We start from the raw sequence: 103,294 nt of genomic DNA on the forward strand, positions 1-103,294 counted from the left end.
TTTTCAAATGAAGAATAGTTGTCAACAGAGGAGGGCATGGCCTTCCTCATGAGCCATAGTGATCTTCACGGTGATTTCTTATTGGGGCTTTGCCAGAGGTTTCATACTACTTCTCTGCCTGCCACAGACATATTTTGAATACCATTGGATCTGTTGGGTCCTAAGACCCAAGTGGCAGATCAGCTTTCATTGCAACCAGCACCTGTTGCAAAGTCATTACTTTCTCTGAGATTCACTCAAGAAAGTGGAGCCTTGCAGGTTCCTGATAAATGAGTCAGAGGGGCATAATCAAATATGGTAAATGTTACCTTCAAAATCCAAAGAGGCTCACCAGACTTTGTGCCTCTGTATTCATGGTAAATAGTACAAGTGCAGGAGCTTATATCCTATTTTATAAGGAATATTCAGAAATTCCCCATACCACTGGACCCTTAGAAACTTTGCCAATGTGGCACGCCCTTGAACTTCTCCAAGGTTCATCCCCTATACTCTAGCATACATATGTCTTGCTAAGGTATTTATTTATTTGCTATTTCCTATTCACTGTGTTTGCTTAGCATAATATCATCAATATAATGGACCACTGTTATGTTCTCTGGGATATCAAGATGATCAAGCATCCTCTGGTCTATGACAGTGAGCAGAAGAGTTGACATAGCCCTGGGGCAATAGTAAAGGTATACAGCTAATCTATTGTCCTTGCCCTGTAAATGTAATCTGTTTCTGATTTTGCTTGTTGACTGAAATGAAAAAGTATACATTTTCCAGGTCAATAACTGCATACCAGTAGAGATGGCTCATATGGAACCTCAGCTGCAATTGGTATCACTTGATTAAATTTGTGATAATTTACTCTAATTTTCCACAAATCATCTGACTTACAGTAGCCACGCAGGTAAGTCAAATGGGAATTTGTTAGAAAGTGCCTTTATAGCATCTCTCAATTTTTGATATAGGTTATCTCTGCAGTTCCCCCAGGGAAACGATATTCCTTTAGGTTTAACTATCATGGTAGGGGTAAGAGTTGTTCCAGGGGCTTCCACTTGGATTTTCCTCCCATAATAGTTCTCACTCCATAGGTCAGAGGATCAATTTGGGAATTCTGTCAGTTAATATCTATTCTCATTATATATTCTGAGTCTTGGGAAATAACCATAGGATGCGTCCTTAGTCCCAATGTAAGACATGTTCAAGCCAAGACTCCATCTATCACCTAAACTCCATAGGTTCCCTATTATCAGAGGATGATAGTGGTTATTCCAGTTGTTTAGGGATCAGCATACCTTTGGAGCCAGTATCTAATAATCCCCAGAAGGTCTGAGTATTTCCTTTCCCTGAGTGCAGTTACCCTAATAAATTGCCACAAAACCTTTGGGGGAAGATTCATGATACATATCTGTGGCTGCATTGCAGGATCCCTCCTCCGTCAGGGGGCTCTGTGCCTGTGAACTGGCTTACGACTGGAAACTGGGTAAGATGCCATGAATTTTCTTTATGATGACCAAAGGAAGTTAGGTTTCTGCCCAGAAGACCTATAATTTTTCCTCCTATGTATGTAAAGCATCACTTTAGTAGGCTAACCATATATTTCATTTTCAGGGACTCTATGAAAAATTAGCCATTGCCACAGATCTCTGTGGGTCAAAACATGGGTCAAAACACTGAGATTACCATTCTGTCCTTGTGTGTTATTGTGGTAAATGTTCTTATTTTGTGGTTAGGCTGCCACCTGACCTTCATCACTTTGGGATCCCATTAGGTCCCATCTGAGATCAGGGAACCCAATTCCATCGTGGAATCTCCCATCATCGTCGTGGGCCTTTGGAGTATGGCCATTACTTAGCTTGTTAAGGATGCAGGTGCTCCCCTTACCCAATGCATATTTTTATAAATTTTTGGGGAGACAATCACAGGTGTACAGAAAATGTAAAGAAAAGTGGCAAATACAAGTAACTTTTCCTGGAACCTTTAGCGAGTTAGTTGGCAAATGATTGCCCTTCCACCTCAAAATACTAAAGTACAAATTTCTCCAGATACTTAAGTGTGTATTTCTGATAAACAAGGATGTTCTCCTATATAACCACACAACAAACATCAGTATCAGGAGATTAACACTGATACATTATTACCATCTAATCCTCAGACCCCATTCAAGTTGTGCCAATTGTCCTTCAGTGCCAAGGGATTCAGGAATTGTTCATTGCATTAAATTGTAATGTACCTTTAGTTTCCTTTAGTCTGAAATGATTCTTCAGTCTTTCCTTAACTTTTATGATCTTGAAACTTTTGAAGATTACAGTTATTTTGTAGACTGTCCCTCAATTTGGATTATTCTGACATTTCCTCATAACTAGGTTCATGTTATGTATCTCTTGTGGCTTTATAATGTGTCAACTGGTTAGGGTGAGCTGCATTTTCCAGAACCCCTTTTCTGTATGTTTCTTGCTGAGGTGCACCACGAAAGACATTCTCATGGGAAATTTGGAGGGTGGAAGTGAAACAATAGCCATTTTGTAGTTTACACACATTATTGCTTATCTGTTGGCTTAGCGTGTTGGTGTGGGGCACCAGCTGGGCCCGCAACTGCCCCACCTTCCCCTAGATCTCCCTTCAGCTTCTTTGGGTCAGGGGTAGGTTTAGCTTCACAATGAAGGGCCCAGCTTCTGTGGGATACACATACCACTAAAGGCAGAGACAACAAGAACTGCCAGCTAATGCTTGTGGGTTCTAACTTGCCTTTGCTTTCCCCATGCCTTCCATCTATCTTACCTTTCCAACTTCCTGACCTGTGGATTGCAAGCTCCAGCATTAGACACAAAGACAATAGCCTTGCATACACTTCTTAACTAGGTCCCACAATTGCATAAGGTCAAATTTCTGTGACAGATTCCTTGTGGTTCTGTTTCTCTCATTGAACCCTGACTGATAGAACATCTTTAGTAGGAATATCACAGAAGTGATGCTTCATTCTTCTTATCATGTCCTACTGGGTGGTGAATAATTTCTGTTTGTCCCATTACTAATGATGTTCATTTTGATCACTTGATTAAGGTGGTATCTTCCAGGCTTCTCAATTGTAAAGTTACTCTTTTTGTCTTTTGTAACTGGTAAGTATTTTGTGAGGAGGTACTTAGAAACTACATAAATAACCCATTCTTCAAGCACTTCCTTCCTTCCTTAGTTTCTGGCACAAAAAGGGGTTCCAGGCTCATCTTATCATTTCCTGGTCTAGCCCTTGTAGTAAGCTAATTCTCCAAGGAGCTCTGATTTCTTTTAGCAGAAAATGGTATTTAGAAAACAAGATCTGGGGCTTTCCTGGTGGCACAGTGGTTAAGAATCCGCCTGCCAATGCAGGGGACACAGGTTCGAGCCCTGGTCTGGGAAAATCCCACATGTCGCGGAGCAACTAAGCCTGTGAGCCACAACTACTGAGCCTGCACTCTAGAGCCCACGAGCCACAACTACTGAGCCCGTGTGCCACAACTACTGAAGCCCACGTGCCTAGAGCCTGTGCTTCGCAACAAGAGAAGCCACCACAATAAGAAGCCCGCACACCGCAATGAAGAGTAGACCCTGCTCGCTGCAACTAGAGAAAGCCCGCACGCAGCAACGAAGACCCAATGCAGCCAAAAATTAATGCATACAAAATAAATAAATTTTTTAAAAATAGAAAACAAGATCTGGAGTACAGGTCTTTTGCCTCCTTAGGTAGGTTTAATCCTAGGTATTTTATTCTTTTTGATGTGGTTGTAAATGGGATTGTTACTTTTTTTTTCAAAAAGAATTTTTTAATTTGAAAAATTATTTGCTATACAAACTAGATAGTGGATCAATAGCTCTAAAATAGAGAGCACTTATAAATTCATAAGAAAACAATATCTAAGTAGAATATCAGCAATTTATAAATGTAGAAATACAAATAGTCAAGATGCAAATGAAAGTACTTTTGAAAACAAAAACTATTATTCCTTGCCTGTACATTGGTAAAGAAAGGAAGATTAATAATTCCCAATATTAGTGAAGGCTTAGAGAAAGCAGCACTGCAGGGGAGTGGAAAGCAGTTTGATGGGATATATTTTTTTAATTTTAATTTTATTGGAGTATAGTTGATTTACAATGTTTTGTTAGTTTCAGATGTACAGCAAAGTGATTCAGTAATAATATACATATATTCATTCTTTTTTAGACTCTTTTCTCATATAGGTTATCACAGAATATTGAGTAGAGTTCCCTGTGCTATCCAGTACGTCCTTGTTGGTTATCTATCTTATATATAGTAGTGTGTGTATGTTCATCCCTGTTTCTTTAATTTCTCTTTCTGATCTTTCGTTGCTAGTGTATAGAAATGCAACAGATTTCTGTTATTTGTTTTGTATCCTGAAACGTTACTGAATTCATTGATGAGCTCTAGTAGTTTTCTGGTAGCATGTTTAGGATTTTCTATGTGTAGTATGTCATCTGAAAACAGTGACAGTTTTACTTCTTCTTTTCCAATTTGGATTCCTTTTGTTTCTTTTTCTTCTCTGATTGCTGTGGCTAAGACTTCCAAAACTATGTTGAATAAAAGTGGAGAGAGTTGGCATCCTTGTCTTGTTCCTGATCTTAGAGGAAGGGCTTTCAGCTTTTCACAGTTGAGTATGATGTTAGCTGTAGGTTTGTCATATATGATCTTTGTTATGTTGAGGTATGTTCCCTATATGCCCACTTCCTGGAGAGTTTTGATCATAAATGGGCATTGACTTTTGTCAAAAGATTTTTCTGTGTCTATTGAGATGATCATATGCTTTTTATTCTTTAATATGTTGATGTGGTATATCACACTGTTTGATTTGTGGATATTGAAAAATCCTTGCATCGCTGGGATAAATCCCACTTGATCATGGTGTATGATCCTTTTAATTGTTGGATTTGGTTTGCTAAAACTATAAGACACTGATGAAAGAAATCGAAGATGACACAAACAGATGGAAAGAAATACCAGGTTCTTGGACTGAAAGAATCAGTATTGTCAAAATAACTGTACTGCCCAAGGCAACCTACAGACTCAATGCAACCCCTATCAAATTACCAATGGCATTTTTCACAGAACTAGAACAAAAACCTTAAAATTTGTATGGAGACACAAAAGGCTTCAAATAGCCAAAGCAACCGTGAGAAAGAAAAATGGAGCTGGAGGAATCAGGCTCTCTGACTTCAGACTATACTACAAAGCTACAGTCATTAAAACAGTATGGTACTGGCACAAAAACAGAAATGTAGATCAATGGAACAGGATAGAAAGCCCAGAAATAAATCCACACACCTATGGTCAATTAATCTATGACAAAGGAGGCAAGACTATACAATGGAGGAAAGACAGTCTCTCCAATAAATGGTGCTGGGTAAACTGGATAGCTACATATAAAAAATGAAATTAGGACATTCTTTAACACCGTACACAAAAATAAACTCAAAATAGATTAAAGACCTAAATGTAAGACTGGATACTATAAAACTCTTAGAGGAAAACATAGGCAGAACACTCTTTGACATAAATCGCAGCAATAGCTTTTTCAATCTGTCTGCTAGAATAATGGAAATAAAAACTAAACAAATGGGACATAATTAAGCTCAAAAGCTTTTGCACAGCAAAGAAAACCATAAACAAAACAAAAAAGGCAACCCACAGAATGGGAGAAAATATTTGTAAACAACGCAACTGACAAGTATTTAATCTCCAAAATTTACAAACAGCTCATGTGCCTCAATATCAAAGAAACAAACAACCCAATCGAAAATTGGGTGGAAGACCTAAATAGACATTTCTCTAAAGAAGACATACAGATGGCCAAGAGGCACATGAAAAGATGCTCAACATCGCTAATCATTAGAGAAATGCAGATCGAAACTACAATGAGATATCACCTCACACCAGTCAGAATGGTCCTCATCAAAAAGTCTACAAACAATAAATGCTGGAGAGGATGTGGAGAAACGGGAACCCTCCTACACTGTTGGTGGGAATGTAAATTGGTAGAGCCACTATGGAGAACAGTATGGAGGTACCTTAAGAATCTAAAAATAGAACTACCATATGACCCAGCAATCCCACTCCTAGTCATATATCTGGAGAAAAACATGGTTTGAAAGAGTACATGCACCCCCATGTTCATTGCTGCACTATTTACCATAGCCAAGGCATGAAAGCAACCTAAATGTCCATTGACAGGTATATGATAAAGAAGATGTGGCTCATATTAACAATGGAATATTGCTCAGCCACTAAAAAGAATGAAATAATGCCATTTGCAGCAACATGGATGGACTTGGAGATTATCATACTAAGTGAAAAAAGTCAGACAGAGAAAGACAAATATCATATGATATTGCTTATATGCAGAATCTAAACAAAATTGATACAAATGAACTTATTTTTTTATGTTGGGGGTAGGAGTTTATTAATTAATTTATTATTTATTTTTGCTGTGTTGGGTCTTCGTTTCTGTGTGAGGGCTTTCTCTAAGTGTGGCAAGTGGGGGACACTCTTCATTGCGGTGCACGGGCCTCTCACTATCGTGGCCTCTCTTGTTGCGGAGCACAGGCTCCAGATGCGCAGGCTCAGTAGTTGTGGCTCATGGGCCCAGTTGCTCCGTGGCATGTGGGATCCTCTCAGACCAGGGCTCGAACCCGTGTCCCCTGCATTAGCAGGCAGATTCTCAACCACTGCGCCACCAGGGAAGCCCATGAACTTATTTTAAAAACAGAAACAGACTCACAGACTTAGAGAACGAACTTATGGTTACCGGGGAAAAGGATCAGGGGAGGGATACACTGGGAATTTGGGATTGACATGTACACACTGCTATATTTATAATAGATAACCAAGAAGAACCTACTGTGTAGCACAGGGAACTCTGCTCAATACTCTGTAGTAACCTAAATGGGAAAAGAATTGGAAAAGAATAGATACGTGTATATGTATAACTGAGTCACTTTGCTATACACCTGAAACTAACCCAACATTGTTAATCAACTATAATATAAAATAAAAATTTTAAAAATAGCCAAAAAAGAATAGAAAACAAGATCTGGGTACTACGTATGATCATTGCTACTGATGTGTCATTGCTCCTAGGTCCTCTCAGCAGACAGAGTTAGGAAATATATGTAGAAGTGCACGTATGTGTATGCATGTGTATATTTATCTCTCTGTCTATCTAAATGTGTATAAATACACTTACACACATTTACATCCATATTTATTTTGTATTGAAAACCGTGACTTCTCATTGATACCTCCAATTCCAGTCCAATACCACAAGGTTCATTATAGTTTTTTTTTTCCCTTACCAAATTGGTAACTCTCTTCTCTGACAGTGCAAAAACCTGGCTTCAGTTATCCATAATAATTTGATTAGGCCCCTTGTATGTAATTAATCTGCATTTCCTCCACTACCACTTATCCTTTGGAGATGCCTTCCTAATCCCACTTTGGCTTCAACACCTGATATCAGGCCATCCCTCTGCATGGGTGCTCTCCTCATCCTTCTTGGCTGCTGACACCCCATACCAGGCTATCTTTTTGTGGGGATACCCATTCCATCCCATTAAGTCTCTGATGTTGCACACTGCCCATCCCACTCCTATTCCACTGTGTGGATGTTCTGTTAACTCCACATGGGTTTTAACATTCCATGCAAGGCCATTCCTCTGCAGGGATGCCTTCATCACCCTGCCTTGCTCAGGCTCTGACCATTCAGTGCCAGGCTGCCCCTCTTCCCACATGGATGCTTTTTTTACACTGCTTGGGTTCTGACAGCCCACATCAGGCAGCCTCTTTCTGGAGACATCATCTTCACTCTGTTTGGGCTCAAACACCCCTCTCTAGGCTGCTTCCTCACCTGTATGGAAACCATCCTCCTCCAATGTGGACTCTTACATCCTGCAGCAGGAAGTCTCTTCCCTTCATGGACATGCTTTTCACTCTTCTTGGATCTGACACCCCATGCCAGGCCTTACCCCTGCATGTATGCCTTCCTCGTCCTGCTCAGGCTCTGACACCTTGCTTTAGCCTGCCACTTTACTTTATGGATGCACTCTTCCCCTTGCTCAGGATCTGACGTCCTGTATGGGGCTCCCTGCCATTATGAACACCTTTCTTACTCCACTTGGGTTCTGATATTGCATGCCAAATTACATCTCTGTGTGAATGCCTTCCTCACTGCTCAGCTCTGACTTTACATGCTGACTTGTGCTCCAGTGTGGACACCCCCCTCAGCCCACTTAGGCTGGGACATCCCATGCCAGGCCACTTCTCCCCACTGATGCCTTTCTCATTCCACTTGGGCCCTGACACCCAGTCATCAGGTCACCTCCTCTGCAAGGGGCTGATTCCCCATGCCACGCAGCTCTCCTCACTCTGTGTGCATGCTTTCCTCACTGTCCTTGGACTCTGATAGTCCATGCCAGAACACCTCTCCTTGGGGATGCTCTTCTCACCCTGCCCTAGCTGTAACTCCCTATGTTGGGCTGCCCTCTAGAATGAACAGTCTCCTAACCCTATTTGGGTACCAGAACCCCATGCCAGGCCACCCCTCTGCATGAACTCCCTCCTTTCTTCAATTCGGCTTTGACATTCCATGCCAGACTGCCTCCACGTGTGATGCCCTCCATACCAGCATAAGTGCCCTCCACACCCTGCCTGGGCTTCATAACCCTATGCCATGCCTTCTGTCGACTGAAAAAATGCACAACCTAAAAGTTGAGAATTATGTTTTATTTGGCGGACTTTCTGAGGACTCAAGCCTGGGACGAAGAAGTTAGGGAGGAGGCAGGATACATAGGAGTTTTGCAACAAAGACCAGGTAGTCAGAACATCAAAAGGTTACTGTTAATTAAAGAAAACCAGACATCTCAAGTTAATGAATTTAGTGCTTTTTTGTGTATAGGAAAATGCAAGAGTCTGGGCTCAGTGAAATCATTCCTTTGATATGTACCTCAGCAATCTGGGGCCAGAATCCTCTTCTTTCCCATCCTCACTCCCCTCAGGGTGCACCATTGAGGGTGGCTCCAGTGGCTGAGGGCTTAATGGCCACAGCATCCTTTGTTTGCTGATATGGCAGGCAAGATTTTTTATTCACATTTCTTTACCCCACTCAGGGTCTAATGCCTTGCCCTCTAGGTGCCTGCTTTTCTCCGCCCCCACCTAATGGCTTTTAGACTGATACTCAGGAATGGGAGGGAAGAGAAAGGGCATCAATACATGTTTTAATGCCTTGGTGAAGGGCGTGTCCTCTGTGTCCTTGAGGAGGTGTGGTTAGGGGTAGCTAAGTAGTTTGCAAGTAAATATATTCTGTTATATCCATTACCCAGAACCTCTGGACTCCTTCTTCTATAGGATGTCAGAGACGTTCAGGCATTTTGATTTCAATGACTGCAGGCTGTCACTGAGTCCAGGCTTTGATTGCCAATTTAATAGACCATTACAACACACCTCAATGCTTCAGCCAACACTTTAAATTTTCAATTCTGGGTGAGTACATCAGTGAATTCGACCCTATCACATCTTACACTTCTTCCCCCTTGGTCAACACCCTTAGAACTCACTTCCATACATGCTTCCTATGCTCCTGCTGAGGTCTTATGAGTCTCAGGGAATAGGCTCTCTCTCTTGGATCAAGCCTTGTACTGAGGCAGGAGATAGATGGGCCCCTGGGCTGGACAGCTGGTGTTTGTCAAGTGGACTAAAACTGAAGCTTTGTTTCCCCCAAGACACTCCAAGGACAAAGCTAGTGGCAGGAGCTGAGCTCTGCTGAAGAGATAAGGTAACCACTCCTGAGGTCAAGGAAAACTTCCCTGTCTGCACATATGCAGGAAGACTCCTTGGGGGTCAAAAAGAGAGGGAGTGCCACCCCATAATAAGTGTGGACATGCACCCACAGGCCTCTGGGGTGGGATCCATCTTAGCAAAAATTGAGCACTCATGTTGGGGAGGGTCCTGGGACCAGTCAGGTGTGAAAAAAGAAACAAGATAATTGGCCAGATGTAAACAAAGACCCGGAAGGACTGTCCTAGATAAGTGATTTAAACCACCTCTTCACTGCACGCCTCCTCATTAGGGGGGATACCCACACCCTTTCTTTCTGGGTGTGTATTTCTGCCTTGTTTCTGTCTTAAGTAAACAAACTGCTTCTCTGTGAGCTCTCCCATATGTTGTGCTGCATCTCTAATAATAAACTTTGTACCTGTTTTTACAGTTTTTGCCTACTTGAAACAGTCCTGCTTTTCAAACAGGGGAAAGAGCCAGGGCCACTTTGCTTCTAGCCTCTAGCCCCTGGTGGTCTAGTGGCTGGGATTCCTGGTTTTTATCCAGGCTGCCCAGGTTCAATTCCTGTGCAGGAAACTAAGATCTCTCTTCAGAACCGCTCACTGCTGTCTCTCTGAGATCAGTACTGCTCCAATTTGTGCTGTGTTGGCAATCTAACGCCTTATGGACTTGGAGCTGGTGAGAATGTGGATCCAGAGGAGGTCAAGCACTAGCTTGTCAGGCAACTTCCCCAAGGGCATTTGTTGAAAGGACTGTATGCAGAGGAGGCCTTGTTCCCTGGGGGGAGGGGGTGTTGGGGGGGGAATGAGGGAGTGTTGGCTTAGTTTCTCAGCAAGTGGGGACTCTAAGAACTATACATATTTTATGTTAATCAATTATCTTTTTCTCACTTCCCTTTCCTTGCTTCCTCGATGAAGGGTACGGGTGGTGACAACTCTTATAATTTAGGTTCCAGATAAGAATATAACTGACTCAATACCACCTCATGATGATATGGTGACTTATAGATTTTGTGTCTCCTCTGTGTTGGAAATGATAGTTCTTCTTCTGCATAAAGGACAGGAGTGGCTTCTGAGTGACAAAAGGGGTAGGCCATGCTGATTATCCTTTGCCCCCTACCCCCACCCAATTTCTATTCTTCATAGTCCTGCTCTGTTTTCTAGGTTTACCCCTGCATACTGTATATTCTTGGCTCCCTTGCCTGCTGGCTTGTAGTTGGGTTTGGTAGAGGGGTAGAAATGGTAAGAGATCAGTTAGTGGGAAGAAAGGGAGGTCAGAGTATTTCTCCCCAACTCCCTCCCTGTGCTGACCCTGCACTTCTGGCAGTAGCTGCATCCCTGCACAGCTGGAGTACCTACTGAGCTCCTCCTCCTCCTCCATGGGTCCAGCACTCACTGGGCTCTGGCAACGCTATTACTTCCTTTGACCCTCCCACTCATACTTCACTCTTCCTTGTTTCTTCCTGTAACCCTGACCACTCACTGTAAACAGTCTTTTCACAGTCTATTCATCTGAACCATCTGGAGTGAATTATTTTCCTTCCAAGGCCCTGCTAATAGTCTGTTCATATATTCATCCTTTGCCCTATCTCCATGATTTTAAAGAATAATAATGCTGGTAGTGGAAAACTCCCCACTTGGGTGTTTTTCTGTACACTTTCTGGGCTGTTCTCCAGTGCTTGGAGATAGAGCACCAGGGAAATAAAAATGTATCATCTAGGGAGGTTACCTTTTTAAACAAGACATTTAAAAACATCTATGCAAGTAATACATGGTCATGATGGAAAATTTAGGAAACCACAAAGAGAAAAGAAACATCTCCAGTAATCCCACTCCAGAGAAATCACCACTATTAACATTTTGATGAATAGCCTTTTAAACTAAATCGTACACTTGTTTAAAAAAAATCCACAATTCCTAAAGCAGTGCCAGCTTGAAATTTTGGGCTTTCGGAATTTTCACAACTGCCCCATCTGTAGTAGGGTGTATAAAGCAGGAGCAATTGAAGAAAAGAGAAGCACGGTGGAGGAGGAAGCAGACCTGGGGTGGTTTCATAGTTCAACCCCTTTCTGGACTGTCATATTTGATGCACAGGATGAACCCCACCCACACTAAGTCCTGCTGTGCTGGGATGGGCTTGTGTGCTCTCTGGGAGGGGCTGCCTTCTCCAGTCTCACATTTAGAGGAATCTAAGCCAGAAGCATGGGTAAATAAGCCACAGTTGCCCAGCTGGCTGCTCTGCACAAAGCTCCTTTGCCATACATGGAACCCTTTAGAGCCTAAGGCAGCCCGGAGAGAGAAGTTAAGAACCAATTAATTCTCCAGCGGCCCTGAAAAGGTTAATCCCAAATTGACTGCAGAACACAAATGTGTTCCCACAGGGCAGAATCTAATCTTATTGTGGGTAATAACTTCAATCTTCGGAACTGGAGCTTATTTTCTAGATGCCAAGGTCATTTTGTTTTCCCTCAGAATCCAAAGAGCCAAAAATTCTTGCCATTTGATTCCTATGTCTCCTCAAAAGAAATGACACTATTATGTATGTATGGAACATCTTGTTCTCATCCCCTGTATTTACTTTTCTACTGCCCAGTGTTATGCTGACCCCAAATAATCAACCCCTTTGTCATCAAGTTTATAAATTAGGCTGCTAAAGTAGACCCCAGAGTGGTGGAATCTGCCCAGGCAGAGATATATACAGAGTTGAGGCTACTCTGAGCTAGCTGATTGGTGCCGATGCACAGTTTTTTTTTTAAGTTTCCCCTGGGTATGTCCCATTTGATTATTTGTCTCACTGCTTCAGAGCAACAGAAGCATCAACTTTCTACCAGTTTCCTCCTCTGACAGCAGTAGCAATGGAAGGATGGAATTTTGACAGCATCCTTGCTTGTTATTTCTTTCCTGTTCTATTCTTCAAGGCCCAAGTTTCACTCTAAAAAGCTCCTGCTGTGATTTTTGGGGGACCTGAAGAAAGAGATACCATGCAAAAAATTTGACACAGGCCGATCATAGGACTTAGAGCACAGAGGGAACCAGTCTTCTTATTTAAAAAAGACCGCTTTTCACTTTAACTCGCTAGTCATGTATCTTTCTTTTGGAAATCTTGTTGCAACTTTTCAGTTCATGTGGAGGTGAGATGTAAGTTTACTAAACTTCAAATAGAACGGTATCTGGGAGGGGTGGACTCTCAGAAAACTTGTTTGTTTACTCAAAATGGGTGCCAGGACTCAACAAATTTGCTGAAGCTTCCTAGTTACTGCCTGCACATGTAATTGCAGTTTATTTTCATCAGGTTTCATTCTCACATATCTTTGGCTACACATCGAAAACAGCCCCAAGATTATCAAGCAGGAGTGTAAGAAGAATCACAAAGAGAATTTTAAGAGAAAGAAGCAGGGATTAAACCCAGGTGAAGAGATGTGCAGTCCTTCCTTGTAAGTATGAAGAGAGAAATTTTGAATTGCACTATCAGAAAGGAATGGCAGCAGCCAGGTAAGCGGAGACGTGACCTCCAAATCTTTGAAGATGAAGCTTGTGATACTAGAGTAGGTATAAGCAGAGTGGGGGAGAGGCTAGTAATGCAGGTTGTGGTGTGAAATGGTTAGACTATATGCTACCACATCACCAAAAGCTGTCCTTTGCACTGAGGCATGTTCATGCTTGAGTAACTGAGGCATTATAAGGCAGGCGCAGTCTTATTACAATGACCACCATTGCTATGAAGCATTATATATGATGCTAGAACAGTCTTCAATGGTGTTGTTATCAACAACAGAAAAATTGTCCGATCCATGCTTTCCTCTGATTCTTGCTCATGCAATAGTCACTTCCTTTGGAAGGATTAGTTTCATGATGATATAACAGATTACATAAAAAGAACTCCTGTGATCGTCGTCTAGTGTATTGAGATTGTTTCCCCACTCTACAGAATGGTGGAGGGGGAATACTGATGAGAACCCCAAAGGGATAGAAAGGGCAGCAGTAGTTTTGCAAAGAGGGAAAAGCAGACTGAATCCGAGGGAATTGGGGCTAGGGAGTGGGTCTGGGCCTGAGAAGGGACCCTAAAGTTGCATATTAGAAAAGCCTGTATGTGGGATATATCACATTTATCATATCCTATTGTTATCATAATCAAACTTTATCATTTTGCAGGTGAGAAATCAAGGAATAGTGAGGTAAAATGCCAGTCAATTTTTTTGAGTACACGTGATTAATTGAATGGGTTTATATCTTTTGATTCACAGCCTAGGCCTGATCCTATTGGACTACAGTGCCCCTAATGGAAATGTACCAAAGGAAGATGGGTCCTACTCAGGTGTGAAGAATCAAACAAAGGGTTAACTGGACTTAGAGTGGATGCCAAACAACTTTTTCTTTTTTAAGTTTGACAGAAGCAAACCAAACGTTGAGAGAGTTAGAAGATATCTTCTGCCTTGAGAACTTGATTTATATGTGCCTTTAGTACTGAATCATTCTAGCATGGTGTATAGAAAGGCATTGGATGTAAGTGCTTATTTCTTCATTTATCATTAATGTGTTACTTAGCTTCTCTGAGCCACAGTTTCCTCACCTGTAAAGTGGAGATAGTAACAGTGCCTAATTTATAGTGCTATTGTGAAGATTTTAAAAGCGATAATGTATTTAAGGTACTTTACCTAGTGTTTGGCATATAGAAATAGCTCAGTACTTTACATAGTGTTTGGCATGTGGAAATAGCTCAACAAATGTTCATTACTCTTTCCTTTTCCACTTGTACAGGAGCTTGTCTAGTGCACTTAGCTTAAGTAAAAAATAGTAGCTCTAAAGAGCTCTCTGAATATAGTTAAAGCCCTTTGGGCCATTTGTAGAATGGCTCATCTCTCTGTAAGTATTTTCCCAAATATGGGTTTTAGCATGCATTCAAATATGGTTTTGCTCATCCAGGAAAACCCCAGACCGCAAGAACTTTATCTTTATGACTTGTTTTTCCTCCTCATTATTATCTTAGACCTCAGAAGACAGGACTGGATTTCACAGGCAGCTAATTCAGCACAAGAGAAACAAGGCTGGAAAAGTCCACCAGAGCTGCGAGGCTTTGCTTGCCCTAGGCGTGGGGGTCGGGGTGGGGGTTTCTTAGCCTCCATACTATTGATGTTTTCGTCTGGATACTTCTTTGTTGGAGGGGCGCGCTGTACTGTGTACTACAGATTGTTTAGAAGCATCCCTGGCCTCTACCCACTAGATGCCAGTAGCACACTATCCCTTCTCCGAGTTGTGCCAACCACAAGTATCCCCAGACATTGCCAAATGTCCCCTGGGGAGGGGGACAACTTTGTTCCCAGTTGAGAAACAGCCCTAGGAGGAACAATCTGCTAGCTATGTAGCACACAAACATCCAGTAGGATAAGCTAATGAATTCTTAAGGAATGATTAGAAATTTAAAGGGCAAGGATGAGTAAGGAGGAGTTCAGGCAGAGGAACAGTCTGGATTTTGAAAGAGAACCTGTGTTATATGTCAGGTCTTATTGATACAAAGATTAATAAGACATAGATCCTGCTCTTGAGGAGCTCACATTTTAATGGGAAGGGCCACCACTTGAACAGTGAGAATACCATGGAGTGACTGCTATGTCAGAAATATATAGAAGGTGCTATGGGACAGGGGGAACACAGAGCATGGGTACCCATCTTAGTGGGGTGCAGGAAAGACTTTCCAGAAGACATCACATGTGAGCTGAAGAATGAGTAAGGATTAGCATGGCAAAGATAAATGAGGATGGAAGAGACATAAGAGAATTTGGGGTTTCGAGGGAAGTGCAAATCATTTAGGTTGGCTGGGAGAGGAGCGCTCAAAAACAAGGAGTGGTGGAAGAGATAGCTTGTAAGACAGATAGGAAGCATATCATAAAAGTCCCTATAAGCCACATGAAAGACTCAACTCTGAGAACTATCCAGAGGTATTGAGTTTCTCTATTATCCTGTTTGGATTTAGGGAAGATTACTTTAGCTGCAGTGTGGAAGATAGATTGGAAGTAGGGTGACCAGTCAGGAGGCTATTATTATTATTATTATTTTAATTTATTTATTTTTGCTGTATTGGGTCTTGGTTTCTGTGTAAGGGCTTTTTCTAGTTGCGGCGAGCGGGGGCCACTCTTCATTGTGGTGCACAGGCCTCTCACTATTGCGGCCTCTCTTATTGTGGAGCACAGACTCCAGATGCGCAGGCTCAGTAGTTGTGGCTCACGGGCCTAGTTGCTCCGCGGCATGTGGGATCCTCCCAGACCAGGGCTCGAACCCGTGTCCCCTGCATTAGCAGTCAGATTCTCAACCACTGCGCCACCAGGGAAGCCCCCCAGGAGGCTATTATTGTAGTCCAGGTGAGAGATGATTATGACTTGAGTTAGGGTAGTGGAAGTGGGAGGGAATTCAAGATCTGTTTATGTGATGAGAACAATAGGATCTGGGACTGGTTAGATATGGGTACAGTTTCTGGCTTCTACTACTTGTGCTATTCACTAGGATGGAAAACACTGGGGACAGAAGAGGTTTGGAAGGAATGTGAAGTTTAAGTTTGGAGAAGTTGAATTTGAAGTAGTTGTGATCATTGAGGTATGGATATCTGGTAGACATTAAATATATGAGTCTGAAGATCAGGAGAAAATATAGGGTAGAGATACAAGATTGAGAGTCATCAGGGGAATTTAAGCCATGGGAGTGGATGAGATAGCCCAAGGAGAATGTGTATACTGAAAAGGGCTAAGGGCTAAGGATATTCCTATGGCCTGGTTCTTCACTTCATTTGTATCACATCTTCTGAGAAGCTTTCCTTGACTAACATATGTAAAATATCACCCCATCATTCTCTCTTCATTTACCCTGCTTTTATTTGGTAAAACATTACTATCCCATACTATGATAGGTATATAACCCACTGGCTTTTTGGCTACTCTCAGATATTTACAATAGTTTAATCAACAGGCATTAAAAAGTTCAACCATTCAAAATTAAAAATTCTATCTCACATTGAATTTAAAGCTTCTCTTTCAGCCTTCAACCTCCAGTGCAGCTTGAATAGACATCCCACAGATCTCCAATGAAAAAAACTGACTTGGTCTGTTCTTTCACTCTCCTGGCTCTACTTCCTCCCCCACTTGCTCTGCAGCTTCTGGCTCCTCCAGTGTTGAGGTAGGTAGGAAGAGAGAGTGTTAAAGGGACAGTGAGGCTTAACTGACTGGGGCTGGTATAATCTGGCTATCAATGCCCTTTGTAATGCCCAAATACTGCCTTTTCTTTTTTTTTAACATCTTTATTGGAGTGTAATTGCTTTACAATGGTGTGTTAGTTTCTGCTTTATAACAAAGTGAGTCAGTTATACATATACACATGTTCCCATATCTCTTCCCTCCTGCGTCTCCCTCCCTTCCACCCTTCCTATCCCACCCCTCTACTCTAGGCGGTCACAAACCACCTAGCAGATATCCCTGTGCTACGAAGCTGCTTCCCACTAGCTATCCACTTTACGCTTGGTAGTGTATATATGTCCAGGCCACTCTCTCACCTCGTCACAGCCTACCCCTCCCTGTCCCCATATCCTCAAGTCCATGCTCTGGTAAGTCTGTGTCTTTATTCCCGTCTTACCCCTAGGTTCTTCATGACCTTCTTTTTCCTTTTCTTAGATTCCATATATACGTGTTAGCATACGGTATTTGTTTTTCTCTTTCTGACTTACTTCGCTCTGTATGACAGACTCTAGGTCCATCCACCTCTCCACAAATAACTCAATTTCGTTTCTTTATATGGCTGAGTAATATTCCATTGTATATATGTGCCACGTCTTCTTTGTCCATTCATCTGTTGATGGATACTTAGGTTGCTTCCATGTCCTGAATATTGTACATAGAGCTGCAATGAACATTTTGGTACATGACTCTTTTTGAATTATGGTTTTCTCAAGGTATATGCCCAGTAGTGGGATTGCTGGGTCGTATGGTAGTTCTATTTGCAGATTTTTAAGGAACCTCCATACTGTTCTCCATAGTGGCTGTATCAATTCACATTCCCACCAGAAGTGCAAGAGTGTTCCCTGTTCTCCACACCCTCTCCAGCATTTATTGTTTCTAGATTTTTTGATGATGGCCATTCTGACCGGTGTGAGATGATATCTCATTGTAGTTTTGATTTGCAATTATCTAATGATTAGTGATGTTGAACTTTCTTTCATGTGTTTGTTGGCAATCTGTATATCTTCTTTGGAGAAATGTCTATTTAGGTCTTCTGCCCATTTTTGGATTGGGTTGTTTGTTTTTTTGATATTGAGCTGCATGAGCTGCTCGTAAATTTTGGAGATTAATCCTTTGTCAGTGCTTCATTTGCAAATATTTTCTCCCATTCTGAGGGTTGTCTTTCATCTTGTTTGTGGTTTCCTTCGCTGTGCAAAAGCTTTTAAGTTTCATTAGGTCTCATTTGTTTATTTTTGTTTTTATTTCCATTTCTTTAGGAGGTGGGTCCAAAAGGATCTTGCTGTGATTTATGTCATAGAGTGTTCTGCCTATGTCTTCTTCTAAGAGTTTGATAGTGTCTGGCCTTACATTTAGGTCTTTAAACCATGTTGAGTTTATTTGTGTGTATGGTGCTAGGGAGTGTTCTAATTTCATACTTTTACATGTACCTGTCCAGTTTTCCCAGCACCACTTATTGAAGAGGCTGTCTTTTCTCCACTGTATATTCTTGCCTCCTTTATCAAAGATAAGGTGACCATATGTGCGTGGGTTTATCTCTGGGCTTTCTATCCTGTTCCATTGATCCATATTTCTGTTTTTGTGCCAGTACCATACTGTCTTGATTACTGTAGCTTTGTAGTATATTCTGAAGTCAGGGAGCCTGATTTCTCGAGCTCCATTTTTTGTTCTCAAGATGGCTTTGGCTATTCGGGGTCTTTTGTGTTTCCATACACATTGTGAAATTTTTTGTTCTAGTTCTGTGAAAAATGCCAGTGGTAGTTTGATAGGGATTGCATTGAATCTATAGATTGCTTTGGGTAGTAGAGTCATTTTCACAATGTTGATTCTTCCAATCCAAGAACATGGTATATCTCTCCATCTATTTGTATCATCTTTAATTTATTTCATCAGTGTCTGATAACTTTCTGCATACAGGTCTTTTGTCTCCTTAGGAGGGTTTATTCCTAAATATTTTATTCTTTTTGTTGCAGTGGTAAATGGGAGTGTTTTCTTCATTTCACTTTCAGATTTTTCATCGTTAGTTTATAAGAATACCAGAGATTCCTGTGCATTAATTCTGTATCCTGCTACTTTACCAAATTCATTGATTAGCTCTAGTAGTTTTCTGGTAGCATCTTTAGGATTCTCTGTGTATAGTATCATGTCATCTGCAAACAGTGACAGCTTTACTTCTTCTTTTCTGATTTGGATTCCTTTTATTTCTTTTTCTTCTCTGATTGCTGTGGCTAGAACTTCCAAAACTATGGTGAATAAGAGTGGTGAGAGTGGGCAACCTTGTCTTGTTCCTGATCTTAGTGGAAATGTTTTCAGTTTTTCACCATTGAGGGTGATGTTAGCTGTGGGTTTGTCATGTATGGCCTTTATTATGGTGAGGAAACTTCCCTCTACGCCTACTTTCTGCAGGGTTTTTATCATAAATGGGTGTTGAATTTTGTTGAAATCTTTCTCTACATCTACTGAGATGATCATATGGTTTTTCTCCTTCAATGTGTTAATATGGTATATCACGTTGACTGATTTGCATATATTGAAGAATCCCTGCATTCCTGGAGTAAACCCCACTGGATCATGGTGTATGATCCTTTTCATGTGCAGTTGGATTCTGTTGACTAGTATTTTGTTGAGGATTTTTGCATCTATGTTCATCAGTGATATTGGCCTGTAATTTTCTTTCTTTGTGATATCCTTGTCTGGTTTGGGTATCAAGGTGATGGTGGCCTCATAGAATGAGTTTGGGAGTGTTCCTCCCTCTGCTATATTTTGGAAGAGTTTGAGAAGGATAGGTGTTAATTTTTCGCTAAATGTTTGATAGAATTCGCCTCTGAAGCCATCTGGTCCTGGGCTTTTGTTTGTTGGAAGATTTTTAATCACAGTTTCAATTTCACTGCTTGTGATTGGTCTGTTCATATTTTCTATTTCTTCCTGGTTCAGTCTCGGCAGGTTGTGCATTTCTAAGAATTTGTCCATTTCTTCCAGGTTGTCCATTTTATTGGCATAGAGTTGCTTGTAGGAATCTCTCATGATCTTTTGTATTTCTGCAGTGTCAGTTGTTACTTCTCCTTTTTCATTTCTAATTCTATTGATTTGAGTCTTCTCCCTTTTTTTCTTGATGACTCTGGCTAATGGTTTATCAATTTTGTTTATCTTCTCAAAGAAGCAGCTTTTAGTTTTATTGATATTTGCTATCGCTTCCTTCATTTCTTTTTCATTTATTTGCGATCTGATTTTTATGATTTCTTTCCTTCTGCTAACTTTGGGGTGTTTTTGTTCTTCTTTCTCTAATTGCTTTAGGTGCAAGGTTAGATTGTTTATTTGAGATGTTTCCTGTTTCTTAAGGTAGGATTGTATTGCTATAAACTTCCCTCTTAGAACTGCTTTTCCTGCATCCCATAGGTTTTGGGTCGTCGTGTATCCATTGTCATTTGTTTCTAGGTGTTTTCTGATTTCCTCTTTGATTTCTTCAGTGATCACTTCATTATTAAGTAGTGTATTGTTTCGCCTCCATGTGTTTGTATTTTTTACAGATCTTTTCCTGTAATTGATAACTAGTCTCGTAGCGTTGTGGTCGGAAAAGATACTTGATACGATTTAAATTTTCTTAAATTTACCAAGGCTTGTTTTGTGACCCAAGATATGATCTATCCTGGAGAATGTTCCATGAGCACTTGAGAGTAAAGTGTATTCTGTTGTTTTTGGATGGAATGTCCTATAAATATCAATTAAGTCCATCTTGTTTAATGTATCATTTAAAGCTTGTGTTTCCTGGGCCTCCCTGGTGGCGCAGTGGTTGAGAGTCCGCCTGCCGATGCAGGGGATACGGGTTCGTGCCCCGGTCTGGGAGGATCCCACATGCCGCGGAGCTGCTGGGCCCGTGAGCCGTGGCCGCTGGGCCTGCGCGTCCGGAGCCTGTGCTCTGCAGCGGGGGAGGCCACAGCAGTGAGAGGCCCGCGTACCGCAAAAAAAAAAAAAAAAAAAAAAAAAAAAAAAAAGCTTGTGTTTCCTTATTTATTTTCATTTTGGTTGATCAGTCCACTGGTGGAAGTGGGGTGTTAAAGTCCCCTACTATGATTGTGTTACTGTCGATTTCCCCTTTTATGGCTGTTAGTATTTGCCTTATGTATTGAGGTGCTCCTATGTTGGGTGCATAAATATTTACAATTGTTATATCTTCTTCTTGGATCGATCCCTGGATCATTATGTAGTGTCCTTCTTTGTCTCTTCTAATAGTATTTATTTTAAAGTCTATTTTGTCTGATATGAGAATTGCTACTCCAGCTTTCCTCTGATTTCCATTTGCATGGAATATCTTTTTCCGTCCCCTCACTTTCAGTCTGTATGTGTCTCTAGAACTGAAGTGGACCTCTTGTAGACAGCATATATATGGGTCTTATTTTTGTATTCATTCAGCCAGTCTGTGTCTTTTGGTGGGAGCATTTAATCCATTTACATTTAAGGTAACTATCGATATGTATGTTCCTATTCCCATTTCCTTAATTGTTTTGGGTTTGTTATTGTAGGTCTTTTCCTTCTGTTGTGTTTCTTGCCTAGAGAAGTTCCTTTAGCATTTGTTGTAAAGCTGGTTTGGTGGTGCTGAACTCTCAGCTTTTGCTTGTCTGTAAAGCTTTTAATTTCTCCATCGAATCTGAATGAGATCCTTGCTGGGTAGAGTAATCTTGGTTGTAGGTTTTTCTCCTTCATCACTTTAAATATGTCCTGCCAGTCCCTTCTGGCTTGCAGAGTTTCTGCTGAAAATTCAGCTGTTAACCTTATGGGGATTCCCTTGTGTGTTATTTGTTGTTCTTCCCTTGCCGCTTTTAATATGTTTTCTTTGTATTTAATTTTTGATAGTTTGATTAATATGTGTCTTGGCGTGTTTCTCTTTGGATTTATCCTGTGTGGGTCTCTCTGTGCTACCTGGACTACATTTACTATTTCCTTTCTCATATTAGGGAAGTTTTCAACTATAATCTCTTCAAATATTTTCTCAGTCCCTTTCTTTTTCTCTTCTTCTGGAACCCCTATAATTCGAATGTTAGTGCGTTTAATGTTGTCCCAGAGGTCTCTGTGACTGTCCTCAGTTCTTTTCATTCTTTTTTCTTTCTTCTGCTTTGCAGTAGTTATTTCCACTATTTTATATTAGAAGTCACTTATCCATTCTTCTGCCTCAGTTATTCTGCTATTGATCCCATCTAGAGTATTTTTCATTTCATTTATTGTGTTTCTAATCATTGCTTCATTCGTCTTTAGTTCTTCTAGGTCCTTGTTATCTCTTTCTTGCATTTTGTCTATTCTATTTCCAAGATTTTGGATCATCTTTACTATCATTATTCTGAATTCTTTTTCAGGTAGACTGCCTATTTTCTCTTCATTTGTTAGGTCTGGTGGGTTTTTATCTTGCTCCTTCTCCTTCTGTGTGTTTTTCTGTCTTCTCATTTTGCTTATTTTACTGTGTTTTTGGTCTCCTTTTTGCAGGCTGCATGTTCGTACTTTCCGTTGTTTTTGGTGTCTGTCCCCAGTGGCTAATGTTGGTTCAGTGGGTTGTGTAGGTTTCCTGGTGGAGGGGGCTAGTGCCTGTGTTCTGGTGGGTGAGGCTGGATCTTGTCTTTCTGGTGGACAGGTCCACGTCTTGTGGTGTGTTTTGGGGTGTCTGTGGCCTCATTATGTTTTTAGGCAGCCTCTCTGCTAATGGGTGGGGTTGTGTTCCTGTCTTGCTAGTTGTCTGGCATAGGGTGTGCAGCACTCTAGCTTGCTGATCGTTGAGTGAAGCTGGGTCTTGGTGTTGAGATGGGGATCTCTGGGAGATTTTCGCCGTTTGATATTATGTGGAGGTGGGAGGTGTCTTGTGGACCAGTGTTCTGAAGTTGGCTTTCCCACCTCAGAGGCACAGCCCTGATGTCTGGCTGGAGCACCAAGAGCCTTTTGGGAGATCCCAGGTCTTTTGCCAACGATCAGTCTGTGTTCTATAGGAGCAGTTCCATGTGTAGATGTACTCTGATGTATCTGTGGGGAGGAAGGTGATCTCCACCTCTTACTCTTCTGCCATCTTCTCCCTCCCCCTCTGCCTTTTCTTGTAATGTGCTTTTGTGGTTTCTTCAGAGACTCCTTCACTTCCCATTCCGCCAGTGGTCCTCCTCCCTGCACCGGTCCTGATGGGAACAATGTACACTCTGACTGTCTTCCCCCCGTGGTTCTTGCCCGTACAACTTTATTCTCATAGGATCCTCATTCTTCTTCTGGAGTTGCCAGATACACTCTGAGGAAACTACCTGGCCCATAGATAACACGGTCCCTAGGAAGTCTAGACCTTTGTCTTTGTCCTGCTGCTGTGAACAACTTTAATCAGCCTTCTGCCTTCAGATTTCTTCAGGTAAAAGTCAACGACAAGTTTCTATCTTATTCAGACACCACAGGACACATGTGATGTTCTCCCATGAACTCTTCCTGCTTCATTGTCTACACAGGCAGGCCTAAAAATTTCTGTAGTGCAGCAAGCCTTCAGACTGGGATTAAGATACCAGTCTCCCCTCTTGAAAGGTTTAACTGAGACCTTTTTGCTTGGCTTGAGCAGGGGAACGATAGTGCCTTCTACTCTCATGAATTCTCTGCAAAAATTCTCTTTCTCTTCCTGCAATTAACTTCTAGAATTCTCCTGTATGGAATGGAGTTGAATGGTGAGTAATGATAATTAAAATACCAGTTTAGCTACCTCTTAGTAAGTCTTATTTGATGTGTTTATTTATTACTGAGAAGCAATATAAAGTACTAGTTAAGAACATGGACGCTGGAGCCATACCGTCTGGCTTCAGATCCCGACTTAACCATTTGACCTCTCTGTGCCTTGGTTTCTTTATTTGTAAAATTGGAGTAGTAATGATATCTACATCATAGGATTTTTGTGAGGACTAAATCTGTGTGTATGTGTCTTAGATTAATATATTAGAACAGTAATTAGAATAATAGTAAGTGCTATGTGTGTTTGCTACTGTGCTACTGTTTATTTTTCTTTGACTTAGAATGTAAGCTCCATGTGTGCAAGATCTTTTTTGTTTGTTTGTTTAGCACTGCATTTCCATCTCCTAAAAACAGTACATTTAACAGGCACTAGTAAATGTTAGTGCCCTCAGACTTCTCCTGAATAAATTAATGTGATGGTTAAGTCTTAAATGTTAAGGTGTAGGCAGAGAAAGTGGGGTCTGAGAAGAGTAAGAAAGACAGTGAGAGATAGGAGAACCAGGAGGCTATGATATTCCAGAAACCATAGGAGACTTTAATAAGGAAGGAGCGAGCAATAGCATCAAACATTGCTAGAGTGGCAAAGGAAAATAGAACACATATGGTCATTACATTTTGTAACAAGGCGCCCCTATCTTTTGCTTTCATATCCTCTAAGTAATGGTTTTCCTTCCTTCAGAGATGCTTTTATTAGAATGAATGACCACTGAGAATAAATCTCTGAACAGGTCTTAAAAGTTATCAACCTCCAAAGAACAAACCAGTTCTGCACTTATTTATTTTGGCCATGACCACAAACGTCCCATCCTCAATACAATTCAGTATATTTTCCCCTGACCTGGACTCTCCTCTTGAATCAAACAGCAAAACCAGCTGTTAACTTCTGCATACAACTCCATGCCACTTCTTCTAACAATGTGCTTCTCCCTTCTCCGTTCCCCCAACCCGTTCTCTCTTTTCAAGAGTATTAAGTAGTGAATATAAAGAACACTTACAATTCAATAATAAAAGACAACCCAATGTAGAAATGGACAAAGGGTTTGAACAGGCATTTCTTCAAAGAAGATACACTAATGGCTAGTAAGTACATGAAAAGGTGGTCAACATCATTAGTTATTAGGGAAATGCAAATCAAAACTACAGTGAGATATCACTTTGCACCCACTGGGACATCTAATCAAAAAACCAATAATAATCACTGTTACCAAGGATGTGGATAAATTGGAACCCTCATACATTGCTGGTGGGGATGTAAAATGGTACAGCCACTTTGAAAAGAAATCTGGCTATTCCTTGAAAGGTTAAATATAGTTACTATGACCCAGTAACTCCACGCCTAGGTATGTACACAAGAGGTTTAAAAACATATGTTCAAAAAAACCTCATACATGAATGTTTATATCAGCATTATTCATAATAGCCAAAATGTTGAAATAACCCAAATATCCATCAACTGATGAATGGATAAGCAAAACCTGGCTTATCCATACAGTGGAATATTATTCAGCCATAAAAAGAATGAAAAATAATTTGAGTGATGTCACCAAAAATGATAGAGAACTCCGGGGCTCCTTGAATGGCCATAATCAGCTACTGAATAAAGTCCAAATTCCTTAACATGACTTACAAGGCCTCTGAAGTTCTAATCCCTACCCATCTGTTATGGGTTGAATTGTATCCCTCCCAACATTCATATGTTGAAGTCCTAAGCTCCAGTACCTTAGAATGTGTTCTAATTTAGAAACTGGGTCATTGCAGATGTAATTAGTTAAGATGAGGTCATTAGGGTAGGCCCTAATGCAATATGACTACTGTCTTTATGAAAAGGGAAATTTTGGACACAGGGACACATAAACCAAGAGAATGCCATGTGAAGGTGAAGGCAGGGATCAGGGTGATGCTTCTATAAGCCAAGAAACGCTTAAGATTGCCAACAGACCACCAGAAGCTGGGAAAGTGGAACTGCTTTTTTTTTTTCCTCACAGTTCTCAGAAAGAACTAATCCTGCAGACACCTGATGTCAGATTTCTAGCCTCTAGAACTGAGGCAATAAGTTTCTGTTGTTTAAGCCACTCATTTTGTGGTACTTTGTTACAGCAGCCCTAGAAAACTAATACACCATCTTTCTAGCCTCATCTATGATCACTTTTCCCTTACATTTTCTGCTCCAGCCAACACCAATTTTCCTGTACTTCCTTTGCATAGACCTAGTGTTTCTCGCATTTTTGTTTTTGCCTATGCTATTCTTTTGCCTGAAACTCCCTTTTTGGTCTACCCAATTCCTACTCATTTTTTTAAGTTTCAGAGAAGGTATTACTTTTTGCAGGGACCCTTCACTGACCACTCCCTACCAGTCTGGTCTAAGTGGCCTTCCTAGGTGCTCCCACATATCCTGTGCATCTCCCCAGCTTTGCCCTTTCCACATTGTATTATAATTTTATGTTTATGGTTTGTTTGCTTCCCTTCACCCTATGCAATAAACTGTGAACTCCTTGAGGAAAGGGTCACCAAAATCTCCATGCCTAGCACAGTATACTTTCCATGTAGTAGATGCTCAATATGTATCTTTGAATAAAGGGACTTTTTCTCAATGTTTATTCATCTTTCTTTCCATAGCACCTGCTAATGTGCTTCTCATGTAATGGGTACTCAGTACATCTTGACCTGTGGTCCTCAACTGAGGACATTTTGCAATATCTGGAGACGTTTTTGGTTATCACTACTGGCATCTAGTGGGTAGAGGCCAGAGATGCTACTAAACATCCTACAATGCACAGGACACCTCCCAGCAACAAAGCATTAGCTGGTCCAAAGCTCGATAGTGTGGAGGTGGAGAAACCCTGATCTTGCCTGAATAAGAGACTGAGTCTACTTTTTACAACCTATACTCACTAGTGCACTAAATTTGCTTTGTCAGGAAGCCTGCTTTTTCTTTGTTGTTGTTGTTTTTTACAAAAGTAAATTATTATCCAACCAGAAATAGAGGGAGTGTCCTAGAATCCTAAGAATTAAGACTTTGGCAATTTGAAAGTACCTGATCAATAGGAGAACACATGTATAAGATAGAATACTTTTATGCCTGGAATGCTCTCTAGCAGTGAAAATGAATGAATTAAAGCTACAGGGGTAAATCTCCTAAGCATACTGTTGAGTGAGGACAGCAAATTGCAGAAGGTACATACAGAGTGATACTACTTATGTATAGTACTACATATTGTTTAGGGATAGACAAATATGCAAAAAATGTATAAAGATATACATGGAAACGATCAAGATGAAATCTGGGACAGTGAAAAGCTTGGGATCGAGCTGCATACAGAGGACTTTTGTTGTATTGATAATGCCTTATTTCTTAAGCAGGGTAGTTGGCATATGCTTATTATATTATTTTTATACATTGAAATATTTAATACATTTTTTGGATATAAATTTTTTTAGTCATCCATTCATTTCTTTATTATAATTAAAATAAATTATAATTACATAAAATAAAATTAACCTTTTTTTGGTATACAGTTCTATGAGATTTAGACATGGATACATTCTGATAATCACAACCAAAGACAGAATATAGAAAATCCCGATGTCACCCAAAATTTCTTCATGCTGCCCTTTGTTTAATTTGCATTTCCCTAGTTACTAATGGCGTTGAGCTTCTTTTCCTGTCCTCATTTGCCATCATATATCTTTTTTGGTTAGGAGTCTATTCAAATATTATATCTATTTTTTTAAAAAATTGATTGTTTCATTATTGTTGCTTTTAATTTTTAAAAATTTTCAAGGTATGCGTTCTCTAATTTGTGGATGGAAGATATGCTCTCTCAGTCTGTGACTTGTCTGTTACAGAGCAAAAGTTTTTAACGAAATGCAATTTATCAATCTTTTCACTTATAGATTGTGTTTGGTATACCATACCTAAGAACACTTTGTCTGACTCAAGGTCATAAACATTTTCTGCCATGGCTTTCTTCTCTAAAAAAATTATGCATTTACATTTTACATTTATAATTTACATTTACATTATGATTAATTTTGAGTTTAAGTTCTGTATACAGTGTGAGGTATAAGTACAGATTCATTTTTTTCATATGGAAAAAAAATGTTTTCTTGTTCCAGCATCATTTTTTTTTTTTTTTTTTTTTTTTGCTGTACGCGGGCCTCTCACTGCTGTGGCCTCTCCCGTTGCGGAGCACAGGCTCCGGACACACAGGCTCCGCGGCCATGGCTCGCGGGCCCAGCCGCTCCACGGCATGTGGGATCTTCCGGGATAGGGGCACGAACCCGTGTCCCCTGCATCGGCAGGCGGACTCTCAACCACTGCGCCACCAGGGAAGCCCTCCAGCATCATTTTTAAAAGACTTTCTCCATTGAATTGTCTTTACAGTCTGATAGAATGTCTTCCCTTATCCTTTATTCATAAAAATGTATCGTCTATTCTTTACTGTTAATTATTCCAAATGTTATTTGGAATTACTCAGTTCTCATCTTAGTCCTAGAAAATTTAGAGTTGTGACTGGAATTACATAAAAGTACATAGATTAACTGAGATAATTTATATTCTTACGATAGAAAATTTTATTTATTTATTTATTTTTTAATTAATTTTTTTTTTTTTTTTTTTTGCGGTATGCGGGCCTCTCACTGTTGTGGCCTCTCCCGTTGCGGAGCACAGGCTCCGGACGCGCAGGCTCAGCGGCCACGGCTCACGGGCCCAGCCGCTCCGCGGCATATGGGATCCTCCCAGACCAGGGCACGAACCCGTATCCCCTGCATCGGCAGGCGGACTCTCAACCACTGCGCCACCAGGGAGGCCCTAATTAAATTTTTTAAAAATTAATTTATTTTTTTGGCCGCACTGCAAGGCATGCAGGATCTTAGTACCCAGACCAGGGATTGAACCTGTGCCCCCTGCAGTGGACACTCAGAGTCCTAACCACTGGACTGCCAGGGATATCCCTTCCTGTGATAGAAATTTTTATATAGGTTAGTCTTACATCACTCAAAATGTGATAGTTGAAATATTTAATACTTTTAAAAGAGAGTAATTGCTCAATACAGAGGCATCCTGTTACCCAAGGCTGAGGAAAATCTCCATCTTATTAGTTAGCACCAGCCAGAACTTCCTCAACATGGTAAAATGAAACAACTCATTGAATCCGTCATTCACTATGGGACAGGAGCTTACATACTCTACACAGGATAATCATAAGTCCCTGTTGACATTGTTGCAGTGGGTTAGTGTCTGAGTTTGCTTGCATTGGACCCCTCACAATATTTGGCATAAGAATTAGAGCACAGTATCCTCGTGGCAAATAAGGAGGATCAAACAGAAATTGACAGCAGTTTGCAAAGCACAGAATCTGTATAAACAGGCCACTGACTAACTTTGTTTTTGGTTCATCGTTTATGTTTGTCTCTGTATTTGTAGCTGGTTCAGTGAGACTGTCTTACAGTAAAGGAGTCAGATCCTCACATTCTCCTTAACGAGGTAGACCTTGGAGAGTCAGAAACTGCACATGTAGAAAGAAGTAAAAACATAAAATAATATCTGGAAGTTTTGCTGAGGAATAAGGGGATTGGACTAAATATTTTCTTAAGTCCCTTCTGGCTGAGGGTGTTTCCAGCTCCACCAAGGACAACCTGCAAAGAAGGAGCAGAAAAGTGCTTGGTCTGAGTTCCCACAGGCCTGGTTAAGGAGGTGAACACATTCAAAGCCCAGAGCTAAGCAGAGGGGCCCTGAGGGCTGAGCTGGCAAAGCTAGACAGAACAAAAGGATTTCCTTTTTGAAGTGGCTTCTTCACACTTCAGGCTGTGGGTGGGGTACTGAAGGGCTAAAGTATGGAAGAAAACTGTGGGGAGAGCTGGGAGGCTGAATTTTACTGTTTTATCTGTTAGAATTAATTTTTTTTTTCTTTCCCCTTTAAGATTTTCCAAAAAATCTATATTATCAAAGCCATACTTGCTTATTATAAGAAAGTTGAAAAATACAAAAAAGTAGGAGGAAAACAAAAACTTCATTTAGTTTCACCACCTAGAGATAGCCACTGTTAATATTTTCCATATTTCTTTTTAGCCTTTTTTCCACGCATATCCATTCATATCCACTAATTGTTGTGATCATATTTTATATTAATGTATCTTACTTTCAATTAATACTGAAGCATAAGCATTTTCCTGTCATTATGAACTATGTGTAAATATCATTTTATTGTCTAGATAATATTCTATTATGACTGTACTATAATTTATTTAACCATTGAACCATTAGAGTTTTTTTTCCTAGTATTTTATTATTCTAAGTAATACTGTGATTAACATCATTGTACAAAAAGTTTGTGTATATTTCTGTTTCCTTAGGAAACATTCATTCGTTCACTATACAAATATTAGTGAGGACTTACTATATGCCAGGCAGTATGCTAGGTGCAAAATTTTTGCCTTGGGTGGCATGTTGTCACCTACTGAGATAAGAAAGACTGGAGGAGGAGCAAATTTAAGAGAAAAATATTTGACTGGATGTGTTGAGTTTGAGACGTCCAAGTGGAGTTGCCAAGAAAGCAGAGCTCAGTGAAGAGGTCTGGATAGAACTATAAAATTACAGTTGTGGCCATATAGATGGTGTAATTCATGCCAAGTGAGTGAAAGATCATTTAAGGAAACAGTATATGTAGCATAGTCCTAAGAATGTCTGGCTTTCAGAGGTTAGATAGCAGAAGTGGAATATACAAAGGAGACTGAGGAGAGGGCAAAGGGATAGGAGGAAAAGCAAAAGAGTATGGCATCATAGATGCCACAGGAAGACTTTCAAGGAGGAGGAAATGGTTTACAGCGTTAAATGTAGGGGAGAAGTCAAGGAAGATAAAAAGGGAAAATGCCCTATTTATTTATTTAATATAGCTTTTTTGACACGGAGGTCATTGGTTGGGTATATTGTTGAGCACAGTTTCAGTGGAGTGTTGGGGGAAGGAAGCCAAATCGCTGAGTAAGAAGTAAGGGAATAGAAATTGCCCATAAAGAGGAGCTGGAGAGGTACCTAGTGTGTAGGTAGGATTTTTTTTTTAAGATGGCAGAGACTTGAGCATGTTTAATTGCTTATGACAGATGAGAGGGACTTGAGCGTGGTTAATGGCTGATGAGAAGAATGGAGAGAGAGAGAGAGAGAGAGGGAGGGAGAGGGGGGAGAGGAATCTGTAATTACTGGGTAAATATAAACATTTTAAAGTCTATTGATATATATTGCTCACATGCTTTCTAAAAGGGTTTTAAACCAACATACACTCCTACTAGCAATTATGAAAGAGCTTGTTTGAACACTTTGTCTTCATTAAGTGTTATAAAAACAAACAAACAAAACCTTTGCCAAAGAGTTGCATTATGGTTCTAATTTGCTCTTCTTTGATTACCAGTGAGTTTAACCAGTTGTGTCCATGTGTGAATTTAGTCTATGTCCTTTCCCCAAAACGTTTCTATTTTAGACAGACAGTTTTATTTGCTATAAAAAGCTGAAAGTCAAAGGATCAGAATAGTATCATTATCTCCCCAAATTATACCGTCTAGAGCCTTCATCTTCTTAGAAGTACACAACAATTTGACAACTTTTGGCTCAGGCTGAGCGGAAGAGAAAGATGATGTATCGTCTGAGAGAGTGACCACCAATGGAACCCAGGTCTAGTCTTAGACTGCTATCGACAGTCTTCAAGCACCCTTTGCTAACCGGGGCCGGCATCCCTCCAGTGCCTTAAGGCTTTGGCTCTCAGAGCTCCCCTTCGGTAGGCGCAGCCCCCTACCAAGGAGCCCGGAGCGCTGTGCGGCCCCTTTAAGAGTCCAGCTCCTCCCCCGCTCCAGGGAAAGTTGCAGCTTTTTCCGCCTCCCGGGAGGGTAAGAAGGGCCAGCCGCCAGAGTGGGGTTGCAGTCTTCCCGGACTCGGAGACCCTCCCCTGAATCCGGTACTGGGACGTCTCGCCTTCTCGCGGCACCTGTTGCAGGTGACAGGTAGGTCCGTGGCCCGCGACCGCCCCTCCGCCCTCGGTCCGGGACGCCTCCTGGGCCCCCAGCACCTTTTCGCTGCCTAAGCGCCCCCACCCCCATCTCGGGGACCTGCGCGCTTCCCTACCCCCTTTCGCTCTCCCAGTCTCTCCTTGTCCCTAGCTGACCCCCTGTTCCCTCTCTCCGTCCGCCTGTGCGGACCGCACCCCCCACGCTTTGACTCCAGTCTGTTGGGGCGGTCCCTCCCCACCACTCTTTCTCCCTGCCGCCCCTGGCCATTTCCCCGGCCCATCCGTCGCCGCCACGGGCTGTGCCCCTCGGGGCTCTGCTTCCTCCAGAGTGGCCGACTTTTCCCGCCCTCCGGAGCCCGGGGCCCCTCCCGGGAGCTGGCCCTGGGGGCGGGGGTGGGGCCGAGCTCCTAGCGGGAACGGCGCCCTTCGGGGCGTCGAGTCATCTTTTCGGGGGTGTCTCTAGCAGCGCCCGGCGGTCGCGCGGGGTCTGGGCCCCGCACTCTTTCCGGACCTCTGACCTCGTGGCGTCCGCTTCCCTGGATCCGCTGCAGGTTAAAAGGCTGGACGAGCCCTGCCTCGGTGGGCACCCTCTGCGCTTGGGCTGGGGACCCAGCTGTGTGCTCTGGAGCTGAGCCGCTTTATCTTGCCATCCTTCTTCCAGCAGGCAGCGGGGGTACCCTTCTGGAGGAGGGTCCCACAGCCCTCAGAAGGGACACAGAACGCTTCCATCTTCGGTGATGGTTTGTAAAGGGGCAGAAAAGATGTCCCTCCAGCCCTTAATGTTGAATAAAATGGTTGGGTTTTTTGGTGGTGAAATCATTTGGTGAGAATTTTGGTGACTCGAACGGGTGATGTTTCTCATCAACCAAAGTTTTCTTCCCCCAGTAGCCTGCCAGCTTCTTCAGGACCAGAGGACCTAGCATTCCAGAATACTGCTTTAGGCAGGGTTGATCCTAGGCCTTGTACATTTGTGCCAGAAATTAGTTTTCAGTACATCTTGTACCTTCTATTTTTAACTGGCTTCTTTTCTGCTTTCAGCTCCCCATCCCCACCCCTCATAAATCCATTAATATTAAGGTGTTAATGACCTTATGTGTTTGCCCGCTGGTCTGTGGAGAGAACAATGTTTAATGCAAAGAGTTGAGGCCCTAGTGAAGTTCTCTGCTGTAGTTGTAGCTGTTGGTGTTTTTGTTTTTTTTTAAAGCACCTGCTGGAAATCCTACTAGAAAAAGACCACCAACTTGGCTTGTGAGACTTTTCCTAGCAGGGGATGAACATTTCTGGTAGCACAATTTCAGGTGCCTCTCGCTAGGCTAGAGCAGTGAAATGAAGTTTGGAGGCCTGTTCAGGGATAATTGGTCTGTGAGTGTATGTGGCATTCTGATTTTTAAAAAAAAAACATTGTTTATTATTATTTTTAATTAATTTTTATTGGAGTATAGTTGCTTTACAATGTTGTGTTAGCTTCTACTGCACAGCAACATGAATCAGCCGTACATATCCATATATCCCCTCCCTTTTGGATTTCCCTCCCATTTAGGACCCCACAGTGCATTAAATAGAGTTCCCTGTGCTATACAGTAGGTTCCCATCAGTTGCCTATTTTATACATGGTATCAATAGTGTATATATGTCAATCCCGATGTCCCAATTCCTCCCTGTGGCATTCTGGTTGATACTCTCTGAGCTTTTCCCCTTAAAGGCTGCTACTAATCATGGTTGTTAGAATTCATTGAGCCAGGGACTGTGATAAATTCTTTACATAATTATCTCACATAATCCTAATGATAAGTGTATGTGCTAGGCACTACAATTATAAGCATGCTATGATGAAAGGGAGACTCTGAGAGTTTAAGTGCTTTGTCTCAAATCACCCAACTAATGAGAGGCAGAGTTGGGTCATCTGACTGCCAAACTGTGTTCTTATCCCCTATCACACCACCTCTGCTGTCTTGGATGTTAGGAACACTAAATAGCTCACAGGTGAGGACTAAGTGATTAAAAATTTCCCTTCCAAGCTGAAGCCTAAGTTTTGGTCCTTGACTCCACCTCAGAGGCACTGCAGAGACTTTGGACCACTTACCTCACTGATGTCTTACCCACTTCACTTCCAACGTGAGGCTGGTTGCCACGTTGCCACTATAAGTACACACCCCTGGGTGTACCTAATTGAATGAAACCTTCGGGGATCTCAACTCAGAAGGAATTGTCTTGAAGTTAGAGAGGGACCCTGGATTCTAGGGATGTGTGCCTGACTCAACTTTTTCCTTTCCTGCTGGCTAGGGGAGAAATGAGGGTGTGGAAAGTGATAAGGATTTCCCAACAGCCAGGCCAGAGAGCCTGAGGGTGAGTGTGTGCTTGTTTCATCGTGGGATGGATGGAGTACCTTAGGGAGGGACAGTCCACAAGAAAATGTCCTTTCTGATTCCATCTCTGGGTCTTTGCTCAAGTTACTCCTTTTTTTTTTCCCTGAAGAGAGACTTTCCCACCCATGACCACTCTCCTGCCATTAATTCATATTCATCTCAAGATTTAGCGCTAAAGTCACCTCCTTTGGGACAGCCTTACTGAACACACAGTTCCTTCCCCTAAGCAGACTTACCAGTTATTCTGTGTCCTAAAGCACTTTGTTTACACCTCAGGAAAATTCCTTAACACCTCTCTCAGTTGGTTTTCCACCTGGAAGGTACCTCTCTGAGTACAAGGTCTAGATCTTAGAGCTCCCTTTGTCTTGAGCACAAGAGATTAACAAATATTTGTGCTAGGAACTGGGGATACCATGCCTTCAAGGGCCTGAGGTCATGTGATGGTGGGATTGAAGTACAGAAGACACCTTTTTGAGGCACTTGAAATCTGACAGCTCGGAGTTTGTACTTAAATGTCACCTTAGTGAGGCCGTTCTTAACCACCCTATTTAAGCTTCCCTGAACATTCTATATGCCTGAACATTCTATATGCCCCTTCCCTACCTTATTACTCTAATGTAATATATTATGTATTTTATTCATTTTTCTTTCTTATTGTCTGTCCCTCTCTGCCCTCCATAATGGAAGTTCCATGTGGGCAGGGATTGCCGTCTGTTTTATTCACCAGTGGACCCCAGCATCCATAACAGAGCCTGGCACATCCTAGGTGCTAGCTAATATTTGTTAATTGAATTAATGAATGACATTACCATGCTAGGGATTGGCACTCTTTTGTGTTCTCCTGGACATGAAACTAAGTGTCCCCAGTCTGCCCCAGGCCCAGTTCTCACACAGCTTTGCTGTGAGAGTGCATGCCTGATGGCAACTTTGACCTAGTTGGAAGTACTTCCTTTCTTTTCAAGGCATGAGTCTCTGGATGGAAACTTCTAAAGCTTAAAGTGGAAATGTGAAGATGCTGTACCTCTTGTGGGGAGGAAGGGGGGTTGCACTGAGAAGAGGGAGTATGGCTTGTCAGATGTCTTGAGGCGTTTGTTCAGTGAGCTCATAAGAAGCTGGAGAAAGTTCCTGTGTGATAGGGAAGTGAACAGCCCAAACGAATAAAAGATGCCAACCAAATTAAGCTTCTGGCCTCAAGTCACTCAGCCTTTTAGGCATGAGGAAGTTATGAGATTATGAACTTTATGGAAAAGCCATTGCTGATTACTACTGGTGTAGTACTTGTCGAGTTTTATCCTAGGAGAATTATACAATGTGAGGAAACCACTGTGTAACAGAAAAGAAAAAAAAAGAGTACTGTTCTATTTAAATGCTTTGAAGTATTCAGAAAGAAAAATAAGGCTAGAATCTTTTAAAAGACAGGCTTGGAAGGAGTTGGACAGTGGTACAGTGGTAAATATGTGATTTTCCACCATTTGATTTATGGTAACTTCTCTGAAACTGAAGTTTGTACAAAAAACTTCTACCCAGCCTCCTCTTCTACTCAGTTTATCTCCCCAACCTCTCGACAGGGGAGTGACCCAGAGCTCAGTCCATTGACTTTTCTCTATCCAGAATCTTTCTAGATGCATTCATCCAGCCGCATGGCTTTATTTTCTTTTTTAATTTTTTTAACATCTTTATTGGAGTATAATTGCTTTACAATGGTGTGTTAGTTTCTGCTTTATAACAAAGTGAATCAGTTATACATATACATATGTTCCCATATCTCTTCCCTCTTGCATCTCCCTCCCTCCCACCCTCCCTATCGCACCCCTATAGGTGGTCACAAAGCACTGAGCTGATCTCCCTGTGCTATGTGGCTGCTTCTCATTAGCTATCTGTTTTACATTTGGTAGTGTATATATGTCCATGCCACTCTCTCACTTCGTCCCAGCTTACCCTTCCCCCTCCCAGTGTCCTCAAGTCCATTCTCTACATCTGTGTCTTTATTCCTGTCCTGCCCCTAGGTTCTTCAGAACCTTTTTTTTTTTAAGATTCCATATATATGTGTTAGCATACGGTATTTGTTTTTCTCTTTCTGACTTACTTCACTCTGTATGACAGACTCTAGGTCCATCCACCTCTCTACAGATAACTCAATTTCGTTTCTTTTTATGGCTGAGTAATATTCCATTGTGTATATGTGCCACATCTTTATCTATTCATCTGTTGATGGACACTTAGGTTGCTTTCATGTCCTGGCTATTGTAAGTAGAGCTGCAATGAACATTGTGGTCCATGACTCTTTTTGAATTATGGTTTTCTCAGGGTATATGCCCAGTAGTGGGATTGCTGGGTCATATGGTAGTTCTATTTTTAGTTTTTTAAGGAACCTCCATACTGTTCTCCATAGAGGCTGTATCAATTTACATTCCCACCAACAGTGAAAGAGTGTTGTTCCCTTTACTCCAAATCCTCTCCAGCATTTACTGTTTGTAGATTTTTTGATGATGGCCATTCTGACCGGTGTGAGGTGATACCTCATTGTAGTTTTAATTTGCATTTCTCTAATGATTAGTGATGTTGAACATTCTTTCATGTGTTTGTTGGCAATCTGTATATCTTCTTTGGAGAAATGTCTATTTAGGTCTTCTGCCCATTTTTGGATTGGATTATTTGTTTTTCTGATATTGAGTTGCATGAGCTGCTTGTAAATTTTGGAGGTTAATCCTTTGTCAGTTGCTTCATTTGCAAATATTTTCTCCCATTCTGAGGGTTGTCTTTTCATCTTGTTTATGGTTTCCTTTCCTGTGCAGAAGCTTTTAAGTTTCATTAGGTCCAAATTTGTTTATTTTTATTTCCATTTCTCTAGGAGGTGGGTCAAAAAGGATCTTGCTGTGATTCATGTCATAGGGTGTTCTGCCTATGTTTTCCTTTAAGAGTTTTATAGTGTCTTAGCCCCATGGCTTTAAATGCCATCTGTCTGTACACTCATCATTCCCAAATTTATGTCTCTGTCCCAAGGCTTTCTTCTAAGCTACAGCCTCATATATCCGATGGCCTATTCAGCATTCCTACTTGAATATCATAGACATCTCAAACATAACTTGGCCAAAACAGGACTCTTCTTTTTTCTTTCTTTTTTTTAAATTGAAGTATAGTTGATTTACAGTGTTGTATTTATTTCTGCTGTATAGCAAAGTGATTCAATTATATATATATGTGTATGTATGTGTGTGTGTGTATATATATATATATATATATATATACGTACTTACATACATACATACACATATATATACACACACACATGTTTTTTGCCACACCATGGGGCTTGCAGTATCTTAGTTCCCCGACCAGGGATTGAACCCACGCTCTCAGCAGTGAAAGTGTAGAGTCCAAACCACTGGACCACCAAGGAATTCCATATACATTCTTTTTTTTAATATTCTTTTCCATTATGATTTATCATAGGATAATTGAATATAGTTCTCTGTGCTATATAGTAGGACCTTGTTGTTTAGCCATCCTCTATTTACCACTTTGCATCTGCTAAACCCAAACTCCTAATCCATCCCTTCCCCAACTGCCTCCCCCTTGGCAACCAGTAGTCTGTTCTCTACGTCCACGATTTTGTTTCCAAAACAGGACTCTTGAGTCGTCTCAAATCCCTAGCCCCTTCCCTCAGCCTTCCCGATCTCAGTAAAATGGCACCATCATCTATTCAGTTGCTCAAACCAAGAACCTATGTTCACCCTTGTGTCCTGTCTTTCACTCCCCTCCCCACACCCAATTCATCAGTAAGTCCTGTTGACCTGAACTTCCAACCATGTCATTATATTCTTTTTTTTAATTAAAAAATATTTTATTTATTTTTGGCTGCATTGGGTCTTCATTGCTGTGTGTGGGCTTTCTCTAGTTGTGGCAAGAGGGGGCTACTTTTTGCTGTGGTGCATGGGCTTCTCATTGTGGTGGCTTGTTGCGGAGCACGGGCTCTTGGCGTGCGGGCTTCAATAGTTGTGGCATGTGGCCTCAGTAGTGGCTCATGGGCTCTAAAGCACAGGCTCAGTACTTGTGGCACATGGACTCAGTTGCTCCACAACATGTGGGATCTTCCCAGACCCGGGCTTAAACCCGTATCCCCTGCATTGCCAGGAGGATTCTTAACCACTGCGCCACAAGGGAAGCCCCATGTCATTATATTCTGTCACGTCTCCATTTCCTCTGTCACCCTAGTCCAAGCCACGACATGCTGCAATAAGCATCTTTGCACAATACTCAATGATGTATGTAGATCTAGATAGACACACAGAAATATTTCTGTGGGATAGCTTTCTAGTAGAAAAATTGTTGGGTCAAAGGATATGCACATTCAAAAAATGTGAATAGGCATCACAAAAGTGTCATCCAAGAGGATTTACAGTCTCACCATTGAGAGTGCTTTTCCTCATGCCCTTGAATGGACAGTCTTTAATTTTTGCCAATCTGATAGGTGAAAAATAGTATCTAACTGATTTAACTTTTATTTATCTGGTCACTAGTAAGGCTGAGTATCTTCATGTGTGTTAGCTATTTGTATTTTTCCTGAGACTTGCTCCTTAATATCCTTTGCACATTTTTCTTTTGGGTTATATATTTCATTTGTTTATAAGAACACTATATTTATTAGGGATATTTAACCATTGCCTACTATACAGTGCAAATTTTTTTTTCTCTTTAGTCTGCCGTATGTCGTAACTTTGTTCATGATGTGTACCCCTCTCGTAATCAGATAAAACATACTATAAAACATTTAAAAAACATGCTCATTAGATTTGGCAATTAGGATCTCAGTGATGACATCAGTGCAGTAGGAGGAGAGAGGCAGATTGTAGAGGGTTGGGGAGAGAGCACTTAGAGGGACTGATAAGGAATACAATATACATTTGGAAGAGGCTTGGCTATGATAGGAAGGACAGTGTTTCCTATAGACAGTGGGGCACAGGGGAGAAGAAAATGTTAATTTCGTTCCCTTTTAAATATAAGAGAGAGATGAGCCTATTTATGTGTAGATGGCACAGAGCCTGATCCATGCAAGGTCGCTGAGGAAGCAGGAGGGTGGGGACTTCAGAGTGAAAGAGGTGAAAAGACGGGTTTAGAGAAAGGGAGGTAGCTCTTCCATCGAGACAGGAGGGAAAAAGGGCAGGATTGGTGAAGCTGTGGAGGAGGAAGGAGCTATGGAAGGACAGGATTTTGTGGGAGGTCCCAACTGATGAGAGCAGTGAGGGGTTGGAACAGCATTTGAGAGGGATGAATAGAGGAGCTCTTTAGAGGCAAACCATCCAGATTGCCACATCATAGTGAGCCTTGAAAGGCTTGGATAACTTGAGTTTGTCTCTCTCCAAGTCACAGAACCCTGTATCCATTCTCTCCAACAGCACTCATCAGCCCAGGTGTAGAAACAGAGTGGAGTCAATCTAGTTTGGGGGATTTTTCTGGGTGCTGTGACAGAGATATAAGAGGGTAGGAGACTGGACAGTGCTGCCAGAATAGTTGAAATGACGGACTACTGTGGCTTTTATATCTGTGTCTATCTAAACCTACCTTGAACTTGAGTAATTCGTAAGAGATGGAAAATTTCCATGACTTCTACACTGTTTCTTGTTTGTATTTCTGTCAACTCAGGCATCAGAATAGCTTTAGTATCAGTGTCTTTAAACTATTGTTTGTAATTTCTCAGAAAGTATGGGTTGATTTACTGAGAGCCACCAATGTGCCAGTTTCTAGGCTAGGTGCTTGAGATATAGTGGAGAAGAAGGTAGACGATGGCCTTTTTTTTGGTAGAACTTATTTCAGCAGGGGAGGTATGTGTTAAAAAAAAACATAATATATAATCAGTGATTTAATCGCAATTTTGAGAAGTTGAAGTTCGGCTTTTTAGAAATCAAATTTAAATTTATTTATTTTAATTTTTATTGGCATATAGTTGATTTGAAATGTTGTGTTTCTACTGTACAGCAAAGTTAATCAGTTATACATTTACAAATATCCACTCTTTTTAAGGTTCTTTTCCCATATAGGTTATTACAGAATATTGAGTAGAGTTCCCTGTGCTATACAGTAGGTCCTTATTAGTTCAAAACTGATTTGCATTTGCCAACAAAGTATGTGAGTACTTCTTACATCTTCCCTTTTAAAATTAAATATTGTCTTTAAAATTTTGCTTAATTGATAGGCAAGGATAAAAAAAAATCTTTATTACCAGTAAGAGTGAAACTGTTTCTTTTTTACATCTAGTGGCCATTTGATCTTCCTCCTTCAAGAATTATCTGTTCATGCTCTTTGTTTATTGGACACTTACCTCTTCTTATTTTTTACCTCTTCTTTTTATTTTTCCATGTTTGAAACCATTAACCACCTTTCGCTCTCTCCTCCCTTATCTCTGGAACACTAAAACATATCTTACCCAGTCTCTCTGGCCATTCCCTTTTAATCTCCTTTGAACTTCTTTCTTACCTACTTTGGAAATGTTGGTGTGCTTAGGGATCTGACTACATTTTTATTTCTTGACCCAATAAAAGATAACATATAAGTCTTCCATTCTCTTCTCTGCATCCCATTCACCAGGGGTAACAATATTAAATTTGTATCCCCTTTCAGACGTTTTCCATGCCCATATGAAATATTTCTTTTCTTCTTTCCATTCATCTATTGATCCATCCATCCATCCTGTCTGCAAGTATGTTACAAAATACAAATGGAATTATAGTTATATATGTTTTGCAGTGTATTTTTTTATTTAATATTTGTGGCATGCTTTCAGTGTCAATATATATATATATAACTACCTCCAGCATGCAGGATCTTAGTTCCCCAACCAGGGATCAAACCCATGCCTGCTGCAGTGCTGCAGTGTAAGCTTGGGGTCTTAACCACTGGACTGCCAGGGAAGTCTTCTACCTCTTTTTTTTTTTTTTTTTTTGCGGTACGTGGGCCTCTCACTGTTGTGGCCTCTCCCGTGTCAGAGCACAGGCTCCGGACGTGCAGGCTCAGTGGCCATGACTCACGGGCCCAGCCACTCCGCGGCATGTGGGATCTTCCTGGACCGGGGCACGAACCCTCATCCCCTGCATCGGCAGGCGGACTCTCAACCGCTGCGCCACCAGGGAAGCCCCTACCTCTTTCTTTTTAACAGTGACATAGTATTCCATTATATGTATGTACCATAGTTTATTTAATCAGTTTCTTATTGATGCTTAAATTGTATAATTTTTTTTGCTGGTTTAAACATTGAGCATCCTTATGATATATGTTTGTGCATCTACTTGAATATCAATAGGAGAAGTTTTTCAAAATGGAATGGCTCCATTGAAAAATGGTCAGTGTTGCTAAAGATTCAGAGAGGTCTACGACAATAAAAACTGACTACTGTCCATTGGATTTAGGAGGTTCTTGTTGACCTTAGAGCAATTTCAGGGGAGTGGGGGGAGGAATGCTAGACTTTGGTGGGCTGAGAAATGTTTGGGGATATGAGGAAGTGGAGGCAGTGGATATGGACAATTCCTTAGAGAAATTTGGCTCTGAAGAGCAAAGAAAGGGTGGTAGTAGGGGAAGGGTTGAGATCCAGAGAAATTTTTTCTTTTCTTCTTTTTTTTTTAAATTTAGGAGGACTTAGATGTCTTTAAAGGCTGATGGGAAGGAAGAGGTAATTGATAGAGCAAAGTCCTTACCGAGTAAAGTCCTCATGCCAGATGCGAGAGGATCCAGAATGAAATGGAGAGATTACCCTTTAACAAGAGGAAGGACATTACAGTTGGGAAGAACAAAAAGTGAACAGATATAGATGAAAATAGGTTTATAGATTTGGTTGCAGGAACTTGTCTGAGAGAGTTTATATTTCCCTATGATAGAAGAGGAAAGGTCATCCTCTTAGAGCAGGGGTTGAAGTAAAGCAGGGTTTGGGTTGGAGTTTTGAGGTGCTTGAGGAAGGTTTGAAATATTGTGGTAAGCAGGAGAGCAAGCTAGGACTAGGGAAGCATAGCTGGAGTGTCAGGCAGTGTTGAAGTGAGCTTGACGACCAAGAATTCATACTGATCATAATCTACGAGATTGTGATTATTTTCTCCAGTAGATATCAGTAGTCCCAGTGCAGGCATAATGCACAACAGTTGGGCTCTTCTAGGGTTACGTTTTTATTAGATATTTGCGATGCAAATGGGTTATTGAGGATATTGACAAGAGTGCAGTTGAAACAATAGTATCCATACTGTCTAGGAAAGGAAGTGAAGACAGGAAGGAGCTGACAGGGCGGGAGTGAAAGGTCTATGGAGGACTACCTCCCGGCCATGAGGTCTGAGAACTGGTGTACAGCTGGGGGAGGTCATTGAGTGAACAGGCCAGAAGGACAGGGGATTGTAGTTAAGAGTGGGGTATTTGAATTAATGATATCAAATGTGGAGAAGTCCTGGGTGGTAAGTTCTTGGGTGTGGCTGAATATGCTATATAGTTTTTTGGGTTTTTTTTTGCGGTACGCGGGCCTCTCACTGTTGTGGCCTCTCCCGTTGAGGAGCACAGGCTCAGAGGCCACAGCTCACGGGCCCAGCCACTCTGTGGCATGTGGGATCTTCCCGGACCGGGGCACGAACCCGTGTCCCCTGCATCGGCAGGCGGACTCTCAACCACTGCGCCACCAGGGAAGCCAGATATATAGTATTTTTGATGCCAGCTCATTCATTCAACAAATATTTATTGTGTGCATATTATGTGCAAGACAGCACTCTTGGCACTGAAGGGTACCGAAGTGAACAAAACAAAGTCCCTTCTCTCATACAATTTATTATCTAGTGGGAGAGATTATTAATTTTTATAAAATAAAAGGGCATCCTCATTGATATGCTGATTACTGAATGTGTAATACTAAGGTCACATGTTTATGCATGAGGGGCTAGGAAAGTCCACCTAGACATTTTGAGTGCCTTGATTTATTGTAAGTTATATTAACGGAATTACAAAAATTCATATATCCTCCCCGCTTAGAACTTTTAAAGGTACTTTTATATGCTATGTCAGAATTGAAGACAAAACAAATATACAATACATGCAATTTGAACATTTTGGCAGTTTAAAATTTTTTATACTTCAGTATTTTTTTTTAATATTAGGACATTGCTTCTAGCTGTAGACCAGATGTTGATAATACATGTACTAACCTTGTTCTAGGGATTTGATGTAATGTGTAAAGTAATTATGGTTAAGCAGCTTAGGAGGGAAAGAGAGCTTGTATGTTAACATTTTATCTTTATTTTATATTCTCCAATTTTTACCTACTCTTTTGTGTACATATACTCATGTATACATTTATTAATGTTTTATTTGAAAGAAATTAGCATTTATTTTATGTCTTACAGACCTTAAATAACACCTTAAAATTATCTGCCACATATATAGTTCAATTTAAGTTCAACTACAGGTTATTTCGCTGTGTTTAAGGTTTCTGTGGCCATAGCTAGATCACAGCATCCCTAAAATTAAAAAAGAAACCAAATGCATGAAATCACAGTTATGTGTGAACATGGGCTGGATTAGTCATGAACCATCGTGATTTCTCATTTAAGGTGACTGCGTGAGTGATTTTTAGGTGATGTGGCCTACAAGAAAGAATTAGATGCTAGCTAGAGTTCAGTTTAGAAATCCCCACCATCTGTGACCCAGGCAGGAGAAGAGGGTCTTCCCTGGGGGGGGTGCTGGTTTATCAAAACTTGTTGACTAAGGAAAGATAATGGAGTTTCACACGGTGATGAGGCTTATTGAAAAATGACAATGTGTCGGCTCTCACCAGACTTAAAAATAAAGTGCTTTATGCATATAAACCTGGATTTTAAAGTATTCTGTTCTTTTAGTTGTGGATTTTTTATCTTTTTAAAAAAAGCTTTTGGGCTGTTAAGGAAAGTGACTTTGGCAGAGGAGGGGATGAACTGGCCATCCTTCACCCCATTAACCTCATGGGGTTCTAGTGAGCCTGTGTGGCTCCTGTGAGAGGAAGCTTCTAGTGTACATCTTGCAAGCTGGAAAGCCAAATGGGATTTGTCTTAATAAATGCATTTCTTCTGTTGCTGAGGGGAGTGTTTAGACACATGGTCTTGTTTTCTACTTACTTCTATGTACCATGTTTATGGAGATCTGCCTTCTAGGATTGGTGGTAGGTTTAAGATGCCTGGAATTGCTGAGGAGCAGGAAAAGTGTGAAATCATGAAAATAAGACCACATTTCCATGTATTGAAATAACCACTCTGCAGGAGAAATATATATATTTTAAGATATCCCACTTCCCTCTGGCACTTACTTTAGAAAAGTATTAATATATATTATTTTAAGTGGGAATTTCTTCAAACTGTTTATGAACAGAATTTGGTGGTATTGAAAGGTAACCATGTGGATTCGATCTGGAGGAAATTGTCCCCACCTGTGTTTCTAAGCGCTAACAAAAGAGATTATATTTTAGTTACTCCCCCCGTATATACTCCTACCATCATTTAGAAGGGGTGTCCTGGAGTTGGTAGATATATTAAAAGGAGGTAAAACTGCAAAATGCCTCAGTACATGCAAACGCCACATTTGCAGAACCTGTTTTGGAAAGGATTGTGGGGGCCAAGAGAACCTTACTGCAAACCCAAAATCAGAATCTTGTAAAATTGAGAGCTATTATACATTTCTCATTGTTAGGGGAAAATGAAAAACACCTTGGCTACCATAACGCTTTTGAGAATGGACCCCAGTGTGGGCAGACGTGGGTATGTTGTCTGAGTTGTAGATTTGCTCCATGGGTGGGCTTGCGGGAGCCTGGACCCCAGCCGACCACTGGGAAACCTCAGTTGCCCTTTTGTTTTGGAGCCTTGATTCTCACTCCTCTATTTTGTCTCCACTCTTGCTTTTCTTCTTTTTGATCCTATTTTTTAAATTTCTGCTATTTTGTTATGTTTTATGCATCTTTGTGAGTCACTTTAAACTCTGTCTGGAACAGTGTATAAATAAATATCTTTTACACTGATCATATCTAATTACTAAGATTTGCTTAATATTTATGCTTGTCAGCTACCTCCCTGCAGAGAGGTATGGTGACTTTCCATCTGGGCAAGAATACTGATTCAATTTCTCAAATTTCATAGTAAGATGTCAAAACTGCAATTTGCTCATATATTTTCTAAAGCATATGGTTAATAATAATAAAATTAAACAGCTACCAAAATTGATTGCTTATTCTAGACCAGGCACTATGCTGTGCCCTTTAATCATGATGTATATTTGAATCCTCACAGCCTTAAGCAAGAGCTGTTATTATTAATCACCGTTTTTACAGATTGGGAAACTGAGACTCAGGGAGGTTGAGTAACTGGCCCAAGGTCGCACAGCTAAAAAGTAGTGAAGCTATGCTTTGAACCTGGCTCCAGACCCAGTGCTTGTAGGCACTTTTCTATGCCATACTGCTCTTCATTAGAAATGTAGGACATCATTGGAACTTCCCTGGTGGTGCAGTGGTTAAGAATCCGCCTGCCAATGCAGGGGACATGGGTTCGAGCCCCGGTCTGGGAAGATCCCACTTGCCACGGAGCAACTGAGCCCGTGTGCCACAACTACTGAGCCTGAGCTCTAGAGCTTGCAAGCCACAACTGCTGAGCCCGCATGCCGCAACTACTGAAGCCCGTGTGCCGAGAGCCTGTGCTCCACAACAAGAGATGTCACCTCAATGAGAAGCCTGCGCACTGCAACGAAGAGTAGCCCCCACTTGTCACAACTAGAAAAAGCCCGTGCACAGCAACGAAGACCCAATGCAGCCAAAAATTTAAAAAAATTTAAAAAAAAGAAATCTAGCACATCAGAACTCCAAGTCCTAGTAGAAGAGACTGTTCTGTGTTACAAAACATTCACAGGTCCTGCAGATTTTACACCAGTGTTAATTCTTCAGTATGCCCCTTTTCATCTCTACTACCATTGCCCTCTACTTAGGGCTCTCATTATCTTCCCCCTGGATTTATACCAGAGCCTCCTCAAATCGATATTCTGAAAAATTATTAGAGTGATCTAATGAGTCCTTGCCTTCCCTAAAAGTCTTCAGTCGTTCCCATTGTCAAAGGCTAATTATCCATGTTTCTGAGCATAGCATATCAAGCTCCTCCTTTGATCCCCACCTACCTCTTCCACATCCTTCCTTACAATTTGATATACAGTATCAGTGCACTCCTTGGCTATACCACATTGCTTTGTGCCTCCATGCTTTTACTTTTGCTTTTGTAAATGCTGTGCCCTCTACCTGGTTAACTAACTGGTAGACATTATTTACAGCTAGTTCATGTGCCACTGTTGGTGTTTCTTTCTAGTCCCCTTTCCCCAAGCTGGAATAGGTGCCCCACCTTAGCATTCCCATAATACCCTGTGTGTATATTTCTTTGATTACCGTGTTCTTTTATGATTATATATTTAAGTATCTCCTTTGATAGACTGTGTGTTCTTTGTGGGCAGGTACTCTGCATTGTTTTGTCCTTAGCCAGCTAGCACAGCACTTAGCACATAGTTGGCCCTCCTAACTAGTGAGCATTCTGTAAACAGTGCAGAATGCAGAGCTCCAGGTCAGGGAAAGAAGTAGAATTTTGAAGGCCTGAAATCACACAGACATTCAGAGAGACCTACCAGCACAGGAGAGGGAGGTCTCACAGAAGAATCTTTGGGACCAGATACATTTACATTATTTAATCTAGGATCCAGAAGGGACTTGAGGGGATGGGAGTTGAAAGGGACAATTGATAAAATAACCAACACAGTATCTCAATGTAAACATTTTGTTGACTATAAGCAATGTTGCATGCTCACTCAGCTGTTACCAACCAAAACGATGTTCTCAGTTGGTGCCTTTGTGCATAGGTGTCTGGATCCAAACAAGGGGATTTAGGGAAGCCCTGCATCCCTGGAAGCTTTCTTTACTACACGGAGTTCTTTTGTTTGTTTGTTTGTTTGTTTGAGTTCTTCAGACTCACCACATAACCTGTTTTGGTTTCATTTTTCTATGCTCTAAGATCCACTCTCTTTTACCTTTAGATTTTCAAATAATTAGTTTTTTTTCCCCAAAGTGGGCTGGATTTTGCTAGCTATGCTTCACTCATGTTTTAGAAACCCACACACGTAATAGGTATTAATTCTGACAGTGCTAGATTGGTCTGCTTCAGACACTATAATTGCCTTGGTCACAGTTAGTTAATAGAGTCCACTTTGGGATGTACCTTATGGCAGCACAAATCCTTATTCATTAAGCTGCCCTACCTGCATCAGGGCAACTATATTACAGTCATCAGAATGATTTATTCTTTCCTAATTAACATATATCATAACTGTATGCAAGCAGAATCACAATAATACATGTCAATTCATAAGACTGATTTCCCTTCACCCTTCTTTAAGCAAAGCATTTCCCAACTTTTTTTTTTTTTTTTTTTTTTGCAGTACGTGGGCCTCTCACTGTTGCGGCCTCTTCCGTTGTGGAGCACAGGCTCCGGACGCGCAGGCTCAGCGGCCATGGCTCACGGGCCCAGCCGCTCTGCGGCATGTGGGATCTTCCCGGATCGGGGCACGAACCCGTCTCCCCTGCATCGGCAGGCAGACTCTCAACCACTGCACCACCAGGGAAGCCCCATTTCCCAACTTTTTTGATCACTCTCCCTTACTACCAAAAATTTCAATCACCCCTAATATACATATATTTATTTACAAACTATATATTTACCACTGTCCTAATATTATATATTATAAAGCATTTACAAAAATAGAAATAAAGAAGGATATGAGATGAAACGAATGCTTTTTAGATTAATTTTAATATTTATTAATAGTGTGACAACCTTTGCTCTCATTTCGATGAGAGCAGTGACATTGTGCGCTTCGTTTAAACAAAATCTTGGTTTATGATACAACTACCTGAAGGTCTGATTCTAAGTTGTTTATTTTTATACTTGATTTTAATGACTGTTGTAGCTGAGTAAAGGATACCTCACAAAACATATAAATCTAAAAATAAAAAAGTGCATTGTTGGATGCACTTACTAAATAACAATACACATATTGTAGTTTCAGGTAACAATTATACAAACGTTTTGTTGCTGTTCCATCTTCTCAGCTCTCAGCATGCTGTCTTTTCTCATTTTTAGCAAATGGTTCAAAACTCACGGAACGTCTTCATTTGGAAGAGTTAGACGATGAAATACATCTTTTAATAAACAAAATTAAATAGTAATAGAAACATTTTCATATCTACTCTGTATTATTTATTCTTTATAAAAAGCCCCTTTGATGTAAAATATTTTACTGTTTGAATGCATTTAAAGTCTGCTACTGCCTTAGAGGTATTCTAGGAGTATAAAACTGATGATTGCAAGGTTTAGTCACATTTAATCTTAAAACTTTAAAAAGCAACTTTACTGAGTTATAATTTGCATACAATAAACTGTGCATATTTAAAGTATACAAGTTGATAAATTTTGACATCTCTGTATACCCATGAAACCATTACCAAAATCAAGAAAGTAAACATATCTATTACCTTCAAAAGTTTCCTTATGCCATTTTGTAATCCTTCCTTCCTGTTTGTATTATATCCCTCTTTTCCCACAACCACTCATCTGTTTTCTGTCACTGTAGATTAATTTGCATTTTCTAGAGTTTTATATAAATGAAATCATGTACTACTGTGTGTTCTTTTTTGTCTGATTTTTTTCAGTCAGCGTAATTATTTTGAGATTCATCCATATTGCTGTGTGTGTCAGTAGTTCATTCCTTTCTGTTGCTGAGCAGTATTCCATTATATGGATATACCACAATTAAAAAAAAATCCATTCATCTCTTAATGGGCATTTGGGTTGTTTCCAGTTTTTGGCTATTATAAATAATGCTATTACTGTCATTCACATGCAAGTCTTTGCATGGACATATGCTCTTGCTTTTCTTGGGTTAATACCTAGAAATGGAAAGTCTAGGTCATACGGGAGATATATGTTTAACTTTTTGAGAAACTACTAAAATGTTTTCCAGTGTGGTTGTATCATTTTACATTCCCACTGCAGTGTGTGAGAGTTCCAGTTGCTTCAAATCTTGGCCAACATTTGTTACACTTTTAATTTTAGCTGTTCTGGTAAGTGCATAGTGGTATTTCATTGTGAGTTTAGTTTGCATCTCCCTAATGATGAATGATGTTGAACATTTTTTCAGGTGCTTATTTGCTATTTATATATCTTCTTTGGTGATGCATTTGCTTAAATTTTTGGTTCATTTAAAAAATTTAGGTTTTTTTTTTTAAATTATAGAGTTTTGAGAGTCCTTTATATGTTCTGGATACAAGTCTTTGTCAGATGTACTATTTGCAAATATTTTCTTCCAGTCTGTATAGTTTGTCCTTTTATTTTCTTATTAACATCTTTCAAAGCACAGAGTTTAATAAAGCACAGACTTTAATAAAGTCTATTTTAGCAAGTTCTGGATCATGTTTTAGGTGTCATATCTAAGAAATCTTTACTTTTTTTGCATATGGATATCCAGTTTTCCCAACACCACTTGTTGAAAAGACTATCATTTCTCCACTGAATTCCCTTGCATCTTTATCAAAAATCAGATGACTATAAGCATAAGGATTTATTTCTGGACTCTGTTCTCTTCTAGTGTCTATCTGTATGCCACTACCACACTCCCTTGATTACTGTAGATTTATAATGTCTTGAAAACAGATTGTGTAAGTCTTCTAACTTGGTTCTGCATATGTTTTGAACCTCACAATATATTGTTTTCTAATTTTTTGCTTTAAGGAGTCAATTATATTTTTAAAGGAAATTTAAATAAGAAAATAATATTTTTACCCCCATATTTACTATAGCATGTGTTCTTCATTACTTTTTATAGACCCATATTTCTATTATTTCTATCTGGTATTATTTTTCTTCTGCCTGAAGGACTTCCTTTAACATTTTTTATAGTTTCAGGTTTGCTCGTGATTAATTCTTTCAATTTTTGCATGTTTGAAAAAGTGTTTATTTCACCTCTGTTTTTGAAAGACACTGGGTTTAGAATTCTAGGTTGACAGGTATTTTTCTTTCAGTATTTTAGAGATGTTCCACTGTCTTCTCATTTGCATTGTTTCCAATGGTAAATTTGCTTTCATCATTATCTTTGTTCTTCTGTATCTAATGTGTTGTTTCCCTCCCGCCCCCCACCTGCTGGCTGCTTTTAAGATTTTCTCATTATCTCTGGTTTTAAAAAATTTGACTATGCTGTGCCATGTGCTGCAGTTTTCCTTCTATTTCTTGTGCATGAAGTTCATTGAGCTTCTTGGATCTGTGAATTCATAGTGTTCATCAAATTTAGAAAAAAAATTTGGGCCAGTATTTTCTCAAATATTTTTTCAGTGCCCCCATTTCCTTTGGTGACTCCAATGACATGCATATTAGGCAGCTTAAAGTTGTACCATAGCTCATTAATGCTCTGTTCTTTTTCTTCAGTAATTTTTCTTTCTGTTTCATTTGGATAGCTTCTATTGCTGTCTTCAAGTTCAATAATGTTTTCTACTGCAATGTGTAATCTGCTGTTAATCCAGTTCTGTGTATTTTTCATCTCAGACATTGTTTTTTTAATCTCTAGGTTTGATTTGGGTCTTTTTAACACCTTTCATGTCTTTATTGAACTTTTTGAAATATGGAATACAGTTAAAATAACTGTTTTAATGACTTTGCTAATTCTAACATTTGTGTTAGTTCTTAGTCAGTTTTTGATTAATTTTTCTTCTCATCGTGCATGTATTTTCTTACTTTTTGCATGACTATTTTTTATTGGGTACTAGATATTGTAAATTTTACCTTGTTGGGTGCTGCATATTTTTATATTGCTAGAAATATGCTCAAGCTCTGTTCTGGGATGCACTTGAATTACTTGAAACAGATTGATCCTTTCAGGTTCTTCTGTTTAGGTTTGTTAGGCAGGACCAAAGCAGTGCACAGTCTAGGGCTCATTATTTCTCATGATGTAGGCAAGACCCTTCTGAGTACTCTGCCCAGTGCCCTGTGAATCATGAGGTTTTCCAGTTTGACTGGTGGAACAGGCACTACTCCTGGTCGTGTGTGAGTGACAGGCACTGTTCTTTTGAATCCTTTCAGCTGGAGTTCTTTCTCTGGCCTAGGGTAATTTCCTCACAGGCATGCCATGTGCTGATCAGTCCTTTGCTGAATACTTGAGGGAGACCCTTTGCAGGTCTCTGAAGACCTCACTCTGTGTGGCTCTCTCAGGTACTCTGTCCTACGAACCCTAGCCAGACTCTTAGCTCTGTCACCTCCACTCGGGGAGTTCACCAGGCTCTGCCTGTATTTGTCCTCCCTGCACTATGGCCTGGAAACTCTCTCAAGACAGTGAGCCTGGAAAATCAGAGGGCTCACCCTATTTGTTTCTTATTTCCCAAGGATCACAGTCCTCCATTGCCTGATATTCAGTGTCTTGAAAATCACCATTGTTTTATGTATTTTATCCATTTTGGGGGGTGGGGGGGTCCAGGCAGGGTAAAAATCCATTCTTGGCCAGAAATAGAAGGCCACTGACATTTTATAATCCCAAATTTTCATGACCAATTATAATTTGTAGCCCAATTTCAATTCTGATTTTTCAAAAATGTACATACCATCATGTTTCTTGATATAGGTAGATCAGTTCTAAATATCTGTTCAAAAGTATACAGAATCTGACATGCAGTGATGCAGATCTTTTCATATCACTCATCAGTTTCTGTGTAAAACATACTATCATTTGCTTAATAATAGCAGTTTGATTCAGGGTTTCTTGGTTTAACTAATATCCTTTGAAAGACACTGGTTTACTTTTTCATTTTCAGTGAGGTATAAATTTTACCAAAATTGTCCATTGCCCTTGGTCCAAACAGCAAAATGCTTTTGTCATATCACTTAAGTGGGACATGACCGATAATGGAATAGAATTTATGTACAAAACCAGCACATAATTATTACTTGTGGGTTTAGAGGAATAATTTAATACCAATACAGCCTTTTTGCCCTTGAGCATGGGTCAATTTTTCTGGAATTCACTGTCACCTCTAAAGTTGTCAGCATAGTTTCTCACTTAAAAAAAATGCCTGGGGGCTTCCCTGGTGGCGCAGTGGTTGGGAGTCCACCTGCCGATGCAGGGGACACGGGTTCGTGCCCCGGTCCGGGAAGATCCCACATGCCACGGAGCGGCTGGGCCCGTGAGCCATGGCCGCTGGGCCTGCGCGCCCGGAGCCTGTGCTCCGCAACGGGAGAGGCCACAACAGTGAGAGGCCCGCGTACCACAAAAAAAAAAAAAAAAAAAAAAAAAAAATGCCTGAAACTTTAAATGGTGTCTAGATGCAGTTTACTTCACACTTCATCTGTATTCTTTAATAGAAAATAAACATCACTTTGTAAGACCCAGTCACATCTTAAAACACAAATGCACATATAAAAACTGACAAAAATAAAAATAGCTAAAATTTGGAGTTCACTCTCTGTGTTTACATTACTTTAAACACTACATATTTTAAAAACTCATTGAATCTTTATAACAAGCCCAAGATGGTAAGTATAGTTATTATCTTCCTTTTACAAATAAGGAAATTGAAGCACTGAGAGGTTTAGTCACTTGCCCAAGGTCACTCAGCTAGTAATTGATGAAGCTGGGATTCAACTTCAGGCAGTCTGAGTCCAGAGGCCATGCTTTTAACCATGACACCAGTCTGCCTCAGGAAAATAAAAACACTTTGCTCTCAGCTCTAGTACCACTCTTCAGTTTCTGTGAGTTTAAGTTTAAACATATAAATACAAATAGATTTCTGGGTGAAGACATTCAGTAAGCGTTTACTGAACTCATATTGTGTATCAGACACTATGCCAAGTAAGCTCTTGGGGGTATGAAGTCCAGATACAGTGCCTCCCTTCAAGAAGGCCACATCTGGTGGAAGTTTCTAGTTTGAGCCTAAGTATTACCATCTTCACATTTATATGTGCATTGCATGTTTGGGAGAGGGAAGGATACCAGTGTGCCCAGCAAATTAAACATGGAAAAATATGTTTTATTTGCTGCCCAGTGCAGGGACATTATTTGATGTTTTTCTAATTCACACCAGTTTCCATTTTGGGGACACCACAATGATTTTAAAGTCAAGTACTGTTCTTACAAGGACTTCTATATCTTTTTATAATCTTTTTTATATTTTAGGCCCTTACCCAAGGTCATATAACTAATAAATATTGCTGCTCTGTTGAACTGGTCTTCAGAATTTAAGATAATTTGAGAGAGCTCCCCTCACCCCTTCTTGAAAACTAGCTGTGTTAGTGTTGGTGTTAATGTTCATTTATTAATTATTATTATCTCTTAATCTACAAGATTAGGGTATAAAATGGATATATCCATTTGGATAAATAATTCTACATATGTTCGTATGTTCTACAATTATATCAAGATTATTGTGTTGTTCAAGTTGTCTGTATATATACTAAGTGTTTATCTGCTTGTGCTATCAGTAGACAGAGGTATATTAACCTCCCATTCTGATGGTAGATTTTTCAGTTCCCTTTTGCCTTTGTAAGTATTTGCATTAAAATATTATCCTGAGCAATAAATATATGTGATTTTCTAACTCAACAAACCATCTTTTCTAAAATATCTTCTTGTGGGCATGAGGCCCCACAAGGATGCTATATTAAGACATTTCATTTGAGTCTTGACACCCCACGACTAACATGGAACAAATTGTCCATCAGAGCTTGGGTTCGGACATTCATGTTATCTGAGCTGTGGTCTTCTCAGTAGATAATCCTTACCCTTTTGACTATATACCTCTGACTGAATTTCAGTGAAGGACCTTAACAAGTTTTCTTGGGCTTTGGTTTTGCCATTAAATCCTAGTGCTGTATCCGTCAATTGGGAGAATATGAAAAGTGACAGGTTTTCTAACCACAAATCTGTCTGGTTTTCTTATTTGTGCCCCTATTATTTTTCTGAGCTACATTTTTCAAAACGTGATGTGCCATTTACCATAAAAATATATCACTTAACTCATTGCATATAAAAGCAGTGTTTCTATCGCATGTTTTCCTTTCTGAATTTCTAGAAAACATTCTACCGTATGGTATGGGCATGGTGGTGATGGTGGTGAGGCAGGCAGCAGGTTTCTTCTTTAAGATGTTAATGATAGATGTATTACAATTATGAAGTTATGATTTCTTCTTTGGCATATGAGTTATTAAGAACTATCTTTAAATCTCCCAAAGTATCAGGATTAAAAATTATCCTTTGTTATTGATCTCATATTTAATTTCCTTGAGGTCAGAGACCATGGTCTGTATGAGAATGGTTTCTTTGAAATTTACTGAGACTTGCACTATAACCTAGTACATGGTCATTTGGTGGTGGGGGGTTGGTAAATGTTCCATATGTGCTTGAAAAGAATATGATTTCCAATCGGATATAGAATTCTACATATGGCCATTAAATCAAGCTTATTTTGTTCAACTTGTCTATATATTTAGTAATATTTTATCTGCTTGTACTATTAATAATTGAAAGAAGTATGTTAATCTCCCCACCTTTTCTTTTAACAAATTCTAGACTATTTTATTTGTTGACTACAATTATCGGTATAGTGCTAGATAATTTACATAGATTACATCATTTTTTTCCTTTTTTAATTGAAGTATAGTTAATGTACAAAATTATGTAAGTTACAGGTATACACTATAATGATTCACAATTATTAAAGGTTACATTTATAGTTATTGTAAAATATTAGCTATATTCCCTGTGTTGTATCCTTGTAGCTTATTTTATATAATCTCCCATTTTGATGGTCCATTTTTCAATTTCTCTCTCTAGTTGTACATAATCTTCTTTTATATATTTGCAGGTGTTTTATTAGTGCCTATTAATAAAACATACTAGGTTTTTTTACTCTATGTAGTGGTCTTATCTTTTATAATGCTTTTATTATTTTGAAGTTTTATATTTTAGATATTAATATAATTACCTCAACTTTATTTAGGTTTACATTTATCTGGTATATTTTTTCCATCTTTTTTACTTTCAGTCCTTCCTGATCTTTATGTTTTAGATGTGTCCCTCGTGAAATGGCACATACCTGGATTTTTAAATTTTGTATAGTCTGTTAACCTCTGTATTTTATTTTATTTTTATTTTTATTTTTTGCGGTATGCGGGCTTCTCACTGTTGTGGCCTCTCCCGTTGCAGAGCACAGGCTCCGGACGCGCAGGCCCAGCGGCCATGGCTCACGGGCCCAGCCGCTCCGCGGCATGTGGGATCTTCCCAGACCGGGGCACGAACCCGTGTCCCCTGCATCGGCAGGCGGACTCTCAACCACTGCGCCACCAGGGAAGCCCCAAACCTCTGTATTTTAAAGGATGAGTTTTACTCCTATATTTTTTTGTTTGTTTATATATTGGAGCTTGTTTTTACCATCTTATGTTTTGCTTTCTATTTGTTTCAGTTTTTCTATGCTTTTTCTCCTTGCCTTTAAAATTTTTTTCTTATTCTGTTTTATTTTCCCCACTACTGACTCTGCAAGATCGCATCTCAAGTGAGCTGGCTAGTAACAGGGTTAACATTGGAAATAGCAACCTATGGTCTAAAGTGGGGTTGGGGGTGGGATGTGGCTTTTCTAAAAGGAGTCGCATTGGCAAGTGATAGGGGAGGGGAGGCAGGGAGCTGATGGAGGTCATGGCTGATGGATTCTAAAAACTTTTTTTTTTTTTTTACAAGGGTGAAACAAGGATGTCTGATGGGAACTAGGGGAAAGGGAAGTGGGGGTGTGAGATGAATGAAGGCTTAAAATAGAACCTGAAAGGACTATGTAAGGGAACTGAACTAAAGGCATGTAAAAAGACTTATGGGTGACAGTGAGGGTCCAGCTGAGATTGTAGACCAGGAATTATGTAGGACCTGGGTGTAGGAGCAGACAAGGCAGACTACTATAGCATTGGTACAGGTTTGGAATTTTGATGGACAGTTGCTGCAGAGAGATGAAGGTGCATGAATATGGAAGATATTGGTGAGAGTGGTTCAAATGTTGAGCCATCTGGAGTCCAGGATGGGTAGGGAAGGAAGATAGATCAACAGGAGGCAAGTAGACCAAGAGAAAATGGAGGGTGGGCTTAAGAGACTGTGGTCTTGATGAGGTTGAAGAACAGGTGTAGTGGGAGTAAGCTGTAATTGAAAAGTAGGGCTTCTTGAATTTAAGATTTCAGAGGGGGGCAATTATGGTTGGTCAAGTCCATGAGTGAAAAATAAAGAGAATATGTACAGTATTAGCAGTTCCATTTTGTTATGGTGCTGTCTTTGTTTCCTCAATGACGCTGTTACTCCCTTGGCTTTTACTATTACTTGGTCTCATTGTTGTGCCAATGTGCTTGTCTCATCACAGAACTCTGCTGCCTCTCCACAAACATCAATATTCTAATAAATCTGGTTTTGCTCTTATTTCCAGTATGCCTGTGCCATTCTTGGTCTTTAACTGACAGGCAATTGGTGATACCTATTTTATCTAGGAGCCGCTGATTTTTTGCCAGTTCTTCAGCCATAATCACACATATGGGAATTCATTTCCACAATGCTTTTGATTGCTCTGTTCAATATTTTATAATTGCTTTGGCTGTGATCCTGCCTGGACAGAGCCAGTAGAGCATTAGCTCTAGAATCTGATTGCCTGGGCTTGAATCCCAGCAACTGCAATTACTTTCTGTTTATTCTTGGGCAAGTTAACCTAACCTCTCCTGAGTCCTCGTCTATAAAATGTGGATAATAATAGTACTCATTCTTGGGGTTGTTGTGAGGATTAAATTAGTTAATATATGTAAAGTAATTGTTGCCTGGCATGTAATAAATTCTCAATAAAGGGAACTGTTGGGGTGATGATGACAGTGACGATGATCAACAGTAGTGGTGGCATGTGCAACACAGTGTGCCAAATACAGTGTTAGGTGCTGGGCCAGATGCATAGAAGAATATTGAAAAAGCCCTTGTTCTCATGGAGAGTATATATTCTCCTCGGGGATAAGAATTAAGAATATTTCCTCAAGACTACCTAAGAAAGGGCCTATGAAAGAGGCTTAGCATCTTATAGTTCAATAAAGACCAAGAAATAGTGAAGTCAAGAAAATATTGAGATTTCTGGAACCTGTGTCGCTTTGCTGTGTTGTTTATACTCTCTATTGTGTTGTCGGTAATTAGTTTAAAAAAGTGAAAGTGCTTGTTGTGTAGTTTCAAGGGAGAGCAGAGAAGGTAAGTATGATCCTCATTTCCTTTCTCATGCTCTGTCCATCCTGGGCTATTTGACTCTCATGACAACTAAATCTGTATTTTCAGATGCAGTCTCTCTTCCTGAGGTATAGTTTTATGCTTCCAATTACTTCCAGAACCTAATTAGCTGGATATCCAGTATGCAGCACAAACTCAATATGACTGAAATGAAACTTCTTGCCTTATTTCCACACCTGTTTCTTCTCTTACAGCCCTTATCACTGTCAGGACTGTTACTAGTCAGTTGTTTAACCTTGACATACACAGTAGGCATCTTTTTCTCTTTTTTTTGTGGTACACGGGCCTCTCACCACCGCGGCCTCTCCCGCTGCAGGGCACAGGCTCCGGACGCGCAGGCCCAGCGGCCACGGCTCACGGGCCCAGCCACTCCACGGCACAGGGGATCCCCCCGGACCAGGATACGAACCCGCGCCCCCTGCATCGTCAGGCGGACTCCCAACCACTCTACCACCAGGGAAGCCCCACAGTAGGCATCTTTGCCTTCACCTTCTTCATCCTCTCCACTCAGTCAGTCACTCCATTCTGTCAGTTCTACTTCTCAAACCTATTCTGTGTTCTTTTGTCTTCCTGTTCTGGTTTAGGCCTGCCCTGCAGCAGATTCAGCGAGTACGTGTACTCCAAACGTGTGTTCCAAACATTGTGATGGGACCTTTAACACACATTATTTAATTTTCTTGACAAGGTAGGTCATTTCGTAGATGAGAAACCAGAGGATGACAGAAATACAGTGACTTTGCCTAATTGGTTAGAAGCATAGTTAAGTAAACCTAGGTTGTCTTTTTGTCTGGATTATTATAATAATCCCCCTGTCTCCTTTGAATTGTTTTCTTTTTTGAAATTTAAAAGTAAGACATGTTTGTAAAAAAAAATCAGAACTGTGTAAAGTAAAAAGTAAAAGTTGCCCCCTTGCAGTTCTGCTTCCCAAGAGAAACCAATAATAATGGGTTTTGTTCTAGACCTTTTTCTTTGCATATACAAATGTATAGATAAATACTTTACCAAAGAGATCATTCAAGTGCAGTCCTGAAATTACTTTTTTTCCCACTCAGGAACATATTTTCATACAGATCTACCACATTTTTAAAATGGATACATAGTATGCCATCATTTGGAAGTATTGTTTTGTTTAATGATTTCTCTGTTAAAGAACTTGTTTTTGCTCTTACAAATAATATTGCAGTAACTTTCTTGTACTTATACCTTGCATACACATTTATGTGAATATTTCTATTAGGTAGGTTCTTAGATGTGGTATTGCTTGCCTAACGAGTATGCATATTTTACAATGTGTTACTAACTGTACTTCAATTTGTCTTTTGAATCAGTCTTCCATACTATAGCTGGAGCAATCTTTGTAAAACAAATTTGAGTATGTCATTTCCCAATATCAAAAACAAAGCAACAACAAAGATGCTCCATGGATTTCTGTTGTCTATGTCATCAGTTTTAAATTTCTTAATTTTTAAGAGTATTCGAGAGCTACATAATCTGGTTCCAACCTGTATTTCCTACCATTCTCCCCAACCAACAAACATATAATATACTCTGTTCTATAAGGTAAAATCCACCTGCTCTGTAAAACCTTCCACATGTATAGTTCTCTCTCTTCCCTCTCTAGGCAAGACAGAACTAGGTACTCCCTTCTGTAAGTTCCCATAACAATTTATTATCCCTTTAATAGCACTTAGTACACTGTACTGTGTGTGTATCTGTCTCCCCCTACTACTCTGTGACCTTCATAAAGACAAGAACTGTGCCTTACTCATCTCTGTATCCCCAGCACTTTGCCCAATACCTGTGATTGGGTTCTCAACAAATGTGCATGAAATAGGTGAAGATATTCTTGAGGTAGTGTTAGCAGTAAGGACTTTGGGAGATAGAATAGGTGACAGCAGTTTTGAAGTGTAGCAGAAAGCTGACTGCATCCTGGGAACATGGATGCTGGTCAGGAAAGGGGAAATGGGTTTCAACTGGCAGAGGTCCCTGTGTGGTTTTCTCCACTACAGAGACCAGCTGTCTGATTATTTGGCTTAATAGACTTGTTACTTGAGAACATTAAAAAAATTGAAAATTGGATGATTGAGGATACACTTTGGTGGAGGGGGAATTTGACTCAGCTGTTCTGTGCTCTTTCCAGACTTATGTTGAAAGACCCAACCCTTTGGCAGAGTCATGAATAAGTATTTCTTCTTGAAAAATCAAAGCCTCTTCATTTTCAGGGTAGGATTCACATGGGAGTAGGAATGGTAAATTGGTCACATAATTCTATGTTATCTCTAGCCTGGCTCAAGGAGGAGGTAGCCCACCGAAAGGCTCTAGGGCTGTGGGCCTCTTCTGGAGTAAATTACCTGTGTGAAATTAGTTCTTATCTTATTTCAGGCAACTCTGGGGTAGCTCTCCTGGACTGGTAGCTTTGAAGAAAGAAGAGTAGAAGGAAAAACTAGAATAAGTCATGTCGGAGATACTTGACCTCTCTTTTCTGTCTGAGGTGGAAAGGGATTTGATCCTCAGTGTTCTACAACGAGATGAGGAGCTCCGAAAAGCAGACGAGAAAAGGATTAGGTAAGAGTCCCAGAAAAATCATGGGCTCCCAGGCCTTTAACCAATGATACCTGGACTTTTCCTTATACTTCTCATCTGACTTTCGGAGGAACTTGTGTATGAGGTTTACAACTCCTCAGTGGGTCAGGTTGGGTTCTGAGGTTGTTGCTTCCACAGAACCAAATAGTCTTACTGTCTCTACCCCTCAACCCCTCTCCATCCAGCCTATGCAGATTTCAAATCACTTGTGTTTCTCTTTTGGGTCTTGGCAGGCGATTGAAGAATGAGTTACTGGAGATAAAAAGGAAAGGGGCCAAAAGGGGCAGCCAACACTACAGTGATCGAACCTGTGCCCGGTGCCAGGAGAGCTTGGGCCGTTTGACTCCCAAGACCAACACTTGTCGGGGTTGTAATCACCTGGTGTGTCGGGACTGCCGTATCCAGGAAAGCAGTGGTACTTGGAGATGCAAGGTGTGCGCCAAGGAAATGTGAGTGTTAACTTATGGCTGAGTAGAGAGAAGAAATGGGGCCCCAGTTGTGGTTAGAATTTCTCCCCTCATCCTTGGTTGGTTGAATGTCAAGGGCCATTTTTTTAATCCATATGTCATTTTCTTTTATTCCTTTGCAGAGAGCTGAAGAAGGCAACTGGAGACTGGTTTTATGACCAGAAAGTGAATCGCTTTGCTTACCGCACTGGCAGTGAGATAATCAGGATGTCCCTGCGCCACAAACCTGCAGGTACCGGACCTGTCGGGAAATGGTTCCTTGAGGTGCTTGACCCTCTGCTGTGGGTGATAGACCCTCTGCTGTGGGTGATAGACACTCTGCTGTGGAATCTTAGTGTATTCTTATTGGTGGTGTCTTCACTCCATGAGCTCAGCCTGTTTGTAGGGAACATGAAGATTGTGTTGCCATCCTTTCTGCAAGCGTGCTGTGTTTCCTTTCCCCCCCTCATCACCACCCCTCTGCCATGCTTTTGTTTGTCTTGAAGTGAATAAAAGAGAGACAGTGGGACAGTCCCTCCTTCATCAGTCACAGATGGGCAATATCTGGCCAGGAAGAAAGATAATTCAGGAGCAACAGAAGGAACCCAGGTAAGAGCCAAGCAATCATTTAAAGAACTGCTACACATTCCTTTAATTCTTTAATTTTTTTTTACTTCTATTTGTAAAATAATAGATTCTCATTGTAGGCAAATTTGGAAAGTACAGAAAAGAATAAAGAAGGAAGAAAAAAAAAACTTCCTAATCCTGCAACCCACATATAAACATTAACATTTTGGTATATTTACTTTGTGCTTTATAAGAACAATTTGAAGACAAATACAGATAACACATACTCATTATTAAACATTTAACCAGTATAGGAAACAATAAAGAAATCAACAAATCACCCAAATTCTTACTACCCCAGTATTCATATTATGTGAAAATTATTTCAGATAACTTTTGTGCATATATGTAGATAGAGGGATGGGTGAATGGATAGACTGAAAAACCTTTATAATATTGGGTCATAATATATTAAATTAAAAGCTTTGTTTAATTTTACTTGAATTTGACAGAATAAAACACTGAAATAAAATACAGAAATTGCTAATCTTCAGAAGAATGTTTCTTTACCATAAAAGATATTAGTCATTAATATCCATTTAAGCTTAAGAAAAAATATGAAAACCATGGAGCAGTTAGTCATTTTTTGGTAGTCTTTTTGGTAACAGCCTTATCAAGCTATAATGCATACACCATATAATTCACCTGTTAATAGTGTACAATGCAATGGTTTTTAGTATATACACAGAATGGTGCAACCATCACCTCAATTGATTTTAGAACTTTTTGTCACCTTAAAAAGAAACCCTGTACCCTCTAGCTATCAGTGACTCCCCAACCTCCATATCTTTCCCATCCCTAAACAGTCACTGATCTACTTTTAATTTCTATGTATTTGCCTATTTTGGACATTTTATTTAAATAGAATCATACAGTATGTGGTCCTTCGTGACTGTATTGTCTCACTTAACATAATGTTTTCAGGGTTCATCCATGTTGAAGCATGTATCAGTGCTTCATTTCTTTTTATTGCCAAACAATATTCCATTATATGTATATACCCCCATTTGTTTATCCATTCATCTGTTGATGGACATTTGGATTGTTTCCACTTTTTGGACTAATGCTATTATGAACATTTGTACTGAGTTTTTGTGTGGACATATGTTTTCATTTCTCTTAGAAAGATACCTAGGAGTGGAGTTTCTGGCTCAAATGATCATTTAGTCATTTTGTAAATCTACCTTTTTCAGTATTAAGCATTATCAGTGGACTCTACTATGAAGAAGGAGGAGGAGATTAGCTTCCTTACACTTCCTCCTAACACTTTCCCCTACTCCCACTTTTTATTAATCAAGTTATTTTTACTTTGTCAGGGCTTACAGTATTTACATTCTGTTATGCAGTCATAAACCATCTGCTTGTTTAATCTGTTTGTTTAGTTTTAGTTCATATTTAAAAGGATCTTATGCTTACAACCAGGCTTTGGCCCATGGTTCATCTATATTTCTGAATCCTTTACTTTGACTTATTTCTTGATTGTCAGGATTTTATCATTGAGAAGTTCCTTGAAGAAGAGGTTGTGGGTGCTATATTCATTTCACTCTTTCATGTTAAGAATGTCTGCCTAGTCCCTTTATGAATTTGAATGATGTCTTGGCTGGATATTATATTCTTGGGTTACACTTTCTTTCCCTTAGAATATTGTAGACATTACTCCATTGTCTTCTGCCACTGAATGTAACTGAAGAAGTCTTAGGCCAGCTAGCCTTTCGTTTTTCTCCCTTGTAGGTAACACACACTGTGTGTGTGTGTGTGTGTGGTGTGTGTGTGCGTGCGTGTGTCTGAATATGCCTGAAAATTTCCTTTTATTTTTCTTGAAGTTTAGTAACTTAACAAGGATAGATCTCACTGGTGATCATCCTGTTTCATTTTTCCCTAATACACAGTGTACCCTTGATGAATTCTTTCTTCATTGATGGAAAATTTTTCTGCATTGTATCCTGTGAACTCTTTCTATTTCACTAGTTAAGTTCTCCACTTCAGGGACATTGGATTTCTTCATCTTCCATTTCTGTCCTTTTACTGTCAAATGCAAAAGAAAAAGAGAAAGGTGAAAGCAATTAATCATAATAACCCAACCCTTTCTTCTGTGCTATTACTTTGATTTTCAGCCATTTTCTGTTTTCCATTTCCTCCCTTCTTCCCTCCCCCCTTCCTTTTTGCTGTATCTAATTTACTGATTTGAATGAATGATCTTGTTTAGGTTTTAATTTATTCTTTGCTCTCAGTTTTCCTTTTTCTCTAATTTTGTTGTTTCATCATCTTGTATTGAGCTCTTGTGCCTTATCAAATCTATATTCTTATTAAGTTCCTGTGTAAGTCTAAAGCATTCACAAAAAAGCTACTTATTTTCCTATGGTTATATTCTTCTGCACAATGAGTTCTTTGTTCATCATGCAAGTTCTTTCTATTTCTCCCCACCCCATGTCATATTTATGTATCTTCTGGACCACTTCTTTTCATTCTACTCATGTTTAACATGGGAGGTTCTCTCTGTATTTTTTGTTTGCTCTGATATAGTGTGTGAATTCTTCTTGACAGGCTTTTCATCTCAACTTGACACAATTTATCTCTTCTCCACACTCAATTATACTTTAGTTTAAGGATAGAAGTTACTTTCTACAAAAGACCTGTACTCCAAAAACTATAAGACGCTGATGAAAGAAATTAAAGACAACACAAACGTACTCTGTTCTTCAACTGGAAGAATCAATATTGTTAAAATGACCATACTACCCAAGGCAATCTACAGATTCAATGCAGTCCCTATCAAATTACCAATGGTATTTTTCATAGAACTGGAACAAGAAATTTTAAAATGTGTATGGAAACACAAAAGACCCTGAGTAGCCAAAACAATCTTGAGAAAGAAGAATGGAGCTGGAGGAATCAAGTGCCCTGACTTCAGACTATACTACACAGCTACAGTAATCAAAATAGTATGGTACCAGCACAAAAACAGACACATAGATCAATGGAACAGGATAGAAAGCCCAGAAATAAACCCACACACTTATGATCAATTAATCTATGACAAAAGAGGCAAGAATATACAATGGAGAAAAGACAGTCTCTTCAGTCAGTGGTGTGGGGAAAACTGGACAGTTACATGTAAAAGAGTGAAATTAGAACATTCTCTAACACCATATACAAAAATAAACTCAAAGTGGATTAAAGACCTAACTATAAGACCGGATACTATAAAACTCCTAGAGGAAAACGTAGGCAGGACACTCTGTGATATAAATCACAGCAATATTTTTTTTGGACCTGTCTCCTAGAGTAATGGAAACAAAAGCAAAAATAAACAGATGGGACCTACTTAAACTTGAAAGCTTTTGCACAGCAAAGGAAATCATAAACAAAATGAAAAGACAACCTACGAAATGGGAGAAAATATTTGCAAATGATGTGACTGACAAGGGATTAATTTCCAAACTAAACAAACAGCTCATACAGCTCAATATCAAAAAACCAAACAACCCAAACAAAAAATGGGCAGAAGACTTTTAATAGACATTTCTCCAAAGAAGACATACAGATGGCCAACAGGCACATGAAAAGATGCTCAACATTGCTAATTACTAGAAAAAAACAAATCAAAATGATAATACGGTACCACCTCACACTGGTCAGAATGGCCATCATCACAAAGTCTATAAATGATAAATGCTGGAGAGGGTGTGGATCAAAGAGAACCCTCCTACACTGTTGGTGGGAATGTAAATTGGTGCAGCTACTATGCAAAATAGTATGGAGGTTCCTTAAGAAACTAAAGCTGGAGTTGCCATATGATCCAACAATCCCACTCCTGGGCATATATATGGAAAAGACAAAAACTCTAATTTGAAAAGATACATGCACCCCAAGGTTCATAACAGCACTATTCACAATAGCCAAGACATGGAAGCAATTTAAGTGTCCATCAACAGATGAATGGACAAAGAAGACGTGGTACATATATACAATGGAATACTACTCAGCCATAAAAAGAAAGAAAGAATGCCATTTGGAGCAACATGGATGGACTTAGAGATTATCATACTAAGTGAAGTAAGTCAGACAGAGACAAATACCATATAATATCACTTATATGTGGAATCTAGAATATGATACAAATAAACTTATTTACAAAACAGAAATCGACTCACAGACATAGAAAACACATTTATGGTTACCAAAGGGGAAAGGGGTAGGGAGGGATAAACTGGGAATTTGGGATTAGCAGATATACACTACTATATATAAAACAGATAAACAACAAGGATCTACTGTATAGCACAGGGAACTATATTCAATATCTTGTAATAACCCATAATGGAAAAAAATCTGAAAAAGATATATATATATATATATATATATATATATGTGTGTGTGTATATATATATATATGCATATAACTGAATCACTTTGCTGTACACCTGAAACATTGTAAATCAACTATACTTCAATAAAAAATAAAATAAAATACAATACTTGGGAAAAAAGAAATTGCTTTCTATATACTTCTTTTCTGTAACCCGAGGGGAGAGGCAAAAGACAACTTGGGGATCCTGGGTTTCAGTTTCCTGAAATTCTCTTAAATATCTGGGCTCACTCAGTCCAGCTCTGGATGCATCCTCTAGTTCATACCAGTGACCCTGAGAGATGACATCCCCCAGCAGGCTTGTCTGCCTCTGTTGGGGTCTCCCAGTGATACCTGGGGCTGCAAATCTTGAGGATTTTTGTTTTCCTTGTCTTACCCCAGGACTGCCTGCTCACTTAATCTGTATATCTCCGCATTGGAAGTTTTGCTGAGCTAGATCTTTCTTCGTTTTCTTAGCCATGACTTTTTCAACTTTATGACTTGAGGCTTTATTCCTTTCCTCATTTGGCTGCTGCTGGTGAATTTTTGACTTTTTATTTGTGTTTTTTCCCCTAACTTTCTCTTGGCCAAAGAGAAATGATTTTACCATGTTTTATATGATTGATGAAAAGCAGTATAGAAATATATCAAATGAGTCCCCAGTAACCTCACTTCCTCTGCCCCAGACAGTTCTTGTTACCAGTCATTAATAATTTTGATATATGGACTACCAGACTGTCTAAATGTACAAATATGGCTTGGATATTTCAAGTGTTCATTTCTTTTTACAAAAGGATCGTACTGTATACATGTTAAGTGAAAAAAATGAGACAGAATTTAAAAAACTCAAGAATACAGATTATGGAAAATGGGCAAAAGATTTGAACATTTTACCGAAGACAATACACAGATGTCAAATAAACACATGAAAAGATGCTCAGCATCATTAGTCATTAGGGAAATGCAAATTAAAATCATTATACGATGCTACTGTGTACCCACTAGAATGGCTCAAATTACAAAGACTGACTATACCAGTTTTTTTAATTTAAATTTTTTATTGAAGTATAGTCAATTTACAATCTTGTGCTAATTTCTGCTGTACAGCAAAGTGACTCAGTTATGCACATATATACATTCTTTACAAATATTTTTTCCATTATGAATTATCCCAGGAGATTGGATATAGTTCGCTGTGCTATACAGTAGGACCTTGTTGTTATCCATTCTAAAAGTAATAGTTTGCATCTATTAACCCCAAACTCCCTGTCCATCACTCTTCCTCCTCCTATCCCCCTTGGCAACCACAAGTCTTCTGTATGTCTGTGAGTCTATTTCTGTTTTGTAGCTAGGTTCATTTGTACCATAGTTTAGATTCCACATTATAAGTGATATCATATGGTATTTGTCTTTCTCTTTCCGACTTCACTTAGTAAGATAATCTCTAGTTGCATCTATGTTGCTGCAAATGGCATTATTTCATTCTTTTTTATGGCTGAGTAGTATTCCATTGTATGTGTGTACCATATCTTCTTTATCCATTCATCTGTCGATGGACATTTAGGTTGTTTCTATGTCTTGGTTACTGTGAATAGTGCTGCTTTGAACACAGGGTTGCGTGTATCATTTTGAATTATAGTTTTGTCCGGGTATATGCCCAGGAGTGGGATTGCTAGATCATATGGTAACTCCACTTGTAGTTTTCTGAGGAACCTCCATACTGTTTTGCATAGTGGCTGCACCAATTTACATTCCCACCAACAGTGTAGGAGGATTCCCTTTTCTCCACACCCTCTCCAGCATTTGTTACTTGTAGACTTTTTGATGATGGCCAGTGTGAGGTGGTACCTCATTATAGTTTTGATTTGCATTTCTCTAATTAGTGATGTTGAGCATCTTTTCATGTGCCTGTTGGCCATCTGCATGTCTTCTTTGGAGAAATGTCTCTTAAAGTCCTCTGCCCATTTTTCAATTGGGTGGTTTGTTTTTTTGTTGTTGACTTGTATGAGCTGTTTGTATATTTTGGAGATTAAGCCCTTGCTGGTTGCATCATTTGCAAATATTTTCTCCCATTCTGTAGGTTGTCTTTTTGTTTTGTTTATGGTTTCATTTGCTGTGCAAAAGCTTGTAAGTTTGATTAGGTCCCATTTGTTTATTTTTGGTTTTATGTCTATTGGCTTGGGAGACTGACCTAAGAAAATATTACTACAGTTTATTTCTGAGAATGTTTTGCTTAGGTTCTCTTCTAGTTTTATGGTGTCATGTCTTATATTTAAGTCTTTAAGCCATTTTGAGTTTATTTTTGTGCATGGTGTGAAGATGTGTTCTAACTTCATTGATTTATATGCAGCTGTCCAACTTTCCCAGCACTACTTGCTAAAGAGACTGTCTTTTTACTATTTTAGATTCTTGCCTCCTTTGTCAGAGATTGACTGTAGGTGTGTAGGTTTATTTCTTGGCTGTCTATTCTGTTCCATTGATCCATATGTCTCTTTTTGTACCAATACCACACTGTTTTGATTACTGTAGCTTTGTAGTATTTTCTGAAGTCTGCGAGAGTTATGCCACCTGCAGACAGGTGTTTTTTTTTTTTCCCTCAGAATTACTTTGGCAGTTCTGGGTCTTTTATGGTTCCATGTAAATTTTTGGATTATTTGTTCTAGTTCTGTGAAAAATGTCATGGGTAATTTGATAGGAATCGCATTAAATCTGTAGATTGCTTTGCGTAGTATTGCCACTTCAAGAATATTAAATCTCCCAATCCAAGAGCATGGGGTGTCTTTCTGTTTTTTTGAATCTTCTTTAATTTCCTTTATTAATGTTTTATAGTTCTCAGCATATAAGTCTTTCATCTCCTTGGTCAGGTTTATTCGTAGGTATTTTTTTTTTGGTGCAATTCTAGAAGGTATATATATTTTTTTACATTCTCTTTCTGATATTTCATTGTCAGTGTAAAGATGCAATCGATTCTGGGTGTCAATCTTGTATTCTGCTACTTTGCTGAACTCATTTATTAGATCTAATAGTTTTTGTGTGGAGTCCTTAGGGTTTTCTATGTATAGTATCATGTCATCTGCATATAGTGACAATTTTTCCTCTTCCTTTCCAATATGGATACCTTTTATTCCTTTTCCTTGTCTGTGGCTAGGACTTCCAATACTATGTTGAATAGAGGAGGTGAGAGTGGGCATACTTGTCTTGTTCCAGAGTTGAGCATGAAGGCTTTCAGCTTTTCACCACTGAGTATTACAATGCCTGTGGGCTTGTCATAAATGGCTTTTATTATGTTAAGATATGTTCCCTCTATACCCATTTTGGTAAGAGTTTTTATCATCAATGGATGTTGAATTTTGACTTTTTCTGCATCTACTGAGAGGATCATGTGGTTTTTGACTTTTCTTTTGTTTATGTGGTGTATTACATTGATTGTTTTGCGTATGTTGAACCATCCTTGTGAACTTGGGATGAATCCCACTGGTCATGGCATATGATCTTTTTTAATGTGTAGGTGGATTCGGTTTGCTAATATTTTGTTGAGAAGTTTTGCATCTATATTCATCAAAGGTATTGGCCTATAATTTTCTTTTTTTCATGGTATCTCTGTCTGGTTTTGGTATCAGGGTGATGGTGGCTTCACAGAATGTCTTTGGGAGTGATCCCTCCTCTTCAATCTTTTGGAAGAGTTTGAGAAGGATCAGTATAAGTTTTTCTCTGTGTGTTTGCTAGAATTCAATTGTGAAGCCATCTGGTTCTGGACTTTTGTTTGTAGGGAGGATTTTTTTTAACATCTTTATTGGAGTATAATTGCTTTACAATGGTGTGTTAGTTTCTGCTTTATAACAAAGTGAATCAGCTATACATATACATATATCCCGATATCTCCTCCCTCTTGCGTCTCCCTCCCACCCTCCCTATCCCACCGCTCTAGGTGGTCACAAAGCATGGAGCTGATCTCCCTGTGCTATACAGCTGCTTCCCACGAGTTATTGGTTTTACATTTGGTAGTGTATATATGTCCATGCCACTCTCTCACTTTGTCACAGCTTACCCTTCCCACTCCCCGTGTCCTCAAGTCCATTCTCCACATCTGCGTCTTTATTCCTGTCCTGCCCCTAGGTTCTTCAGAACCATTTTTTTTTTTAGATTCCCTATATATGTGTTGGCATATGGTATTTATTTTTCTCTTTCTGACTTACTTCACTCTGTATGACAGACTCTAGGTCCATCCACCTCACTACAAATAACTCAACTTCGTTTCTTTTTATGGCTGAGTAATATTCCATTGTACATATGTGCCACATTTTCTTTATCCATTCATCTGTCAGTGGACAATTATGTTGCTTCCATGTCCTGGCTATTGTAAATAGAATTGCAATGAACATTGTGATACATGACTCTTTTTGAATTATGGTTTTCTCGGGGTATATGTCAAGTAGTGGGATTGCTGGATCATATGGTACTTCAATTTTTAGTTTTTTTTTTTTTTTTGTGGTATGCGGGCCTCTCACTGCTGTGGCCTCCCCTGTTGCAGAGCACAGGCTCTGGATGCGCAGGCCCAGCGGCCATGGCTCACAGGCCCAGCCGCTCAGCGGCATGTGGGATCCTCCTGGACTGGGCCACGAACCTGTGTCCCCTGCATCGGCAGGCGGACTCTCAACTACTGTGCCACCAGGGAAGCCCCAATTTTTAGTTTTTTAAGGAACCTCCATACTGTTCTCCATAGTGGCTGTATCAATTTACATTCCTACCAGCAGTGCAAGAGAGTTCCCTTTTCTCCACACCCTCTCCAGCATTTATTGTTTGTAGATTGTTTGATGATGGCCATTCTGACGGGTGTGAGGTGATATCTCATTGTAGTTTTGATTTGCATTTCTCTAATGATTAGTGATGTTGAGCATTCTTTCATGTGGTATGTTGGCAATCTGTATATCTTCTTTGGAGAAATATCTATATAGGTTTTCTGCCCATTTTTGGATTGGCTTATTTGTTTTTTTGATATTGAGTTGCATGAGCTGCTTGTAAATTTTGGTGATTAATCCTTTGTCAGTTGGTTCATTTGCTAATATTTTCTCCCATTCTGAGGGTTGTCTTTTCATCTTATTTATGGTTTCCTTTACTGTGCAAAAGCTTTTAAGTTTCATTAGGTTCCATTTGTTTATTTTTGTTTTTCTCTAGGAGGTGGATCAAAAAGGATCTTACTGTGATTTATGTCATAGAGTGTTCTGCCTATGTTTTCGTCCAAGATATTTAGAGTGTCTGGCCTTACATTTAGGTCTTTAATTGTTGTTTTTTTTTTTTTTTTTTTGCGATACGTGGACCTCTCACTGTTGTGGCCTCTCCCATTGCGGAGCACAGGCTCCGGACGTGCAGGCTCAGCGGCCACGGCTCACGGGCCCAGCCGCTCCGCAGCATGTGGGATCTTCCCGGACTGGGGCACAAACCTGTGTCCCCTGCATCGGCAGGCGGACTCTCAACCACCATGCCACCAGGGAAGCCCGGTCTTTAATTGATTTTGAGTTTAGTTTTATGTATGGTGTTAGGGAGTGTTCTAATTTCATTCTTTTACTTGCAGCTGTCCAGTTTTCCCAGCACCACTTATTGAAGAGGCTGTCTTTTCTCCATTGTATATTCCTGCCTCCTTTATCAAAGATAAGGAGACCATATGTGCATGGGTTTATCTCTGGGCTTTCTATCCTGTTCCATTGATCTATATTTCGGCGTTTGTGCCAGTACCATACTGTCTTGATTACTGTAGTTTTGTAGTATAGTCTGAAGTCAAGGAGCTTGATTCCTCCAGCTCTGTTTTTCTTTCTCAAGATTGCTTTGGCTATTCGGGGTCTTTTGTGTTCCTATACAGATTGTGAAAACTGTCGTTCTAGTTCTGTGAAAAATGCCATTGGTAGTTTTTTAGGGATTGCATTGAATCTGTAGATTAGTTTGGGTAGTATACTCATTTTCTCAATGTTGATTCTTCCAGTCCAAGAACATGGTATATCACCCCATCTGTTTGTGTCATCTTTAATTTCTTTCATCCGTGTCTTAATAATTTTCTGCATACAGATCTTTTGTCTCCTTAGGTAGGTTTATTCCAAGGCATTTTATTCTTTTTGTTGCAGTGGTAAATGGGAGTGTTTCCTTAATTTCTCTTTCAGATTATTTATCATTAGTGTATAGGAATGCAAGAGATTTCTGTGCATTAATTTTGTATCCTGCTACTTTACCAAATTCATTGATTAGCTCTAGTAGTTTTCTGGTAGCATCTTTAGGATTCTCTATGTATAGTATCATGTCATCTGCAAACAGTGACAGCTTTTCTTCTTCTTTTCTGATTTGGATTTCTTTTTGTTCTTTTTCTTCTCTGATTCCTGTGGCTAAAACTTCCAAAACTGTGTTGAATAATAGTGGTGAGAGTGGACAACCTTGTCTTGTTCCTCATCTTGGAGGAAATGGTTCCAGTTTTTCACCACTGAGAATGATGTTGGCTGTGGGTTTGTCATATATAGCCTTTATTATGTTCAGGTAAGTTCCCTCTATGCCACTTTCTGGAGGGTTTTTGTCATAAGTGGGTGTTGAATTTTGTTGAAAGCTTTTCCTGCATCTATTGAGATGATCATATGGTTTTTCTCCTTCAGTTTGTTAATGTGGTTTATCACATAGATTGATTAGTATATATTGAAGAATCCTTGCATTCCTGGAATAAACCCCACTTGATCATGGTGTATGATCCTTTTAATGCGCAGTTGGATTCTGTTGACTAGTATTTTGTTCAAGATTTTTGCTTCTATGTTCTTCAGTGATATTGGCCTGTAGTTTTCTTTCTTTGTGACATCTTTGTCTTGTTTTGGTATCAGGGTGATGGTGGCCTCGTAGAATGAGTTTGGGAGTGTTCCTCCGTCTGCTATATTTTGGAAGAGTTTGAGAAGGATAGGTTTTAGCTCTTCTCTAAACGTTTGATAGAATTCGCCTGTGAAGCTGTCTGGTCCTGGGCTTTTGTTTATTGGAAGATTTTTAATCAGTTTCAATTTCAGTGCCTGTGATTGTCCTGTTTATATTTTCCATTTCTTCCTGGTTCAGTCTCGGCAGATTGTGCTTTTCTAAGACTGTGTCCATTTCTTCCAGGTTGTCCATTTTATTGCCATATAGTTGCTTGTAGTAATCTCTCATGATCCTTTGTATTTCTGCAGTGTCAGTTGTTATTTCTCCTTTTTCGTTTCTAATTCTGTGGATTTGAGTGTTCTCCCTTTTTTTCTTGATGAGTCTGGCTAATGGCCTAGCTTTGGGTTTTTTTGTTTTTCTCTCTTTAATTGCTTTAGGTGTAAGGTTAGGTTGTTTATTTGAGATGTTTCTTGTTTCTTGAAATAGGATTGTATTGATATAAACTTCCCTCTTACAACTGCTTTTGCTGCATCACATAGGTTTAGGCTCGTCATGTTTTCATTGTCATTTGTTTCTAGGTATTATCTGACTTCCTCTTTGATTTCTTCAGTGATATTTGGTTATTTAGTAGTGTATGGTTTAGCCTCCATGTGTTTGTATTTTTTACCGATTTTTTCCTGAAATTGATATCTAGTCTCATAGCGTTGTGGTCAGAAAAGATACTTGACATGATTTCAATTTTCTTAAATTTACCAAGGCTTGATTTGTGACCCAAGATATGATCTATCCTGGAGAATGTTCCATGAGCACCTGAGAAGGAAGTGCATTCTGTCATTTTTGGATGTAATGTCCTATAAATATCAATTAAGTCCATCTTGTTTAGTGCATCATTTAAAGCTTGTACTTCCTTATCTATTTTCATTTTGGATGATCTGTCCATTGATGAAAGTGGGGTGTTAAAGTCCCCTACTATGATTGTGTTACTGTCGATTTCCCCTTTTATGGCTGTTAGCATTTGCTTTATGTGTTGAGATGATCCTATGTTGGGTGCAAAAATATGTACAATTTTTATATCTTCTTCTTGGATTGATTCCTTGATCAATCTAGTGTAGTGTCTTTTTTGTCGCTTGTAATAGTCTTTATTTTAAAGTCTATTTTGTCTAATATGAGAATGGCTACTCCAGCTTTAATTTTTTTTTTTTTCGGTACGTGGGCCTCTCAGTGTTGTGGCCTCTCCTGTTGCAGAGCACAGGCTCTGGATGTGCAGGCTCAGCGGCCATGGCTCACGGGCCCAGCCGCTCCGCAGCATGTGGGATCTTCCCGGACCGGGGCACGAACCTGTGTCCCCTGCATCAGCAGGTGGACTCTCAACCACTGCACCACCAGGGAAGCCCCCAAGCTTTAATTTGATTTCTATTTGTATGGAATACCTTTTTCCATCCCCTCACTTTCAGTCTGTATGCCTCCCTAGGTCTGAAGTGTGTCTTTTGTAGACAGAATGTATATGCGTCTTGTTTTTGTATCCATTCAGCCAGTTTATGTCTTTTGGTTGGAGCATTTAATCCATTTACATTTAAGGTAGTTATCGATATGTATGTTCCTATTACCATTTTCTTAATTATTTTGGTTTTTTTTATTGTAGGTCTTTTCCTTCTCTTGTGTTTCCTGCCTAAAGAAGTTCCTTTAGCATTTGTTGTAAGCCGATTTGGTGGTGCTGAATTCTCTTAGCTTTTGCTTGTCTCTAAAGGTTTTAATTTCTCCATTGAATCTGAATGAGATCCTTGCTGGGTAGAGTAATGTTGGTTGTAGGTTTTTGTCTTTCATCACTTTAAATATGTCCTGCCACTCTCTTCTGGCTTGCAGATTTTCTGGTGAAAGATCAGCTGTTAATCTTATGGGGATTCCCTTGTATGTTATTTGTTGTTTTTCCCTTGCTGCTTTTAATATTTTTTCTTTGTATTTAATTTTTGATAGTTTGATTAATGTGTCTTGGCGTGTTTCTTGGATTTTTCCTGTATGGGACTCTCTGTGCTTCCTGGACTTGATTGACTATTTCCTTTCCCATATTAGGGAAGTTTTCAACAATGATCTCTTCAGATATTTTCCCAGTCCCTTCTTTTTCTCTTCTTCTTCTGGGACCTCTATAATTCGAATGTTGGTACGTTTAATGTTGTCCCAGAGGTCTCTGAGTGTGTCCTCAATTCTTTTCATTCTTTTTTCTTTATTCTGCTCTGCAGTAGTTATTTCCACTATTTTATCTTCCAGGTCACTTATCCATTCTTCTACCTCAGTTATTCTGCTATTGATTCCTTCTGGAGAATTTTAAATTTCATTTATTGTGTTGTTCATCATTGTTTGTTTGGTCTTTAATTCTTGTAAGTCTTTGGTCTGGTGGGTTTTTACCTTGCTCCTTCATCTGCTGTGTGTTTCTCTGTCTTCTCATTTTGCTTAACTTACTGTGTTTGGGGTCTCCTTTTCGCAGGCTGCAGGTTCGTAGTTCCTGTTGCTTTTGGTGTCTGCCCCCAGTGAGTTAGGTTGGTTCAGTGGGGTGTATAGAGTTCCTGGTGGAGGGGAGTGGTGCCTGTGTTCTGGTGGATGAGACTGGATCTTGTCTTTCTGGTACACAGGAGCACATCCGGTTGTGTGTTTTTGCGTGTCTTTGACCTTATAATGATTTTAGGCAGCCTCTCTGCTAATGTGTGGGGTTGTGTTCCTGTCTTGCTAGTTGTTTGGCATAGGCTGTCCAGCACTGTAGCTTGCTGGTCGTTGAGTGGAGCTGTGTCTTAGCATTGAGGTGGAGGCCTCTGGGAGAGCTTTTGCCATTTGATATTACATGGAGCCGGGAGGTCTTTGGTGGACCAGTGTCCTGAACTCGGCTCTCCCACTTCACAGGCACAGGCCCGACACCTGGCTGGAGCACCAAGACCGTGTCAGCCACACGGCTCAGAAGAAAAGGGAGAAAAAAGAAAGATAGAAAGAAAAAATAATAATAAGATAAATTAAAGTTATTAAAATAAAAAAATTATGAAAAACTAAAAAGTAGTAAAAAAAAGAAAAAAGAAAGAAAGAAGAGAGCAACCAAACCATAAAAAAAATCCACCAATGATAAGAACCACTAAAAACTATACTAAAAAAAACAAAAAGAAATGGACAGAACCCTGGGACAAATGTTAAAAGCAAAGCTATACAGACAAAATCACACAAGGAAGCATACACATGCACACTCACAAAAAGAGAAAAAGGAGCAATGAGTATTTATGTATATATATATAAAAAAAGAGGAAGAGAGCAATCAAATCAATAAACAAATCTACCAGTGATAATAAACTCTAAATACTAAACTACGATCAACATAAAACCAGAAACAAGTTAGATGCAGAAAGCAAACCCCAAGTCTACAGTTGCTCCCAAAGTTCACCACCTCAATTTTGGGATGATTTGTTGTCTACTCAGGTATTCCAGAGTTGCAGGGTACATCAAGTTGATTGTGGAGATTTAATCTGCTGCTTCTGAGTCTGCTGGGAGAAATTTCCCTTTCTCTTCTTTGTTTGCACAGCTCCTGGGGTTCACCTTTGGATTTGGCCCCACCTCTGCATGTAGGTCACCTGAGCCCGTCTGCTGTTCACTCAGACAGGACGGGGTTAAAGGAGCAGCTGATTAGGGGGCTCTGGCTCACTCAGGCTGCGGTTAGGGAGGGGTGCAGAATGTGGGGCAAGCCTGCGGTAGCAGAGGCCAGCATGACGTTGCAACAGCCTGAGGCACGCCGTGTGTTCTCTGTAGGGAGTTTTTTTAAAATTACAGATTCTATTTCACTTATAGTGATCAGTCTGGTGGGCTTTATGTTTCTAGAAAGTTGTCTGTTTCTTCTTGGTTGTCAAATTTGTTGTCATAAAATTGTTCATATTATTCTCTTATGGTTTTTTTTGTAGTTCTGCAGTATCGGTTGAGATTTCTCCTTTTTCACTTGTGATTTTGTTTATTTGGGTTCTCTCTCTTTTCTTCTTAGTGAGCCTGGCCAGAGGTTTGTCAATTTTGTTTACCCTTTCAAAGAACCAGCTCTTGGTTTTATTTACTTTTTCTATTGTCTTTTAAAATCCGTATTTTGTTTATTTCCTTCCTGATCTTTATTACTTCCTTCCTTCTGCTAACTTCAGGTTTTGTTTGTTCTTTTTTTCTAATTCCTTTAGGTGGTATGTTAGGTTGTTTATTTGAGATTTTTTCCTGTTTTTTTAGGAAGACCTGTATTGCTATGAACTTCCTTCTAAGAACTGCTATTGCTGCATCCCATAGATTTTGTATGGTTGTGTTTTCATTTGTTGTTTTCTCAAAGTATTTTTTAATTTCCGTTTTGATTTCCTCATTGACCCATTGGTTTTTTAGTAGCATGTTGTTTAGTCTGCGTGTAATCATTTCTCTGTCATTTCTTTTCCTGTGGTTTATTTCTAGTTTCATGCCATTGTGGTCAGAGAAGATTCTTGAAATAATTTCTCTACTCTTAAATTTGTTGAGGTTAGTTTTGTGCCCTAATATGTGGTCAATCCTAGACAATGTTCCATGCGCAGTTGAAAAGAAAGTGTATTCTGTTTTTTTTTTAGATGTAATATCCTGAAAATATCAATTAAGTCTAACTGTTCTATTGTATCATTTAGGATCTCTCTTGCCTTACTGATTTTTTGGCTAGAAGATCTGCCCATTGATGTGAGTGTAGTGTTAGTTTCCTACTATTATTATATTCCCATCAGTTTCTCCCTTAATGTCTGTTAGTGTTTGTTTTATGTGTTTCGGTTCTCCTATATTAGGTGCATATATGTTGATAAGTGTAAAATTATCTTCTTGTATTGGTCCTTTTACCATTATATAGTGTCCTTCTTTATCTTTTTTTATGGCCTTTGTTTTAAAGTCTATTTTGTCTGATATGATTATTGCAACTCCCACTTTCTTGTCATTTCCATTTACATGAAATAACTTTTTCCATCCCCTCACTTTCAGTCTGTGTGTGTCCTTTGCCCTAAGGTGGGTCTCTTGTAGGCAGCATATTGTAGGCTCTTGTTTTTTGGTATCCAGGCTGCCACTCTATGTCTTTTGATTGGAGCATTCAGTCCATTGACATTTTAGGTAATTACTGATACGTATGTATTTATTGCCATTTTAAACCTTGTTTTCCAGTTGATTCTATGTTTCTTCTTTGTTCCTTTGTTTTTCTTTTTGTGGCTTGATAGTTTCCTTTTATTTTACGCTTGTGTTCTCTTTTTGTTTTTTGTGAATCTGTTGTATATTTTTGATTTGTGGTTGCCCTGTTTTTCAAGTATGTTAACCTCTACCTATATCTGCTTTCTTTTGACTGATAGACATATAGGCTCAAACACATTCTAAGAAAAAAGAATCTACATTTTCTTATTCTCCTTCCCCACGTTTTATGATTTTGATGTCCTCTTTTACATCTTCGTGTTTATCCTTTTGCTGTTCCTTGTGTTTATCATCGCTTTCACAAATAGTTTTTTTTTCTCTTTTTGATCTGTATACTGGCTAATTTAAGTGATTTACTTTCCAATTGTGATTTCCTCCTTCCTGTATCTTCTTCCTTCTTTTCAATTTAGAGAAGACCTTTCAATATTTCTTTTAGGATAGCTTTAGTATTCTTTTAGTTTTTGCTTGTCTGAGAAATTCTTTATTTCTTCTCCCATTCTAAATGATAATCTTGCTGGGTAGAGCATTCTAGGTTGCAGATTTTTCTCTTTCAAGACTTTGAATATATTTTGCCATTCCCTCCTGTCCTGCAGCATTTCTGTAGAGAAATCAGCTGATAGCCTTATGGGGGTTCTCTTATAATTAACTCCATTTTTCTCCTGCTGCCTTTAGAATCCTCTCTTTAACTTTTTCCATTTTATTATAATATGTCTTAGCATAGGTCTGTTTGGGATCATCTTGTTTGGGACCATCTGTACTTCTTGTATCTGGATATCTGTTTAGTTCTTCAGTTTGGGAAGTTTTCAGCCATAATTTCTTCAAATACATTTCCTTTCTTTTTTCATTTAAATTTATTTATTTTTGGCTGCATTGGGTCTCTGTTGCTGTATGCGGGCTTTCTCTAGTTGCAGCGAGCGGGGCTACTCTTCATTGCGGTGCGTGGGATTCTCATTGCGGTGGCTTCTCTTGTGGAGCGTGGGCTCTAGGTGTGTGGGCTTCAGTAGTTGTGGCGTGCAGGCTCAGTAGTTGTGGTGAATGGACTTAGTTGCTCCACGGCATGTGGGATCTTCCCAGACCAGGGCTCGAACCTGTGTCCCCTGCATTGGCAGGCGGATTCTTAACCACTGTGCCACCAGGGAAGTCCCCTTCAAATACATTTTCAATCCCCTTTTCTCTTCCTTCTCCTTCTGGAATCCCCATTATTCATAGATTGGCATGCTTTATATTATCCCGTAGGTCTCTTATATTGCTTTCACTTTTTTTCTTTTTCATTTGGCTTTCTGCCTGCTGTTTTGATTGGGTAATTTCCATTATTCTATCTTCCAGATCACTTATTCTTCCTTCTGCATTATTCATTCTGCTGTTCATTGCCTTTAGCTCAGCTTTTGTCTCGGCAAATGAATTTTCTAATTTTTCTTGGTTCCTTCTTATAGTTTCTCGTTCCTTTTTATAGTAATTTGCACTTCTGTCAATAGCCTTTCTTAATTCCTTTAGTATTTTCATTATCTCCTATTTGAAATCCATGTCTATTAAACTGAAGTGGTCTCTTTCATTGTTTGTTCTTTCAGGACAATTTTCTTGGTCTTTTAACTGGGAGTGTTTCCTCTGCTTCTTCATTTTGCTTGTATTTCTCTTACCCTGTGAGTTTAGGAGAAACAGTTACCTACTGTAGTCTTGGAGGGCTATTTATATGCAGGAGTGTTCCTGCGTAGGTCGTTTGGGTTTAATATTCTTTTGGCGTGAGGGCTGATTTTGGTTTGGTTGCTTGCCATCTCTTTCCTCAGCATGTGTTGGCTGTGCATGCTCCAGGGGAGACGACGGGGTGGGGTGGCAGAGGTTGGTGACTGGTCACAGGACCCTTGGCAGTGGCAGGTCTTGCGCACTCCCAGGGAAGTGGGGGCAGTGGCTGGCGCCTGGTCACGGGACCCATGGTGGCAGTGGGCTGCACACTTTCCTGGGGAGGCAGGGCCAGCGGTTGGCACTCAATCTTGGGACCCTTGATGGTGGCAGCAGTCTATGCCCATCTCTGGGGTTGGAGATGGCAGTGGTGGCTCGCGCCCACCCCTGGAGCTTGTGTAGGCAGTGCCTTGCTGCTTGAGAGTGTGTGCTCAGAGAAAGAAGCTTCTATGGTGAGCTCACCCCTCTCCTAGCACACCCCCCAACAATGGCGCCTTGCCTCTCTGGCGGGCCCATGCTTATTCCTGTATTCCCTTGATTGTGGCTCACCACATCTTAGCCCCCTGAGGCTGTCTCCTTGCAGCCAACCCCAGTCCTCTCCCTGGATATGACCTCGGAAGCCCAAAGCTCAGCACCCAGCCCCCACCTTCCCCAGCGGCTGAGCGTCTCAGGCTGGGGAGTGACAGATGGTGGCACTGACCTTCTTTGCAGGTCTCTCTCCACTTTGCCCTCCATAAACCAGTTGTTACACTCTCCTCCAAGGCTCCGAAGCTCCCCATCTGTCCTGGCTTGATCTCCCCACCAGTGAGAGGACTTAGCAGTGTGTGGAAACCTTTCCTCTTTTGCAGCTCCTTCCCAGGGGCACAGGTCCCATCCCTATTCCTTTCTTTCTTTTTTGTCTTTTGTCCTACCCCATTACGTGGAGATTTTCTTGCCCTTTTGGAAGTCTGAGGTCTTCTGCCAGCGTTCAGTAGATGTTCTGTGAGAATCGTTCCACAGGTAGATGTATTTTTGATGTATTTGTGGGAGGAGGTGAGCTCCACTTCCTACTCCTCCGCCATCTTGATCTGATCCCCTGACCACACCAATTTTTGATGAGGATATAGAGCAACTAGAATTCTCATACAGTGCTGGTAGGAATGTACAATGGTGCAGCCACTTTGAAAAACAGTTTAGTAGTGTCTTAAGTTAAATGTGCACCTATCTGCGAGTCAGCCTTTAAATTTCTATGTATTTACTCAAGAGAAGCAAAAGAATATGTCCTAGAAGATATACAGATTGCCAACAAACACATGTAAGAATGCTCAACATCATTAATCATTAGAGAAATGCAAATCGAAACTACAATGAGATATCACCTCACACCGTTCAGAATAGCCATCATGAAAAAATCTACAAACATAAATGCTGGAGAGGGTGTGGAGGAAAGGGAACCCTCTTGCACTGTTGGTGGGAATGTAAATTGATACAGCCACTATGGAGAACAGTATGGAGGTCCCTTAAAAAACTAAAAGTAGAGCTACCATATGACCCAGCAATGCCACTTCTGGGCATATACCCCGAGAAAACCATAATTCAAAAAGAGTCATGTACCACAATGTTCATTGCAGCTCTATTTACAATAGCCAGGACATGGAAGCAACCTAACTGTCCATCGACAGATGAATAGATAAAGAAGATGTGGCACATATATACAATGGAATATTACTCAGCCATAAAAAGAAACAAAATTGAGTTATTTGTAGTGAGGTGGATGGGTCTAGAGTCTGTCATACAGAGTGAAGTAAGTCAGAAAGAGAAAAACAAATACCGTATGCTAACACATATATATGGAATCTAAAAAAAAAAAGGTTTTGAAGAACCTAGGGGCAGGACAGGAATAAAGACGCAGATGTAGAGAATGGACTTGAGGACACGGGGAGGGGGAAGGGTAAGCTGTGAGAAAGTGAGAGAGTGGCATGGACATATATATACTACCAAATGTAAAACCAGTGGGAAGCAGCCACTTAGCACAGGGAGGGCAGCTCGGTGCTTTGTGACCACCTAGAGGGGTGGGATAAGGAGGGTGGGAGGGAGACACAAGAGGGAGGGGATATGGGGATATATGTATATGTATAGCTGATTCACTTTTTTATAAAGCAGAAACTCACACACCATTGTAAAGCAATTATACTCCAATAAAGGTGTTAAAAATGTATTAGAAAAAAATAAAAGAATATGTCCATACAAGGACTTGTACGTGAATGTTCATAGTGGCTTTATTTGTGATCACCAAAACCTAGAGACAACTCCAGTGTCTATCAACAGGTGAAGGGATAAACTGTGCTTTGTTTATACAGTGGAATACTACTCAGCAGTGGAAAGGAATGGACCACTGATACATGCAACAACATGGTTGAACCTCAAAATAATCACGCTGAGTGAAAGAAGCCAAACAAAAAAGAGGACATACTGTATGATTCCGTTTATGTAAAATTCTAGAAAAAGCAAGCTAAATTTCAGTGACAGCAGATCAACACTTACTTGGAGTTGGGGTGAGGAGGGAGAGATGGATTATGAAGGGGCACAAGGAAACTTTGGGGAGTGATAGACATGTTCGATAGCTTAATTGTGGTGATGGTTTCACCAATGTATACATATGTCAAAACTCATCAAACTGCACACTTAAACATGTGCAGTTTATTTATGTCAGTTATAACTCAAGGTGCAAATGGGAGAAAATGACAGAAAAATATAACAGTGACATCTTTCCATGTCAGCACCAAGGGACTGCCTCATTCTTTTTGCTCTCTGTATGGTGTTTCATTGTATGTATGTACTGTGATTTTATCCACATAGCCTTGGGTAGGTGACTCATCTGTTTTAGGTAATGAGGCCCCCCTTTTTCCTTTGCGGATAAGGATGGTTTTTGTTTCCTGAACCTGATTAACACATCTGGCATCACTGGTCAGAATGTAATTTCTGAAGCCCATTGCTTCTGGCTGTCTATGACCTCTTGTCTCATTGGGCTCAGAAGACTCTTATTTATCCTAAACATGGAAACAGATTAAGTGGCCATAAGTGATCTTTTCCATAAAATTATGGAGCCTCAGAGATAATCTAATTCAACCCCCTTATTTTTACAGAAAAGAAAGCAGGATAAGTGATTTACCTGAGATCATACAGATAGTTAGAGCCCAGGACTCCCGTCTCTTAGTCTATTTTTCTACTGCACAGATGTCAAATAATTGCTTTTTTGCCCTACGGTGGTTTGTATCAGCTTTGGATCAGTACGTATTAATCTTTAGGAAAAAATACAAGCAGAAACACTCTCCGTGGGCCATTATTAAACTACCTCTCTAGAGGAATGGTTCTGCTTTAGGTTCTTTATTCTTTGCAGCAAATGGGGAAAAAGAATGGTTCTAAAGTAAAAATGAAATCAAACTCCCTGCTGTGTCTTCACCTATAAAGCTAATGTATCTCTCAAGAAATGACCGCTGTTTCACCTCTGGCATGCCTTAGGATTTCCACCCCAGCTGTCTGTTTTCATAAAGCTATCTCAAACATCATGTTATGTTAACTTGGAAAGTTTAGTCTCTACTGCCTAAGACGTTATACATTTTGGTTACTTCATTCTTTGCTCATTTGTTATTAGTTCCTTGATTTGTTTGATAAATGTCTATGAATGCCTACTATTTTCCAGGCACTGTTTTAGGCAGTGGGATACACTGGTGAAGACAACAAAGTCCCTTGCTTGAGGAGCTTAGATTTGGGAGTGGGGGGCACAGATAATAAGGGAATAATCAAGTAAATATATTGTATATCAGATGTTGAGAAGCGCTATGGAGAAAAATGAAGTAGATTAAAGGGAGGGAGTGCCAGGAAAGCATATGTGTATATAAGCTGTTTTATCTAGGCCAGCAGGGGAAAAGTCTTAATAATAAGATGACATTTGAGAGAAGACAGGAAGCAAAGAGGCACAAACCCTTAGAGTATCTGGGGGAAAGAGATACTTTCTAGGCAGAGAAAGCAGCAGGTATAAAGACCCTAAGGTGAGTTTGTGTTTGGCACGTGTGAGTCATCTGGAACTGGTGAGCAAGTGGGGAGGGTAGGGGATAAAGACAGAGGTGAGGTGAGAAGCAGATCATGTAAGATATTGTTGGCACTTGTAAGGACTCTGTCTTTTACTCCCGAGTGAGAAGGAGGGCTCTGAGTGACAGGACATTATTTTTTCTTTTTTTAAATTGGAGTAAAATTTACATAACATGAGATTAATCATTTTAACAGTTTTAAAGTATACAGTTCAGTAGCTTTTAGTACTTTCAGAATGTTGTGCAACCATCACCACTGTCTAATTTCAGAACATTTTCATCACTCCAGAAAGAAACCCCGTGCCCATTAAGCAGTCACTCTCCATTTCCCTCAGCCCCTAATCTGCTTTCTGTCTCTATGGATTTGCCTATTCTGAACATTTCCTGTCAATGGAATCATACAGAATGTGGCCATTTGTGTTTCGCATTTCACTTAGCATAATATTTTCAAGGTTCATCCATGTTGCAGCATGTGTCAGAACTTCATTCCTTTTTTTGTCAATAATATTTCATTATATGGCTGTACCACATTTCCTTTATCTGTTCATCTGTTGATGGACATTTGGACTGTTTCCACCTGTTAGCTATTGTGAATAATGCTGCTATGAACATTTGTGTACAAGTTTTTGTGTGGACACGTGTTTTCAGTTCTGTATTGGGGATATATATATATGATTGATTGATGATTGGCTGCATTGCGAGGCTTGCAGGATCTTAGTTCCCTGACCAGGGATTGAATCCAAGCCCCCGGCAGTGGAAGCGCAGAGTCCTAACCACTGGGCCACCAGGGAATTCCCTGGATTTATATTTTCAAAACTCATTTTGGCTGCTGTGTTGAGGATAGATTGTATGAGGACAAGGGCAGAAGTAGGGAGTTCAGTTAAGAGGCTACTGCAACCACCCAGGAGGTGATGGTGGTTTAGACCAGAGTAATGGCAGTGGAGGGGGAGAGAACTGGTCATATTCTAGATATACTTTGAAGATAGAGCCAAGAGGAGTTGCTAATGCATTGGATATGTATTTTGAGAGAACGAGCGGAGTCAAGGGTGATTCTTAAGATTTTTGACCTGAGAAATGAAAGGACAGAGTTGCCATTTGATGAAATTGAGGGAAGAGCAGGTTTGGGGGAGGATTAGGGCTTTGGTTTTGGACTTGCTGTGTTTGAGACATCCCAGCAGAGATGTCAAGTAGGATGTTGGAAATAGAAGTCTGGCGTTTGAGTAAGAGAGAAATTTGGGAATTGTTAGTTTATAGAGCGTATTTAAAGCCATGAGACTAGATGAGATCATTTAGGGATAATTCTAGATAGTGAAGACAAGAAGCCCAAGGAATAACCGTGGACACAATCCAAAGATTAGAGGTCTAGGAGGTGAGGAGAGACCAGCAAAGGAGATTGAGAAGGAGCAGCCAGTGAGGTCAGAGGACCAAGAGAGTGTGGTATCCTGGAGGCCAAGTGAAATTACTTGAGACACTTCAGGAAGAATGATTTTTTTCCCTTGTTCTCACAAATTCCTTGAGGTAAGGGGTCCAGGAATTGTGTCCTTCCCTTTAGAGATGACTGCTGTTTTGAGTGCCCAGGGTCATCCTTCATTAAGCTGAAAAGGAATTCTGGTCTTCTGAATAATATCTTCAAAGCATACTGCTTATTTATGTATACACTTTATGCTCCACTGAGGGCATTTAGTCAAAAATTCAGTCAAAAAATAATTGAGTGCCCACTCTATGCTAGTCTTCTAGGCATTGGGAATGCAGCAGTGAACAAAATATGTGGTCACTCATCTCCTGGAACTTACTCCAATGGAGGAGAAAGACATTAAACAAATCATTTGTTTAAATTATTGAACAAATTAAGTAATTTATATAAAAGACATAAAAAGTTACACATATGATGACTGCTACCAAGGCATCAGGGTGCTTCAGGAGCATATAGGAAGGTTACTAATCCAGACTTGGGGTGGGAGCATGGTCAGAGAGATCTCCAGGAACTGACATATAAGGAGAGACCAGAAGAAGCAATAGATTTAACCAGAAGTTTCAAGTAAACAAGAAAAATGGCCATTGTGGCCATCCCAGGCAGAGAAAAGAGGGAAGAAGAAGAGCTTTGGCACATTCAGGGAACCAAAAGAGCTTCATCATTCTGGAATGTAAAGTATAAGGAGAGGTGGAGGGTGAAAGATGAGTCTGCAGACGTGAGCAGGGGTCAACTCATAAGGATTTTCTTGCCATGCTAAGGAGTTTGAACTCAATCCCAAGAGGAATGGGGAACCACTGAGCAGTTTTTTGTTTTGTTTTGTTTTTGTTTTTTTTTGCGGTACGTGGGCCTCTCACTGTTGTGGCCTCTCCCGTTGCAGAGCACAGGCTCCGGACGCACAGGCCCAGCGGCCATGGCCCACGGGCCCAGCCGCTCCGCGGCATGTGGGATCCTCCCGGACCGGGGCACGAACCCGTGTCCCCTGCATCAGCAGGCGGACTCTCAACCACTGCGCCACCAGGGAAGCCCCTACTGAGCAGTTTTAAAAGCATACTTAGCTCTTAGAAAGATCACTTAGGCTACCATTATGAAAGGTTGGAAGGAAGCCTGCCTCCCGGCAGGAGAGCCCACTTCCTTTATGTGTTGGCTCTTGGTTTTTATTCTAGTGTGCCATTTGAAGTCCCCAAGCTGAAAAGTGGAAAGAGTGCCCTGGAGGCTGAGAGTGAGAGTCTGGATAGCTACATGGCTGACTCGGATAGCACGTCCAGGTGAGATGCCCCCAGTCCCTGCTGCTCTGCTCAGCCGAGCTCCCATTTTGTTGTCTAGCGCCAGGGTGCGGGAATCCGCTGCCTTCAGTGTTCCTGACTTCTGTCCTCGACAAGGCGAATGAAGTATTTTATCTGATGTTGCCACAAGTCTTCCAGTAGCACTTCTACTGTTGGCTCTGAGCACACCCTTCTGGAACATGCTAACTTCCCAGGCCGCTGCACCTTGGAGGAGTCTTCCTGGACCAGCAGCAACGGATGCTGCTATCCCTTAGGCATGGGGGTTTGAGTGTTTGTGTTTGTACAGAGCTGCTTATCTAATCATCTGCATTCCTTCAAAGTAAATCAGATGTGAAGTTTACCTTCTGGATTTGGTTACTGCAGTGGCCTCAAGCCAGTGGCTCTCTTTCCATAGAGCTTGGGTTCCTAGACAGAAGGGGAAGGGGAAAAGGTGATGTATTATAGCTTCTGTATCTGCCTCCAGGAGAGACTCTCTGGATAAATCTGGCCTCTTTCCAGAATGGAAGAAGATGTCTGCCCCCAAATCTCAAGTAGAAAAGGTAAGCTTTATTTATTGGTTGGTCGATCTCTGTCTCTCTTTTGTCTGTCTTTGTCTCTGTATGTCTCTCTCTCTTTCTTTTACCTTCCTCAGGAAGAATTTAAATCAAGAGTTCAAACAAACAAATTTTAGTTCAGATTCCCTTGGGAGCATTTTCTAAGGTTTTGGTTGAAACGTGAGAAAATAGGTTTTGTACAATTTCCTAGGATTAAGTTAAAGTTAAGATTAATATTTCCTTTAAGTTTGTCATAGTTTAGTGAAAATCTGGGCCTTCTTCCTTACTCCATTCTTCCACCTACTCAACTGTCTTTTTCCATTTCCTTGCCCTTATCTCTTCCTAGGAAGCTCAGCCTGAGGGTCAAAATGTGGTATCTGTGGACGAGGGTGAAATGATATTCAAGAAGAACACCAGAAAAATCCTCAGGCCTTCAGGTAGCTGGTTTCCCTTCATGGCCTTTTGAGATTGAAGTTCTGAGTACTTGGTGGGTTATTCGTATGGAGAAGAGTAGGTTTCTTTTGATTTGGTTTTTGGCCTTCCACTCAGAGTACACTAAATCTGTGATTGATCTTCGCCCGGAAGATGTGGGGCATGAAAGTGGCTCCTTGGGAGACAGAAGCAAATCTGTCCCAGGTCTCAGTGTGGATATGGTAAGTACCCTTGTATTTCACTTGGTCACTATATGAAATTTTATATATCTAAAGTTGACTTTACTGCCTGATACTCTCAATTCACCTGTTTAATTCTTTAAGAAAAGGTAACATGAATCTTGATTCCCCCTCAATTTCTAAAGTAAATCTGGTTGCTGAATTGCTTGAAGAAAAAGACTATCTTTCACTGTCTCTTTTATTTTCTAAACATTGCTTGATATATGGTTGGGGGCTCAAATAAATACTTATCTTGAATATAATGTAAAGGGATGGCTGGGTTGGGGCAGTCAAATGAGAAAGAGATATTCTTATCTTATTATTTTGTGATTTGAGAAGGGTAGTTGGAACATAGTTTGGAAGCCTAAAATGGGAAAACATAAAGATAAGTATGTCCGTGTGCATATGACACCTCAGAGCTTATCAACAATTATGGCCCCTACTAAAGGAAGGATATTCATCTTTGAACTTTTTCTTATTTTTATTAACTCTGAATCTATATTTATTTTTCAAGGAAGAGGAAGAGGAAGAAGAAGAAGACATTGACCACCTGGTGAAGTTGCATCGTCAGAAGCTAGCCAGAAGCAGCATGCGAAGTGGCTCTTCCATGGTAAGTTCTATTAGTTCTGTGGCTATGGACATGTTGGGATACCAGGAAGGATGGAAGTGCCTCCCTAAAGCAGGAGGATCAGGACCTGGGGAAATTCTCCTAGTCACTCTTTCTAGGTAAGTGAGATGCATTTGTTTGTTCCTTTCCTCAGTTTAGACCATAGTTGCTTAGTGCACAGTTAGGTGGCTTTCTCAGCCTCTGCCCTGGCGATTCTTACATCAGGTAGTTAGAGCTAGAGATGTTCATCATAGCCTTGTGAACAGTAACCCATAACTTCTCCCTTAAAAAGGTACCCAGGCCATGAAGTGAGCAAGATCAGGTTTCTTCATCAGAGCATGTACCAAGTCTCACATTCAAGGGCAGTGAGTGCCATGAGAAGGGCCTTGGCAGGGTTAATTGGCATCAGGATATGATTAAGGAACAACAGCATCAATGAGAATCATGAAGTTAAAGGGACATTTAAGATTCAGGGCCTAGTTCTGTCATAAGTGTGAAGATTGATGTTTAGGGGAAACAGAATCAGAAAGCAGGGTGATTAGATGGTCCCACTCACACATAGGAAGAGAACGGTGGGCTTGCAGAGTCAATTATTACCTGAGAGGAAGGTATCTTTTCACCTCTGTTGGGATTTTCCCCCCAATTCTGATGCAATCACTTTTCTCTATAGGTCTTGAGAGACATAAGGTGGATAAAAGAAATGCACAGATAATTAAGGCCCCTTGTTTTAATTAGTAACTGACCCCTTCTAGCCAGCATTGTAGCATATATAACATACACCAAAATCGGACTGAGCTGCGTCTTACCTCTACTCCTTGCCCACCTGCTGGGGCAGTTGAAAATTAACAATAAAATGTGTAAAAAGAGGGAAGAAGAGCAGCTCGGAGCCTAGGTGAGCCATGAGCTGATTGATGAACCTGAGCAGTTGTGCGTGTGCTCTTAGCTGTCTCTTATACTCTGGGTACAAGACGACTGGCAGTACTGGCTGGTTGGTTGCAGGGGGCTTTTGTTTTCTTCAGTGACTATGGCTTTCTCATGAGGGAAAATGTTAGCAATGTGGCAGGGGGAGTGTGCCTTCGCCAGATGTTTGTGGGTGCTTTATCTTTTTTTGTTTGGTTGGTTTTTTGTTTTGTTTTGTTTTGTTTTTTGCCACGCCACACGGCATATAGGATCTTAGTTCTCCCACCAGGGATTGAACCCGTGCCCTCTGCACTGAAAGCACGGAGTCTTAACCACTGGACCACCAGGGAAGTCCCTGTTTGTTTTTTTCTTCCAGTTTTATTGAGATATAACTGACATACAGCACTTTATAAGTTTAAGGTATACAGCATAGTGATTTGACTTACATATATCATGAAAAGGTTACTGCAGTAAGTTTAGTGAACATCCATCATCTTATATAGATACAAAATTACAGAAATAGAAAAAAAAATTTTTCCTTGCGATGAGGACTCTTAGTATTTACTCTCTTAACAACTTTCATATATAACACACAGCAGTGATAATTATATTTATCATGTTACACATTATATCCCTAGTACTTATTTATCCTATAACTGGAAAATCATACCTTTTGACCACTTTCATACAATTTCTTCTCCCCTGACCCCTTGCCTCTTATAAGCACAAATCTGACCTCTTTTTCTGAGTTTTGTTTGTCTGTGTTTGAAGTATAATAGACCTACAACACTATGTTAGTTCCTGTTACACAACATAATGATTCGATATTTCTGTAAATTTCAAAACGATCACCATGGTGAGTCTAGTTACCATCTGCCATGTGGATGCTTTATCTTCAGAGTACGATTGGCAGCATGATGAGCATTTATAGCGAAGCTGGCGATTTCGGGAACATCTTTGTGACTGGCAAGATTTCCTTTTCCCTGAAGTATGAGCAGCAAACACAGGCTCTGGTCATTCATGTGAAGGAGTGCCACCATCTGGCCTATGCTGACGAAGCCAAGAAGCGCTCGAACCCGTGAGTGCTTCTGGACCCTGCGCGGTGCTTGGAGATGATCAGACCCCAGCATCTCTCTGGGCACCCTTGAACCGAGGCTCTCACTTCCTGGGCAGACAGGGAGGTGTGATTGAGAGTGGTTAGGGGAGATGTGGTAAAAGGACCAGGATTGGGAAAATGCAAGAATGGCCGGTCTAAGAGGGCTCGATGTGACATTTTCATTTCATCATGGCATATGTATATGGAGAGGAAGAAAATAAGGAATGGACTTCCAAAAAGACAGCAAATTACTCAGTATTCTCCTTGGTTTTTAGATATGTGAAGACTTATCTTCTGCCTGACAAATCCCGCCAAGGAAAAAGAAAAACCAGCATCAAGCGGGACACCATTAATCCGCTATATGATGAGATCCTCAAAGTAAGTATCTAGAGCCCGAGAGGGTATGAGAATTTGTTCTGTCTTGTGTGCTAAGCTGTAGCTATTCCTCTGCTGCGTGGGTGGTCGACATGGTTTTCAGTGGCCATATCTGTGTTTAAGGATATACTATGGGCATCTGTTCACATCCTGACCTCCCAGAGAAGAGAACAAAGCTGATCTGACTCTCTTGGATTATTGTGAAGTTGGAGGTCCACGTGGCCACAAATCTCATTTTAAAGAGTCATTTGCGATCAGGAATCTCCCTGGCAGTTCTTTTTGAATATTCCAGTGTTCTCTCCCCCACTGAAGGAAAAATTCATATTCCAGGTCCTCCGCTGGAATATGGTAGGTTTTTGTGAAACGGGGTAAGTGGAGGCTTTGAGGGAGGAAACTCAAAGTGCTTAGGGACTAAAGTGATTTGATATTCAGGACTATGGACTTTGAGTATGGTTGCTCAGATTTGGCAGTAATCTTTTTCTGAGGAATTACCGTGAACTAATCATCTTGGGCTTCTCCTTTCCTTTCACAGTATGAGATCCCAGAATCTCTCCTGGCCCAGAGGACTTTGCAGTTCTCGGTTTGGCATCATGGTCGTTTTGGCAGAAACACTTTCCTTGGAGAGGCAGAGGTCCAGATGGACTCCTGGAAGCTTGATAAAAAACTGGATCATTGCCTCCCTTTACATGGAAAGGTAGTCTGCTTTAACAACTCCTTACAGAGTTTGGATCTGAGGTAGAATTGCCTGCAGTGACTTCTGCTGGGACAGTTTTGAATGCAGTCTGTGAAGTTCTAGCGCACCCTGCTGGGGTTACTGAGTTTAACAGTAATTTCAGATGCACTTGGATGGCAAGTGTGAGTAATCTCTTCTGTGTAGGCCAGACGAAGATGAAGCCACGGTTTTCCTTTGAAGTCTTTCATATGTGTGCCAAGCTTTGCCTCCTGATCTTCCAGAGTCTGGGCGTATCCTAACATCCTAACTTGTGCCTCTTCTCCAAGCTAACTTTTTGGGTGTATCCTAATCTGCACTGGTTTTCCAAACTACCCTTTTCACTAAAGAAGTGGGAAGTAAAGCAATTCACGGAGTTCCAACTGCTGTGCTCTTGGTCACACAAGCCAGGGACAGTTTTACTTTGGAGATGGCATCTCAGGTGAGAGTGTGGCAGTGTGCATAATAGTACCTGGGATCTGAGTGCAGACCTGGATTTGAATCCAGGCCCTGTGATTTACCAGCTAGATAAATCACCTAACTTAAAGGTAACTTACAGGACTTCCCTGGTGGTCCAGTGGGTAAGACTCCATGCTCCCAATTCATGGGGCCTGGGTTTGATCCTGGTCGGGGAACTAGATCCCACGTGCATGCCGCAACTAAGAGGTTACCTGCTGCAACTAAGAGTCTGCATGCCGCAACTATGAGCCTGCATGTCACAACTAAAAGATCCCACATGCCGCAACTAAAAGATCCCACATGCCTCAGTGAAGATCCCGAGTGCCACAACTAAGACCCAGCGCAGCCTAAGTAAATAAATAAATATTTAAGAAAAAAAAGAAAAAGATAACTTAGGTAAGTCACCTAACTTCTGTGGGCCTTAGTTCCTTCACCTATAAAGTGGAAATGATAATAATATTCCTCTTCTGCAGGAGCATATACAGAGTACCAATCAGTGCCTGGCACATAAAAGACATTCAATAGGTTACTGTCACTCTGGTTAAGATGAAATGCTAAAACAGAGTTAGGACTTCTTGATTATCAGAACTGTTCAATGGCAAGATTCTTCTGTAAAACTTTTTTTACACTAGCATTTTCAATGCTAAAAATAGTACATGTTACATAGAATGCCTTTGGAAAGATGGACATGAAACTAGTAGTAGTGGCTGCCTCTAGGAAGAGAGACTGAGGTAGGAGGGTTTAGTTTTCTCTATATGCCCTTTTATAACGTTTGAACTTTTTATCAGGTCTACATATATTGCTTATCAAGAACACTAAGAATAAAAGGATTTATGTGCATGATTCAAAATTAAAACAACATGGAAGTGTATAAAAAGAAAATAGGTTATTTCCATTCCCTAGAAATATTGTTATCAACTACTTGGATATCTTTATAGAAATTTTGTATTAAGCAGCACAGATATATATACATATGGATTTACATTTTTCCTTTTTACACAAATGGACTCTTATCATTGTGTATATATATCTTGATTTTTCATTTAACAATTTGTCATTTACCACGGACATTTTTCTATGCCATCACTTACAGCCTTATCTCATTTTAACTGCTGGATAGTATTCTTCATGTACCTATATTATAATTTATTTACAATCCCCCCACCAATGGGTATTTAAATTGTTTGCCTCTGTTTTTGCTATTAAAACTATGCTATAATATATCTTGGTCTTCTTTTGTGAGTGTAACTTTAGGAAAAATTTCTGGTGGTGAAATTGCTGGGTCAAAGGAAATGTACATCCAGTATTTTGATAGCTACTGCCCTCCAAAAAATAGTAACAATATTAAAAATGTCCCTAGGAAAGCAGTTATCACCAAACTATAGCATATTATTAGAAATTTAGAATTTCTGAAGCACTTGGCATGTAAGATATTCTCTCTGGGGCCTACACTTGATATAATTATATTGGAAATGTCACTGTAAGCCATCATGAACTACTGCCAATAAAAAAATGTCTTACATAAAAAGAAAAACCTGCACTAAAATGGAGCTGTTTGCTCTTTGCAATTATTTTGAGCCAGAATGAAAACGTGCTACTGAAACAAATACGCCAATTATGCCAATTTCCAGCTAAGGCTAAACTCCAATTTTTAAGAGTCCACTGAAGTTCACAATCTAGAGACTAATAAATTGTGTAGACATTTTATAAACAACAAAAAGACCACTCCAGTATTACATATCTATTTTAACTGAAAACATTCTACATTTATTGTCTCTGATTTTTCTTTTTTTGCCCTAGTGATCCATTTGCTCCCATTCAGTTTTCTCTTCCTGGCATCCACCTCCCTATTCTTCTGTCTCTCCCATACACTACACTTCCGTGCATTCTGGGTATGTGGTACATTTTTCCAAACCAGTGGGGATTATACCTTCCTTGCATTGCCATGCTCAGAGATGAGGCCTTAGGTTAGAGGAGCCCCAGTGAACACGGGCAGTGAAAGAGCACCTCTGATCTGCACCAGCTCATGCTCTGGGTACCAAGGCATAAGGGACAGAGCCATGCTGAGAGAGCCAGTAGAGTGAAGCAGTCCTGCTGCCCACAGCCACTTGCTGCTCATCCCAGATATCCACTCATTCACACTTGCATTCATTCAGGAAATATTTGTGGAGCACCTACTGTGTGCCAGGTACATTGCTAAGTGTTGGGCATACTAGGATGAACAACAAAAAGGCTTGATTCCTGTCCTCCTGGCATTTAGATTCTAGTGGCAGAGGCAGTCATTAATCAAAAGTAACCTAAACAAATGTAAAATTAAAAATTGTGGCATATTCAAATCCTTGTAACAGAATTTCACCTAGACCTCAAATCTTTGCAAACTCTCTTTTAAAAAAGACTTTTTATCTTTGAAAATCATACAAGTGATACATGCCATTCTCATTAAAAAGACACTATAGATATAGACAGAGTAAAAGTGAAAGCCCTCTTTCCTTTCCCCATTCTAGTCCCCTCCTTAGAAGATACAGGTGTTAATTATGTCTGTATCTGTATGCTTCTGGGTTTTTCTATGCAGTGTAGTATAGTGCTTAAAACCATGGATTCTGCAACCAGTCTGTCTGAATTTGAATCGTGGCTCTGCCAATTACTGGGTGACCTTGGGCAAGTTACTTAACTTCTCTGTTCCTCTGTTTCATAATCTGTAAAATGGGGATAATTGTACTCATGTCATAGGGACTATCTTGAGGATTAAACAAAATGATATAATTAAAATACTATAACAGTACCTGGCACATAGTAAGTACTATATGAGTGATAATGATAATAATCATTATTTACATACATATATATTTACATATACACATATGAATATATTTTAATATAAGTGGGATGCTTTTTCTGCATCTTGCCTTGTTGACTTAACAGTACATCTTGGATATCTTTCTATGTCAGTGTGTAGAGATTCACTGCATCCTTTTTGATGATTGCACACCATATGCCATACGATGGCATTAAAATCACTCATTTAACCTTTCCTGTATTGATTGACATTTAGGTTGTTTCCACTTTGGGGCTATCACTAACAATGTTGTTAGCAAGATTCTTCGTCATGGTGTCAGTCCCCTGTCAGTTTGTATGGCAACCTTGCTGGCAGACCTTTGAGGGTATTTGGAATCTAGTAATGGTATCCCCAAAGTAGCAAAACAGTAGGCATTGCGGAAGACTCCTTGTTAGTTCTTCTGCAAGCTCCTTTGGAAGAAACTGCCTTAGAATCCTGTGGCTGCCATGGCCTAGGGATCGTGGATGGTATTCATAAGGAGAAGGATCCTTTTATGCTGTGAAACTGTTCTTGGGGGTAATTTTAGAATCTCCTCAGCGAGAGGTCTCAACAACTCGTGAACAGCCCAGCTTGACCTGTTGGGTTTCCCTGTGTTTCAGATCAGTGCTGAGTCCTCGACTGGCTTGCCATCACACAAAGGAGAGTTGGTGGTTTCATTGAAATACATCCCAGCCTCCAAACTCCCTGCTGGAGGTGACCGGAAGAAGAGTGAGTTTTCTTTGGGGCCCTGGATTTAGCTCTTAGTTTTCTGCACAAGATCTGTGCGAGGTGGTGCTGGCTAGTGGCTAGCACTATTGGAGAGACCAGATTACGATGCACACTGGATCATTTTCTAGGGAATATTCCTTTACTAAGTAAGCCATTTCTGTTTTTCAACCAGAAGGGAATGCCTTAAGAGTTGGATTCCCTTTTTTTGTTTTTGTTTTTATGTTGTTGTTTTGTTTTGTTTTTGATGCCATTAAACTAACTTGGTCTTGGTCCAGCTCTGACAGGCTACTGAGAGGTCAGAACAGAACAGAAACTTCAGGACTGAGAGAGGGTGGTTGGAAAGGGTGGTGTATAAGTATAAGGGACAGGAAGTTGAAGGCTGAGGAAGAGTAACTCAACACACCAGGCATTGTGCTAGTGACTGTGGATATGTAGGTGAATAAGACATGATATTTGCCCTCCCTTGCACAGTTTTATTTTAGAAAGAAAGACAGTCATCTGCTAAAAGAACACAGATAAGGGAGTGATGAATTCTGTCTGGTTATATTTGGGAGAGATTTAAAGAGGAAGTAATGATGATACTGGACTTAAGACTTTACCAGGCAGAAAAGGAAGAGGATGGGGTGAGCAGAGCATTTCCAGAAGAGGAGATAGCATGAGCAAAGGTTTGAAAAAGGCATGGTAAATGGGGGGTTGTATGTGAGTGTGAGGCAGTGAACTTCTTAGTTGAGTGGGGCTGGAGTTATGGTATATAGATGTGGAAGTGGGGCTGGAATTGTTGATGAGGCTGCAGCCTAGCTGAAAAGGGCCATGAATGTAATGGTAAGAAGTTGAACTTGACACTTTGGCAACGGGAAGCCAAGTTCTTAAAAAGTTACCTGCAACAAAGTCTAATCTATAGGATTTGGGGAAGTCAGTGAGATCCCCAAGGAGGGTGTGCAGGATAACTAGAGAAGAGAGACAAGGATAGAACCAGAGGGAACACTTTAAAGAATGAAGATGGGAAGAGAAGCCAGTGAGGTAGAGGCTTATCAGGGGAGAGCAATGCCGGGAGAGAGCTTGAAGAAGGGAGCGGGTGTTGTCAACAGTATTGAAATACCACTGGCATGTCGGGCCCAATGAGAAGATACAGCTCATCAGCATTAGATTACATTTTCAGTGGATCAGTGGAAGCAGAAGCCAGATTTCACTAGAAACTAGGTTGAGTGAATGAGGCAAAGAAGTAGAGGCAGTGAGTGTGGACTCTTTTTTTCCAGGATAATTGATGGTGAAAGAAAGGAGAGCCAGGGAGGACAGCTTGAAAGGAGATAAGGTTGAAGGGAAATTTACTTTTAAAAGAATTTTTTAAAATCAGAGGTGAGATTAGCATATATTTAGACTGAGAGGATGGGACCAGTAGAGAATGAGATATTAAAAATGGGAGGTGGGGGTTGAAATTGATGATGCCTGATGAGTCTTGTTGACGTGGGGATGGGATCCAGAACACAAGTGGTGGAGTTCCCTTTTTTCAATCATTCAGCAAACATCAGGCAACTTTATTTCTCTATGCCTCAATTTTCTCATCTGTAAAATGAGGAGAATGATAGTATATATCTCATATGGTTGTTTTGAGGAATAAATGCTTAATGTTGAATCAGGCACATAGCCAGTTTTCAATAAGCCTTTGTCGCTATTGTTATGACTTGAGTGCCTATTTCTTGCCGTTAGGCACTGTGCTAGGTACTGAGAATACAAGGCAGGTGTGGTCCACTTATCATGGAAGTTGCTGTCTTCAGGATCAAGGAGAGGAAGTGCTATGTAGATAAAGCTTGAGAGAAATGTGGAGGTGTCGGAACTCATTTGCTATGTCTGACATCCCTTCCAGGTACAGGTGGGGAAGGGGGAGAGCTCCAGGTGTGGATCAAAGAAGCCAAGAATCTGACAGCTGCCAAATCAGGAGGGACTTCAGACAGCTTTGTGAAGGGGTGAGTCCCTGGACCAGCACCAAACTAACCAGTTTCAGGACATGAGAATTAAGAGAGGAACCCAATTTAACCTTTCTCTGTAGATATTATCCCTGTTTGTCCTGCCACCTCCAGCAACCAACTTGTTCCTGAAATTAGGTAATGGCACATCCTCCACTACCACGTTGGCATTGGTCTGAGCTCAGTTTGGGCTGGGCTGTAGTGTTGATTTCCAAAAAGGAGGGTGGTAGACAGTTAGGTCTGACTTCTCCTTTGTTATAGATTTATGCTCTTAATTAATCCTGAATAAAAATCTGTGTTCCCTGACTGTCAAGACCTGGGGACTCAGGACTTTGTTCCCCACAATATTTAAGCAATGGCAGCTTTCCCCAGGTTACAGCTCAACCTACTGACTTAAGTTCTCTAGCAAATCATGTCTGGCTATGCCTATGCTTATTACTGTTGTTTTTATTAAACAGGACTTTGCCCAATAGAAGTGGAACCAAATATTCAAAACCCATTTTTGATGGTGTATAAACAATAGCTCCCTAATAATATTGTATTAATTTTCTCTCCAGGTAAAAGGAATTGAATCGGGTGAATGATCTAGTGGAGGTGGTAGGAACTATGTTTCAACAGATTCAAAGGAGGGAGAGTGTGTCCTCGGATCTGAGTGTTGACTCACCTTCGTGGGCTAGGCCTGTGGGAGGGGAAAGGGGAATTTAGATAGATATTGCCAGCTTTGAGTAGGTTGTTGATTCCTCCGCCCCCTCTGCCAGATACCTCCTTCCCATGAGGACCAAGGCCAGTAAGCGTAAAACTCCTGTGATGAAGAAGACCCTGAATCCCCACTACAACCATACATTTGTCTACAATGGTGTGAGGCTGGAAGATCTCCAACACATGTGCCTGGAACTGACTCTGTGGGACCGGGAGCCCCTGGCCAGCAATGACTTCCTGGGCGGGGTCAGGCTGGGTGTTGGCACTGGTGAGAGCCTCTCCCCCACCCTCACTGTCTTCAAGGCCTCTTAGATGTTTCACTCTGTATAGACCCATCCCCCTCCCTACACAGCTCCACTATGTCAGGAGTTGTCTTCTTTCAGTTAACATTCAGCCAGTGTTTACTGAGGGCCTATTATGTGCAGGGCTGGGGGGAGGCTGAGCTCCTGCACTTTCATGTGTACAGGTAAATGGGACCCTGATTGCCAGGAATGCCATCATCTTCCCACCAAAAACATATAAAAACCTACATATATCTATACCTCTGATTTCCACCTTCCATCCTGTTAAGTGAAAGAAGGGTCCTTCCTAGCAAGGGCCAAGCTCTTTCCAAGTGTTCTAGATCACACCCTCTCCTTCTCAGTGACCTTACTTCTGGAATCTCCTATCTCTCCTATCTGATCAGTTTTATTCTCTCTACCTCCCTATTGGAGGAGAAAGTACATATACTCTGGTATTTCCAGTCTTAATAAACAGAAACAAACCTTCCCTTGACCCCATGTCTCCCCTCTGATTTCTTAAAGAGAGTGGTTTCCATGGCCTCAGCTCTCCTTTAGTCTTCAATCCACTGTGATCTGACTTCTGTCCCACCACTCCACTGGGTAACTGCTTATGCCAAAATTTTGATTTCATCATCCTAGAATTTTCATGCTATTTAGCATAGCTGATCACTCCCTTTTTTTTGAAATACTTTGCTTCTCTTGACACCACACTTTTCTTTGGGACATCCTCATTCTCTACCCAAACTCTAAATATTGGTGCTCTCAAGGCTTAGTCTTGAATTCTCCTTTCTTTTTCTACAGTCTCTGCATTCCTGTGGCTGTAAATATTACTTGTATATTAATAATTCATACAAAGCGTTTAACGCAAAGCATCTAGAATGATGTTCTTACACATGTAAGCCAGTTCATGTCAGTCCCCTACTTAAAACGCTTCAGGGGCTCCTACTGCACTTAGAAAGCAATCCACAGTTCTCACCATGCCAATAGGCCCCTGTATCTAGACCCTCTGTTCCTTTATGGTCCATCATATAGTACTACTTGCTCACTATGCTCCAAACACAGTGACTTGCTTTCTGTTCTCCAAGTATACCAAGCTTCTCCCCACTTCATAACCTCTGCAATTCATGCTCCCTCTGTCTGAGAAGGCTGGTTCCTTCCAGTCCTTCAGCTCCTGACTATATGTCTCCTTCTCAGAGGGGCCCTCAGATCACTTAATCTAAGTGAGGCCTTGATCTAGGCACTACAAATCACCCTGTTTGTTTGCTTCATGACACTTACCTCACTATCTGGAATACTCTTGTTGATTTACTTGTGTATTTTCTGTCTTCTCTATTCAACTGTAAGCTGCCTGCAGGCAGGACTTTTTCTGCTTTGTTCACTACTGTATCTCCAGAACCTGAAAGAGTACTTGGTACACAGTAGGCACTTGATAAATGTTTGTCGAATGAATGAGTATACAAGAGAATAGAAATGAGGCCCCATATGATCTGAACTTCAAGCCTGGAGTCTACAGCCAGAAAATAAAGGTGTTCAGCTTCCTTCCTTCCTTCCTTCCTTCCTTCTTTCCTTCCTTCCTCCCTCCGTCCCCTCCCCTCCCTTCCCCTCCCCTCCCTTCCCTTGTCAAGTTGGCAATAACAGAAGGGCTATAGCTGTAACAGCCTTAGAATAAGAAGTCTCGAGCTACCGTGTGTGCTGTTTAGAGTCTCATTTCATCAACTTTAAGCCTCTTGACGGAGTCTCAAGAGCACAGAAATAGCTGTGCAAAATCAACAGGGAGCCATTCTCAGACCGCTGTCCCCATCAGCCCATCTTCATGGTGCACTGTCTTTTATGGGGTGCTACCCTTAATGCATAACCCATATTTCTCAGTAGGCTGAGGAATGGGGTCCCTGTTCAGCCTCCTCTGGTGTTTCTCCTTAGGGATCAGTAATGGGGAAGTGGTGGACTGGATGGACTCGACTGGGGAAGAAGTAAGCCTATGGCAGAAGATGCGACAGTACCCAGGGTCTTGGGCGGAAGGGACTCTGCAGCTCCGTTCCTCGATGGCCAAGCAGAAGCTGGGCTTGTGAGCCCCTATCCTTCTCTTCAGGTCCAACCCTGTCTAGGGCAAGTCAGAGGAAGCGAAGAAACCAAGGGTGAAGATTTATAATTTAGTGTGTGTGTGTGTGTGTGTGTGTGTGTGAGTGTGTGTGTGTGAGTGATATATGTGTGTGTGTAAATGTATTTCTACAAATCTCATTATGCTAGAGTGATATAGACTTCTATCCCTTTTTAAAGCAGGCTCGAAAATAAGCGTCTCTTCAAGATGTTTTTATTTGTGCATAAACTGCTCTATATTTTCAGAGTCCATGTTTCTTATATCTTTATGAGATTTAATTAACTTATCTTTTGAAACAATTTTTTATCACCTGTCTTGCTATCCTGGTCCCTCCTTCCCCAGGAAGCCCCGGCTGCCTTTGGCACTCATACTGGTCTGTGTTTCAAGGTGTGCTTGGTCTGAGGCCAAGGCTCCGGGAAGCAGGGGTGGGTTACAGAAGATGGGGTGGAAGACAGAAAATGGGAGAGAGGTGAGTAGGTCCATCCTTTCTTCTCCAGTTTATGCTTTTAACTCCATTTCTACCTTGACACATTTCTGGAACTTGGCTTTTAACTCTTCTTGTTTGTAGCAGTTTCCACCTTGCTTGGGTCGAGTGGTTTTCTTGGAAATGCTAAGAAAATGTCTAAGTTGCTTCCAGTTCTGAACACCTTCCCTAGACCTTTGGGGAGCCCTTATAACAGAGCTGCTTTAGAAGAGCACTTTAATTAGATAATGGCCTTTGGACTGGGTCATGGGCATGCCCAGTAAGGGCTTCTCAGTGGTTTCCTGAGGACCAGTGACTGAGTGTCTCCCAGCCCATGCTGAATTCTTTGCATTTTAAACTGATACAGCGGTTGTTAAAGAGCTCCTAATTTCTCTAATGAAAGACGAGACATCTTCACTCTCAAGTACCACACTTTTCTTAGCATTTGTGTTCACCATATGTAACCACCCAGAATAGTTTCTACTTACTGTTAAGTCAGCCAGAATGGCGACGTATGGTCTAAACCAGTCCAGTGTTTCTCCAGGCTGGGCACTGTTAGTGTCCAAGAGAGTGTGTTCAGAGAATCTCCTTTTCTGACTTCCTTCTTGAAGTGGTTTCAGTTCCTATTTTTTCTCTTGTTTCCTAGAGTTGACCTAGATGTAACCTGGGTATGGTGGGTTGAGACCTTTCTAAGAAGGGTCTAGCGATCTAAGGTTCATTTTCTGAAACTCACTGTCCCAAACTGACCTTCTTATTCTCACAGTTTTATCTTCACAAAGTCATTTGTAAAAGGAGTCTGTACCGGAGAAGAAATCCCTTTCAGTAGAGTTGGCTGCTAGCAGACTCTCCTATAAGGCTACTGGATTGAAGGTGGCCACTGCAGTTTCTGTTGTATGTGTGAAGTGAACGGAAGAATGTTTTAAAAAGGTTTATTCGGTGTGGATTGATATTGTAATGGAAGCCATAACTTGGGATCCTGGACTGTCACTTGCTCCTTTGTTCTCCACCCCCTGAAATGTGTGTGTGCTTCAATAAAGCTTTCTTCCTTGTCAAGCGTTTGCATTTGTTAGTCTTATAGATGCTTTCGTCTCTGATGTCCTGACTTACTGTTGTTGCTTTTCATGTGGCTTGAAGGATAAGAACCAAAGTGACAAATGCCCTTCCCTAACCATACTGTGCTCACTTGAAGAAAATTTCCCTGTCCCCACATTGGTGCCTGATACCTCTGCCGAGCTCTGATCCATTGACCTCTGTGTTTGGTATTGAGGGAGAGAATGAGAACCCATCTTAAAAGTGCTAACACTTTTCTTTCTCTCTCTAAAGTACCAAGGGAAACTCCTCCTTTACCTTTGTAGCCACCCCCATCCCACGTCTGCAACTGCAGGAAGGAGAGAAAAGTGCACAGGGAAGGGAAGACATCCCCTGCTGTTTCTTTCTGGATCCTTCACCTTCTCTAGGAGGTAGGGCCCTTTCCTTCACTTCTACTACCACTATTTAGTTTTGAGAGATAAATAACCCAGATACCAAGTAACCCATCTCAGAAATAAGACTCTGGGTTTCTAGGTAGAGCCCAAGTGATTTTTCACCCCTTGTATAAAAGGGTATTAAAATATATTGAATGCCTTTTGTGTAGAAAGCTTTCTGCTAGGCATATATTATTTCCTTCATTTCTCCAAGCACCTTATGAAGTAGGAAACCTTCCCTTTTTACAGGTGAGGAAAGTCAAGCCCACTGTCGTGCATAAAGTTGGGAAGTGAATCAAGGTCTAACTCTACAGGACCATGCTGCCTCCTGTGAGGCATGGGCCAAGATTCAAAGAAAGGGGTGACTCCTCTCTTCTAAAATATCTCAAAGAAATAAGTTTCGTTTACGGGGTAGGGCAATCAGAATGCTTTGGATGTTACCTAGTCAGCTGACTGACGGAATAGCTTGTATGGGGGGGAGGGGGCAGGGGAAGGGAAGGAGCGGGGAAAGGAGGAGCGTTCGGGGCAGGCAGAGGCAGAGAGAGAAACACAGAAACAGGTAGAACAGGGTCGGGTCGGGCTAGCCCCTTTGGGTCTGGCTGTCAGACTGACCCCACTGCTGTCTCCTTCCCCTATTTTAGGAGTTGGGATTTCCTGACTCATAATCCTGACTTTACTCATAGCCGTAAAACTTGACCGAAAGAAAGCAAGATTGATTTGTCTTGACTACTCAATCAAATGAAACAAAACAAAAGCTTCTCAATTTTTTTAAGCTAGAGGAGCATTTATATGCAAGAGTCAGGCCCAGGTGGGAACTCTGCTTGAGAGGCACTGGGCCTCCTCGTGTTATCACTTGGGCCTTTGACCCTCTGGCGTGCCCTGGCTTGCCACATGAAGTGTTAGTGATAAAGACGAGGAAGGGCATTCGTTTTGCCTGATGTGCAGTCTTTGCCTCTGGAACCACAGACCCTGTCTGATGGGAGATTTCCCACTTTAACTCATTGTGTTTTGCCTTCTGCCCATAACTTGCTTCCTGCCTTTCAGAGCTCCTGTCTTTCTCTGGAGGGAAGGGGGAGAAGGGACCTTTGTGCTCCAAGTTTGATCATTTCCTCCATGTCCCACTCCACCCAGAAACTGCCTTTTAATTTTGCATTTTACAAATGAGATTTCCACTAACCCCCCAGTATAACAGCTTCTCTGTGACTCACTACTACCCCATAGGTCCTGGGCTCTCGATTTCCGTCCCATCACTCTGCTTGGGAGAGTGTTTTCTTGGGTTGAGAGCTTTTCTTTTCCCTCTTTCCTCCTGGGCACACTCTGAGTGTTCTGTCTGAGTGGGATTACAGAAGATCAAACCTTTCTCCTTACTTAGAGCTGTCAGCTGTCTTTAAATGAAAAGTAGAAAAGGAAGTAGAGGCAGTATAACATCGTG

The 103,294-nt window shown here is 40.4% G+C and overlaps 1 protein-coding gene across 1 annotated transcript; it reads left to right on the forward strand.

Annotated features, from left to right (window-relative positions):
• The first annotated feature begins 31,601 nt into the window (after window positions 1–31,601).
• On the forward strand, window positions 31,602–101,452 carry SYTL4 (synaptotagmin like 4). Its single transcript, XM_081223201.1, has 17 exons — window positions 31,602–31,748; window positions 59,833–60,015; window positions 60,267–60,482; window positions 60,623–60,732; window positions 60,986–61,088; window positions 85,902–86,003; window positions 86,485–86,560; window positions 86,901–86,991; window positions 87,104–87,207; window positions 87,719–87,814; window positions 89,611–89,789; window positions 90,083–90,185; window positions 90,715–90,876; window positions 94,786–94,894; window positions 96,759–96,858; window positions 97,617–97,825; window positions 99,759–101,452. The coding sequence occupies exons 2-17, from the start codon at window positions 59,906–59,908 to the stop codon at window positions 99,905–99,907; spliced, it is 2,019 nt and encodes a 672-aa protein (XP_081079327.1). The 5' UTR covers window positions 31,602–31,748; window positions 59,833–59,905; the 3' UTR covers window positions 99,908–101,452.
• Window positions 101,453–103,294: the final 1,842 nt, after the last annotated feature.

This window comes from Mesoplodon bidens, assembly GCF_964165515.1.
Source record: "Mesoplodon bidens genome assembly, chromosome: X".
Taxonomy (NCBI): domain Eukaryota; kingdom Metazoa; phylum Chordata; class Mammalia; order Artiodactyla; family Ziphiidae; genus Mesoplodon; species Mesoplodon bidens.

Coding starts and splice junctions, on each gene's coding strand:
- SYTL4 (XM_081223201.1), top strand. CDS start 59,906: ATGTCGGAGATACTTGACCTCTCTTTTCTGTCTGAGGTGGAAAGGGAT. Junction 90,877..94,785: donor GCCTCCCTTTACATGGAAAG/GTAGTCTGCTTT, acceptor CCTGTGTTTCAG/ATCAGTGCTGAGTCCTCGAC. Junction 94,895..96,758: donor TGGAGGTGACCGGAAGAAGA/GTGAGTTTTCTT, acceptor CATCCCTTCCAG/GTACAGGTGGGGAAGGGGGA.